Raw genomic sequence first — 115,496 nt, 5'->3', positions numbered from 1 at the left:
CTTTCGGCGGGCTAGGAGTAGGGAAGAGGCTTTAGGGGAATCGGAAATCGGAGGGCCCTCAGCCCCTTAGGGCTACTGATTTTCCAAGGCCTTTTAGACGGAGATGGGGATGGTAACCCCAGGACAGCAGGCTGGTCAGTGACCAGAGGGGAGGAGCGCAAGTTCTGGGTCAGTGGGGTGGTGCTTTTCAAGGAACAGGAGGTTAAAAAATAAGCCAGGGCGGTCAGGAAATCCAGGGAGCCACCAGGTGGGTGGAGTGGGGCAGGCTCCCAGCAGGAAAACAGGTCAGTTTGAAAAAGAATGTTGGCAGGGGTCAGGGGAAGAGCCAGCCCAGCCGCTCACGTGGCCGCTGCGGCTCCTCACTTCCTCGGAGACCAGAAAGCAGAGTTGCGCCGGGGTGGGTGCCCCCTGGCCCAAGCTTCGCCCACAACTCCACCCGGCCATCTCCGAAATACATTTCATGTCGTTGATATACATTGCATTCGAATTGTATTCAGTTAACATATGTTGTATATGGTTGGGTGTGAATCCAGTCCTAATGTTAGTAAGAACAACAAAACTGCTTCAAATATGTCAGTGTTGTATGTATGTTATCAGTCTCGGATCTGCAGTTTCAGCAAAAGCAGGAGCACGGAGTCACTGTTCGCAACTGACAAAACTGAAAAAGTCTAAAACAAAAAAAAATAAAAGGTTTTTGGGATAAGAAAGAATTGTGAACAAGAAAGGTTTAACACTTAATCCTTTAATCTAAAAATGTGTGATGGATTATTTAGATTATCAAGAGCTTGATTTCTAGCCTTTGGTCTGCCTCTTGGGCAAAAGTCTTTGTCTCTCTGGGCCTTGGTTTTCACAGTTTAAAAGGAAGTTTGAGCTCTGACTGGTGTGGCTCAGTCTCCCGAAAACCAAAAGGTCGAGGGTTGGATTCCCAGTCAGGGCCTGGGCTGGGTGGCAGCAGATCAGGTCCCCAACTGGGGATGTGGGAGACGCAACTAGTAGGCAACTAATCTGGTGTTTCCTTCTCCCTCCCTTCCCCTCCTTCTAAAAATAAGTGAAATCTTTTTAAAAATAAATAAGTAAGTAAAAGGAAGAATGAAATAGGAAGATCTCTAAAGTTCCTTCCAGCTCCAAAATTCTGAGTAGGCCCAGAAAGTCAAACCTGTTTGAATGTTTCGGCAATATTCTGTGTTGACAGATCACCACTCACCAGCAGTAGATACTACATTAGTTTAACACCCTAGGATATTGGTATGTTATGTAACAAGATTGGTGGCTACTGTTTCTGTTTAAATAAAAGATAATGTTTGCTAAAGAGGACAAGCCTGGCGCAGTGGTTGGGAGAGAGTCTGAGGACCCCTGCAGGCCTGCTGTGTGCTTGCAGGGCACCGGGAGAGGCTCTCTCTCAGAGCCAGTACAATAGAAACAGCCAGCCAGCCAGCCAACAAAAATTATCTAAGAAGCCCGATAATGTCCCTTCCCAGTCAAAATGTTGAGTCAAATCTCTTGAGTTGTTAAGTGGGATTAAAACAATCATCTCTTCCTCTCTGAAAGCAAACACCTCTAAGTGCCCCTCAGCACACATTTCTCAGGGCCTATAATGTGCAGAATGTCCTGCCTGTCTTGGAAGGTGGTGCACATTTTGAATAACCCACTGAGAGAAGAGAAGCTGAGGCCAACGGGTAGTTGTGAGAATAGGCAGATATTTATCCTATAAAGCAAAAAGAGATGGAAGGATGTTTACGAAAAAAACCAAACACCTGTTCAGATGTAGCCAAAGGGCTCTTGAAGCAAACAAACAAGCAAACAAAACCCTTGGCAGTAGAATTTTGAGAGGTTCCTGGCCTCGCAGACAGGTTGTCAGCCTGGCTTTCTTAGGGGCTCCGCCCCCTCGCCTCTTCTGGGTGAGGCCAGCCCCATCCCTTCCCCAAACCCTCCCTTCACGGCCGCCCCTTTCCAGCACCCTCTCTCCAGCGCACGTTCCCACTGTTCCTGCATCGACGAGCAAGGTCTCGTCTGCGTCCTCATCGTGTTCTACCTCTGACAGCATTCGGTGTGCTCACATCTTCCTTCCCTCACTGCCGCTCCAGGCCATCGGCAGCAGATCTACTTCAACATACATCTCTGCTCAGAACACGCCTGTCTCTGCGGCTACCACCCTGGGCGGAGGCACCAACATCTCTCGCCTAAAAGAAGCAACAGCTTCCGCACTGATCTCCCTGCTTCCCACCCACTGTCCACGCAGCAGCCAGATGGAACTTCTTCAAAACGACCCCCTGGCGGTGCCCCACGAGGCCCCACTGACTGGGCCTGCCCCGCTCTGGTCTTCCCCCGTCCCTCCTTTGTTCGCACAGTTCCAGTCAGGCTGGCTGCCTTTCTGTTCCTCCAACACACCAGGCCTTGCCCTGTTACAGTGCCTTTGCTGCCCCTGCCACCCGGGACACTTTGCCTCCAGAAGGCGGCCTCCCGCCACTTGGTTCTCAGGTCAAATGCCTCCTCCAGAGGGCGCTGCCTGAGACTGTCCAATCTCGCATGTGCCGGCCCTCCCCCCCTCCCCCCCCACCGCCCCGCCCCGCCCAAGGTACTCTCTGTCGTACCTCCTCCCGACTTATTTTCTTCATAACACACGTAGCTCTCTGAAATGACCTCGTTTGTTTGTTTGTTTTCGGTCCCACCCAGCTCTAAAGGGTAAACTCCATGAGAGCATCAGGGGCTTTGCCGTGCTCCCTGTTGCATCCCCAGGGCCAGGAACAGTGCCGGGCACTCAGCCAGTACGCGCTCGTCGAATAAATAACTGACCAAGTACAGGAATATGCCTGCCCTTGTTCCTGCTGTTCCTTTCACCCGGAGTGTTATCCTTTCCTTCCCCCATCTCCCCCCACCCCCACCTTCCCTCCCTCTCTGCCTTTTTTTCTCCTCGTTTCATCTCTAAGCCTTTGGCCTGCTGACTCAGTCCAAAGATCAGATCAAATGGGACTTCCTTTTTCCCAGGGAGGTTAGGGAAAATTCACTTCTCCCTTCTCAGTGCCCCCCATAGCATTGCATTCATAGCTTTGTTACATCACTCAACACCCCGCACTCCCCGTTGAGAGTGATCAGTTATCCTTCCTCTGCGCCAGTCCCTCCTGGGATGGAAACTTATCAGATCGTCTTTGTATTTTCAGCACCTGGCACATGGTAGGTGCTCCCTCAAGGTTTACAGCCGGGTTGAGTTGTAGGGATTTAAGCAGAAATGGATAGGGTCTAGCCTCAGGGTATACTGATCAAGCGATAGCAGCCTTACTTTGTAGTATGAGAACATTAAACCTAAAGCTTCAGGATACTCTCTAATAACAGGGGCAGCCTACACCTTAAAATCACAGCACAATGGAAACTTCCGGGAGGCTAAAGGCTACAGGCTCTCACACTACCACACCACCTGGGAAAACCTTCCCCTCTGGCCTGTGTGAGGGGGGAGTGGGGAGCAAAGCTGCTCCTGGGAGACCTCGCTGGGCCCCCTCCCAGGCCATTATGTCACAAAGGGGGGCCTGGGGCCACCTTCCTGAAGACAGATCACTGTAAGGTACTTTGTTTCTCGGGGGCAATAAATGCTTTCTCTGATCCTTGTCCAAGCCCCTCATTCTCAGCCATGACCGGGGCTGATTGTGCGCTTTTCAGACTGGACCTGGGCAAAGGTGGTACCTCAGCCCTCCTGAACACACCCTAGCAAAACAGCTACTCTCATTGCTGAGCACCTATTGTATACAGAGCAGCTTCTCTTCTGTTGAGTTCTATTTAATCCTCAAAGCAACCTGCAAGGTAGGTGTCCCCCCCCACCTTCTTTAAAGCAGCTTATCTTATGGAATTTGAACCCTGATCTTTCTGGCTTCAAAGCCCAGTCATGTTTTCTTCTACACCATCAAAGAGTAAAAATGCTTCTCTCCACTTCAAATATCCCAGTCTCTTCTACAAGGAAGCTCACTCCACCACCAAGCCACCCCACAAAGCCAAGCAAAAGGCCCAGAAAAATGAGCTGCAAGGACTTAGCACCCCTGTCTTAAAAACAACAATGAGAAATTTACGTGGTGCTTCCCATGTCCTAGGAGCTGGTCTTGACACTTCAGATGCAATGCTTAATCTAATTCAATCTTTGCAACAACCTTATGAGACGATACCTTAACCACAGTCCCAAACTCTGAAAAGCTCTGAAATCAAAAGTAAGCTTGATGGGGCCCATATGGAACAATAACGGGCAGTCATAGTCAATAATTAAAACCCATAGGTAAAAAGTATTTGACAGGATACTATTATGTTTCCTTCCTTTATTCTCACAAGCTACTAATATTATCCTCATTGGGTGTCTTTTCACTTCCAATCCGTCCCATGTGGACCGGTCTCAATATTTATCTAATCAATAGGTTATATCTCACAGTCAGTCACAATAACACTGAGAATGCCTCTCTTCCACCCAGCTTTTAACTTTCAACCAACTGATGTAATAAAACCGTAGAAGATTTTCCTGTACTCCACTTTCCAAAAACAAAGTTTGGCACAGCTCATTTAATGGTAAACTTAAACTAATATGAGGTCATGTGTAGGTTTTATTAATCCCATCTATACAGTCATATGTTTCTTGTAGAAATAGTAATGCTTGAAAGAGCTCATACTTCCTGGGGTTTCATGTAATATACAGTATGTGTACTAAAAGATTCTAGAATCTAAAACACCTGCCTCACCCAGGGTTTTAAATATGGCATTGAGGACTATATTATTATCCCTGCATTACAGACAAGTAAATGTAGACTCAGAGAAGTTGAGTCATTTTGCCAACATCACACAGCCGGTAACTAGTAGAGCTAGAATTAGAAATATGTCTGAAACTGTGAAAAGAAAATATTTGGAACACATATGACAGACTAAAGGCTAAATTTTCTAAAAGCAAAGGCTATGAAGTGACAATTCATTGTAGAAGAAATAGAAATAATTTGTAAAGACATGAAAAACATTTAACCATACTTATAACAAGGAAAAATGTAAATTCAAATTACAATGAAAGCCCTGGCTGGCGTAGCTCAGTGGATTGAGAATGGGCTGCGAACCAAAGTGTCGCAGGTTCGATTCCCAGTCAGGGTACATGCCTGGGTTGCAGGCCATGACCCCTAGCAACCTCACATTGATGTTTCTCTCTCTCTCTTTCTCCCTCCCTTCCCTCTCTAAGAATAAATAAAATATTTTTAAAAAATTACAATGAGATGCTACTTCAGTCTTAGACTGGCAAGTGGCAAAACACTCAACAAGACTGTGTTGGAGGAGATGTGGAGACACAGTCTCTCACAGGTCGTTCGTGGTGAGGTAAAACGGGACGATTTCTACGAAGGGAAGTCGGCAAACTCTCTCCAAATTGGAAATTAATATACTCAGAAATTTCACTTCTAGGAATTCATCCTTAAGAGGTACTCACATGAGCACAAAGATGGATATGAAAGGATATTTTAACATTGTTAGTATTAGCAAAAACTCTAACTCTTTGGGGAATATAAATTTGCCATTGATTAAAGCCCAGATATTTTACAACTCTCTAAAACTGGTAATAGAGGGTGATTTTTCCCCATTTAGTACAGAAGAACCTCAGAAATTATTATTTTTACAGTTTAGGACATCACCCAGTTTTGTATAAAAATTAGCAATTTTGTTTAATAATTTCTTTTTTTCCCACTGACTTTACAATTTTCAACTTTCATATTCTCTTTTGAGCCAACTCTGTCATCCTGGGGGTTTCTTCATTAGTAAGTTAAATGGAACTTTATTTTATTTTTAATCATTTTTTAAAGATTTTATTTATTTATTTATTTTTAGAGAAAGGGGAAAGGAGGGAGAGAGACAGGGAGAGAGACATCAGTGTGCGGTTGCCTCTTATGTGCCCCCTACTGGGGACCTGGCCTGCAACCCAGGCATGTGCCCTAACCGGGAATGAAACCGTCAACCCTTTGGTTCGCAGGCCAGCACTCAATCTACTGAGCCACACCAGCCAGGGCCTTTATTTTCAAACAGAACTTTAATATGTGTTTTCTATGCATTTATATTAGAGATATGCATAGGACTAGCTGAATAAATTGCAACGCCTCTGTGCAATGGAACACATGCAGTTATTAAAAAGAGGCAGGTCTATACATACATACATACATACATGCGCCGTGAGGGCAAAGATCTTTGTTTTGTTCTCTAACGAATCCAGCCCCTGGGCACAAAGTAGTTTTAGTTTGCCCCCAGATGTGATAACAAACAAAACTAACATATCTGTGGATCACACACAAAAAACATTTACTTTTCCCTCGTGGATACACAGGGCAACTACGGTGGCAGTGACCCAGGCTGGGGGTCACAGGGGGGCTTAGGCTGGCCTCTAGCTTCTTCTCATTTAGAGGCCACTGACTGATATACGAGAGGTGCTTGGGGACCTATAATGCCTCTGACAGCCTCTACCAGGCACGACACACTGTCACTTCTACCCCAGTCCACCTGTCAAAGAAAATGACATGGCCAAGCCCACAGTCAAGAGGGAAGAGCAGTATACTATACTTTTTCACTGAAAGAGCCTCCATTGTCACACGGCGGAGCGCAGGATGTGTGACCCCCAGTGAGGGTGGAGAACAGTGTGTCCGTCTGTCCCAGGGCTCAGTAAGAGTCTGTAGAGTGAAGGAATGAAGTGTAAATAAAGTCCCAGAATTAAGTGGGAGAAAACAAGTGTGGTGCAGACCATTATCCTTAGTGTGCCACCCCTTGTTTTTAAAAACATATGTATGTGTAGTTTATATACACATATGTTGAAATATGCCTCCACTATCTTGACGAGGTTGCACAAGCAGCTAGTAACTATGGTCGCTGCTGGAAAGAAGTGGGAGAGTGGGGGTTACAAACGGGAGGGAGCCTCACCCACTTGGTATCTCGAGTATGTATTACCTATTAAACATGAAATTAGGTTTTCCACAGAGGAAATAAAGGGAACCCCTCAACACTGTCAGACTGCGGAGTGCAAACCCTCAAACTCTGCAAAGGTAAATATCTTTGGGATGAGACTCGGATCAGAAAACTTCCTTCTGTTCTGCACTCAATGCACACGCTCTGCGCAGGGCAGGGAGCACCTCCATCATCTCCAGGTGCTGCGGGCTGACTCACGGCACAGCCGGTTTTTCCACGTGCTAGAGAGGAAGTTTTCCAACCTCGGAAGTCTGGCTTCCCAGGAACGGGAGGCCTGGGGTGAAGTCTGAAGGCAGGAGGGAGCCCAGTTCACCCTGGTCCCTCCCGTCAGGTTGGCTCTGCTTTGAGCTGTTTTGCTTCTGAGTTTAAATAAAACTGTTCTCCCAATAATAAAATTGGCTATGACTGGGGCTTCCCTCATCCTCTCTTTGTGGTTCCATATCAAGCAGTGTAGTCCTGAGGCACCCCTGAATTTCTAGATAAAGCTCCCCTCAGGCAGTAACGATACGGAGAATGAAAATGTGGTGGACAAGATCGAGAGAACATCTATCCAAAAGACTCACCAAGTCAGCCAATGGGTGGAGACTTAGGTCTGCCCATATCCCATTAGGGATTACGAAAGCATCAATTCTGAGCAAGAACTATTGTATATTGCTATTGTATCCAAAGCTGTCAAATATTCTAGTCTCTGAGTGAATGCATTGTGTTATATCTTATCTGAACAAAGCCTCATTCATAACATAATTCCCAGCAAAGAATGGGAATTCCACAGCGGGAGGGCTGTAGCCACACCTTACCCCCACTTCCTCTCAGCATGATGTGGCACCTTGCAGTTTACTGGCCCTGTTTAATGGACCTACTGATTGTACTGTCTACACAGATCATATATACTATATACAGCATTCAGTTTTCACCAAGTCAATCCTCATAAAATGGACAGAGGCTTAGCCAGATTCCTGCAAAGAAACCACAAATTAAAGATGATATTCACAGTTAAAGCACAAGAAAACGATGGGGTTGCCCTTTCTCTTACCTTGGATATCAGCGGTCCACCACGCGACTCAGCAGAAGCGGCGACCTGCTTGTCGGATCTGGCAAGAAGATGGTACCAAAAAAATTTCAAAATGACCCATGCCTGACTTGGAAAATGGGTTTACAAAATTTTTGACTGCTGGGAACACACCATCAGAAACATCTGGAGACCCCTGGTTTGAGGAAGTGATCCCTGGAAGCAAGAATTTGTCGAGGACTCCAACATGCTCCGGATGGGAGATGCCAGGGTCTGAGGTTTTTCATTCTGCGAAGCTGGCCGCGCCTGCAGAGAGGCCGGAGGAACCTCGTAACCTCAGCTTGATGAGACCATCTTTTAAGATTACCCAACCCATTTCTTAACCATATCCTGATTTTCAAGGATAAGTTATGATTCCAACGTGGCTTCCCGGATTGCTCCCTTTCTCACGGGCAGAGCCTGTGCCGTCGGTTGCACGATTCAGTGCTGGGCTCTGGTGAGCGCGGGTCCCTCCCCGAGACCACTCACCGCTGAGTGCGATGACACAATGGATTCCGGGGTTTCTCATGGCAGAGCCCAGACCCCAGAGGGCAGGGACCCTCCATTTCTCCAGGTGACCTCTCCATAGTGTCTCCTCCTGGTGCTGGGACCTCAATTCTTCCACCGAAGACCCTGAGAAGCAGTGTGCATGCACACCTGGGCCTTGTTTCTAAAACAAGGGAGTCTGTAGCTCTGGTTGTATTAATTCTGTAGTGCAGTTAATGTAAGTCTTGTTCAACAGCCATTTCTTCCATGGCCTCCGTTTTTGAAGTGATAACTCACTGACTTGGAAGGCGATTGTTGCTTTGGGCTGCCAGGCACCAAGGCTCAGGCTTGCCACAATGCCGCCTCAAACGGCGCCGATCCACTGACCTGCGGAGCCGGCACCGATCCGCTGACCTGCTCAGGGCAGCCTCTCCGCCCTGCTGGCCTGCGGTAACTGCCCGGCCGGCCTCTGCAGCATTCTCCTGCCACGACGGGACTGTTCCTTCTTGGAATAAACCTAAATAGATCCATTTTCTTCAGCCGAATGGCAATGCCATCAGCCGTCCTAGCAGCTTGGATGACCAGACTTTTATTTTAGCCTCACTGCCTGATGGCAATGTTCCAGCTCCAGCAATTTCCAGGAGGGAGGAGCAGCCCATGTAGAGAGGGTACCTTGGGCCCCCGGAACCGGGCTGACTTCAGATCAATTAGGACAGCTGTTCTCAGCCCTAGTTGCACAGGAGAATCATCTGGAGAGTTTTTTAAATAGCAATGCTTGCGCCCTGCTCCTAGCAATTGTGAGTTGATTGGTCTGGTGTAGAACCTGGGCGTGGAAGCCTTTGAAAGCTCCCCAGGTGATAAGTGCAGTGGGTGATGAAGACCACGGGCTTGGGATTTTATATCAAAAGAGAGGACTGGAGGCTGGCACAATTCTCTTCTAAGCCTTCTGGTCCGAAGCTCCCTTCAAGCATCTCCACACATTTTGCTGTTAGCTCACAGACAGACATATTTGCAAAAAGCTGCGAAAGAAAAAAATGTGTGAATGACACAATGCCACATTTCACAGGTTGCAAGACACTTTCTCATATATTCTCACATTTGACTCTTAAAATAACCGCGGGAGGTAAGCAGGGCAGGTATTATTATCCACCATCTTCGGGTAAGGAAGTTGATATCCTGAGCAGCCGACGACCCAGACTTCTGTTTTTTGTTCAGCAACTTTTGAAATTACATAACGCATGTTCTACAGCGACAGCGAATAACCTCAGCTGTCACACATAGGGAGGGAATGTTGCGCAGGACTGAAAGCAGATATTTTAAAATCAGAGGTAAAATTTTGAATTTTCAAGTTTTGCTGCTTATTATGTCCATTATCTTAGGTGCATATGTAATCTTGTTGAGACTCAATTTTCCTCACCTGCATATGGAACAAACTTACAGTGCCACCTGCACAGGGGTGTCGACCAGATGTAATGGTTGATACTCCCATTACATAACCATGCCACATTCACCTACTTGTTGGAGTGAGAAAATCTCAAAGAATTATTTATAGCTGGGCTCCTATATCCCCCCACGTTTAAGGTTTTCTTCAGCATCCGTCTTGGTCTTCTTTCTCTGACACTGCCGTGTAGAGCGAGGGGCTTGGCTGGTTTGCGCGGTCACATTTCTCGTGACAGTCACCCAAGATCTCATCTAGAGCAGAAATCAGAACCATAGCAAAGCCACCATCTAAAAATCTTCTTGTCTGTTTTACTGAGGCAGTGCTTGATCAGCTACTTTGGTTTTTTAAATATATTTGATTGAGTATGCTTTTACAGTTGTCCCATTGTTCTCCCTTTTATTCCCCTCCGCCCTGCACCTGCTCTCTTTCCAGCACCCCCCTCGCCCCCCGTCTAGTTCGTGTCCATGGGTCGTACATATACATTTTTGGCTTCTATATTTCCCATACTATTCTTAACCTCCCCCTGTCTATTTTGTACCTACCATCTATGCTACTTACTCCTTGTACCTTTCCCCCCATTCTCCCCCTCCCTCTCCCCCGCTGATAACCCTCCATGTGATCTCCACTTCTGTGTTGATCAGCTGTTTTGTAAAAAGTGAATAGACTTTAATTTTTTAGAGCAGTCTTGATTTACAGAAAACTTAAGCCAAGTACGCCTCTGCAGCTTCCCCTATTATTAAATGCATCTTACATTAATATGGTACATTAGTTATAATTAACAAGCCAATACCGATGCTTTATTAAGTGCATGGTTATTCAGCTTTCCTAGCTTCCACCTGACCTTTTCCTCTTCCAGAATCTCATCCCAGACGCCACCTTACATTTAGTCGTTGTGCCTCCAAGCACCTCTTGGCTGAGACAGTTTCTCAGACTTTATTTGTAATGACCTTGACAGTCCTGAGGCGTTCTGGTCCTGCATTTTAGGATGCCCCTCTGTAGCAAGTTGTCTGATGTTTTTCTCCTGTTCAGACTGGATGTATGTGGGTAGCAGAGGAGAATCACAGAGGTAAAGTGCCATTTTCATCACATTATATCAAGGGTACATACTATCTGTTAAATTTGTCAGTGATGACGTTGACCTGAATCACCTGGCTGAGGTCGTGTTCGTTTCTTCACCGTGGTTACTCCCTACTCCCCTCTCCATGCTGTATGTACTTTTAACCGGAAGTCACCATGGACAGCCCACACTGTGGGGACTTATGCCCCCCACCTTTAAGGTGGAACATCTAGATCATTTATTTAGAATGCTTCTGCACTGGAGATTGATCAAAGGCTTTTGTTGGTAAACCCTTTGCTGTCAATAGCCACCACGTCAAGACAATTAGCTTATTTGGTGATTTCCATAGCCCTGTACTAGTTTCCAGATTAGAACCATAATGGGGTCTAGGGAGACCTCTGGTGGTTAAATGGGGGCATAACCAGAGAGCTACACGTTCGCACCCTGTACCACTGACATTCCTTCAGTCCCGTGGTTCTCAACCAAGGATGACTTCGAGCCCGGGCCCCCCGAAATATTTGCCAGTATTTAGAGACATGTTTCATCCTCACACTTTCGGTTAAGCGACGCTACTGACGAATAATAAGAGGTCAGGGATGTTGTTAAACATCCTACCACGCACAGGACCCATGCAACAAAGAATTATCTGAACTGACACGCCAACGATGCTGAGGTCAGGAAGCCCTGAGCCACAGCTGTACACAGGTGAGCAAAGCTCACAGCCGTGCCCAAACGAATGATGTTACAATGGAGAGAGAGAGAGGAAAAAAACGTGTTTTGTGAAGAGAACGAGTTCTTCAGTAAAATGTGCAGCTCAGTGGTACTGATCAGAGCAGATTTAGAAGAAAGGGTGAAGTGACTTCTGGGAACGTGTGGTTTCTGCCTGGGCCGGGGTCGAGGACAGGAAGACGGCGGCGGGAGCTGGTGGTGTGGAGCGAACCGGAAGGTAGTGGTACACGGGGAGCTGTTCTGGGCAGAAGAGGTGCAAGCAGAAAAAGAAACTAAATCGGGGCCAGTGTTTTGAGGAGAGGATTATGTAATAAAATTATTTCAGGTACTTTTTTAAAACTAAGAACAATTTTAAGAAAAAAAAATTGCAGCCAGATCTATTATAACCACAACGCACGACCATTTCAACTGCATTCCTGTTTTTATGTTGCTGCAATCATATTCACATTCTGCTTTTTTCAATGAATGTTGTATCTGAAATGTTTTTATAGTTCTAGCATCTCCACTATCATTTTATTGTTCAATTTTTCATTATCTTATTTTTAAAAGATTTTTTAGAGAGGGAAAGGGAGGGAGAAAGAGAGGGAAACATCAATGTGTGGTTGCTTCTCACACACCCCTCACTGGGAACCCGGCGCACAACCCAGGCATGTGCCCTGACTGGGAATCGAACCGGCGACCTTTTGGTTCGCAAGCCAGCACTCAATCATTGAGCCACAGCAACCAGGGCTCATTATCTTTTTCAATGTCTATACTATGTCAGTATTTCATAATGTAGGTGAACCATACTATCGCCATTCTCCTATTGTTAGACAATTATACTGTTTCAGTATTTTCTTTCTCACATTTCAGTATAACTTTTTTCTTTAGTTACAGCATTTTCTTTGGATACCTTTCCAGGAGTCAGATTCTGGGGTCCAAGAGTATGAACAGTGTGTGACAACATAAGAGAGTGAATAGGAGCACAGAACTCGAGCTTAGACAACCTGGGTACGCAACTCAGACCTGCCCGTTGCTATCGATGGGCCTTGAGTGATTTGCTGAAGCTCCCTGATCCCCGGGGATTGTGGGAACGATGAACCGAGACTGTGTATGCCCAGTCCACCATACAGATCCTGGCAAACAGACAAATCACCATTGTCATCATTCTTGGTGGTCATTTTTTTTTTTCTAATTTTCCTTAAGGCTCTTGATACTTATTGTCATGTCGCCTTCCCAAAAGATTGTGCCAATTTACAATATCACAGGCAAAGCAAAAACTGGCCCACAGTTTGCATTTTTACTACAACCCACAACTTGATTCCAAATTTGCTCCATTATTAAGAATAAGTTTTTATTGGCTTATGTTGCTTTCATGGATGAATTATCTTCCTAAAAGTGTGTATCTGTAGGTAAAGAATATTTGAGATCACTTTAACCAGGAGAAAGAAGGGGGATGGGGAGGGACAGAAAAAGAGAACTTGGATTTTATCACTCCTCAGAGAAAAAGTTGCAGTGCGCAAAGAAATGAGCCTGACTTTCATGGCAATTATGCAGGGTCTCTGGCTGCATGATATGGGCCTTGGATTAGCCTGCTGGGGACCATGGCACTTGCAGCTATGGCAACCACATCCCTCCTTCTGGGAACACCTCCGCTTTGGCCCTGGTTGTCCCTCCTGCAGCCCGTGAGGCTTCCCTCCCAGCTGGGCACTTGCGGTCACACACAGACGGGTAATCCTTAAGCATGACTGAGCCCTTCAAGCAAGAAAGAATATCCTCAGGATCACCCTAGACTCTCCTGAGTGCTGTGTCTGGGGCTGTGTAGGCGATGACGTAAAGAATGTAAAATGCAAGAGTCGAATTGATCACTCCTGTCTTTGGTTTCATACAAGGAACAAAGGCTCCAACCTGAACTCAGTCTTTGTTGCCCTCTGCTCTTGGCTACATTTCAAGGATGGAGCAAGTCCCAGCTGCATGGAGAAACAGTATAAACTGGACACATGGAGTTCCTTTTTCTTTTTGTTTCTGTATATTTTTGTCCCTGAGATTATCAAATTTATATATACTATGTCTCCTCTTCTTTTTAAGTTCAGTTTTGTTGGGAACCACCCTGCCTGGTATCAGAAGCTGTAACCCCCACCAAGGCTAAGGCTGAGGGAATGACCTTGCACCATAAGCCAACAAAGAGACAAAAGCTTATCTCCCTGGCAGCAGCACCACTTCTGCTCCTTTTACTTCACCTTGCCTGGCCCCCAATGCTTGGTCAGTTAGCCAATAACGGGTAAGATTCCCCAAGGGGGGAACAATCTAAGACAGGCACGATCACATGTGATGACCCCAAGGAAGGATTTTGGGGGCTACAGCAAAAGGGGGTGATGGACCTTCGCCCCTCGGCTTTGACATAGCCTGAGTCCTCATTGTCTGGGAGAAAATCTCCTAATCTCTTGGCTGCCTTACTTCCCTTGCTCCACCTAAGCCTGAAACGATGACAGGGTGGTGCAGCTCTGTGCTGAAAAGGGCGGGTTCCCTGGGTGATCAGGCCTAAGAAAGAATATGTAAAATCCTATGAAACCTGCTTTGTTTAGAATGCTCTCAATTGAATGATAAGGGTCCAAAGAAGAAGTAAGTTTGTTCCTTAAAGTTTACAGCTCTTGACCCTGACTCAAAATAGGCCCTCAGACTTCCTTGTTACCTATTGTTCGATCCTTACTTCCTGGCAATGACTAATGAGCTTTACCTGAATTCTTATGCAAACAAACCCAATAAAAGCCTGCTCGGGTAGGAGAACAGGGCGCTCTCCCCTAGGGAGGGTGGCCGAGGCGTTCCCCACTAGAGAGAGTGGCCATTCCATCCCTATTTCCCCACAGGACCTGGTTGTCTCTGTGTATGTTTTTCTCGTGTTTCGACAAGCCATCTGCAGCGTTCAGAGGTCACTGCCGGTCAGTGGCTGTGACACAGTTTTTTTATCGAATGTGTTATACAACAGGTTTAGTCAAAAAGACCAGGGTCTAGGTCATCACCAGACTCCTCAGATTCTTCATTCTGTGCTTCTGAAGCCGGAACAGCTGATGGCCAGAGCTCACGCTGCCTGTCACCACCAGAACCAGTCAGGAGAGACAAGGACTGAGTCTTTATGGGCGCTTTATTCAGATGGCCGGCGACCAGAGGGGGCGGCGGGTTGGGTTCCCGGAAACCCGTCTTCGTGTCTCTTCTTTCTTTCTGATATTTCTAACGTCTATACTTTGCTATGATAATTACACAAAATTATAGTTATAGAAAAAAATCTAACCACTATTAGATTATTCAGAGAATTTATCACAAGCTTTTTTTCTATAAATGTGTAGTTTATGGTTGTTAAAATGAACTTTGAATCATATGGTATACGCAGTGTCATTTCCTGTCTTCTCTCACCATTGCGTTGTGAAACATTTATGCAGATTATCAAAAATGTGATTTTATTTGGCACCATCATATTCTGCCTTATAAATATATTCCACTCACCCTGACCGGCGTGGTTCCAGGGGTTGGGCATCATCCAGCAAACCAAAAGGTCGCCGGTTTGATTCCCGGTCAGAGTGAGTGCCTGGGTTGTGGGTTGGGGGCGTGTGAGAGCAACAAATTGCACATCAATGTTTGTCTCCCTCTCTTTCTCCCCCCTTCCCCTCTCTCTAAAAATAAATAAAATCTTTTTTAAAAAGTATTCCTAAGTATATGTCACTCACTAAGTCTACTATTATTATACATTCTGGTCACTTCTAAATTTTCATAATTATAAATAATTCAATGATCAGTATCCTTAAACATACATCTTTTCTCCTATCAGTTGCTCCCCGGGGGTGGTGTGCACGTCCCCCAGGGCTGCTGCAGCAAACTGCTGTAAACCAGGGCGGCTTGTCTCCCGGTTCTGGAGACAGAAGTTCGAAATCAAGGTGTCAGCAGGGCCACACTCCCTTTAAAACCTCGAAAGGAAAATCCTTCCTTGCCTCTTTTGTTTTATCTTCTCTCATGGGCTGGCAATCCTGGACATTCCTCAACTTGCAGATACACCCTCCAGTCTCCACCTCCATGGCCACACGGCCGTCTGCTCTCTGGGTATCTCTGTCTTCAGATGCTGTACTCCTCTCTTATAAGGCACTAACCATCTAGAATTAGTAACCCTCTTTATTCCAGTGTAACCCCATCTTAATTGTTAATACATCGGTAATGACCTGATTTCCAAATAAGGTTACGTTCTGAGGTAGGAAGGTCCGTAAGGCTGCACCGAGGAGGTAACACTCGGCACACGGTACCAGGTAAGCAAGGGAGCCCCAGGCAAAGAAAGGAGAGGGTGCACTCCACGGAGCAGGGACGAGTCAGGTGCCGGTCTGGGAAGCTGGGCATTTCTGTGCGAAGGGCTGAGGGAAGGCAAGTGGGAACTGCTGGGGAGGTGGTGAGCAGTGTTTTCTGCACACAGAACACTGCGTTTGTTTGCTGTGGCTGGAGTGTCAGGTGTTTGGAATGGGGATGGACTCTGGAAAGGTGGGTAGAGGTATAACATGCAAGGAGCTGGAACTTTACCATAAAAGTAATAGGGTCAGAAAAGGTTTTTAATCAGGAGGGTTTTTTTTCCTTTTATTGAATTTATTGGGGTGACACTGGTTAACAAAATTATACAGGTGTCAGGTGCCCGACCCCACAGCACATCACGTGTAGCCTGCACTGTGTGCTCACCAGCCCGAGGCAAGTCTCCGGCTGTCACCCTTCATTGCCCCATACCCTCCTCCACCTCTTCCCCCCAGCCCCCCGCTGTTGCCTGTGTTCATGAGTTCTTTCTTTTTCTTTTTCTTTGCTCTATCCCTCCACCCACCTGCAACAGCTGTCAGCCTGCTCTCTATCTATGGGTCTGTCTCTAATTTTATTTGTTCTTTTTTTTTTTTCATTAGATGCCACATAAGAATGAAATCATGAAGCAGGAGTTTTGATCAGCATTAGTTTTTGACAAAATACATTCTGGCACCAAGGATGGTGGGAACAGGGAGAAAGAAGGCTGGGAAGACAGGGGGAGGGGGTGACCTGTTGTGGGGGCACAGACTGCGGAGAGCATCGCATGCCACAGGGATGCGGGGCACAGGGAGCTAAGCCTGCCATTTGGGCCGTAACCTGCAGGCATTGGAGTGATGAGATCAAGTAAGTGACCAAGTGGTGAGATACTCTGGGACGCTGGGTTGCACAGATAATAGCTAGGCATTCAGGGGAGGGAGTTATCACCACGCAGGGAGATAACTTTTTTCTTAAAATCAGACCTAGGCAGGAATCCCAGCTTTTTCTCATCACCTGTGAACAAAGTTTGTAGCCTTTGAACCTCAATTTCCCGACTTCTAATAAAATAATGAGATCGACAGCCCTGGCTGGTGAGACTCAGTGGACTAAGCACTGGCCTGTGAACCAAAGGGTTGCTGGTTCAATTCCCAGTGAGGGCACATGCCTGGGTTTGCGGGCCAGGTCCCCAGTGGGGGATGCTCAAAAGGCAATCATACATTGATGTTTCTCTCCCTCTCTTTCTCCCCCCTTTCCCTCTCTAAAAATAAAATAAATAAAATCTTTTTTAAAAATGAGGCCAATAATACCTACCTAATAGCTGCAGTGAGGACTAAATGGGAAAAACCTATGAAATGCCAAATACATAGTAGGTGCTCAATAAGCATTGTTTTCAACCATGCTGGCTCCTACCTTGATGGATTCATAGTTGAGAAATTCGCATTTGTGCTGATCACTTTTTTCATGCTCAGCATTTCTCAAAATCCTCTACCCATTTCCTTTTCATGTCTATATTTTTTATCTTAAATTCTACCTTAAGACAAACTTTTTTGTTGTTGTAGATTCCTTATCCTTCCTCTTTGTTTTACCTTTCAAATCAAGAAGAACATTCTAGATCTGGAAAAACCAGCTCCTCCACCCTGTCCATTTCAGTGTATCACATTTCCTAACATTTGCTCCTTCCTGTCTGATTCCAGGGTCAAAGATCTGGATGACAGCACAAGCCTTCGGCTTAGGGAGATAATGGCTTATTCATGTTCCCCTTTGGGCTTCTGAGAAAACAAAGCCGAGCAACTCAAAAATCTTGGGAGAGCGAGAAATGTGAACTGATATCTCCTACTCTTCTGCCTCCTTTGGTGTGGGCCTGGAAGCCATCCAAATAATGTCTTGTCAATAAAATCTCAGTGCCTTCAACTCAACCCAAAGACTGATATTGTCCCCAGACCCATTTTGCAATCTGCAGTCAGGAAAAAAAAAAAAAAAACTGCCCTGGGAAACTTTGTCATGGTGATGATTATCAGGAGAGAGGAGTAGCTTGTGTTCTGGCCAAAAATGGACCTGTAAGTATATCCAGAGCGGAAGCTGCAATGCAGTAAACTCATTTATTTAACATATCTTTATTGAGATCCCCGTCCCAAACATTGTTGGAAGCACTGAGACACAGCGGCAAACAAAGTCCTTGCTCCCATGGAGCTTACAAACCCGGGCGAGAGAGACCAATAGTGAACAAGCAGAGGCATTAACATAGACACAGCAAGTCAGCTGGCAGTGTGTGCCGTGTATACAAATACAACAGAATGGGGGAGAGGTGATGAGAAGGAAGGAAGGGCTATTTTAGGTAAGTGTGTTTGTTGTGTTTTTTTCTTAATTATCAAGGTAATGCATACGTATGACAAATTACATAAAGTGTACAGCTAGGTGCACGTTGATGATTTTTATAGACACTCATGTAACCACAGCCCAGGACAAGAAATAGAACAGTTACAGTGCCCCAGAATGTCCTCTAGTGCCCGTGCTGGTCAGCGCTGTCCCAGAGCTGACAGCTGTGTATTCTGACTTCTGTCCCCACGGGTAAGTTTTACCGGCTCTGAAACTTCTAACAAATGAAACCCAAAGTATGTATTCATTTGTGTCTGGCTTCTTCCACTCAACATAGTGTCTGTGGGATGACCCCCACTGCTGCCTGTAAAGGCGGTTGTTCTCATGTTGACCCATCTCCCGCTGACAATATTTGGACCATTTCCAGTCTGGGGCTGTTACGAGCGAAGCAACTATGCTCTTGCCTTTGTCCAGGTGGAATTACTGGGCAATGGAACAGGTATAGGTGTACTTTTTAGTCATTAATGATGGACAGTGATGGGACCAACTTACACTCTTGCCAGCCAACTATCGAGAGTTCAAGTTCGCATTTCTGCCATTGCTTGTGCATCTGTCTTTTTCATTCGGTGTGTTTGTAACGTGACTTTCAAGCAGCGGCCTGAAGGAAGGACGCTCTGCGTGGGACACGCTGCCTCTGAGAGAGAAGTCCGGCGGCCTCGGGGCAGATGTGTGTGGCCTGAGGAGCAGAGAGGCCAGCGGGGCTGGAACTGGGGAACAGGCGGCGGGGGAAGAGACGTGGGGGCTGGGGCAAGGGACAAAGGGAGGCTCCGGAAGGCCTCGTATGCTGAGATAGAGAAGAAACTGTTGGAGGGTTTTGAGAGAGGACAGACACGATCTGACTTAGGTTTTTACCTGCATCCCTCTGGCTGCTCTGCCGAGGAAAGGCTGAGTGAAGCCGGGCAGCGGGGCGGCCGGGCGGGGGCGCTCTGCAGCAATCCAGGGGAGACGGGCTTGGGCTCCTGTCGGGTGGCAGCCTTGAAGAAGTAAGAAGGGGTCTGCTTCTGGATACACTTGAAAGAACCGCCTAACAGGGTTCTTTGACGGGACTGGGGTGTCAGAAAAAGATTATCGCGTGTGAGTCTAGGTTTTCAGGCTTGTGCAGAATGGAACTGAACCCAGTCTTCTGCACAAACTTTTTCGTGTAATTGATCACAGAGAGCGACCGCCCGGGCTTCAGTCCTTCAGCCCTCATTATGCTATCATCGAGTTCAGGAAATAGTCCATGCGACAGAACTTTGCTGGCACAGCCTCGGCCCTACCGATACCTGTAATCAAACGATCATCTCTCCTGGAGGGATTTCAGCCAGTTTATAATGATGACTGACAAGCATGCCTTTGTTTATAATCCCCTCCACGGGCTCTGAACCCTTGACAAATTCCACACCAGCCAGTTGCTGCACCTCAAAAACAAAGACGTTTAAAAGCAGAGAACGAAGAGGTGTGAGAGAGGCGAGGAAATGTCAGGAAAATGAAAACCTTCACCTAAACCCTACAAGAATCAGCACAAAGCTGTCTGCAATAAAGCGAACAGAGCTCTGGGTCTCACAAAAGTGCTCGGAAATGACCCCAACAGGAAACAGAAGTACTTTTCTTACTTCTATCTCTTGCTGCAAAGCAAACTTAAGGGAATTCATGGAATGAAATGATCCTGGTCAGTAAAAAGTTCCAGATTCATATCGAATGTGCACCCCACAGCTGCTCTGCTCTCTCAGAGCATTATCCACATGCGTGTGAGTCGGTTTTCCTCCACAACAACAACAAAATCCCGTGGAGTTCTGGGTCTTTGGCCTTGACAAGTGGGTGAGAAGAGCACACTGCAATCAGTGTCACCCTACTCTGAAAAAGTGGAATTAAAACACTTCCAAGTGACAGAAGAAGTGTGATTAACCATCAGCAAGCTTTGCTAGCAATGGCTTCTGGTGACAACTCACGGCCCGCGTGTTCGGGTGGCCGGTCAGCACCGAGGGTGGGACGCGAGGTTGCAGACAGGCTCCCCGTGCAGAGCGGACGGTTCCGTGAGGGTGAAGGCCCCCACTGCGGCCTCATCGCCAGGTCCGGGTTCATAGTCCCAGTTAGCAGAACTAACTGGTCCTTTACGTCGGGGACTGGCAAACCACGACTCATGGCCCACAAGCTAAGAATGGTTTATATATTTATAGATGGCTGGAAAAAAATCAAAAGAATATTTTGTGATATGTGAAAATTACATGAAGTGCAAACTTTGGCATCTATAAATAACACTTAACTGGAACACAGCCCACTCGCCTACTTAGATACCAGCCACGGCTGCTTTTGCATTGTAACAGCAGAGTTGGGAGCTGAATAGGGTTCCTCTCTCTCTTTTTTCCTTTTTTTTTTTTTTTTGTGCGTTGAGGAGTTGTGACAGACCCTGTAGCCTGCAAAGCCTAAAATATTTTCTATCTAGTCCTTTTCAGATAAAAGCTTGCCACTTCCCTGCTGGATATCACACTGATGGATAAAGGTAGAAATAACAGCTAAAGGAACTTATATTTCCAAGTACAATGGAGCGCACGTCCTGGAAATGGAAAAGCACAGACACAAACTGGCTGACGGTGCACGTGTAGAGCTTTCACCGGCAGCACTCGGCACTGCAGGCAGCAGAAAGGAGAAAGATCACTTTCCCAAGAACGGAAAGGGATACTAATCCGTTTAATCAGCGAGAATCAGATACGGTTCATGTTTTCTGCTCTTGGATTGGTCTTTTCCATGGGGAGTTAGTGAGAGAGAAAAGGTGCTCAGGGTCAGATGCTGCACAGCGGACTTAGCCCACACATAGCAGCGTTAAAACTCTCAGAAGGAATTTCCAGAACGGAGCCCTTGCCTGCCTTTCCCACTCCTCTGTCCTTAGAACCTCCACACGGTGAGCCCTCCAGTGTTTGTTGATTGAATACATGAGAATGAACTCTGTGCACACACTTACAGAGAAAGTCAGCTACTGTATCTCCTGTTTTCTTCAAGCTGTGGTGTTGAACATAATGAACCATTGTGAGCCTCTAACTGCCCTGGGGACGCTGCAGCAGTGACACTTGAGACCTCTGGTCAACCTCAGCACCTGAGCATTCCAGAGCTAGTGGCCCCAAGCCCCTCTCCGTGCTTACATCAAAGGGCAAATATGGCTACTATTTAGAGGAGGCTCCAAAGGAAGATTTACTCGGATTCCAGCTTATGGGGGTTAGTCGTCATCAGAAAGGCCTCGGCCCGTAGGAGCAGTCATGTTTACAACCTGGCTCAGATTCCTTATCTCCTCTTCCTGCAGACAAGGCTCTTTCCTCCTTGAAGTGTTTCTCAAAGACTGCTGATGATGTGGGAAGCAAATACCAGCCAGAGCAACAGAAAAACCAGATGTTCTTATTTACACAAGGAAACCATTTCATCTTCATTCACTAAATACCGAAAGAAGTTCATTGATCCCTTTGCTCTTCTTTTTAAAATTCTTTTATTTATTTTTAGAGAAAGGGGAAGGGAGGGAGAACGAGAGGAGAGAAATACTGATGTGTGAGGGAAACATGATTGGTTGCCTCTTGCACGCCCCGACCTGGGGACCTTGGCTGGCAATCCGGGCAGGGGTGTCCAACCCTGTGGCGTCTCTGGGCCACACTGGAAGAAGAAGAGCTGTCTTGGGCCACACATTAAATACACAAACACTAACAAAAACTGATGAGCAAAAAAAAAAGTTTTAAGTAAATTTACAATTTTGTGTTGGGCTGCATTCATAGACATCCTGGGCCACATGTGGCCCATGGGCCGCAGGTTGGACACCCCTGGATGTGACCTGACTGGCAGTCGAACTGGTGACCTTTCAGCTCACAGGCTGGCATTCAGTCCACTGAGCCACACCAGCCAGGGTGATCTTTTTGCTCCTTTTTTTCCCCAGCCTAATTGTAAACATTAGATTAACTAAATTATCTGAAACATTAAGCCTGAAGAATGAATGTTTTTGATGTCCACCCAAAAACAGATTCCATAAAACTCAATTTCTTTTTTTGTTCTTTTCAGCTTCACGATTTTTCTTTTCTTTTCTTTTCTTTTCTTTTTTTTTTGTAATCTTTTCAACTATAGGAAAAAGTTTATTTAGAAAGTCACAGAGGTAGAAGAAGTGAGCGGTAGAAAACATGGGCCCAGGAAACAAGTCACAGAAGCCAAGAAGGGCCCTCCTTGCTTGAAGAAAGAGAGGCGAAGGTAACAACAGGCCTGGGGGGAGCGAGGAGGAGAAGGAGAGGTGCACAGGTGTGCTCCTGGGAGGGAGGGGGAGTTGCCTCAACTTTAAGGATCTACCCAGTACCTTATGTGCATTTTGCCAGGCTGGGGGAAAAGGAAAGAGCAGAGGCGAACACGATGAGCTCCCCAGACTCCAGCAGCTCAGTGTAATAAAGCCATTTTTTGTCAGTGACGGCATCACCCCAAGGGAATGGGAACTTTCTGCACCTGCATTCCACATTGCAGACAAGAAGAAAATGTAAGGAATCTCTGCTCTCCGGGATAGTATTTACTTTTATGGCAACAACAAAAATTCCCACGAGAGCACTTTGCAGTTTTTAATGCTCTCATTTCAGATCTTTTAAAGATTGTTCCTTAAGTAGTTTCAAGAGATAAATAGCCAGAACTCTACCGGTTCTTCAAAATTTTAAGTACAAACGCACTACCAGCTGAGAATAAAAATTTCCCTTGGACTACCATAAAAAAGGAAGGAAATACAGAGAAATAAGTCAGATCTCCAGGTTCTCTCCAAGTTCAGGTACTAAATATTAATTATTGTATATAGCACGAGTTTGCCACAAGGAAACCTCAGTTTGGACACTCCGTGATTTGCTCGATCATAGGCCTTGGGCAGCTCTGGGAGCTCTCTGAGCCTCCGTCACGTCATGGCTACCTCATGAGGCTTCTGTAAGAATCATGGACAGTGAGATACATAAAAAGGCCTTTTAAATAATACTGCTCCACCAATTCCTTGAGAAGAGAGACTGCATCTTATTCCGTATTAGATCCCCAATATCTAGAACAATGTCTGGTACACAGAAGATATTTAATCACTTCATTTTGATTGAGGGAATGCTTTACCATATACCTATGTTGTCATATAGCAACTTTTACTATAATGTGTGGACTAATAAGAGGGTAGTAACTGAGTAGAAGACGCCAAGTTGGAAGGTGTCCTTGGGCCATTAAGCTCTTATTCTAGGTCCTTCTCTCTAACATAGGATGTTCCTGATGGCAGAGACCAACCGCGGGGCTTCACACACGTTAGACACTCCACAGCTGTGTAGTAAAGAAAACTGTGCATGCACATTAAGGAAAAAAGTCCCTCCAAGACTCATAACGTTGATGCCTTTTTATCTTGATGATAATTTTGCACTTTGAGTTTTCTCAGCAGTTTGCAATGAATCAGCCACACGGTGGCTTTCAGGCCTCCCGTGAAGAATGACGCACATTCGAGTGCCAGAGCTCAGAGATAATGAAACAGAGCCTCTCAGCAGGAGGATTCCCATGGGGATCAAAGGCACATTGGCATCCCATTAACTTAAGTTTCAGTTAATTAAACTAACCGGACTGTAAAATGGCAAAGATATCAGGCAATTAAAAGACCAAGAAGGGCCTGGCCTGGCCAAAGTTTCGGGTTCAGTCTCCAGTCAGGTCACATACAACAGGCAAGCAATGAACGCGTGAGTAAGTGGAACAGCAAGGAAACAGCGAACTGATGTCCTCTCTGGGACGTGGGTCTGGGTGAAAAACGCGAGATCCTTTTTTCACTCTACATGTATCTACCTATTTTTGGATTTTACTCTGTTTTTTTACTCTTTCCTTTTATTCTTTGGGATTTTTTGTTTGTTTGTTTCTCTTTTTTTATTCTTTTTCTGGATTATGTTTTTGGATTTTAAAAACACCTTCTCCCCTCTGATGCCGCCTGCAGGCCCGAGCCCAGGCGCTGAAACGGGTGCAGGGCGGAGCGAGCTCAGACACCAGAGGCCCCCTCGCTGCGGACGCGCAGTCTCTTTAGCGCCGGCCTCGGGGTAGGCCTGGCCCGGGTGCGACACCTGGCCTCTTGGATCAGGCTTTGCCTGTGGGTCGGAGAGGGACTCGGCCTAGGGAATTGCAGTTGCCAACCAAAGTGGGCGCCGTCCAAGAGCCGAAAGGGGCAGCTTTCGGCAGTTCTGAGGGCTCGGGTCACCGCGAGAGCCAAGAGCCGATGCCGCAGCCAGTGCCGTCTGGTCGGCTGCAGGACTGCTTCCGTTTGGGTCGGTTTAGAACAGATGATCGACAAGTACTGACATTTTAAAACTATTAAAACCTAAAATATTTTCGTTAACGCAAATTCTGTCTAAAGACAGGGGTCATATTTATCTTTAGTCAAGGCCTTACTAGGCCACCTAAATACTTTAAAAATAATTTTAAACAATACAGATAACATGAAATTTACCATCCTAACTTGTTAAAAGAAGATGTGGATGGCGTTCAAAAAAAGTGTCGGTTGGCCAATTTGGTACAGATAAGCTTTCACATTTTGTTTTCAGATAAGTAAGTTCTGCAGAAAGTACAGGCCCTCCCTTGTAGCCTCTGGGGATGAGGTGGTAGATGGAAAACCCTAATTATCCACCACCCAACATTTATCAAATTTATTTTGAACTTATTTTTTAAACCATATTTTATTTAATCCACCTTAACCATTTTTAAGTGCACAGTTCAGTGGCATTAAATATATTCACCCCGTGGCACATCCATTACTACGGTCCATTTCTGGAGCACTTTTCATCTTGCAGAACTAGAGCTCCACCCACTAAACACAATCTCCCCCCCCCGCCCCCCCCTGCCCAGGCCCTGGCAACCACCACTCTGCTTTTCCTCTCTGTGGACTTGAGTGCCCTAGGGACCTCACACAAGTGGACTCATACAGGTACCTTTGCAACTGGCTTCTTTCACTTAACATACTGTTCTTGAGGTTCATCCACGTTGTAGCATACTGCGGAATTTCTTTCCTTTTTAAGGCTGAATAATGCCGCATTGTACGTACACCACATTTTGCTTGTCCACTCATCTGTTGAGTCACGCTGGGTTGCTTCCAACCCATGACTATGGTGAATAATGCCATGAACACGAACGTACTGAAAAGGTCCCCACCTCCAATCCTTTTGTACTCAAGCCCAATTACTGGGTCGTATAGTGATACTGTTACTTTTTGGAGGAATCGCCCTACTCTTTTCTCTAGGTAGACATATCATTTTACATTCCCAGCAACAGTGCACAAGAGTTTTCCAGTCTCTCTACAACCTTGCCGATATTTGTAATTATCTGGATTTTTTCAAAGTAGCCCTTCTAATCATTGTAAGGTTGTACCAGTAGCTTTTTCAAAATAAGTTTTGGGGGAGAAGTTATTCCAAAAGCTAATCAATTTAGAAAAAGACAACTTATTTCCTGAGAAAAGTGTTGCCGTAGTTCTCAGCATTTCCCACCTGAACCATGAGGTCTTTTTCCACTAAGATGATATCAATTTTTCCAAGTTTTTGATAAGTTATATTTGGATGGCTGTTAGTGATTAATAGCAGTGGGCGTATACTGGTACATTTTGCAAAGCCACCCAAGCAGTTTCTTATTTTAGAACCACATGGCCTAAACGTGATGACTGAAGGCATACACTCGAGAAAGAAGGAAATGAATCAGCTGTGAAGGGGATGGGATTGGGAAAGAGCCTGGAGCGAGTTCTACCGTTTGAACTTTTACTGAAGTACGCAGATGGACAGCTGCATTGCTGGTGAGCTTTAGTGTCTGACTTCGAAGATCGCAGAGGCCCTGACTGGTGTGGCTCAGTTGGTGAAACATCATCCCACAAAGCGAAAGGTCGCTGGCCCGATTTTGGAGTCAGAGCACATGCCTGGGTTGCCGGTTCGGTCCCCACTGGGGTGTGTGCAAGAGGCAACCGATTGGTGTTAATGTCTCTCTCCCTCCCTCCCTTCCTTTCTCTCTAAAGATAAGTAGATAAAATCTTTTAAAAATATATTCCTAAAAAAAAAGGTCACAGAAGACAGAAAGGTAAAACTCTTGCAGTTTTTAAAACTCAAACCTCCTTTTTTCACAAAACGATGAAATGGTTATGATAAGCAAGTGAAGCCCTCTGTGTAACACCATAGCACAGTAGCAAGACCCCAGCATGGATGTCTATGAAATATTAATTTGTTAAATCAAAAGTCTTACTTGGAAGCAGGAAAACAACTGCCTGAGAGCTAATCTGGTTTCTGCTAACATACTCTTCCTATGATCACATTGAAGAAGTTCAGTGACAAAGGCTGTGGAGGAGGAACAAGCCTGTGGGCAGCAGTGTTGCGTGGTGAAAGCAGCTTTGAACTTGGGCTTGAAGAGCCAGGTGTGTAATCTGTGTGTCACTCAACCCGGCTGAGTGGCGTCAGCTTCCTCATCTGTAAATCAGAGACAATATCACTTATTCCACAAAACTATGGTAATAGTTTTGTTACACCTATCAGTTAATAGGTGTGATAATACCTGGTGTACAAAAGATATTAGATAAATGTTAACTTTATTCCCTTTCCCAAAGTAGAGCCCGAGTCGCCTAGTTATTTTGTGGAGCTTAGAGCTTGCGTACCTGGGTTCCAGAGAGTGTTTCTCACAGAGTGACTTGAGTCAGAATTTGTCACATTCCCTCCATTTCTTTCCCATCTCAGCGGCTGGCTCCATCGTCCAGCTATCCAGCTGGATAAGCCAAACCTACCAATCAGCCTAGAGCTTTCCCCCTTTCTTCACCCACCACGTCTATTGATTCTACCTCTGAAACAGATCCCAAATCCAGCCATGCTCTCCTTCTCTTCTCCCAGTGACCCGCCTCTGTCTCCATCCCGGCTCTCTCCAATCTATTTCCACTCAGCAGCAAGAATACTCTTTAGAAATACACAGTATCAGAAGTGCAGCATAGGGAGCACAGTCAATGATATTGTAATAACTGCAGTACCAGGTGGGTACACCTGAAACTAACTAGTGTTGAATGTAAACTGTAATTGAAAAGTTAAAAAAATGCACCACATCGCTCTTCGACTTAAAGCCCTTTAATGGCTCCTGTTTGCACTTGGAATAAAATGCAAATCCTGTACATTTCCATCGGGCCCTGCCTGGTCTGACGGGCTCTCTAGCCTTCCGTTGCACCTGCAGCTGACTTTGCTCTGAACACAGAACACTGTTCTCTCTGCCCTGTGGCAAGGCCCGGTGTGTCCTACTCCGCACTGCCTCCCTCCTCCCTCAGGTCTTATCTCACACTTCAGGCTCCAGGGAGACGTCCTCAGAGAGGCCTTCCCAGGCCACTGAATCTAAAGCTGCTCTCTGCCCACTGAACCTGCTGTCCCATCAGAATTAGCCATAAGTAAGCTATTTCCTTGTTGGTTGCCTGTCTTCTCCCCCAGGCAGGAGCTGTGTCTTGTTAATCCCTGTGTCCACAGCACCTTGCCCAGTGCCTGGCATGTGAGGCACTCAAATGTTTGTTGAATGAATAACTAAGTAAATTGATGATAAGAAAGGGGCGAAGGTTTGGAAATCTGCCTCTGGGCCAGCTCCCCAGGTCAGTCAGTCAGGGAAAAGCGGGAAACAGGCTCTCGCTCAGGTCAGCATCGCGAGTGCTGTTGAGTAAGAGGCCGTCTAGGCAGGTGCGAGGAAACCGCCCGGATGCTAAAATGCCCGAGGACCAGTCCTAGCAGAGCTCTTCCCACCTCCAGCCCAGAGCGGAGGAAAGCGGGGGCTGTTACTGGAAGCTGGAAGGAGAACGTCCTGGAGACGAGGCCACCTTGCAATGCACCTGCCCTTCAGTCAAGGGACTCAGTCGGCCCGCAGTGAGTGACCTTCACAGGAAAGCACTAGAGAGGACCCATCCCAGCCTCCTCTGCTGCCTCTCCGACCGCGTGCTCGGGGTCCCCACCGGCCGAACGGGAGGGACGGCGGGACTGGGCCCAGGGCTCTGGTGGCATTATACCCGAAAGGTTTTGTTAACAGCTGTCATTTCTCAGGGTTAGACTCACAAATGTTTACTATCACTTTCTGTTTTTATCTGAGATTTCTTAACTTCTCAAAAAAGCGGTGGCACGGTTTTGCATGTACCCCCACGGTCGAAGGTGTCGGTTACCGATGGGAACACGGGCCACCGACGGCACGACCGACACTGTCCCGGCCGAGTCAGAGAGCGGTGAGTGCACCTGACACGCGGGAACTTCCTCTTCTGTAGCTTTTATGTGGAAAAGTCCACTTGTCATAGGATCACATAACCGTCCCTTCCACCCGGTTTTTGGTGTTCCTCTTGGCAGTGAGTGGTGACGGGAAGACGAAGCAGAAAAACCAGAGTGGGTGGGAGGGTGAAGAAGACCCAGCCACACCCGTTCCGGCAGCTGACCTCGTCAAGTCCCTCACGTCAGCTTCATCTAAAAAATGGGAATGTGACATCGACTACTCTAGCGGGTTGTTGTAAGAAACACATGAGAATGTATGTAAAAGTGAGGAAAATCTGGATATTTGTATAAAGGGAACATGTTGCTGTTCAGCAATACCCAAACTTTCAAACTCACTGTTATGTGAAGCTTAATGTGAATTCAAACATAGCAAAGGGTTTTTTGTTGTTGTTGTTGTTCTCTAGCCACCCATGAGCTTGTCTGGTATCAGTTGTCCGTAAATCTCCAAGTAGGTATCCTAGGAAACTAGGGAACACGTGGGTTCTGACACCCCCCGGCCACACTAGACTTCTCTCCGAGCCCCTCCATGGTGAGCTGCTAGTGCTTCCTTCTCCGACTCTCTGATTCCCTCAGTTTACCCTGCCCGTTTCCAGCTCCCCACTTTGACCACCGTCCCCATGTGTGTGGACTGAATTGTGGCCCCCACCCCAATTCATGTGTTGAAGCCCTGACCCTCAGTATGGCTATATTTGGAGATGCAGTCTTCAAGGATGTACTTCGGGTTAAACGAGGTCATAAGGAAAGTGTCCCAATCTGACAGTGCCGATGTCCTTGTAGGGAGAGGAAGAGAAATCAGAGGCCTCTCTCTGCGGGCGCACACAGAGGAGAGGTCATGTGGGGATACAGCAAGAAGGTGCTGTCTCCAAGCCAACAACAGAGGTCTCTCCAGATACCGACGCTGGACCTTGATCTTGGACTTCCAGTCTCCATAACTGAGAAAATAAACTTCTGTCTTTTAAGCCACCCAGTCCGTGTATTTGGCTATGGCAGCCTGAGTGGACTAAGACACCTTAGCTCTTCTATCCTCTCTCAAGTGCAAAACATCCCAGTTTTGGGGACTCTGATTCTACCCTGGAGTATAAGAAAAAAGATGCTGCTTTGTCCTCTTAGCTCTCGATCACCTGCTAACTAGGTCAAAAGCCCTAAGGCGGGCAGGACTTGTTCTGTACAGTTCACTGGAGTGACCCAGGAACCTGGAATGGCAGGCATTCATGCATATTTCTTGAATAAACACAGCCCATTTGGTCTCGAAAGAGATCTTTTCTCACATGTCCTCTCCCTCCAATATCTACGGTCTCTCTCCACTGGCTCCCCACTTCATGCATTTATAAGCCTCCCCGTTCAGAACACAGCTCACTTGATATGGCCTTTTCAAATGCCCTGGTTCTCCAGTTCCTTTGAATGAATGGCTCCCTTTCACCAGACTCAGTTCGTACCATTCAGTGCTCTCCAGTCTTTGCAACCTGGTATTAGTTCCATCAGCTAGAGAGATAAGTGAACCTCAGTTGGGGCTTATTAATCTTTGGCCCTTGCATCTTTAACCTGTTGGTAACATTTATATCTTCCAGACTCACCACATCAGGATGATGACGGTGATTAGTTATCAACCAAGCCCTAAGTTATCCGATAGATACGAACACCTTACAACACCCAGCATCCACGCCCGTCTCAGGAATTCCTCCCCAACCACTAGGTAAGATAGGGTGAGAGTTTCACGGTTCTCATCAGGCAGGGTCTCCTGTCCCATTCCAGGAGGAAGTACATACAGAAGATAAACCATCCCTCCTCAGCAACCCCAAAAAAGGATTTTTGAGAACCATGTCTCAGGTGGAAGTTGAGGCAGGAGGTAAGAGTAGGAAACCCTGAAACAGCTGCTGCCACCCGTCAGCATCCTGATGTCTGAGAACTGCCTTGTGACGCCTGATAATAATTAGCACTGTGGTTTCCTCCCCAAGTGGGCAATCAAGGAGGATTGTGGGAAACTGCATGTGTAGAAGCTTAAGTAAAAATGCTATAAAGCCGGTAACCCTCCAAAAGAAGGGAGCCATTCCCTGGCCGGAGATGGCCTGCTCCCACTTCTTGGGAAGTGATCTTTCCTTAATAAATCTCCCACCTACTTTGCTTTACAATATCTGTGTGGTCAACCCAGTTCTTTGTTCGCAGCCACCAAGAGCCTGGACCCCGCCTCCATCTGCAACACGTACATCAGGTCTATCTTGTTTCCCATTGTACCTCCAGGTCTCCTAGGTGACTGGCCTGTAAGGGGTGCTCAGTGAATATGTACTGCACAAATTAATAATAATATTGAGTTCCTATTTCCTCAAGAGAGGGAACTGGCGATTGGAAGACAGGAGTGGCAAAGAGAAGTTTCACTGTATATCCGTTTGTACTCTGCAAGCCAATAAATGTATTACCTAGTCAAAAATAAATTACATTAAAATCGGGGGAGGGAGGAGGCAGTTACAATGTTTCAGGCTGGAGATGGTGGTGGCTTGTACTAGGATGGGGCAAGTAGGTTTGGAAAAAAGGACATGGATTCTGTATCTCGAATTTCATGATTGAGTGAGGGAGTGAGGTCTACATAAGAATGTTCATTACAGCATTATTTGTAATAATTAATAAGAAACAACTTAAATTAAAATTTTTTTAAATGATGGCACATCTACTTGATTAAATAGCATCCCATCTTTTGAAAAGAATTTATGACATGAGAAACTGTTCATGTTATACTCAATGGAAACAATTTAAAGTGTGCATACAGTATGATTATGACCATGTAAAAATACCCCAAACTATGCATTAAAAAAAAAAGTAGAGCAAAAAAAATTAACAAGTAAATGAGCTGTGGAATTTTAACTTTTTTAAAAGCTCAGGTCAGTCCCTGGGTCATATCCAGAGCAAAGCCATGATCCCTCTTTCCTCATTGGTTGTAAAGGAGAAACTATGGGCTCCTTTGCCAACTCCAGACTGTCAGTGAAAGGTTTTTCTCCTCAAGAAAGAAAGCAGAATTTGGAGAGAATCACTTGGACATCAAATAACCTGTAGAAGCTAGAAAAGTTTTTATTTTAAAATTATTTTGTAAAATCATTTACCTCTATTAGTGTACACAAATTAGAAAAACCTAAACAAATTTGAAAAAGTCACTCATATTCCATCATTACAATGAATACTTTGATAGCTATCGTCTCACTTTTAAAATGCATGTGTGTAAACATTTTTGTTTATGCAGGGTACAGTTTCGTGCCACAGTCTTTGCACTTAATATTTCATGTCGGTAGATAAAAAACAGTACTATCTTAATTACATCATTATGGGCCTGTCGTCATTTACGTAACCAGTTCTTCGATGCTGCGCGTTCAGGCTGACTCCGGCGTCTCACCCTGCGTACGCGTCTTCAGGCACTTGTCCCGCTGTTTTCCTAGGACAGTTTTCCCAGCACTGGAATGTCTCAGTTAAAATGTGTTCAGATTGACCCTCAGTGTTCTGCCAACTCACACTCCCACCAACAGTTCACGCGTGCCTGTTTCTCCGTGCCTCTCGACAATGCTTTCACGCGTGTCCATCTGAGTTGGAAACGGGCACCTCACTTAATGTTTTTTTTTTAGCATATAGGTCTTTGATTACTGGAGAGGGCAAACATTTTCTGTTGACTGTTTACATTTGTGGATTACTTGTCCATATCTTATGCTCCTCCCCAGCCGCTTACTGTTCTTGAAAAGTTTTTTTTTTAAAGATTTTATTTACTTATTTTTAGAAAGGGAAGGGAGGAAGAAAGAGAGAGAGAAACATCAGTGTGCCATTGCTGGGGGCCATCAGCATGTGCCCAGGGCATGTGCCCTGACTGGGAATCGAACCTGCAATGCTTTGGTTTGCAGCCCGAGCTCAATCCACTGAGCTACGCCAGTCAGGGTTGTTCTTGAAAAGTTTTGACCAGAAAGGACCATAAGCCTTTGAGGAACTGAATGAATGAAAAAGGCTTTAGAGTGAGTTAAGAAAGGAAGGGAGGGAAGAAGGAAAAGAGGAATCAAAGATTGTAAAAGCAAGAGTTCACATATCAAACAGAAAAACTAGAGCAGCTCTGGTCAGATTGGCGGTGGGTAACCTGCGCAGCCTGCTCCGAGCCTGACTGCCCCACTCACCCGGCAGAAGCTGTCTGTATACCCTGTCTTCTATCCTAGGGCTTCAGGAAACTACATTTAAAACTATTGTTACAAATGAGAACAATGCATTTGCAATTCTTTTTTTTAAAGATGTTATTTATTTATTTTTAGACAGAGAGGGAGAGAGAGAGGGAAAGAAACATCAGTATGTGGTTGTTTCTCACATGCCCCCCATCAGGGGCTTGGCCCAAAACCCAGGCATGTGCCCTGACTGGGGATTGAACTGGTGACCCTTTGGTTCCCAGGTCAGCGCTCAATCCACCGAGCCACACCAGCCAGGGTATTTGCATTCTTTCCATAAACAATACAATGAACTAAGTTATGCCTGTTTTGAGAGTTCCGTATTTTCTAAAGAAGATGAAGGCATAAATGCATGGGGAAGTATGTTATCATTCCATCTCACTATGGTATGAACTGTTATTCACCACATAGGCAACCCGCTCGTGTAGCAAGTAGGATCCCGCATAGAGACGGAACTAACATCGCCTCCAAAGGGCTGGCTTTGCAAATTCATCCCTACAAAACACACAAAACTCCTAAACCTATTCCTCTGCACTCACCCTTTCATCTAAGGGCTAATATGCCTACAGCACAGCCACTCAAATGCCTTTCTGTCATTTCAGAGAGCAGCGTATTCACCATTTTACCACCCACTGGTTCCCCTCTTCAAGTTCCACATTTTCTTGCAGCTTTGGAGCTGGCAGTGACTCTCACTTCTCCTTTAGGGTTCAGCTCGTCACCGACTCTTACTAACCCTTCTTCCCTTTCAGAGACATGGAGGGTGACGTTTCCGACTTACGCTGCCACTATCTTTATCTGGACCTTTGTTGCTTCATGCCTGGATTGCTGCAAGTCTCTCATCCTATAGAGTATTGCCACGTTAATTTTTATGCAATCTAATGTCAGCTGAATTTGTTTAGCCTTTTGGCCTGGTTTCTGTTGTATTCTCTAGTCTAGGTGTTTATCTTTACTTTAGATTACAGTGTGAGGAAGAAACTTTCCTCTGACCTCAAGGTTTGTTCTGCTGCTGTAATAATTGAATCTACATGAGACAAGAGAAAATAACTAAATGTAACACATACGTATGCGTGGGAACCCCACACCATGCTATTGCTTGCCATTAGCTCAAAATAATCTGCATACCACAGAGACACAAGAGTCAGGATACCCACATACAAGAGAGAGTCAGGGGAAGTTAAAATGAGGTACATATGACATTCTGAACTAAGGGTGAGGTAAGGCACCTTGGAGTGTCACTAATTACTGATGTTCAGTAATTAGTAGTTTACCTGCCATATAGGTAAGTCAGAAAAGGTTCTCTTTGACCCTGGCTGGTGTGGCTCAGTGGATTGGGCACTGGCCTACAGACCAAAAGGTTGCCAATTTGATTCCCAATCAGGGCACATGCCTGAGATGTGGGCCAGGTCCCCAGCTGCGGGTGTGCGAGAGGCAACTGATTAATGTTTCCCTCTCTTTTTTCCTCTTTCCCCCCCTCTCTCTAAATAAATAACATCTTTTTTTAAAAAAGGTCACCTTTGATAATCTCTTATTATGGGCAAAGCCCCTAATTCAGATTCTTCTATGGAGTTGTGGGGAGGGGGCAGAGGTTTCTCTTGGGCTCATAGGGTCTTGCTTGCCTTTTAAAATTTTCTTGTTTTTACTCGTTTCTTTAAATTGAATTTATTGTGGTAACATTGGTTAATAAAATTATATAGGTTTGGGGGGTACAATTCTGTAATATATCATCTGTATATTGTATTGTGTGTTCACCATGCTATTGCTTGCCGTTAGCTCAAAATAATCTGCATACCAGAGACACATCTTGGGGTGACTCATCCTCAACCCCTACAGTAGATGATCTAACTTTCCGAGTGTTAGTTTGTCAGTGCTGTATAAAAGAGGCAGAAAAGCTAAACATTACTAGTGGCTTTATGAATTTTCTTGGTATGCCCTAAGCATTCTTTTTTATTTAATTTTTAAATTTTTAAAAAATTACAGCCCACATTCAAAAATATTTGGCACTGGTTTGGGCGGTCTCTAACACTCGGTGTCTGACGGCGCAGTGGTCAGATAATCACACAGTTTCCACGGTGGACCCTGACACGCCCCGACCCCACCCCACCCCACCGCTCTCCGCATCCTGACCCCCTTCCCGACTCGGATCTGACCGCTTTCGTTCCCGTCTAGTTCGGTGCCTAGTGTCAGACCGCTATGTACATTTTCCTTTCGGTGCTGAAATGATGTTCTCGTATTATTGCCTAGGAGTTTGGGTTCTTGTTTTTAATGTCTCGAGTTTAGCCACCTACTTAAGACATAAGACTTCCAGTTCGGAACAAACTCTTCAACCTGCCACCCCCCCTCGATCGGCACTCTTATCCGCGGCTGATTCTCGCTTGACTATTTACTGTTTAACGTGCCTTTCCAGGGCCACCGTGTCGCACAACTCTGATGGTTTTCCGTATTCGAGCACACCAAGATTTATGCTTTATGTTCTCTTATCCCAGCTCTCTGCAGCCATTCTTTCTCTCCAGTTCTGGCTACCAGACACTCACCCCAAGTTCTAGAACCAGCCCTAGCTAGAGATTAGAGTTTTGATAGCTCTGGGCCTCAGTACCAACTTACCTCTGTAATTAGTCCAGTGGCATCACTCTGTTCTTCAGTTCTATTAAACGAGTTTCTTTCCAAGACCTGGGTCCTAGTTCTGGTTGGTACCTCGTGTCCTGTTTTGCCTTGGTGACATGCCTAGGACTCTGGTCCTACAGGGAAGCTCTTATTACTGCTTCATGTGAAAACCCCCTCATGCCAGTTGCTTACTGAAATGTCTGCCAACTGGTGTGCAATTGCCATATACTTGGGATACTACTGACATGCTGGCCTATACCTGTAGCTGGTTCTGGCAAATCTAGTGCCAGCCTCGTCTCAGCAGAAGGGTCTAATCACATCGTTTGACCACTTCTTCAGCGTTCCTGGCCACGTTGCCCACCATGCCTAGCAACAGCTGTCTCAAAATGAAAGGATTCTTAGCCTCCTTTAAAACATGATACCCCAATCAGAAAAGTATTCAGATGTTTTCTGATAATGAATATCCTCTCTTGTTATAGATACTATACTTTCATTAAGTAATTTAAAGTTGCCCTGGCTGGCATAGCTCAGTGGATTATGCGCGGGCTGTGAACCAAAGCATCGCAGGTTCAATTCCCAGTCAGGGCACATGCCTGGGTTGCAGGCCACGGTTCCCAGCAACCGCACATTGATGTTTCTCTCTCTCTCTCTCTTTCTCCCTCCCTTCCTTCTCTAAAAAATAAATAAAATAATAATAATAATAATTTAAAAAAAAGTAATTTAAAGTCAGTCACCTTGACTCTAAAATCATCAAACTTTTAAAATATGGCTTTCTAAACATCTTTACCATACTGTGTGCTTTATCTTCTACGGGTTGACTCAAAATATATGCTGGCCCTATAATATGAACTGCTCTGAATCACAACAAAGCACAACTTAATAAGAAGAAATAACAAAAAGAATTATATCAAATATGATCAAAATGATCATTAGCAACTATAACCGTAAATTATAAAAAAAGTGAAAATGACTGATTTAATAGATTACCTGCCCAAGCTATTTGTTCACGTGCCAAGAAGCAACTTCTTTGCCACAAAAGTGTTTCCAAATTCTCTTTAAGCTAGGGAGAAACCACAGGTGTATTCATTCATCAGTTTATCACCTCACCAAATTCTGCAAAAGAGAATCTACAAGGGATGTGTCAATTTACAATTGCAAACAACAATGAAGAACACTTACTTTGTTCTTGGAAAACTTTATTTCAGTTTAAACAAAAGAGCAAACATTACTGTGTCCTCAGGGATAAGCGAGAGTAAGATCATCCTTCACAGCAGTGAACCTGCGAACCCCAGACGAGAGGTGGATCCAGGTAAAAGACCCTAAATGGTCCAGAGCACGTTCACATCCCAAAGAGACCATGAGAGTCAGTGGAGAAGACCGGAAACAGATTTACATGAGGTCACATCAGAAAACCTGAGAAAGTGAGAGCTAATGCTTTGGGAAATTCCGTTTCCATGTTAATACTCAGAGGAATAAATTTTTAAAGATCAGAACAGGTAGTTTATACTGTAAGTGTTAAAAACAATGATATACACTTCCATCAGGTTCATATTATTAGGACTCAAGATATTATTTAAAATCTAGGTGTAGGCCCAAACACTCAGTCATTACCCAAAATGGAAAATTTACATTTCTTTACAGGAAACATAAAAATGTGACTATTTGGATCTTGTGTTAATTTACAATTGATAAGTCCAAATTTAATGTTTAAAAAAAAAACAAAAACAAACAAAAAACAAAACCACAGTTACACACCTGGAGAAGATTCTAAATAGAATGCCCATTAACAACAGCAACCCAGAAATCTAATCCAGTCCAAGGACTTTATTTGTGATCAAGTAATAAACTTTCGGCTCCCTCTGCGAGTCTGCTTTCCGTGGGCATTACAACCTGCCAGGGAACCACAGTGCGGATCTCCCAGCTCTCCTGCCACTGCACGTGCCCCGCTGACTAAGATGCACCGAGAAATAACATGACAGTTCAAAACAGCTGGAGCGGACTCCCATGGTTTTGTTTCACTAACTAGCTAACTTTATTCCAGTGAAATTATTAAATTATCCAAGAGTCTTTGATTTCAGAATTACTTATAATGATAAAATCAGATACAGAAATCTTGATCGATAATCCTCTACTTATATCTTACAATCAGTTATTTCTAAACAAACTATTTACAAATGCAAAATATGCAATATTATTTAAAATAAATACACAATATATTGTGTGTACATTCTCAGACAGGCTTAAAAATGAGGTAATAAAACTTAACTGATTAAACCTTTTACCATTCTGGAAATGGCTTAGGAAAATGATGGTGAAACATTTTTTCTTAGGTCTTTTCACGTTTTCTTTGAATGCTTCTGAGGACTTCCTTTTCTACGCTGAAAAGTCATGTAAAAAATTCTTAAGCTTTGTGGGATAGTCTGTCATCACCCCAGTTGCTCCCAAGTCAAAAGCCCTTTTGTATTCTTGTTCTTCATTTAATACCCAAATATACACCTGAAAATTAGAAGCATGAGAAGTATGAGAAGAAATGTTAAGATAGAAAGTTATTTTTATAATAACGTTTATCCACTACAACCTCAGCACACTTAAGAAACAATCTTTTAAACACGCAATTTCATGAAATCATCACTCTGAATGGGCCCTGCCCCGCCCTCTGCCTTCAGCTCCTCACTCTCACCTGCGCCTACGTGAATGGACTTGACTGAGGGGCCAGCGCTTTCCTGCTCGCGGTAAGGCAGAGCTTAAGGTCTCCCATATGTCAACCGGCAAAGCAGCGTCAGCAGAGTTGGGACCAAATTAAGTCAGTTAACAGTCCCTGTCCCTTTCACTTGTGTTAAACCGGTAAACTATGCTGTCACCAAGACGCATCATCCCAGAAATTTACCTGAATGCCGCGGGCAGTGAGGTGGTCAAACAAAGCCTTTCTCATTAGTAAACTAGAAAACAAAAGGAGAACAGATTTAGGTACTTCTTAGCCCTAGGAAGGACTAAAATTAGTCCTTAGTCCTAGTTTAGTCAATTTAGAGTTTTATAATTCCTAGTTGAACTGGATCCCAATGCTTCCGCAATATAAACAATGGCCTGGAATAACAGCCGATGCTGTGGATGCATTTATATTTAAATGCTGGATCTCTTTTCACTGCTGCTGGTTGCTTGCTGGTGAATAACCAGGACCTTCTTTCTGCTCCTTGTTGCCATTAGATCCTCAAGAGACCCATTCTTATGGAAGCAGCTCAATGCAGTCTGTGTTCCTAAATTTGCAAGTTAAAGTAAGATGGTAAACTTGGGTCAAGTTCTATAACATCACAGTTCATTTACAGAACGATTAGTCTTGTGTGAGCTTTCTTAGAAACCTAACGTCTATTAATTACACTATGCTATGTATAGCAAAAATGCATTTCTTTTTTAGCTCCAGATAACCAACTTAAAAGTGAACTTTTAGAATATAAATCTCTTGAGCAAGCTTGGGAACTAATTCTACTGAAAAGTTACATGTCTAATTTCTATTCTGTTTATGTTTATTAGAATGATTAAAGAACAGAAACTAAAAATCATGTGCATTTAATCATGTGAATTAAAAACATTTTTATAATAATGCTTGAAAACTAGAAATTAAATCAGGAACAAAACAAAAACAATTTAAGCCCTGTGGCACAGAGAAAAGATAAAATTAGTTTTTCATCTCTTTGAAAGAGGAGCTAAATTAAAATGGCTGTCACTAAAGACTATTATTTAAATATTCAAGGTTCCATTTTACAACAAAATATAGCAAAATAACTTTGTGCTCTTTACTTAAAAATAAACTCAACACGTCTTAGAAATTAAGGCATTTTCTTTTTCTTTTTTTTAAAGATTTTATTTACTTATTTTTAGAGAGGGAAGGGAGGGAGAAAGAGAGAGAGAGAGAGAAATATCAATGTGCGGTTGCTGGGGGCCATGACCTACGACCCAGGCATGTGCCCTGACTGGGAATCGAACCTGCAACACTTTGGTTCGCAGCCCGAGCTCAATCCACTGAGCTACTCCAGCCAGGAAGGCATTTTCTTTAAAGTAGATGCCCAGCCCTGGCTGGTGTGGCTCAGTGGGTATGAATCAACCGGTCACTGGTTTGATTCCCAGTCAGGGCACATGCCTGGGTTGCAGGCCAAAGTCCCCAGTATGGGGCATGTGAGAGGCAACCACACGCTGATGTTTCCCTCCCTTTCTTTCTCCTTCCATTCCCCTCTCTCTAAAAATAAGAAAGGAAAGAAAGGAAAGAAAGAAAGAAAGAAGAAAGAAAGAGAAAAAGAAAGAAAGAAAGGGAGGAGGAAGGAAAGGGAGGAGGAAGGAAAGGGAGGAGGAAGAAAGGAAGGAAGGAAGAAGAAAGAAAGGAAGAAAGAAAGAAAGAAAGAAAGAAAAGAAGAAGAAAGAAGAAAGAAAGAAAGAAAGAAAGAAAGAAAGAAAGAAGAGATAGAGGAGGAAAGAAAGAAAGAGAGAGAGGAGGAAAGAAAGAAAGGGAGGAGGAAGGAAGGGAGGAGGAAGGAAAGGGAGGAGGAAGGAAAGGGGGAAGGAAGGAAGGAAGGAAGGAAGGAAGGAAGGAAGGAAGGAAGGAAGGAAAGGAAAGGAAGGAAGGGAGGGAGGGAGGAAGGGAGGGAGAGAATAACCCTATAGGTAGGGCTTTCTTTCTGCTAAATCTTGGTACAGATTTTTCTGAGAAATGTGCCATTAGTCAATATACATTTTACATATACTGTATTACTATACATACTTCTTTTATTATTTTATGTTTTTGACCAGAGGCTAGAGGAAACAAATAAATAGAAGGGAAAGGTTGAACCATATCCCAGACCTGCCAATAACCAGGTAGATAACCCCAAGGAAATCATTTAACTTCGGGTGGGTTGGTGCTCAGCTTTCTCCTGAAGTTCAATGAGAGTATTCCCCCAGATTCCCTAGTAAGTAAGCTAGTTCTAAATGGCTCATACACATTCCTTTGTATAGTGGGTACTCAACACACTCTTATTACAAATTATATGTAGAAAGCTTGCACTAAATTTAAGCATAGGATTTAATAGATATAGCTAAAATGACGACTTGTTTGTATATCAGGAAACTTAAAATTCTTACATATCAGAAAGCCAGATGAGAAACTTCTGACTTCTGGACATCGTGTGTGGTTCTTTTAACCTGTAACATAAAATTTGAAACATAAATTAGAAATAGTGTGATAAAATAAAACAAGTTCAAAAAAATGCAAGTTAGCCTCGCACTTAGTACATACTCAAAAAAATATCTGTAGAAGGACAAACATAAATTAAAATAAGGCCCATTTGGGTTCTCTACTTCTACCGATTTCAGGCTTTTTGCCACTGCTATTCAAAGGTTAGAAAAACAGTCACCTTTCCAGAGACCCCGAGTGCCCAGGGCTCACGCCTCTTCTCTTTTTTGGGGTGAAGCCTCCTTCTCCTGCTCTGTCTGCTGTAATTTAGTACAACGTACAGCAGATTCACACACACAACCAAATGAGACCAAACCGCCCCCCAAGAGCGTGTTTTTTTTTTCTTTCCCTTTCAATATTTGAAGACGGAGGGCCTGTACTTTTTGACTGCTTCGCTACCGAGAGGGCACACGACTCTCAGAGCTGCCTGGGCTTCCTCTCCACTCTCCCTGGTGCCTTGAGCAGCACCTCCGCCTGTGCTGCTGCTGCTACCTCTGGGCCGTGCCCGGAGGGAATCTCCCAGGAGCCGCTCTGCTGTGAAGACTTCTCAGCTTCGAGATTTAACAGCGCACAGTGGTTCTCAGTCTCCCCAGGTCTTCGTTTCTGGTTCTCTTTCTAAAGCCATCTATCAATATACTCTTAGTATAATCCTGACTACCCACACTTAAATTCACTTTTTTCCTCACTCTGAATTCAGTTTTTATTAGAAGCTCCCTAAATAAAATCCTTTTTTCTCTAAGTCTAGCCAAGGTGGAAAGTCCTGGTTGCTATTTCAGGAACCTCAGGGATTTAGTATCTCAAATACTAATTACCTCGTTACACACAAATTATTATGTTGTCTTAGGAAGTACCCATTGTCTTCCATAAAACAAACAAACAAACCCCAAAACATTAAAACATACACACATAAAATTCTACCTGTGTCTTAATCTGTAATCACTTTTTAGAGACAAGATTAATTCTATGAAGTTTGTTCTTATATCTGTATTTCAATAATATGTGCTTCTGAAATGAATGCACAGAGGTAATCTAGAAAGCACAACAGTCCATTCCGGGCCAGAGGAGAGCTAAGTACTTTAGAAATAAATGGTTAGGAATCATTTTACTCTAGCAAAGGAAAATTATTTCTTTGTAAACAAGAAGTGATTTCTGTTGTTTTGTCTGAGAAATAGCTACAAAGACTGCTAGTAAATATAACTGGGAACCGATAAAAATGTTCATTACTAAGAAACTCAAACTGCCCTGGCTGGTGTGGCTCAGTGGATTAAGTGCCGGACTGCAAAGTAAAGGGTCACCAGTTCAATTCCCAGGCAGGGCACATGCGTGGGTTGCAGGCCAGGCCCCTGATGGGGGGCACATGAGAAGCAACCACACATTGATGTTTCTCTCCCTCTCTTTCTCCCTCCCTTCCCCTCTGTCTAAAAATAAATAAATAGAATCTTAAGAACAAAACAAAACAGAACAAAAAACCTCAAACTGGCCAGAAACATGGATGCTGAATACAAAGGTACTGACCAAACTGCTTTGCTTACCAGTATTTTCTAATGATTAACGACTAATATTTCAGCTTGATTTTTTCTAACGTTCTGTTTGGGGATGAAAACAGTTTTCATGCAGGTGAAATCACATTTAAGCAGTTTCCCCAGGAACTCTGAATTCCTTTGTCATGGCTTGGTGGTTATTATTACAAATTTATAGTTAGAAATAACATTCTGAGGGTGCAAGATCATGAGATAAAGCTATCTGTCTTTAAAAATAATGATAAAGATAATTTAATGAGGAAAAACTATCATTTATTGAGTGCTTATTATTTGCCAGGCAATGCTAAGTGTTTTACATTTTTTTCTTTGCAGTAAATTAGTGTGTGAAGAGCAAGGCTTCATACCCTGCCGAGAAGTTAGGCATACACGGAGGTATCTGAGATAAACTCATTCTATCCTTCTCCGTCTCTCCCATCTCCAGAGGGTTTTGGGGTTGCTGTGGTGGCAGTTGTTCTGCTTCCTAACGTATTCATACTAGTGGGGAATTAGAAGTTTAATGGAAGTTCAGCTTTGTATATTTGTCAATGAATCAGGAAGAAAGGAAGGTGGAGGGCAATTGTTATTGCATGTTAGAGTAAGAGAATTATTAAACTTCAACAATTAAGCTCAATTCTTTTTACCTAATTTTAAGAAAGTCATTGTTACATGAGATGGGTCCAGATTAAATACTTATAATCCTTTATTATCCGTTTTAGAGAATGTGTCTTAATTATGTCAAAAAACACTGTTGCCCTGGCCAAGTGGCTCAGTGGGCAGGAGCAGTGTCCCATACACCAGAAGGTTGCGGGTTCGATCCCCAGGAGGGGTGCCTATGGGAGGCGACAGATCAGTGTTTCTCTCTCACACTGATATTTCTATTTCCCTTTCTCTCTCTCTCTCTCAAATCAACAAAGAAATATCCTCAGGTGAGGATTTTTAAAACATAGTATTGTTAACATAGGTCAGTTAATCAAACATGGAAATAACTACAGCAATCTATCCTTTATCACTAATATTGATATTAAGGACCTTTGTCTTAGTCCTCCTGCAATCGACAAAAACAGGTAACCACTTACTTCAATATGATAGACGGCATTGGGATTTCAAAAAACTGCTCTCGAATGGGCACGAAGGGCAAGAGACCAGTGAAGAACAGGCCGAGAATGAGCAGAACACGCTGCAGGCTGAAGAGTATGGGAATGTCTGAATTCTAAAAGACACAGACAATATTATGTTACTTTATAATTGCTCGAATAAAGGGGATTATTTCACAACCTTCAAAATTTCCCAAGAGTGTATCTTGACATCTATTAAAAGTAGTCCCTGAATTATCAGTATCCAAACACACCACACTTAGAAATGGCTCACAGCCCTGGCTGGTGTAGCTCAGTGGATTGAGCGCGGGCTGCGAACTAAAGTGTCGCAGGTTTGATTCCCAGTCAGGGTACATGCCTGGGTTGCAGGCCATGACCCCCAGCAACCGCACATTGATATTTTTCTCTCTCTCTATCTCCCTCTCTAAAAATAAATAATTAAAAAAAAGAAAAGAAAAAGAAATGGCTCGCCTGTCACAAATGGGTTAGTGCCTGTCTTGGAGCCCTACAGTGTTAACTGATGATATTAAAGTTTCTGTATTCCCTGCTCTGTATTCTTATAGTCCCACTTCTGTCTGCTGGTAACAGTGCTTACCACCAGGGATTAAATCCACCAAATCTAATGGAACAAGACAAAGAAATGATGGTGTGAAACAGTAACCTTACTCCTGTTGAAAAATACATAACTCTATCTATATATAGAAATATATTAAATTGTTGCAAATACATCATCTTTCAACTACATTATAAATCAAATATAAATAGGATTCTGTAAACTAGTCCAAGAATTTAACCACCATTTTAGGCTTCTATTGGAAAAAGCATTTAAGATCCCCAAGCCCTCAGAACGCCAGCTTCCTGTAGGCATGAACCCTTTCCTTCTTACACATGCACACTCCATACCCCTTGAACAGCTCCCCAAACACCCATCTCCCTGGGTCCTCCTAGATTTGTCTCTAAAACAAATAAAAATTATGATAAATTTGAATTTTCTGTATAAAATATATTAAAAATCATACAAAAATTAATTTATTTTAAATATTAGCTCTAAATTACCCACGTCTTTATTGTTTTAAAAATAGAGTAAATAAGTTTGAGGATTTCTTTTCCCCCTATGTCTATATGCTGCTTTGTGTATCTTCAGCGTATTTATAGGCAGGTGTGCCAGCTGCGACACAATACACGAGTTTCTGATTTCTGCAGATTCATATCTTAAGAATAACAGGGCTTATGGGGAAAATGGGGTTGGGGGCTGGCCTTCTGAACGCATGCAACTTTGGAACCCGAGACCTAACAGCAGCAACGGGTACTTGCAAAGAGTCATGCCAGGCTGCCGGTGGGGGAGGGTGGAGAGGCTGCTGCACATAAACAAAGCTCACTTCCCTTGATGAGGGCCTCGACTGTACCTTTAGTGTAATGCTGCTGACCTTGGATCTATGTTTTTGCCTCGTTTGCTAGGAAGGAAGGTCTTCCAAAAAGTATTTGTCGTATTTCGGAATTGCTACTTCTGTCGTACTTCTTCTGCACTATCCCTTGTACTCCAGAAGAGTCCTTGAGCCTTAAGACTTTTTAACATTTTGAATTTCAAATTCTCTTAGTTGACTATATAGCTAAACTTGCTTATAGAGTCTTAGCATACCATTTCAACACATATCAAAACTAATTCTTGTAGATACAGTTTCTTCAATCAGAAGCTAAGTAGCGTTGGATGACCTTACTTCTTACACTACTTGATAATCATGATCCTGGCTTAATTTGATTGACACTATTTGGCTTAATTTGATTGATTTGAGGCAAAGAAAAGCTTGAGCTACAGCTGAAGGACTAAATACTTTTTCTTAATTAAAAATTACACACACACACATAAAAAATAAATAAAAAAAATAAGCCAAGCGGTGAAAGACAAATACCATAGGATCTCACCTTTAACAGGAACCTAAACAACAAAACATAGAAACAAGCAAAATATAGCCAAAGACACTGAAATAGAGAACAGGCTGACAGTGTTCAGAGGGGAGGGGGGAGGGAATTTCAGGGGAATTTCAGGGGAAAAGGGCAAGGGTTTACAGGGACAAGTATAAAGGACACATTAACAAAAACTAGGGGCGGATGGAAATGGGAGGAAGGTGGAGAGGGCTGGGTGGGTGGGCTGGGATGGGAGTAAAAGATAGAAAATTGTACTTGAGCAATAATTAAAATAAAATAAAATTTTAAAAACCTTTGTAAATAAAATAAAGTAAAATAAAATAAAATAAAAATTCCAATGAAAAAAAATTACACAAAAAAATTCGCCCTGGCTGGTATGGCTCAATGGATTGAGTGCCAGCCTGTGAACCAGAGGGTCACTGGTTCGATTCTCAGGGCACAGGCCTGGGTTGTGGGCTGGATTCCCAGTTGCCGGTATGTGAGGGGCAACCACACATTGATGTTTCTCTTCCTCTTTCTCCCTCCTTTCCTCTCTCTAAAAATAAGTAAATAAAATCTTTTTTTAAAAAGTACACCAAAAATTCAATTACCTTACAAATTGCCTTAACAGATAGGAATATTTTGTTTTAGAATGTACACGGCAAACTGTTGGTAAACAACTAATACCAGCACGTGGAAACAGTAATCCTGTAAGCCAGTCCAATTATACTGAACTTTAGCTGCAAGGTCCGTTTTCTCTATTAAATCGATTATCTATGAACCATTATCTCCATTAGCAAACTCTGGTTAGTTGCTTTCACCCAGTACCATTGGTTTTCATATCAAGGCTATGAAATAAGATAATTTTAAACAACTATTACTGTAATAACTTACCACTTATAGACATACAATAACAACAAAGGTCATTCTGTACCACCTTCTGAAGAATTACCTCTCTGTAGCACTTCTCTACAATCTCGTAACTGGCATTGCCCCACACTGTCAGGTGTTCTCGCCTGTACTGCTTCACCAGCTCGGAAACCTGCAAACGAAAATCCAGACTTTTATGCACATGACTACCTACAAATCCACTTACATTATTTCCTTTTTAAAAACTAGGTTATAACTATCTGCCAGTGAACAGCACACAATTTTGGAAGAAGCAATGTATAAAATCAGATTATTTTATAAAATGTAAGAAATTACTTACATTTAACCATCATATGATTTATCTAACAGAACACAACTACTCGGTAATTTGACACTTACTGACTACACACCAAACAAGTTAAACTAGAAGTTAATCACATAAACTCGGGCGCTGCTGGTTCTCGGGAGCTCACTTTTGCCCACGACCGAGACGCAACGACTCCGAGAACAGGCTTCCCTGCGGCACAGGGGTCTCTCCCACCGGGGCCCCTGAGCAGCACGGACCCCTGGGGCATCTGGGGCATCGCCCCATTTCCGTGAACACGATCGATCTAGGAGGTCACTTTATCAGTTTGTGGAATCGGAGGCAACACACCCAGAGGAGGCAGCGCCTGCAGTACCTTCTTAATCAGCACGTTGTTGTTGACTTTGATGTCGATGTTGATGGGAGTGTTGGGGAAGGCCTCGAAGACCTCCTTCAGTAGCGGGATGCGGTTGTCTTTTCCTTCACACTGGCATGCTGAGGAAACAAGGTTTTTAAATGTAGTTTTAAAAGATAACTTACTTTTTTGGATGATTACAAGAGATAAAGTAGTGGTCATAATAGGGCATTTATAAAATGATTAGAAGTATAAAAAAATCAGCTAAAATGCAATTTAGATATAACCACTGTGACCACTGGTGTACCGCTACCCTTTTTTTCCTGTGCATAATTTAATAGAATTATAGTATACCTACAGATTTTAACCTGACCTTTTACATGAGGAAAAAATAAATATTGCATGTTAATACACTGTATTTATAACTATGATTTTAAAGTTTTTCATTAAACTCTTTGAGGTAACTGTGGATTCACATGCAGTTGTAAGAGATAATACATAAAGCCCTGTGCACTCTTTACCCAGATTCCCTGATGGTAACCCTATAATAAAGTATCGTGACCATGATACCAACATTGATAGAATCCACCAATCTTATTCTATAACTATTATTTTAAAGGTTTTAAAAATATTCCATTGAGCCCTGGCTGGGTAGCTCAGTTGGTTAGAGCCTCATCCCCATACTCCAAGGTCATGGGTTTGACCTTCGGACAGGGCACGTACCAGAATCAACCAGTGAATACATAAATAGGTGGCACAAATCAATGTTTCTCTCTCTGTCCTTGTCTCTTCATTCCTTTTCTCTCTAAAATCAATTAAAATAAATAAATAAATAAATAAAACCCTCCATTGAGTAGCCATACATCAATTTAATTATTTTAGTTGAACCACTCCCATTAAAATGTATCAGTGTTTGCCACTCCAAAATATGCTGCTTTGGTATAAGGATTATTTCGAACTGAAGGCAATTGAGAAAAGCAGATACGTATAAAACAGGCTCTCTGCCCTCCCCTATTTGCCTTAAAACAAGACTTAAATTTGTACAAAAACCAATCACCAACAACCCTAGAGATGTATCAGCACCAGAGGACTCTGCCAAACAACCACTGACTAGTCTTTACCCTCCGCTGTTCTCCCCTGTAGTTACCTTCCCACAGCCTGCCCCCAGAAACTCAAAGTCTTTTTCCTTCATCTCGTCACTTATCTGAAAATTTACTGGGTTTTATTTTTTTTAAGATGCTATATAAACTCAGGTTGCAGCCATCTCTGAGTTTCTCCCATGAGATATACACAGTAATAAACTTCTGCTTGTTTTTCTCTTATTAATCTATCTTTTGTTAGACTCCCAGCTGAGAGTCTAGAAGGATAGAAAGAAAAATATTTTTTCCTTGTCTATACCCTACCAGTGGATACTGAGATTGTTTCCAAAGTTCTGCTCTGATATCATCACTGACTTTTTCAGAGATTGAGAATAATATGTTCAGCAAGAAAAAAACGTGCTAACTCAGTAATGTGTTGAAGAACTGTATCCGTGCAGCGCAACTCAAAGAAAACCGAGTCATGAAAAGATTAGAAGAGGATTTTTAAACACTTTTATACATTCTGAGGGTTATTTTCTTTATTCTCTCCCTAGTCCCCTTTTCCTCTAATTGTTTACATAATATACTATCCATACTAGGTAACTATTATAAAAATTTCCCCTTCCCTCTGAAACTGCAGTTCTACTAATCTGTGAATAACAGTGAAAGATCCTTTATTTCACCCTTATAGAAAAGCAAATCAAAGCAAAAGAGCATATCAAAAAGTAAATTAAATCTATGTCAGGACATTAATTATAATAAAGGCTTATATGAATAAGATAAAAAAAAGGAAAAATCTGTTATTATTTTGTCTGTTCTGTATCCTATTCCTATTGTCTTTTTCTTACTCCTTGCAAGTCAGATGGGGCTCTGGGTCATTCTGATGGGACTGTCAATCATTTGGCTCTGTATCCATGGCCACAGAGAGTACAACACCCTGTATGCATAACAGCACAGACACTAGGAGAGGACTCCTGAAATCCTCAGCTGGATGGATCATGTACTTTTGACGTTGTCGGAAGTCCCTCTTTACGTGGAGAAGGTGTGCCTAAAAACAAAGCTAACAAGTGAAAGCAGAACAAAAAAATGAAGACAGAGACCTATTACTGTTTGAGCAACTGGAATCACTCATGTCCGAGGGGATATAACCTCTAGACCTCTCAGTTATGAAAACCAATAAATTCTTTAAAATTTTTTCTTGAGCTATCTTGAAATGGATTTCTAGCACTTATAACTAAAGAGTTTAAACTGATCATAGACTACAAAATTAATTATGTTAATACATTGGGCTGTCAAAAACAGGACCATTCATCCTCAGAGGCAGGCACATGACCTAGGTCTGGCCAATCATAATAGCTAAGCTCTTTATCCGCAGTGAATATTTCAAGGTGGACACATGGCCCACACTGGGCCAACTGGTTTCTTTCTCTAGAACCTTCCCCTTGAAGCTCAGAGGGGAGATCTCCTTTTTCCCCTGGGGTCACAGTGCAGGCAGCATGTGAATTTACAGTTGTCAGTATCACATTCCCTGCCCCACGGGCAAAATCCATCTACAGCAGAAAAAGGTAAGACCCCAGAGAAGCAGAACCATGAAATGAAGCGAAAAGAGTCTTTTCGGTACCCCTGGATCCAATAACGTTTAATGTCAGAGCCACCATCATCCTAGATAGTTGATAATAAAATAAATCTTGTGTTTTTTCCCCTCAAGCTGGTATAAACTAGCTTCTGTTACTTATTACCTAAAAAGTCTGAACACGATGTTCTGGTTTTATACATTCAGTATGGCGGTCACTAGCTGCACAGGGTTATTTAAATTAAAATTAAATAGAATTAAAAATTCAGCTGCTCAGACGCACTGGCTACATTTCAAGTGCTCACTAGCCACCTGTGGCTCCTGGCTGTCGTGCTGGACAGTGCGGGAAAAAAAAATCGGTATCACTAAGGAAAATTCTCTTTAGACAGTGCTGTTCTAGTCAAAAATGATTTTGTTAGCTTGTTAAGTGTGGAAAAATTAATTCAGCAACCAAAAGAATTGCCATGGGCAATAGATATTCTCATGCAAGTAAGATATACGTAAGAATCAACCTAGAAAAAGGCCAAACAGACAAAAACTATGGAACAACAAAGTGACCCATTACACCAAAATGATATTGCATCAAATCGTGGGGGAAACAAGAAAATTAAAATGTGCTAAGAAAAAAAAGTGTGATAAAGTGAAGATAATTAAATTAGATGTCTCAGCCTGCAGAGAATGTTAAAAAAAAAAAAAAGGAACCGGAGAAAGAAGTTTGTCCCTAGTATTGTTCTGCGCAGAGGATAACCAGGTGGAAAATAAAAGGGAAAATAACAAACAAGAATGCTAGAAACTAATATCATACTGAAAGTCAAGTATAATTGAAAAACTTTTTAAACATTTAAAAAAAAAAGCATGCTGAGCAAGTATGTATGCCATAGGATGTGTTGAGTGAAGCAGCCTGCACAGCATGCTAGAAGTTTAACACTGGTCATTAGATTATCCAGAGTATTCTTTTCCATGAAAAAGGACTACTTTCAAGTAAGTAGAATAAATAATAAACTCTTTGGTTAACACATTTTTATGTTTTCTTTTTAACGTAACCTGCAGCACACGAAAGCACCTTTAAGAGAAAACACGATCCTTCTCCCGTAAAGACGTGAACCACAAAAAGGCTCGATGCGCGTGTTCCTCTGAGAGCTGGTAGTTTCTCTCTCACCAGTATTTAAAATAAGCAAGCGTTCTGAGCAGAGAAATGGGACAGAAAAAAACTGAACAGCTTTTTGCCTAATCTGAGTCAAGTTTATACAGTACTATGTATCAGTCTGTTTCAAATACTGCAAACTTCTTAAGTTAATGAGTTGAATGCAGTATGAACTAAATTATTTTTTACAGTTGTCTGAAACTTGAGAGGACATGGCATTGCTATGAATAAGGCATGTGAAGAGGCTCCGGGTGGAGAGGCAATAAGGTGTGGCTGAACACCGGCCTGGTAAGGAGGAGATCTAGGTTCAAGGCCATTTATCTCTGTCATTTACCAGCTGCACGACCTTACTTTACATCTTTAGGCCAGCATCCTTATCTGTAACAGGAAGAGACCGAATCAGATGGTCTCAAAGGTCTCTTCACATTCAAGAGTATTATGACTTTATGAGGGAGGTAGAAAAACCAGAAAACATTAAAACATTTTTTCTGAAAAGATCTTTTAATCTTTGTGGGGCTTTGCTCTACAAAGAGAAAAACAGAAAAACTTCTCTTATGCAATTTTCTTAACCTTCACAAGTCGACAATTGACACAAATATCAGAAAAGTTGGCGAGTGTAATACTATTAATTCCAAGAATGGAAACAGTGTTTCCTCGAACCAACACAGCTTCTTGATGCTTACTTGGAAGGCAGAAATCAATGAACATCAGATCTAAATATCACTTAGAGGTAGTGAATTTAAACAATTTTCTAATTTTTCTTTGCCTTTCTAAAACTTTCCAAGGAGAAATTTTACTGGCCAATTTTAAATCTAATTCACAGAGCAGTTACAGGTATTTTTGAAAATTAATATCAATAGATCCTTGACATTTAATTAAAGTTTTAACTATATGCGAGCCACACCATGGACCATGCCATGAAACATCTTATCACTTTACTAAGTTACTGCATTTGCATCATCAAAACAGGAGGCTGAACCGGGGCAGTGAGGGAGCCTGAGCCTGTTCAGTGGCCTGTATCTCCCCACAGTGCATCTTCCGCTCTAACGCACCCCGTTCTAATGTACCCGGAAAATGGGGGCCAAGGGACACGTTTCTTCATAAGACATTTTCCCTCAAAGGAAAGGAAACTGCTATGCTGGTGATTAAAATGTGAAGATGACTAGGAAATGGATGGTCTATTTCAGTGATAGAATTCTTTTTAAAATTTAAAATATGGAATACCTAAGTAACATAGACTCAAATGTGAGACTATCAGTAAGGACCTGAAAGGGGTCCCTTCAATTTCTTTTCATTTATTCATTTACTTAATTTATGATGACTGTACGTTACAGTAACATTCCAGAATCAGAAGCTTTAGAGGTACAAAGTATCCCTAATAATTTCTGGGATTCTTGTCATTAGTATTTAGGTTTAAATTAACTGTACATAAATTTAACAGAATGGACCAATTAAATCTCTGGACTTCACCATTTCGGGGTCAAGGTTTTTCAGGCCGGTAGGCCTGAGAGAAGAAGTTTGGAGGGCAGTACTTTTAGCTGGAACTCACTCTGTGAGAGAACTCACCTGTATATCTAATTCTCAGCATAAATGAATACAGTTTAATATAAATGTTTAAGTTGTAAATGGGAAATATTACCTCTTTGAAATGTGACATCCAGTTTGCCAAGGTAAGTTGGGAGTTCCTTTAAAAGATATAATTGAAAAAAGTTAGCTCTCAAAAAAGCAAAAGTATTTGAATGTCTTAAGAAATAAAGATTTGCTTCTTCAAAAAAACAAACACTACACATGTCTATATAGGGCACCCTTTAGCAGAACATTCCCAACAGTAAATTAATCATATAATTACTTAGTTTCACAGCCTACAAGAAATCTTCATTATTTAATATGGACCTTTTATCAAAATAAATATACAAAGATCTCAGTAGATAAATGTTAAAAATAGATAGTTCGAAGGAAAAAATTACTTAAGATCCTATAGAAGTATCTTTAAATGCATATAAATAAATGCTAACTAAAATTTAATCTAGTAAATTAGGAAATGTTTGGTGTAATTATAATGCCCAAATAATGGTAACAGTACAGTGAAATGAGAATTCTTCTAGTATCAGATTCTAGAACTCTTTTAAACACTTTTAAAAGCAAGCTGTCAATAGCAACTTTCAACATGTATTATTCTTAATCTTTTCAAGATAACATTCCTAATCTTTTACCCAACAATTTCTTTGCTGGGAGTTTATTTAGGGAAATAATTTTAAATATAGAGGTTATCTTTATATAAATATTTAATAAATATAAATATTTAATAAATATAAATATACGTGTTTGTAAATATATATTTATATATCTTAAAGTTATATAAGCATATAAGCACAGAGAAAATTTTATCTTTATGCATAAAGTTGTTCAGTGCAGTGTTAACTATAATGGTGAAGACTTAGAATTAATCCAAAAGTCCAACAACAGAGGAATGGTTAAAATAACTATATATTCACTCAATGGATTAACTGCAGTCATTTGAAATGTTTATGAAAAATAAACATGGAATCTGAAGAGCCTCAATACTGTACAATTCTAACTATGACATTCTGGAAAAGGCAAAACTACAGAGACAGTAAAAAGCTCAGTGGTTGTCAGGGATTGGGGGGTGCAGGAAGGTTAGGGCAATGACATTCTGTACGACACTACCGTTAAAGCCTATGAAACGTGTAACACCAACAGTGAAGCCTGATGTAAACTATGGACTTTGGGTGATGCTGATGTGTCAGCGTAGGTTCATCAGCTGTAACAAATGTACCAGTCTTGTGCAGGATGTTGATAGTGGGGGAGGAGGGAGGCTGTGCCTATGTCAGGTCAGAGGTTATGTGAGAATTCTCTGTACTTTCTTCCTCAATTTTGCTGTAAACCTATAACTACTGTAAAAACTCAAGTCTATTAAAAAGAAACAGCTGTATCATGCCAAAATGTTTAAAAATACTATATATATAATACACAGCAGGATGACAACTATATAAACATACAAGGTATACATACATGTTAACATAAGTTTTAAGTGGCAAACTTGAGCATATTTCCTTCTGTCTATCAGTATTTAGTATAATGAGCACATAAACCACTAAAATAAGATTGTTAGAGGGTTCTTGCCCATACTTTAAGACTTAAACCAGTTTACATATTTAATCTGAATCAAATAAATTAAAGAATACTTCAGGCAAGTTGAACTCTACTAGTTTTGCTAGACTTTGGTAATTTTAGGGCTTCGGTAATTTTGTTAAAACACATAAAATTAACCCTGGCTGGTGTGGCTCAGTGGATTGCCTACTGGCCTGCCAACCAAAGGTCGCTGGTTCAATTCCCAGTCAGGGCACATGCCTGGGTTGTGGGCCAGGTCCCCATTTGGGGGCGTGCGAGAAGCAAATGACTGATCCATGTATCTCTTGCACACTGATGTTTCTCTCCCTCTTTCTCCCTCCCTTCCCCTCTCTCTAAAAATAAATAATCTTTTTTTTAAAAAGAGAAGAAAATACTTATAAAACTAAGTTTCCACATATGTACATAGCGAATACATCTTCATTGAAACTCTGAATAGTTTCCTAAAATTTCCTTTGACATTCATTATTTAATCACTATCATTTAAAAAAATTATTTGTTGATGCACTCTCTGATACTGTTTTGAAAAATCTTACCGGCCCTCACCTCTACTAGATATTAGTGTATCGTGCGTTTCATACTTACACAGTACTTGAGATCGGAGATGTTTACATTGACCCCAGTTGACCTCTTCAGATTCTCATCGTGAGATACAACCACCTGCTCATCTTTTGTGATGTGGCAGTCCAGTTCCAGCATGTCAGTTCCAATTGTTACCGCACTGAAGAAATGCAAAGAATAATGACGTTCTTCAACATTGAAGTTACAGGTATCAGATGTAAAATTCAGAATTATAAATCAAACATCAAAAAATCCCATAATGCTAAAATTTCTAAATACTATCATCTATTATGATTTACTAATGAGAAAATATTTTAAGTGAACTTAGAATAAGGAATCAGCCCTGGCTGGTGTGGCTCAGTGGATTGAGTGCCGGCCTGTGAACCAAAGGGTTGCTGGTTCGATTCCCAGTTAGGGCACATGCCTGGGTTGTGGGCCAGGTCCCCAGTGCGGGGCACATCAGAGGCAACCACAGACTGATGTTTCACTCCCTCTCTTTTTCCCTTCCCCTCTCTCTAAAAAGAAATAAAATCTTTAAAAAAATGATAAGGAATCATGTGGCCTCCTTTCTATAACCAGCTACCCTATTTCTATTACCCATATAATGGAAAGAACACTGGATCAGGAGTTAAGAGATCTGGGAGTAGTTCCTGCTTTGCTACTAACTTGCTGTGTAACATTGGGCAAGTAAATGCCCAATGGCCTACATTTCTATTAAATGAAAGGAGTGAAAAACAAGAAAAGGATGCCAGCTTTTGCCACTTTAGTTCAGTAGAATATTAGGAATTCTAGCCCTTTCTGACACCTTTCTGTGCCACCATAATGGTGTGCATGAATGTCCTGACGGACGCTCTCAAGAGTACCAACAATGTCAAAAAGAGAGGCAAACGCCAGGTTCTTATCAGGCCGTGCACCAAAGTCATTGTCTGGTTTCTGTGATAATGAAGCATGGCTCCACTGGAGAATTTGAGAGTATTGACCACAGGGCTGGAAAAACTGTTGTGAACCATACAGGCAGATTGAACAAGTGTAGTGTAATCAGCCCCAGATCTGACGAGCAACTCCGGTATCTAGGAAAATGGCAGAACCACCTGCTTCTGTCCTGTCGGTTTGGCTCACTGTACTGACAACCTCAGCAGGCATCAAGAACCATGAAGAAGCAAGATGAAAACACACAGGAGGGAAAATCCTGGGATTCTTTTTCTAGAGATGTAATACATATGTGCAAATAAAATGCCTCAGAGGACAAAGAAAAAAAAGGGGAAAGAAAAGAAAAAAAAATTCTAGCCAGCTCTGGCTGGTGTGGCTCAGTGGACTGAGTGCCAGCCTGCAAACTGAAAGGTTGCTGGCTCGATTCCCAGTCAGGGCACAGGCCTGGGTTGTGGGCCAGGCCCCCAGTTGGGGGCATGCAAGAGGCATCAGATTGATGTTTCTCTCTTTCTCCGTCCCTTCCTGTCTCTCTAAAAATACATAAATAAAATAAAATAAAAAAGAAATTCTAGCCAGAGCAATTAAGCAAAGAGGGAAAAAAAGGGGAGAGTCCATATTAGAAAGGGTATCATAAGACGATTCCATTTATGATAGCATCGAAAGAATAAACAATCTTAGAAATTAACAAGGAGGTAAAAGACTTGTATGATGTAAACTATAAAACATTGCTGAAAGAAATTAAAAAGCAGATACATGATGGAACAACATCCCATGTTCATGAATTAGAGTACTTAACATTGTTACATGTAAATGTTACACCGATCTACAGATTCAGTGTAATTCCTCTCAAAATCCCAATGATGTTTTTGAAAAAAATAGAAAAATCCAACCTAAAATTTATATGGCAACTCAAGAAACCCCAGTCAAAACAATCTTGGAAAAAAAAAAAAGAACAAAGGTAGAAGACTCACACTTTGTGATTTCAAAACCTACTACAAAGCTACAGTGTAATGTAAGCCCTAACTTTTTTTTTTCTTGTAATGCAAGTAGCTGACTTAAGCTTTGATTGCCAAGGCATCCACTTCAAAAACGTGTGCGAAAGCATTATGTCTAAAAAACAATGTATTTGCCTTAATTAAAATTAAAAAATACTTTTTAAACTGCTAACCATCATCTGAACCTTCAGTGAATCACAATCTTTTTGGTGGTGGAGGGTCTTGCTTCAGTGTCAGTGGCTGCTGACCAACCAGGTGGTCGCTGCTGAGGGTCAGAGTGAATGCGGCCATTTCTTAAAATGAGACAAGAATGAAGTTTGCCACATTGGCTGACTCTTCCTTTCATGAATGATTTCTCTGTGGCATATGATGCTGTTTGATAGTGTTTGATCCACTGCAGAAAGTCGTTCAAAATTGGAATCAATCTTCTCAAACCCTGCTATTACTAAGTCTGTGTAATACTCTAAATTCTCTGCTGTCCTTTCAACCACCTCGACAGCATCTTCACCAGGAGTAGGCTCTGCCTACATTAGATTGTATGCATATCAGAGCACTCTTCTAAGGAATATTTGAAATATTTTCAGATGAAAATATTTAACCGTAATCCCACAATGACAACACTATTTTAATTATTTTCCATTTTTTTCACTTTAGAGTGAAAGAAATTTCTTTCTTTCTAATGGAAATTAGATTCCATCTAATAAACTCTAAAGAAACCACCTTCTCAAGAAACCACTTTCTTTGCTCAGCCATTAGAAGCAACTCGTCATACGTTAACGTTTTATCACGATTGCAGCAATTCAGTCACGTTTTCAGGTTCCACTTCCAATTCTAGTTCCTTTGCTGTTTCCTCCACATCCGCAGTTATTTCCCCCACTGACGTCTTGAACCCCCCCAAAGTCATCCACGATGAAATGAACCAACTCTTCCAAACCCTTTTTAATGTTGATATTTTGACCTTTTCCCATGTGTCTCAAATGTTTTTAACATCTAGAATAGTGCATCTTTTCTAGAAGGTTTTCAATTTACTTTGCCCAGGTACATCAGCGGAATCATTACCTACGGCAGCTATAACCTTACAAAATATTTGTTAAATAATAAGGCTTGATGGTTGAAATCACTCCTTAATCCTTGAGCTGCAGAATGGATGTCATGCTAGCAGGCATGAAAACATTCGTCTCATTGTACATCTCCATCAGAGCTCTTGGGTGACCAGGTACATTGTCTATGAGCAATAAATTTTGAAAGGAATCTTTCTTATTCTGAGCAGTAAGTCTCAACAGTGGATATAAAATATTCAGTAAACCATGCTGTAAGCAGATATACTGTCATCCTGGATTTATAGTTCCATTATTAGAGCATGAGCAGAGTCGATTTAGCATAATTCTTTAGGGCCCTAGGATTTTCAAAATGGTAAATGAGCATTGGCTTCTACTTAAAGTCACCAGCTGCATTAGCCCCTAAAAAGAGAGGCAGCCTGTCCTTTGATGCTTGGAAGCCAGGCATTGGCTTCTCCTGTCTATGAGAGTCCTAGGCAGCATCTTCTTCCAACATAGGGTTGTTTCATCTACACAGCTCATCTGCTTAGTGCAGCCACCGTCATTAATTATCTTACCTAGATCTTCTGGGTGACTTGCTGCAGCTTCCACATCAGCACCGCTGCGTCTCCTTGCACTTTTCTGCTATAGAGGCAGCTTATTTTCTCAAACCTCAGAAACCAACCTCTGCTAGCTTCAAACTTTTCTTCTGCTGCTTCCTCACTTCTCTCAGCCTTAAATGCAGAGTTGGGGCCTTGCTCTGGGTTAGGCTTTGGCTCAACTGAATGTTGTGGCTGGTTTGATCTTCTATCTAGACCACTAAAACTTGCTCCATATCACCAATCAGGTTGTTTTGCTTTCTTATCATTCATGTGTTCTTTGGAGTAGCACTTTTAATTTCCTTCAAGAATATTTCCTTTGCTTTTACAACTTGGCTAATTGTTGAGGGCAAGAGGACTAGCTTTCAGCCTGTCTCCACTTTCAACGTGCCCTCCTCACTAAGCTTAATTCTCCCAGCTTTTGATTTAAAGTGAGAAGCATGTACCTCTTCCCTTTACTTGAACACACAGAGGCTATTGTAAGGTTATCGATTGGCCCAATTTCAATATTGTTGTGTCTCTGGGAATAAAGAGGCCCGAAAAGGAAGCGAGATGGGGAATACCCGTGGAGTAGTCGGAACACACACAGCCTTTACTGATTAAGCGCACTGTCTCACATGGGTGTGGTTCACGGCACCCTAAAACAACTGCAATAGTTAAAACCAAAGATCACTGATCAGAGATCATCTTAAGAATTATAGCAGTAATAAAAAAGTTTGAAATAGTGCAAGAATTACAAAAATGTGATATAGAAACACAAAATGTTGGAAAAATGGAGCCAACTGGCTTGCTCAATGCAAGGTTGCCACAAAGCTTCAATTTGTGAAAACAAAACAAAACAAAACAAAATGCAGTATCTGTGAAGCACAAGAAAGTGAAACACAATGAGGTATGCCTGCCTGAGCTTTTTTTTTCAGGTTTTATTTATTTATTTTTAGAGAGGGAAGGGAGGAAGAAAGAGAGAGAGAGAGAGAGAGAGAGAGAGAGAAACATCAATGTGCGGTTGCTGGGGGCCATGGCGTACAACCCAGGCATGTGCCCTGACTGGGAATTGAACCTGCGATGCTATAGTTTGCAGCCCACGCTTAATCCACTGAGCTACGCCAGCCAGGGAACTTGCCTAAACTTTTATAATGGAAAAATAAGAACGCTTACATTATGAATACATTTTGTAAAAAAAAAAAAAAAAAGAATTATGGAATGAATTAAAGCAGGAATTTGACCTAAGAGAAACTTAACATTCTTTTAAAATGCATAAGCACTCATGATTCCTATTTGGACTGTGACTCTCCCAAATGGGGTGAATGTATCTTCTGGTATATAGTACTTAACCTAAAACACATAATATTGAAATATTATGTAACAATTAGAGAATCAAGTTTTAACTATTAAGTAAGTTTCTTCATGTTTCTCAAAAAAGTGGTAATTCACTGGTCAAAAAAGAAAGAACCAAATTGTCAGAAATGCAACCATCCAGTCATGAGCTGGATTAGATGACTTTGAAGATCCTTGGCCATCCCAGATCTAATGATTTTAAATATTCCCCATTTTTCTTACTTCACCTGCTTCTAATGATCCACCCCCAACAAGCATCTCATTTCAAAAGTCCCAATGGCTACTTGCGGGCCTTGTGCCACAGTCTCAAACCTGCTCCCTTGCTCCTCTTTAAGTGGCCCTCCCCATCCGTGCCCTGATCACCAGTTTTTAAAGGAAACAAGCCAATCAGCCTGGTTCCTTAATGTAATTCTTACTAAGATGTAAATAATTAAGTTGTTAGCTTTAAGTGACCTCTTCTAAAGGATATCCACCTTTAAAAGACAATGTTTGCCAATGTGCCTTTGTCAGGGCCAGACATGTGTAAAAATGAAATCAATGGAGGAATAAGCACACAAAAACAGTTTTTAGGTTGGAAAAATTCTTTTTTTCTGTATTTTTTAATTTCCTTAAATATTGTTGTTATACTGTTTATTTTTTTTAAAAAGGATAAAATCTGTAGAAACTGTAAGTAACATATGTAGCTAATGAACAGTTCTGAAATAAATTCTGTCCTTTGTAAAAGGTAAAAAATGATACTACTGATTTTTGGTCAAGAGCATGTCTTGCTTTCTTTTTCTTTTCTTTTCTTTCTTTCTTTTTTGTATGAGTGTGTGAAGACAGGGGAAGAGCAGGGGTTATCTGTATTTTCCTGTATTTAAAAAAAATTAGGTGGGGAGGTTAGGGGGTGCAGGGATTGAGCAAAAAAGAAAAAGGACTCACGGACATGAACAACAATGTGGTGGTTGCTGGGGGGAGGGGATATAAGGGGACTAAATGGTCATGGAAGGAAATATAATAAAGATTATATATTAAAAAAATAAAAATGGAAACTACATGAACAAATAATAAAAAAAGTATACTTACTTATTACCTAGGAAATTTTTCTAAGTATAAAGCTTGCCTTTAGCTGAAATGCTATTTATTTAAATGTTTGAGAGTTACATGCAAAACATTATTTATTGCATGCTTACCTCTTATGAACAAGCTAATAAATAAAAATTTAGAGCAACAGTAAGTGCATCTAGGACAATTTATAAATTATCCTAATAAAATTATCCCTAATTTAATATAAAAATAGCTAGAAAATAGCAAGAAAAGAATTTATCACTTTTGCCTCCAAATTTTTCCATAAATAACAATATGCACTACTTCAATTGAAACACCAGATATTTTGTAGCTACATTTCTGAGAAGCTGATGACAACCCCTGAAAAAAGTTAGGGAGCCAGGACTCAACATTTCCAGATAAAGAAATTAAACTCTAGCTTTAAAAGAAGATGTGAAATTACTTGAAACTCCACAGAATGCATACAATTTACAACGGGAAGTCACAGTAAGGAATTTATTTGAATTTCATTTCCTGCTCACAACATTGTGGTTGTATTATCATTCCCATTTCATTGATGTGACCATTACTATTATATTAATTAGATAGTCTAAAAAATTTATCATGAGATTCAGGTTGCTGATTAATTACTTTGACTGTCTGCCAACTTTTACTTCTAGCTACTGCTAATACAATTTGTTTTTTTCTCTTACCATTCAAGTTAATACCAAAGGGATCAAACTGTCCTATGGGTATTTACAAAGGCAGCCTGGTTTAATAACCTAGTTTTATTAGCTCTTAAGAACCAGATTTTACATACTCAAGGGCTTAGTGACTCTGTGTGTGGGTAGTATAATTCCTTAGATTTTGGCTCTGTTTATTATGGATGGGGTTCTATCTCCTTCATCTGTCTTCTGCTAATATTCTGCTTTGTTCTGAGTGCCCTATTCTGTGTATCTCATTAGCGAGCAACTGTTGGGAACTGCCCTGCCTGGTATCAGAAGCTGTAACCCCTGCCAAGGTTAAGGCTGAGGGAGTGACCTTGGACCATAAGCCAGCAAGGAGACAAAAGCTAATCTCCCTGGCAAAAGCACCTCTTCTGTTCCTTTTACTTCACCCTGCCTGGCCCCCAATGCTTGGTCAGTTAGCCAATGACGGGTAAGATTCCCTAAGGGGGGAGCAACCTAAGACAGGCAAAATCACATGGGAGGCCCCCCAAGGAAGGACTTTGGGGGCTACAGCAAAAGGGGGTGATGGACCCTCGCCCCTCAGCTTTGACAAAGCCTGAGTCCTCATTGTCTGTGAGAAAATCTCCTTATCTCTTGGTTGCCTTAGTTCCCTTGCTCCACCTAAGCCTGAAACAATGACAGAGGGTGGTGCAGTCCTGTGCTGGAAAGGGTGGGTTTCCCGGGTGAAGAAAGAATATTCTGAGAAAGAATATGTAAAATCCTATGAAACCTGCTTTGTTTAGAATGCTCTCAGTTGAATGATAAGGTTCCAAGGAAGGAGTAAGTTTGTTCCTCAAAGTTTTACAGCTCTTTGACCCTGATTCAAAAGAGGCCCTCAGACTTCCTTGTTGTTATCTATTGTTTGATTCTTACTTCCTAAAAACGAGTAATGAGCTTTACCTGAATTCTTATGCAAAAGAAACCAATAAAAAGCCTCGCTGGCGGGGGGTGGGGGGGGGTGGGGAACGGGGACGGGGTGCTTTCCCCACTAGAGAGAGTGGCCATTCCGTCCCTACTTCCCCACAGGACATGGCTGTCTCCGTGCGTGTTTTTCTCGTGTGTCGATGAGCCATCCACAGCATTCTGCTGTCACTGCTGGTCAGTGGCCACAACAAGCAACTAGCAGGAGCCTGTTAGCACCAGAGCTAGATGTTAGGGATTGAGAGATCAATAAGGAAAGACTCTTGTTTCCAAAAATTTACTGAAGAGCCATATACAGAATTTTCTATAAATTGTGATTCACAATTATTTCTTTGCCAGTCCTAGTTGTTTCTTTAGCTCCATTATAATATAATGAATTAATTTTCCATGCATTCTTAGAGTCCTTTCAATTTCCCAGACATACCTGGTCCTCTCAAACATTTCACACTTTTCCTCTTTACCACATCATAGCTCATCTAGTCCTGGTATCTTTTCAATTTTATGGTTACTCTTAACAGGGTTTCCCACACCAACTGTTAATACTCTCTCCTGCATCTTCTCGTCTTCCCGTCCATGTCATAATGCTTGTGCTGTGCCAACTGTGCATCTAAATGTGTGTGTGGAAGTCGTACATGTGAAATTATACACACATTCAGCTATAGCTAGCTAGCTAAATATAAAACCTCAGTAGAGAAAATAAAGTATTCTGTTTCACAGTCTGTGATTGGAGGAAAGAGACTGCATTTTAAAGCTGTAAGAGACTTTTGAGATGATAGTAAAAAGGCATCATATTATAGGAGAGGAAAAGCAAGCTATGACAAATCCAGGGGGACAGGACTTCGATGAAACTAAAATATGGAGAAGCAGTACTTTTCAACCTGGTAACAGGAAAAGACGTGTCTCTAAGGTGTCTCTGAATGACGAGGAGCAGAACAAAAACATAAGCCAAATTCTCCTGCTGCCCCAGCTGTCTTTATATACATAAAAATGCCTTAAGAATTATATAAGAAAATCAATATGGCTAGGTAACGTCTTTCATGGGGTTTAACTTTTCACATTCCCTGTTTTAGGCCAGATTAACAGGCTCAGGTCTGTACAAGAATTACTAAGTAGACACATAATCCTATTCATAAACAGCAGCTGGTATAACAGTTGTTTCATTTTCCCCCTTTCTCTTTCTCTCCAAGACTAATTAGCATTACACACAGTATGTTCCTTGTTACAAATGTCTTCTTTCGACTTCGGAACTATAGTATTTTTTTATTACAAACCTCTGGTTCAGTTTTTTCCCATTATGGAGAAACCAAATACTATTTGTAACACTTCAGACTAACTACATAAAAAAGTAACTTTCATGAAATAGAAACAACCATCACAGGTGGATGCTACATGTGTGCTAGCTTCACTCTGTGAGCCATCATCGCTTTAAAGATAAATGGTAAAAGAATAGTCTTATACACTTACTGCCGAAAGGCTGCCATTGTATTCTCCAAATTCTCCCCAGCACCTGTCAAAACATTAAATTTAAACTTCATTTATTTAGATGCTTTGAACATTTTATTTTTTCATAAATTCATTTTAAGAAGATATATCTTGTGAATCTTGATGTTTAGATATTATTTAGACGAGTGTTTTAAAGAGCATAGTGGTACCAGGAAGGATCAAAGATCAAAACACAGCCAAATCACAGGAGGGTTAGAAGAACCTAAACATAATTTTTGAACTATAATATCTGTTTGTCGTAGGAAGGACAGAAGAGGACTTGGTACCTCCTCAGACAGAGTTAAACAATCTCTCCTCTGTGTCCCCTTAGTCTCTTATGTACCTCTCTACTAAGGCATTTGTCATACTATAGCATAAATTATTTACTTCCTCTCTCCTTCGTTTGCCATGAATTACTTACAGTGTTTAAGAGGTTGTATTTATTTTAATTACCTTGGCTGAAGGCAGTATGGTACAGAGTTGAGAGTGGGACTCTGGAGTTAGGATCTCTGCTCGAAAATCTATTTGATTTTTTTTTGAAGGGCATAATCAAATATCATCAACTTACAATCTTTATTCTTAATTTTGTAATATGTTTATCCGAAAGTGCTTAGGCAAACTCTCATTTGACTATGAGAACTCATGCAAATTTACTACAGATACTATGGTGATAAAATTATATAACCAGTTGGGAAGAATACCCATGAGCTAACACAACTTCTCATGAAATTTTCCAGTTTTAATTCCTTCCAATCACCTAGAAGATTGGGGTAAAAGCCTGCTCATAATCATTATCATTCCAGAATCAGTCATTATTGTCAGGAACTACTACCATGGGGAGGGGAAAGGAATAAATAAAAGATAGTCTATGCTGATACACAGGCAAGTGTAATGATACACTGCTCTTCACACAGGTGGCCGCAGAGGCTTTAAACCATAACCCAGGGGTATACAACTGGGCAACACAGACCAGTCAGCCAGGCTTCTCATAGCCACCCTGTCAACATCACAGCTCTTCTTCCACCCAAACGACCCTAATCTCACATGAAAACAGTTAACGCAGGGGAATCGGAAACCTAGCTTTGTGGCCAAAAGTAAACCCAGAGGAAAAACAGCAATTCCGTGGTCAGCTGGTGAAAACAGGGAATCGTACTCTTCACTGTGCTGCTTTGCTCTTCTTGCTCCTGCTCTTTTTGTCCCTCCTCCTCAGCCCATCCATGTTAGCTCTCAACAGGTCTGAATAAGCCATCTGAAACTTACTCACTTCTTGGGAGCTCACCACTGTGCTGATCTTCTTTTTCCCATCAGTAGCTCTTAACAGACGCTTGTGTGAGGGCTCAAAGCCCTCCACAGAACCTTTCCTCGGAATGGGTTTAGTTCGGCCATCGTACTTCTTGAGGGTGATGAACACACTGCCCGACCATCGGCACTTCTGAGAGAGCCTGGTTAGCTCCGTCAGGAACCGCTCCCTCTCCAGCAGAACCATCCCGCTCCGCCGGCCCCACCCAGCAGCGCTATTCGATGTTTCTGTGTCGCCAGGGAAAGTCGCCTAATCTCTCCATGAGGCTGAGCCTCCTTATCTATATACAAGAACGAGCATAATGATGGCACCCATCTCCTTGGACTGCCGTAATTAAATGAATTAACATGTTAAGTGCCACGCCATCAATTCAGAAAGTAATAGCTTCTTACTTTTCAACATTTGTGAAGTTAGGCTGCATTTCACAATGGATGGTAACAGTTTAATCGGCAACTTTTAGCATTACATAAAAATTTGTGTATCTTATAGCTAATGGCATTAGATATCCAATTTAACAGTGAATATTCAGTAAAAGTAAAGAATTATTATTACTAATACCATTATTATAGTAATTGGTGTTTGGTGAATGTCTGTTGCTAAAGTCATGAATAACACTGCAATGACAAAAAGGACACAGATAAAAAGTAACTAATTAACATTATCTAGTATTATATACTAGGTAGAATCTATTTGCATAATATGCTGGCCATAAGTTTTAAAATATTTTTAAACCAAAAGACTTCAGTATTACTAAATAATTAATGAAAAGCACGGGGAAAATACTTTGGAAATATGTTTCCAAATACTTTGAAAAACAGCCACTTTCGTCTAAGCAAAAAGAGGCACTTCAAGTTTAGGGTGCTGTTTAAGTATTAGCATTAAAATGTTATGTACAATATCATCCGAACATAGTTACAAGAGTATTAAAATGTTCTTATTCTTTAGTATTATTACACTGTATTTTTATAGCCTAATTAATAATCAACAAACTCAAGGCATGAAGAAACAAATATATTAACCTAATATTCTAACATCGGTCTAGTGGGAAGGGATACACACCCTGTGAAAAAAGGCTGCTTTGATTTTTACATTACTTTAGTTAACATAGAGATGATGTGCAACAGAAAACAGGTAGGTAAATACGGATACTACAGGTGTTTTTCAAAAGTAAGTGCTGTTTTGAGGTTAAATGACTTTTAAAAATCTAGTTGGTGCCTATTTTAGTCAAAAACTATGGAAATATGTTATATTCAGGTAACCAGTATTTTAAGAACAAAGCACTCTAGAATGTCATCAAAAGAGGACTAAAATGGGTAACGAAAGGTTAAGTTAAACTGCGGACTGCTTATTGTGCCAAAAAACAAGGAAGTTAAAAGGACACGGCAGTCCATTTGAAGGAGCTGTCACCAGCCACCGCCAATGTTAGCATCCAGCTGATGACAGCAAGAGATTTTTAAACTGTTGAGTAAAAGGAAATTCCCAGTCCACTTTAATAAATGGAGAGTTCGATGAGGAATGCAGTTTCAACGTATCTCCCTACAAAAACACTTACTAAGTACAAAGAGTAAAGGAGTAACTTCACAATGGAAAAGTCTCTCGGAAAACACTTTAACCAAGTGACCAAAGCCAACCTCGCTGGAACCTGCAAGTTGGCTGCTGCGTCCTTCTCATTCCCTTGCTTTTTGGCACAAGAAGCAGTGAGCAGTTTAACTTAACAAATCAAATTAGTAACAGTTGTCTCCAGATGGTCAGAATACAGATGACTTCTTTTCTAGTATGCGTTCCTCTACACTGTGCAAACGCTCTACAGTGCACAGAAACTACTTTTAAACAGAGGGGAGACTCAGAGTCTTCAGCCCGTGCTCATGTGCCTGGGAGAGTCTCTTCCCCACTGCCCCCCAGTGTCTCTTAACATTAATTCCAGAATGCACTCCCTTCTCAAGTCCTCCGTGGAAGCACTTTTTTTTTAACCACCTCAGATTACAATGATTCTTACTACAGACAAGAATTAATTACACTGGCAGTTCCCAGCCACTTTGGTCTTGGGACTCTTTTACTGACCACCTCAGAGAGAAATTGACTTGTAAAGTGTTTTAAATCTATTTATGTGAAAATAGCATACCCATTTCACGTTAACGTACATCTTATGAAAAATAACTATCTTCCAGAAATTTAATGAGAACGGCACTGTTTACATTTCTGTAAATCTCTTTTAATGTCTGGTTTAATAGAAGGTAGCTAGATTCTCCTGTCTGCTTCATACATCTGTATCGACCTTGACCCGGATACGTCGTTAGAAAAGATTCTTCTCTGATACTGTGCCAAAAGTCAACAAGGGGTAGTTTTTATTAAGTTAGCTGTAGCGTGGAATCCGATCATGTCAGTGACCTTTTCATGCTCTATTACCTGAACACCCAGGTGAGCACTCCCTCGTGGGCACGCCCACACCATTCCCTTTCCCCTCCTTCGCCTTGGGCACGTCACCTGTCACCTTCGCCTCTGTCTCTCCTAAGCTTCCAGGGCCCTTCAGTTGCCTCTGTAACTCACTTCTTGAGCCCACGCAGCCCAGCTGGCTCACGTCTACTACGTCTGTAATTTTCTAAGTAAACTATCACCTATCGTTTGGGAAAAAAAAAAATCCACTGGTCCACTGTGAACTTTGAATGGATCTTTCACCCATGCATGATTTTGTAATATCATGCACTAGACTAGTCTTTTGGAAAATACTGACTCACTGAATTATGCTAATCGTTTAAATGCTGACACATTTCATTATACAATATTTTTTAAAAATTTCACTCATTAATATCTGATCTCATCAAGATAATATTTGAGAATTGGAAAGCTATCAAGCTCACAGTGGAAGGTACAAGTTTTCAAAACTCTAATTTTTGCTTAAAAGCTCAAATTTAATCATTGGCACTGCTTTCGCAGGAGGCAGCTAAGTTATTTTTCTTTGGAGAGATACACCTTATTAATTCTCTAGAACGTATCTACTGAATATTCAAGTATGAACAACCAGTTTGTCAGTTTTTTCAAAGTAAAAACGGTGCTCTGTGGGGGAAAGGTTAATCCAGCTCACAGCTCCAATGACTGCACAAGGGCCCTTCCTCGAGACCAGCAGCACCACACTTCGGCCAGCAGCAAGTCTTCTGTGTGTGCTGCCCACTATGTCACACCGAGTATTAGGAGTTGTGCCCTGGCCGGTGTGGCTCTGGGGGTCGGGCATCATCCCGCAAAGTGTAAGGTGGCCATTTTGATCCCCAGTCAGAGCACGTGCCTGGGCTGCGGGCTCATCTCAGGACAGGGCGTGTACAAGAGGCAAGTGATGGATGTTCTTTCCCTCTCTCTCTCCCTTCCTTCCCCTCTCTCTGAAAATAAATGAATAAAATCTTTTGTAAAAAAAGTTGTGGCTTCAAGTCAAGAGGGCAACATAGGCAGACATGGCTCGCCTCTTCACACAGCCACATCAAAATTACGGCTGAAGTATAGAACCACCATCATTCAGGAACCTCAGAAATCGAGTTGAATGGAAGTCTGACAACTATGGAATTGAAGAAACCACATGCATCCAGACTGTGGACGCAGAATGGGCTGGCCCCATACCCACATGGATGAAAAATCGGAAGGGAAACCTTGGGACCAAAGAGTCCCAGACCCACACCAGGCCCCCTAGCCCAGGATTCCAGTGCCAGGAAGATAAGTTCCCACTTCTGGCTGCGAAAACCAGCAGGGATTGAGTCAGTGGAGGCTGCTGGATTCCTAAGAAGTTCCTCTTGGGGAACCCACACACGGACTCGCCTACTCTTGACTCACTCCCTCTGAGCTCCAGCACAGGGTGGCAGCTTGAAGGGCACCAGTGGTTTACAGGGAGAGACTGAAGTGTCTGCATCGGGGCAAGCAGAGGCCATTGTCCCTTTGCTGAGCCCTCCCCCAAAAGAGCCGGTAGGCAGGTGCTATATCTGAGACTCCATCAACCTGGCTAACAGTGTGACCCACCTTGGAGATCCACAGAGGCTCTACCCCACCCAACTTACGGGCCCACCAAGGCTGCTTTTGCAGAAGAATGACTGGTCTTGACTCCTAAATCCTCTCAAACCAGCAACAGCTGGCCTCAGTGAGCTCCAGGCTGGCACTAGTGGCAGCCAGATTAGAGTCACAGCTTGGCTTCGCCTGGGAATCTCCAAGCCCAGCACAAGTAGCAGCCACCTCAGATTGCTTTACAGCTCAGGCAGGATACCTTGGGTGCAATGTGTTTCACCCAGGCAGAAGGGGCTGACCTTGGCCTGCACCACCCAGCAGCATACCCAGGGGACAGCTACAGACCATGACAGAGCACCACTGCACAGCCCATGAACACCTGATCCTCCGTGGAGGGCAGAGGTTGGTCACCAGTCATCACAGCCAGTCTTTGCAGCTAACTGGCCTGGATAAATCCCTCCCGTTGATCTGCCAACAGCAACCAAAGTTCAACCAAAAGAGAAGGGTGTACTCAGCCCAAACAGAGGGCACACCACGAGTGCCCAGCTTGGGTGACTGCGAAGGCTGTATCACTGGACCCCACAGGACACCAACTACATTAGGCCACACTACCAAGACACAGAGTCATAGCAGTTCTACCTAATACATAGAAACAAACACAGGGAGGCTGCCAAAATGAGGAGACAAAGAAACATGGCCCAAATGAAAGAACAGATCAAAACTTCAGAAAAAGAGGTAAACGAAATGGAGATAAGCAATCTATCAGATGCAGAGTTCAAAACACTGTTCATAAGGATGTTCAAGGAACTTAGTGAAGACCTCAGCAGCATGAAAAAGACAGTCAGACATGAAGGATATACTAAGTGAAACAAAGGGCAATTTACATGAAACAACAGTAGAATGGATGAAGCCAAGAATCAAATCAATGATTTGGAACATAAGGAAGCAAATAACAACCATACAGAACAAGAAGGAAGCCCTGGCTGGCATAGCTCAGTAGATTGAGCATGGATTTCAATCCAAAGGGTTGCTGGTTCAATCCCCAATCAGGGCACATGCCTGGGTTGTAGGCCAACTCCCCAGGAGGGGATGTGTAAGAGGCAACCACGTATTTATATTTTTCTCCCTCTCTTTCTCCTTCCCTTCCCTTCTCTCTAAAAATAAATTTTAAAAATCTTAAAAAAGAACAAGAAGAAAAAAGAATCCAAAAAAATAAGGATAGTGTAAATAACCTGTGGGACAACTTTAAGAGGTCCAACATTCACCTCATAGGGATGCTAGAAGGAGAAGAGAAAGAGCAAGAAATTGGAATCTGAAAAACTAGTGAAAAGAAAACTTCCCTAATTTGGTGAAGGAAACAGACATGCAAATCCAGGAAGTGCAGAGTCTCCCAATTATGACAGATACAAAATGGCCCACTCCAAGTCACATCATTATTAAAAGGCCAAAGGTTAAAGATAAAGAGAAACTTTAAAAGCTAGAGAAACAAAGTTAGTTACAGGAAAGATGTCAGATGGGGGGGAGGGGTGAAGAGGTGAGGGGATTAATAAGTATAAATAGGTAGTTACAGAATAGCCATGGGGATGTAAAGTACAGTATAGGAAATGGAGTAGCCAAAGAACTTATACGCATGACCAATGGTGGGCCAATTGGTGGAGGGAGTAGGGGTGCTGGGTGGAGGGAGGCAAAGTGGGAAAAATCAGGACAACTGTAATAGCATAGTCAATAAAATATAGTTAAAAATTTAAAAAGTTGTGCCCTGGCTGGCGTAGCTCAGTGGATTGAGCTCAGGCTGCAAACCAAGGCATTGCAGGTTCGATTCCCAGTCAGGGCACGTGCCTGGGTTGCAGGCCATGGGCCCCAGCAACCACATATTGATGTTTCTCTCTCTCTCTCTTTCTCCCTCCCTTCCCTCTCTAAAAATAAATAAATAAAATCTTTAAAAAAAAATTTTAAAAGTTGTGTGTACTCAATGGTTGAAATTTAACAAAATTTATGATTTTTACTAACACATCGAATATACTCTTAAGTGAAACTGCCTGTTTTTAAACTGGGAGTGAGTGGTGATGAAGACTACAATGGCTACTAAAGTATATTATTACTTAGCACCACTGTTTTCATTCTCAGTAAAGAGACGGCAATTTTACCCACTACTGCTTTTGCAACATTGGTACCAATGTCAACAAAGTGAAAAAGGTAAATAATATCTTATGAGAATAGTTTAACCTTGATGAACCATGAAAGGGTCTTGGGGACTCCCAGGAGTCCATAGACCAAACTTTGAAAACCACTGTCTTAAATAATCGATGACAAAAGTCAGAGGAGTGGTTATTTCTGGGGATGGAGGAGTGAATCGAAGGAATCTTATATTATTCTAGAAATGTTCTATGTCTTGATCCAAGTGGTGGCTACTTGGATGTATGTGTATACACACACACATTTTTTTTTTTAATTAAGCTGTACCACTTACGATTAGTTCTACTAACTACATGTATGCTATACCTAATTTTTAAAATGTTTTTAAAAAATGTTCCAAGTTTTATGATTTTTGTATTCACGTATATTCAACTAAACCCTAAGAAAGATTTTTTTTTTGGAGAGAGGGGAAGGGAGGGAGAAGAGCATCAATCATTTATTGATCCATCCGCTGCCTCTCACAGGCAGACCCCCAGCTGGGGGCCTGGCCTGGCCTGCAACCCAGGCATGCACCCTGACTGGAATTGAACCAGTGACCTTTTGGTTCACAAGCTGGTGCTCAGTCCACTGAACCACACCAGCAAGGGCCTAAGAATGCTTTTTGAAGGCAAGAACTGAGGGGGAACATCTGACCCTTATGACCTGTTTCTACCTAATGAAGGAAAATTCCACTCCAGTCCCCAAGAAGGGAAAAGAACGGAGGGAACACTTCTAACTCTTCTTTACTCCCACTCCCACTTCTCCCCTCGGGAGCAGAAGTGACTTAGGGGACAGTGCAGTCTGTCCACCTGTGACCCAATCCTTCACAGTCCTCTCAATCTGCAGTGGCCCAGCCTTAGAAGGAACAAATTTCTGCTCACCTACACAGAAAGTTTGCCAAGGCAGGTGCTACCCATGTGAGAAAAAGGCCTCCAGTTTTAGTATTAAGTTCAGTTTAGAGAGAGGATTATAGAGTCCAACATCAGCTCTATTAGTACTCTCACGTCCATCTTTCTGATGATGGTATTTTATTTTTTAATTGGTTCCAAACTTGCCAAGGGAAAGTAAGCAATATCTTTTATTAGCCTCCTCGAATTCCAATAGCAAGGGCTTTGTAATATACATCTTTTTTCTCTGATTTTTTTAAATGATTTTATTTATTTGCTTTTAGAGACAGGGGAAGGCAGTGAAAAAGAGGGAAAGAAACGTGAGAGATACATCAATTAGTTGCCTCTGACACACCCACAACTGGGGACCTGGCCTGCAACCCAGGGATGTGTCCTGACTGGGAATTGAACCAGTAATCTTTCGATTTGCAGGTCAGCACTCAAACCACTGAGGCACACCAGCCAGGGCTGTGACCTTTTAATCTGGGGGGAAAGAGTTAAGAAAAATATAGGATAGAGACTTGGTACCCTGAAATAAATTTTCCCACAGTTAATAAATAAATATTTCTACTAATATTTAAATTCAAAGTCTGCCTGTTTTCCATATTAATTTTAACTGTAATTCATTTAAACCTAAGAAGTCAAGCATGCAAACACTACTACTTACCATCTTTTATCTATTATAAGTTTATATTTTACAGCCAATACTAAATACAATGTTGAAAAGGTGGTCAAGGTATTGATAATTAACAGAAGCTAAAACCTGTGCAGAGAACTTTATATCTCATTTAAAACCCCACAACCATGGTAAGTATTACCATCTCAAGAAAAAAAAAAAAAAAAAAAAAAGGTCAGGTTGCCTGGCCGAGAAGCAGGACGGGGACTCACACACAAGCAGCGCGATCTCAGACCCCACTCTCTTCCCGGCTGACTGCAGCAGCTGCGGTGCTGCCGCCGGTCTGGCCACACCGCTTCAGTGCTTGGCATTCCAGGTGAGTGATTCCTCTCGGTCCTTCTTCCCACACTCTTCTGTTTGTCTGTACAGCTTGAAGATAAGCTTCACAATGACAGTGCCCACAAATTACTTGTTAGATGCATACGGTGAAAGCCCGGTGAGCAACTAAGGGATTAATTAAGAGTATGCTACTCCTCTCCAAGGAATTATTTGGTGTTAGTGCCTCTCTGGTGAAATGGTTTAAATTCCTTTCCTTTTCAATTATGATCACGTCATTCCTAGAAGCATGCTGGCCATTAATGTCTCTTCTTCCAATAAGCAGCTTAAACAATGCCTGGCTTTACAAATAACCAACTCTACATATAAACAACAGTTTAGTTATGAAGTTGATTATTAAATGTGGAAGGGAATGAGTATCATCATACATTTTGCATGCTGCCCTAATGCAATCTGTTTGTAATTCCTCAGCTGTCTCCTCCTGCCTCCCTCCTCACCAGTTCACATTTTCCCCCTTTGAGAAAACCTTCTCTGAAAATTCCCGACTCACTTTACTTACAGCTTCACTATTTACTTCCTAAGCTTTCATTGTATATTAACTTTTCCTGCCTTATACAGTGCTTCATAATTATTCTGTGATTGGTTAATTTCTTATAGGATAGGAAAAATAAAGGGAATGTTCTCTTTTGCAGCTTTAATTAGATTAAAAGGCAGGAAACATCTGTTCAGTTTCCTTTTGAACTCCCAAATGTTTTATATACCAATACACATTCAGTAAACATTGCAGACTTGTTTTAGTTAAGCTCCAAGCACCACTATCATTTATATCTTTGTGTACATTATACATGCATGTATATGTGTGTGTGATGTTTATAAACCAATGACAAATATAAGTGTGCATTAGCCACAAAAGAACAACCTTCAAAATTAAATAATTTCTGATATTGGCAAAGACAGCTTAGTGCAAATAACACATATCTTAATGTTTAAATAGCCCTGGCTGGTGTGGCTCAGTGGACTGAGCGTGGGTCTGCAAACCAAAGGGTCACCGCTTCCATTCCCACTCAGGGCACATGCCTGGGTTGCAGGCCAGGTTCTCCAGTGTGGAGTGCGCAAGAGGCAACCACATATGGGTATTTCTCTCCCTCTCTTTCTCCCTCCCTTCCCCTCTGTCTAAAAATAAATAAATAAAATCTTTTAAAATTTTATTTATTTATTTATTTTTAGAGAGGAAAAGGGAGGGAGGAAGAGAGGAAGAGAAACATCTCACAAACCCCCTACTGGGGACCTGGCCTGCAACCCAGGCATGTGCCCTGACAGGGAATCAAACCAGCAACCTTCTGCTTTGCAGTCCAGCGCGCAGTCCACTGAGCCACACCAGCCAGGGCTAAATAAAATATTTTTTAAAAATGTTTGAATATATGATCCTATCTCAACTCAAAATGGAGTTATTTAGTAAATCACACAACAAAGTAGGTCCCTTCTTCATTTCTAAATTCATTTGTTCACTCAACATTTACAGCGCACCTTGGTAACAGTGCATATAATTTATGTAAGGGCATAAAGAGTTTGTAAGGACTAGAGTTCGTATATACAAAAGAACATTTCTTAATATGGGTCCCATCTTTCAAGGGGAAAAGAACTTGCAAAATTTATATTTGCATATATAAGAAAAAGATTATGTCAATAGCATAGAAGCACAAGATGATATTCGAACTGTATACTGATACACAAGCAGCATTTACCAACCAGCCACCACATGCATGCTCTCTTCACTGATAAATGATTTTTGATAGTATCCTGTCATGATTTCAATAATTTTTCTATAGTGATATATTTATTTTTTTCTAAATTTGTGTACAGTTTAAAAGCCATATGGGTATGTGTATACACATACACACATCTCTATTGCTGAAAATAAGTACATTTGAGTTTGTTTTATTAAATAGGAAAGTACTATTAAATGTGATAAATGACTACATTGCTAAGTTATCAGTAGGAATGAGTGAGCCAGCTGGCCAAATTTTCAGTGACGAGCAAGGAAGAGTTCCCTGAAAGAAGGAATGAGGGAACAAAAGCAGAAGAGAAAGAATCGATATCCTGAGGCGGAACAAGTTTCGGGTTGCAACTGCAGAATGCTATTTTCAGTGGCACTTTGAGACTCAAATTGATGCATTAATTTTCTCCTTGAACAACCAAGTAAAGTTTAGGACCCAAGAGAGCCAGTATCCAAGCGTAATCTTTACCCTCAAACTCATCACCTGCTGCCCTGGCTGGTGTGGCTTACACTGGTTGGAGCATCGTCCCACACACCAAAAAGTTGTGGGTTTGATTCCCAGTCGGGGCACATACCTAGGCTGCGGATTCTATCCCTAGTCAGGCATATACAGAAGGCAGCCTATCCATGTTTCTCTCTCTCTCCCTTCCTCTCTCTCTAAAATCAATAAATATATCTTAGGGGTTAGGATTAAAAAAAAAACAACAACACTTATTACCTGCCAAATCAATCTGTGGCAGAAGGCCCAGACTGTGACAGGACTCTGACAGGGTTCCAAGGGTGAAAGGAAAGATCAGGAAAGAAGGTTAAGATTTGGTCAGTTGGTGATTTTTTTCAGTTCTTTGACCACTAAACCCTAAAAAATAGACCTCTTTTTAAAAAGCCTGTTGCTCAGCCCTGACCGGTGTGTCTCACTTGCTCGGGGGTCATCTGGCGAAGCAAAGGGTCACCAGCTTGACTCCCAGTGAGGGCATGGGCCTGGGTTTCCGGTTTGGTCCCGAGGCTGTGGCAAGTTCAAGAGGCAACTGAGTTCAAGAGGCAGCTGAGTTCAAGAGGCAACTGATCGATGCTTCTCTCCTTGGCTCTCTCCCTCCCCTCCTCTCTCTCTAAAAACAAATAAATAAAATCTTTTAAAAATATAAAAATGAATAGCCTTTTGCTTAATTCGATTGGCCCACAGACACAGGTTAGGGAGTATTAAGCTAAGTTATTTCTTTGCTATCCTATGTCCACCTGAAATAAATGTATATACAGTATAATTCCAAATGCAAGACAGTAAGTATTTAAAGGACAGGCTTCAAATTGTTAACAGAGATTATGCCCAGTAAAGTTTAGGAACTATTTTTTATGTTTTCCAGATTTTCTACAATGAACAAGAGTTACTTATGCAATTAGGGAAAATATTAATAAAATTCATAATTTCATAGAAAAATTAAGAAAATGGCCTTTGAGAGTGTTGCTTGCTCCCCATTTAATCCAAAGGGTATATCCTTGGTCCTATTGGTGTTTCATCAATATATGGAAGTTATAAAATGTGTTCTTGGTCAAATAAATTTAAGAAACCCATGGAAAACATCTAGCATCTAGTAGATAACTAGCAGATAATAAGCTATTATTTTAATTATATGTTAGTATCTGAACTAGAAGCTAGAGACAAAAGAATTAATAAAATCTAAAACCTGGCCTTGAGGAATTCACAGTCTAGTAATGGAAGCAGATGTATTAATATATCCTAATGCAATATAAGTATTTTCTACTTTCAAGGACAATCCATGTTTAAAAAGGCAAAAGAGTTCACTAAAACTTTGAAAACATAAGTATAGGGTGATCTCAAGCTTCTCAACCAACTCAAAGCTCTAATGCAAAATGCAAATATGGATGCCCTATATCCATGCTTATATTTTCAATTTTACAATTTTCAAAGTGCTTTCTACACCCAATCCTCCCAACAACCCAAAGAGAAGCAAGGCAAATGCTCTCCATTTACAGATAAGGAAAACTCAGGCTGATTCCCAAGGCTAGCTAGTGGTTAGGTCCAGTATCGGACAGACATAATGGAGAACGGTACACGTTCATAGTTTCAAGTTGTAGCAATTCAGGTGTACATACTTTAAGCACATATAGCTATCAATGCTTCAACCTCAAAATAGTCATACATCTGATTCATGAGAAATATCCGTTATTTGTAGTTAGGGACATTAGAGTATTAGCCCAAATGTTAGTAAAACGCACAGACTAGTGATTGCTGTTATCAGTGTCCAGGGAAAAAAATAAAAAGCAAGCAAGGAGGTAACTCCTTCCTAGTCTATTATTTTCCAGAAACTTAGTATCTTGAGCTACAAAATGTTTTTTTAAAATAAATATCTCCTCTATTACTCTGGACTCAACTGTATTGGTGGATGTACATGCTCCACAAAAACGTATTAAGCATTAACACACTGAAACTTACTACAGGGCTTTAGCCCATCATGCAAGTAAAGTAAAACAGATTTTGAGTCTGAATATATTTAACAAGGTTATTTCTTCAAAATAAAGTGTGGATCGTCCATAATGACAGGTTAGATGGCTTTTTAGAGGATCTAGTTTTGTTTTGGTTTGGGCTTTTAGTAAGCACTTTGCTTTTTCAAAGTCGGCAAACACAACTGCAGTGTGTACTGCCCGTCTCCAGACCAGGACTATCGCCATTGAAACTTGCTTCTGCAGCCACAACTTCACCACTGAAAGTTGGTTTTGGGCTTTCATGGTTGAAGGCACACTAGCAGTCCTATGTTTATCTTAGAGTTTAACGGTATCTATTAAAATACAGATAAACCGAATGAGAAATAACATGGCATTTAGCAGGTGACCCCTTAAAACCTTTGATGCTTTTCATGAGTGGGAGACAAGGAGAACCACTGAAGTCACTTTTTAGTACTATGTGTAACTGATAAAATTATACAGAAGAACGCTAATATAGTTCTATAACATTTAAAAAGCAGTTACGGTACTAAATCAAGTTTTAGACTGTAAATTTAGAAATTTACCATTTCAAGTACAATAGGAGGCTGCAAACTCCAAGCAATTTTAACCCTGTTTAACGTTCACCTCTAAAGAAAAGTTAACACTGATTGAAATAACCCATGAAATTTTCACATTTTATGTATGTACATCGTGCCTGGAATGAAACAGACACTTAATAATGAAGAGGCCAAGATTTGGCCTGCTATCTGGGCAATCAGAGGGTGCACTATCTAGCCTCCTTTCGGCAAGACAGCTCTCCCAAAGAAACTTCTTTGTTTCCTTCACACAATACTGTCCTGTCACAAACTCAATCCTCTTCTTGTCTTTTGGGAATCCACGCGTCATTGCTAGGGTGCACGGTGGGGCTTTAAAAAAACCAAACAAACAGGTACAATGTTTGCAGACTTGGGAACCTGGACGTTCCAGTTTCCGTGCCATCCAGGCCAAGCTCTAATTGTAACCTTGGAAAGTGTGCCCATCTCAGAGACTCGGTTTTCCTCTCTTATTAATTATCTTGTTCCGAGTATGGCGTGGGGGGTGGGACTGGCCACCAGGGACTGCAGACACCTGGGCTGCAGCGCGCTCCAGGTTCACGCAGTTCCTCGGTCCTGAATCACTGTGGCCCAGGATCTTCCCCCCCAGGCTCAATCACTGGCTCACTGGGCGCAGTCCGTTCCCGTTTCCCCGGCCGGATGTGCGCCCCCCACCCCACGGCTCCCTCGGCGTTCCCCACCTTGTGCCTCGCTGCGCGATCATTCTTTCGCCGCCGAGAAACTGTCCATCTACCCTTCATTCTCACCTGGTCCTTCCTCCTCCTGAGAATCCCTGACACCGCTGCACTCAAGAGATCCTCACCTTGGCTTTGTCTCAGGACCCCTTTCCTCCCCGCAGGAGACCTCCCCTTCGCATCGCCTTCACCTCCGGAGGAGCCCCCTATTCACACATGCCCATTCTTCCTCAAATCCTCACGTTATTTCCGCCCGCCAGCCTTTTGCGGAGCTCCAAAGGTGGGGGGGAATGCCTCCCGCATCTCCGCCATCGGGTTTTGAGGACCCCCTCTCACCTCCGCGGTGAGAGATGTGTTTACTGAGGAATCGCTGCTTCTTTCTCTGGTGTAGCAAGGTCGGGTATTTAAGCAACAAGAATGAGGTCACCAAGTACCCTCCCAGGGTGGAGAGAAGGTAAAAAGCCGCAGTGGACGACATCTCAGTCACGGTGTGGGAAGTCTCCCCGCTCTGGGGCCTCCGAACTCCGCTGCTGTGGTCGCAACGACGCCGCCGGCTGCTCCAAGTCAGCTCGCCCCCAGCCGGTGCCGGCGGCGCGGCGCACTTGTCGGCGCCGGCCCACCGCGCAGGCGCAGCTAGACTCCAGCGGCGGAGCAACAAAGGGGCTCCCGCACGCAGGCGCGCTGCGGCGCCTGGGTAGGAGCCTGAAGAGGACCCGTCATGAACCTTTGTCACCTAGCTTTGTGGTCAGATCTGTGGCTCTTCGAAGAAGCCCCAACTAGAGGCGAAGTTTGAACACCTGCCAGTGCCTTTCACTCGGGCAGAAAAGACCGTTCAAGGACCGCCTTCAGGAAGGTCTGGCATAATTAGAAAATCCACATCAAAAATGAAAGATGCCAGAGTGCGTCTTAGCCCTTGTTCTGGGAAATGCAAAGAACTGTTACTGATGGAGGAGTTAAAACTTGCTAAAACAATAAACCCATCCATCTGTCTAGCCAAGAGAGAACTTTCCCTATTGTAACACATAGCCATAAGGGGTACCAATTTATCAGTCAAATATTTGAGGGACAGGCTCCTCTCTCATTTCATTGTGAAAATGCAATCCCCATGATACACGATAGGCAGTCAAGAAATATTTGTTGACTTACAAGTCTATTTAAAATAAGGGGATGTTGAAAAGGCTGTAGGTTATCACTTAAAAGTCTTAGGAAGACCAGAAGCTGAATTCCAGAAGGCCCAGTTTGTTCCCCTTTCATCCCACACATTCCAAACTACTCCAAGAGTCATAGTTTAAATGCAAAAGAATTAACCCCAAGCCCAGGGAGAATATTTGGCAAGAGTAAGTCTCCCACAGAAGTAAAATGAAGAATGATTATTTAAAATATTGTGGTTCTTGTCTCTGACCTGAAGCACATTACTCTCTTCTGTTTCTTTATCTGTAAAATGAGGGATTTTTTAACTAAATAAAAACCTCCAACTCTTACATTCTATTAATGATCTTGGTTCCCCCAAAATTCTTGCTTTAAGACGAGTAAATAAAAAAAGATTCTTGAAAACAGGGGCATTCGTAAGATTTTCTTTTTTAATAGCTGAAAAAGATCCTGGCATCAATTTATCATCAGTAGTCTACTTCTTGATCTAACACCAAAATACCCAAATAAATGGTAAAGCCTTTGTAGAAGAAAAAATAAGTATAACAAATTGTAAATACAATTGTAGGGGTTCAGAACAAGTCATCCCAAAATGTGCTACTCTGGCATGCAGATTGTTTGGATATGAAAACAATTAAGAACCTACAGAGGATCTGTAGGGAGATATCATTTTAGATTACTATAGGTTAATCCACACTATCTAGCACATTCACACTATCTAGATGTGCTAGATATAGAGTGTTAAAACCATAGGCCCGCCCTGACCTATGTGGTGCAGTGGATGGAGCATTGATCTGGGGACCAAAAGGTTGCTGGTTCCATTGCCCATCAGGGCAAATGCCTGGGTTGCAGTCAGGTCCCCAGTTGGGGGCGTGTGGGAGGCGGTTCGTCAATGTTACTCTCCCTCTCTTTATCCCTCCTTTCCCCTCTCTCTAAAAATAAATAAGTAAAATCTTTTTAAAAACAACAACGGAAAAACAACACAGGCCCCAAATGGCATCATTCGTGCTAAAAGCCCATGACAACAAACCTAGATTTAGTGCCTCATCAAACTGCAGTTTCACCCTCTACCAAAAACATAATCTTAATCATCTAGTATGTAATTTTCTGGTCAAGCCCCAGTAAAGTATCTGTTACATGGGCCCCCACTGAAAGACGTGGTGATCTGTATAATGAAAACCTTTCCCTTTTCCTCCCCTAAAGAAAGGGTGGCCCAGCCCCCCTCCATGATACCCTTCGTTTCCTTCAGCATCAGTTCCCCCAAGAAGGCTGGACCGGGAATAAGAGACCCGGGAAGGAAGCCCCGCTCCCCCTAGCGGCCGCCAGAGGCCTTGCTCCATCCCTGGCACGTGGGCGGTGTGACTCTCGTGGCCACGTTGGAGGAGCAGCTGTCAGTATCCCCAGTCGCCAAGGGAGAGGAAAAAAACCGAGATGGTGACTGAAGGCGATCGGGAGTGGGGCCCCAGCAATGCGGATGGACCTTCTCCCTCCGCCTGCTTCTACCAGCAGGGCCCCCGGTCCCCCCCCACCCAATCGGCCCCCCCGCGCCCACCACCAACCTCACCTCCCGCTCCCCAGAAGGGGCAGGTGCCTAGCAGCCCTGGGTTCTCCCTACCCCGGCCCTGCCGCCACCGCCGACGACCGGACCCACCGAGGGGGCCTGTGCTCTGGCGCCCGGGCAGCAGCTGGGCAGGTGGGCCGCTGCCCAGGCTGAGGGAATACCCAAGACACCGCTGAGCTCGTGTAGGGACGGCAGCAGTAGCTGCTGCCGCTTCTAGCACCAGCGCCCCTTAAAAAGGAATTAAGGATTTAGACAGGTTGTGGCTAGGAAACATTCAAAACCTGTAGAGAATTTTTGTGAGTTTATTTAAGCCAAACTGACAATGCCAGGAAGCAAAACCTCAATGAATTGAGAAAATGCTCTGAACAATGGCAGTTTTACATCTTATTTTATATATCACAACCAAAAGAGGAGGTGTAACTGGGCTACCTGAAACCCATTGGTGATAGATCGTGGAGGAGGTAGGAAGCAAAGCTAGGAAACCCCGGGGGATTGCAAAAAGCAAAAGATAGCCACCTTTTACAGAGGTAGATACAGGATTGTGAACAGTATTAACAGGATAACAATAACAATGAGGGGATCTGTGGTCTCCCCTGGGGTGGTGCCTGTGCTTTGAGGGCTCTGGAAAAGGAAACTCGACATTCCAAAGGTATGTCATCATGGATGCAAAAAGACAACAGACAGGCTCAGTTAAGGTGAAGATTGACCTTTGTTAGGGAAAAATACCAGCTTAGGACAGGACTACCCACCATTAAACTGTTTTTGTTAGAAAGTTTTAATTTCCGACCACCCTCTGTGGTTACTTTAGGTCCCTGAATTCGAGAGGCTGCCATGAAGGCCTCCCCTGAGCATGTCAGGTTCCGCGCGTGGCCTCTTCTCTTCCACGTGGCACACAGGTGCCTACACACCAGGCTTCTCTTGGCACTCTGAGCCCTGTGGTTTCAGAGTTGTGTTGAGGAAACGGATCAGTTTGGGTTCGTGGGGGAGCCTTGTCTGGTCCTGTGTTTGTTCTTCTTCTTGAGTGTTTATGGGCTGCTGCCACAGTTGCTGGTGAATGGCTGATTAAAAAGCAAAGCAGAAAACCAAAGCAAATGTGGTCATCCATCCCATTTGAAGTCATTTTGGTAAAATCTGAACCAAAAGCCATCCTGGCCAGGTGGCTCAGCTGGTTGGAGCATCCTCCCATACACCAAAAGGTTGCAGGTTCAATCCCCTGTCAGGGCAAATAACCTAGGTTTGGGCTCTGTCCCCAGTTGGGGTGGAGGCAACCAGTTAATGTTTCTCCTTTCATTGCTCTCTCTCTAAAATCAATAAAAACATATCTTCGGGTGAGGAGTTTTTTTTTTTTAATATTTTATTTATTTATTTTTAGGGAGGGAAGAGGGGGAGAGAGAGAGAGAGAGAGAAGAGAAACATCAATGTGCGGTTGCTGGGGGTTATGGCCTGCAACCCAGGAATGTACCCTAGCTGGGAATCGAACCTGGGACACTTTGGTTCCCAGCCCGTGCTCAATCCACTGAGCTACGCCAGCCAGGGCTAGGAGTTTTTTTTAAAATACCTTTCTTTAAATAAATAAAAGTAACAAATCATAGAAACATGTGTTTTCCTCATTTAATCCCTTTGCTTTGCCTGAGAAGCACAGTTGCCTGTCTCCTGCTGCAGGAGACGTGCAGTAGCTCATGCGGTTGTAACTGCTGGAGATGAACTTTTGGAACAGCTTCTGAGTCACACAGCAGACGAATAGGAGGGTTCATTAGAAAATGACTTGTTCTTTTTAGCTCATTTCCTAAGAGTCCTTTCTGGATCTGTAATGAATTTCTCCATAGTGACTGCTCTCCAATTTCCTCACAGCACGTTTCCCCAGTCTGGGGCTGAGACGCATTTTTTTTTTTTTTAACCACACAACTTGCTGCTTTGTATTAAATACATAGTTGCATCTTACCAACCTGTGAAAAGAGCATAAATTGTAGCAACAACCTACAAGATTTCTTTATATGTTTGTTAATCAGGATTAACTAAATTAGACTCTAGTGTTAAGAGCATTTACAAAGTAAAGTTTATGAGGAAATAGGATCTTAACAAAGTAAGGTGTGTCACTTTTTTAAGAGACTAGGGGAGTAGAAGTGGTTAAATTCCAATGCCTCTGTTTTTTAAAATAAATGCTTAAATACATATTGGAGGAGTATGAGTATCAAACCAGGAATAACCGCATTTAGGTTGTCCTAACAGCAAATGAAAAAGGTAACTTATTTTGCCTGGCAGCTGGACCATGGGCCCGTGCTGGAGGAGTTGGGGGAGCCGGATGGAGAAGGAAGGGGAATGGACTGTGTCAAGTATTTGTGTCTTGTGTGACCATGAGGGGACCATGCCACTTTTCATTTCTTGCCAACTTGATTTTAGTACATCTTTTATAGTTATAGTTTTTACTTTAAGAAGTCACATGTGGCCCTGACTGGTGTGGCTCAGTTAGCTGGGCATCATCCTGTAAAGTGGAAGGTCACCGGTTTGATTCCCAGTCAGGGCACATGCCTGGGTTGCAGGCCCAGCCTGTGTTTGGGGCACGTGTGAGAGGCAACTGATCAATTTCTCTCTCCCATTGATGTTTCTCTCACCCTTTCTCCCTCTCTTCTCCTCTCTTTAAAAATAAATAAATAAAATCTAAAGAAAAGAAAGGAAGGAATGAATCACACGCGGCCCCAGCCAGTGTGGCTCAGTTGGTTGGAGCGTCATCCCACACACTGAAAGGTTGAGGGTTTGATTCCCAGTCAGGGCATATATCTAGGTTGCCGATTCAATGCCCAGTCATGGAGCATATGGAAGGCAACCAATCAATGTTTCTCTCTCACATTGATGTTTCTGTCTCTCTCCTTTTTTTCTGTCTCAAATCAACATTAAAAGGAAAAAAAATCACATGTGGCCCTCCCTACCAAAAGCCCAGAATTGAAAGACCTATGGAGACTGAATTAATTACACTATCCCAGGGCATTTTGGGAGGGCAGTTTAGCTAACATTAACTTCTCTTTGATGGTGTAACAAAAATATTTAGGATAATAGTTGTGTATGTGCTGAGTTAAATCATAATTTATGGTTAGGTTTCCTTTAAAACAAAACCAAAAATGTGTGCCCTGGCTGGTGTGGCTCAATGGATTGAGTGCCAGCCTGTGCACCAAGTGGGTTGCTGGTTCAATTCCCACTCAGGGAGCATGCCTGGTTGGGCTGCAGGCCAGGTCCCCGGTAGGGGGCACATGAGAGGCAACCACACATTGATGTTTCTCTCTCTCTCTTCTCCTAAATTGAAACAAAATCTTTTTAAAAATACTTGTATATTGATGTCCTTATATGACATTTTGTTTTTCTTAATGACCCTTAGTCTACTTTGTGTATACTTGCCTTGCTACTTGTTCGTGCTCATCGAAGACTGGTTGGGCAAATGATCGTCAGCAGGGGAGAACTTGTAACAGATGAAGTTCTGATAGTTCTTCAGTGGGCGCGGTAACTCCCAACTATTTTGGATTTGGGACTCTAAAAATTGGTCTGATTTGACAGGCAGTTTGGACAGTGAATGTGTTTAGCAGCAGAGACAGTTGTTTGGAGCAGTTAATATTTCATATTGTTATTGCCAGGCATTTTCTTTACTGAATGTGGTTTTAACTTGTTGGATATTTTCCTTTTGAAACACATTTCTTCTCAAGGTGATGGTAAAAGGGATGATAAACTTTTAGAATATGTCTACTTGCCTAGAATGATTAATAGTGCATGACAGTGAGTTGTTTAGGCTAAACACTAGCTTCGTTCTAATTTTTTTCTGCACTTCTAGACAGTAAAGGCTGGGAAGAAGGCTGTCAGGAAGTATGTGTGTGTGTGTGCTTTGGAAGTTAAAACATTCCAGGGCTGGTTTAAAATATTCCAAAAGCATATAAAAGAAATGATCAGTTGATTTGAATCCTGCTGTACTGTGAAGGCTAAAGGAGGAATTTACTTTGTTGGTAATGTACTTTTTTTATAGACTAGAATGTTAGCTTAAGCGCTAACATATTCAATTCCTGGTATAAGAAATAACTCATTCCTATACTCATCTATTGAGTGCTCTGTAGGTAATATAGCTGTTGATGGTACAGACACTGGTTGATGTCACTAGCTTGATTTTCTACAGTTATAGACTTAAAAAAGCTTATTCACTAGAGATTAAGTATCTTCCTTTTAAGGAGAAAAAATGTAAATGGCTATGTAAGGTTCTCCATGACATGTTACTGTAGGGCTGGCTGACAATGTGTTAATACAAAATCAAAATCAACTAGTTTTGCTTAAGCTAGAGGTATTTGGCTGCATAAGGCTTTTATTTATTTTTATCGTTAAAATTAAAAGTTATTTCAGCCTATGGGTTGTATGACATATGTCGGCATAAGAAATGTCCAGACCTGTAGGGAATTTTTGTGAGTTTATTTGAGCCAAATTGGTGACAGTTGCCAGGAAGCAAAACCTCCACAGCTTGAGAAAATGCTGTGGAAAACGTCATTTTTGCACCTTGTTTTATACATCACAATCAAAAGAGGAGGCAGAAAGGGGGCACGTGAAATCCACTGGTGATAAATATGGGAGGCCCCTAGGATAAACAAACAGTAAAATGATAGACACACTTTTACACAAGTGGGTACAGGACAGTTAACAGTGAACAATTAACTCAATAATTAACGGTGAGGGGAGCCCTGACCGGTGTGGCTCAGATGGCTGGACGTCTTCCCGCAAAGTGAAAGGAAAGGTCCCCAGTTTGATTCCCGGTCAGAGCACATGCCTGGGTGGCGGGCTCAGGCCTATGGGTTCAGTGTACAAGGGGCAGCCGATTGGTTTCTCTCTCACATCAATGTTTCTCTCCCTTTCTCTCTCCCTCTTCCCCTCTCTGTAAAAAAAAAAAAAAAAAAAAAAAAAAAAATTAAAAGGGATTTAGTATTGATGCTAAAGATTCCAGAAACCTGAGTATAACAAAGAGAGACATCCCCTATGTGAGGCCAATCCTGGAATCAGTCCCATTTAAAAACACCTGTTATGTGCTCGACACTGGGAATAAGATGCAGCCCCTTCTCTCTTGGAGTTCACACGCTAGAGGTTGTGCTGTGCCGACAGTAAACAAGGAGTAAAATAAGAGAATCCAAAAAGGGCTGTAAGGGAAGCAAATTGGGCGCCAGCTGCGGTGTCTGAAGAAAATGATTCAACACGCCGTCTTTAACACCCGGAGTGTCTTCTCCCTCTGTGCACACAGGGTGGGGCCTCTGCAAAGGGCCATCGTCACTTTTCTAGATTAACGGCTGCGTTGAGCCAGGAGGGAGGGGGACGCTTTCTTTCCCAACTGCCGTAGAGGGTTGTTCACCTGGTGTCAGACCCTCTTTCCCAGACTGAATCGCTCACCCTCCCGAACCCCACCCACAGAAATGTTGGAGTCCTCACAGACTCGGTAGCCCCCGTCTAGCTGAGAGGTGAGCGAAGGATCAGACATGGACGCTGAGGATTTGAGGAAATGGCGACATTTTAGACTGTAAAGTGTGTCCCCCCTCCTGTCGCCCACTGGTGTCCATTCTGTAGGTCAGCTCAGCTACTTTTCTTGGAAGCAGTATGGCCAAGGGGACAAAGAATGTTGCTCAGATTTCAGCTCTGAAGAGTCCAGATAGCAGGAGCTGGGCCAGCACTTCTGAACTTCCTGGGATTCCAGGTGCTGTGGCTTCCCTGGGAAGCTCTGCACCACCCCTCGGACCCCCTCCTTTAACAGCCCCCTAGCCCACCACCCCTGGGCTGCTGGAGTCCGGGCCCCCAAGGTGTGCAGCCCAACCCTGATGCACTTTGAGCAGGGAGGGGGGCCCAGCGGGAGGCAGCTGTCTTCTCTCTAGGGTGAAAAAGAACGTCTTGGTCTCTAGAGATTCTGGGGAAAGGGCTCACTCTCCTGCAGTCCCTCTCAAGACTAATAAAGTTTACATAACTAAAGGTTGGGACCTGAGGCATGGGGAGAGGGGCTGCTTGGTGGCTAAGGGGTGCACTCATGACACAGCTGCCAGTTGTGACACAGCTGTCGATTGTTCGGCTCCGGCTCAGCACGTGGTGCCGGCACCCCACTTGCCTGGGTCTCTCGCTGTGCCCCAGGCCTCTGCTTGTCACCTGGCAGGCTCCTCTTCACCTGGCAGATGTGGGGGCTGCTGGTCCCAGCTGCTCAGCCTGAGTTGGCCCTGGGCCCTGTCCTGCTGACCTCTGTCCTCCCGGGGTGACCGAGCCTTGGCCTTCGGATCAGCAAACCCCCGAAGCTGAGCCTTCAAATGCCTGTGAAAAGGCTGACCTCCCTCACTCCAACGGGAAGCCTCAGCTCAGTCTCCAGAGCCCCTTAACGAGGCAGGATCTTCTTGAACCCAGCAGGTCACCCCAGCTCCACATGCACAACCACCTGGAGGTTAAATAAACCTTCCACAGCCCAGCGGGAGGCTGCAGCGAAGCAATCAGACACCCCTGAGGAGGCTTCAGGTCAGACTCCTGAAAAATGTGTATCTTCTCCATCCCAACAAGAGGTCTCAGCTCAGCGTGCAGTGTCTCCTGGGCCGCTGAAACCTCTGTCGGTCCACCAAAGGGTTCCAGATCAGCATCCACCCAAGCACCTCCCGAAACTGTTGATTCTTCTTCAATCCAGCAGGAGAGCTCAGCTCAGCTTTAAGTGCCTCTTCCTGGTGTAGAGCCTTCTCCAGCTGAGCAGAAGGGTCCAGCTCAGCCTCCGAAGCTCCCTACGGGTGTTGCAGCACAATCTTCAGTACATCGCGAGGCCACAGTCTCACCTCTAGGCTCCAGTGGAGCTCAGCATTCACTAATACCCATGTTAAAGCTGTGGCTCTGGGGGGTTTTGATACCTTCAGATCCTTCCAAGGAGACTGAACCATCTGAAGCCGAACAAGAGATCTCAGCCAATCCTCCAAGTACACGGAAGGGGTCAAACCTAAACCCAGTGGGAGGTCCTCCGCAGCCCTCTGAAAAGATAGAATTGTCTCCATCCCAGCAGGAAACCCCAGCTCGGCCTCCACAGCCACCCAGAAGGTAGTAGTACATCCTAAGAAGGTACAACATCCAGTCCATAATGATGTGACAGTTTTAGCTCCAGAACAAAATCAACCTTTGGACCGGGGGCCCACCAGAACCCCAGAACCTGCCCTGAAGGAGGAACCTCCTGCAGCAGGCTGCAGCTAACCCAAAGCCCCAAGTGACACTCCCACATCCGGACCGTGTTCAGGCTCAGCAGCCAACTTCGGCTGAAATGACAGTTCAATCTTTGGACCTGGAGCTCGCCATGACTACCTGACGCCTTGCCCTCGTCCCTGCACAAGCCCGGGGTGCAGAGTATGCTGAAAAGTGCCGGGAGGTGCGTGGGGCCAGAGGGTGGGCCCCGCCCAAACTGTCTTGGGTGAAAGGATGTGGAGCCCACTGGCTGGGCTGAAAAGGAACCACCAACTTCCCCTCTGCACAGCCCACCCTTCTGTCTCTGAGTCACAGCCCCCTGGGGATTCAGCTCCATCTCAGGCTTCTATGGCCTCTGAGCAGCAATCATTTCTTGTGCTGGTGTGGGGAAGCTGCAAGCCAAGTGGCAGTGGCTGTCGGCCCTCCCAGCAGCTCTCCTTCCTCGTCTTTGTCAGTTAAAGGCGGTTTGGAGCTATTAACTCCCATGCTGCCTCCCTCCCCTGGGCCTCTCCAGTTCCTCCTCCCCTTCAGCCACCCTGACCACCTTGTTCTCCCCCAGAGTCTCTCCTAGTTAATGCCCCCACTGACACAGCCTCTCTCAACTCTTGTCCCTCAGCCTTGGAGATTGTTCTTTTGTCCTCTGGTTACTCCATGTGAACAGTTCTTGTCACGCCCTGGCCAGTGGGGCTCAGTTGGCTGGGCATCATACTACAAAGCAGGTTGCTGATTTAATTCCCAGTCATGGCACATGCCCTGCATGCAGGGGTATGGTCCCTGGCAGGGGCATGAACGAGAGGCAACCCATCTCTCACATCGATGTTTCTCTCCTTCTCTTTCTCCCTCCCTTCCCCTCTCTCTAAAAATAAGTAAAATATTTTATTTAAAAAAAGAGTTCTTGCCTTTCCAGTTAAAACCGGAATAACCCACCACACCTGGAGGTACTTAGGGCAGTGGTTCTCAGCCTTGACAACACATGAGAATCTCTTGGAAAGTTAAAGTTTTTTTCCCCTGAAACCTAGGTCATACTCCAGATCAAGTAGCTCAAAACCTCTGGGGACAAGCCCCAGAATGGGGACTGATTCCACTCTTCAGGTGGTTGCACTTCAGACAAAGCTGGGACTCCTTGCTGCAGACCTCTAGACTCTGCCACAAATGCCGCCTTTTGGGGCCCCTGCCCATCCTGGGAGGGGATGCAGGACACGTATCACCCTATTCTAAGAGGAGAAAGATGAGGCTCAGAGGGTGCCTGCTGTGTGGCGGTCACCAGCAGGGCTGGCTGGGACTGGAAGCCAACTGTCTGCATTCTGGATCCAGAGCCTTCACTGCTGCCTCTTTAATTACTGCCAGGTGCAGGGGGCAGAGGCTGCATCCAGCCCCTCTATCTGCCCTGAAATGACCAATGTGATGCTGGGCATATGCCAGGACTCTGGCAGTTGGGTACTGAAGGCCTGAGGAGGTGGGAGGGCTTCCCTGCTGGGCCCTGTGCAGAACCAACGCTGAGAACCTGTGCTAGAGGGGCCTGCTCAGAGGCCCTACGACAAGGGATGTACCAACTGCACTTGGAGGGACCAAGGACCTGCTAGACTCCCCCACCCCACTTCCCTCTTGTCTTACGTGACACATAAAATGAAAGGGCACAAAAAGGGGAGAAGGAATGAACACACTTCTCAACATTAAGAAATGTTTCCCATGCTTGTCTGCAACATGCTCATCTGTGCCTGTGCTGTGGGGACTGAAAGGGGAGTTCTAGAAGTTAGAATGTAATCTGAGAGGTCTTTTGGCCATACCCTGACTACTCCAAGAACAGCTCAGAGCTGCTACTGAGCCTGCGACTTTGGATCTAAAAAGGACCAAACAAATCTGCACTTGTCTCCTCCTCTTTCAACAGCAGGCCTAAGACACTTGTCTGGGCAGACCAGCCAGATTAGGGTTATGTTGCCCTCTGGTGGCCAGGTCTGAGTACAGCTCCCACTCTCCACTTGCAGAGGCTCCCAGCCAAATCACCTCTCCCCTTTCAATTTAGGAAAATAGTCCTGGATGGTGTAGCTCAGCAAATTGCCTGCCAGCCTGCGAACTAAAGGGTTGCTGGTTTGATTCCCACTCAGGGCACATGCCTGGGTTGCAAGCCATGTCCCCTGAGTGGGGCACACAAGAGGCACCCAAACACTGATGATTCTTTTTCCTTCATTCTCCTCTCTAAAAATAAAAATCTTCATCTTGGGAAAGTTTTATTTTCAGACAGAGAACCTCCTATGTAAGGTGCAACAAATGCCTTTTGGCCTTAGACCCAATCCGGGCAGGGTGCCTTGGTCTCCTCAATCTCATACCAAGCACAGGGGCCAGGTCAGTCCAGGATGAGCTTAGGCTATGAAATCATACAGAAGAAAGGCTAGCTCCTCCAGGACTCCTCATGAGGCCTTGGGAAAGTCACTAGAAGCACAGCCTCCTCAGATGCACAATAGGGATAGTACAGCACCAAACTCAGAGGGTCTGTGCCACTTACAGGGGATACCCAGGACAATAACCATGCCTGGCTTCCAGTAAGGACCCCAGGCAAGGTAGCGGTATTAATGGTCTAAGTTTTCCCTTGAGTAAATATGGCATTACCCCCACCCCGTCCCCTTTAAGTCATGCTTCTCTCTTTGCTTTGGCTGCTGGGGCCTGAAGCCAAATTAGGCATTCCCCAGAGCACCTCAGAAGGTTTCATGACATATTTGAGTTGGTATTGACATTCTCCTCTGATTTGTTCTTGGTCTTCACTTCTTTGTATTTTGCTGTTTTAGTTATTTCCTATAAGTCTCCTCACATCTTTTCTAGAATAAGATAGGATATAAACAAATAAGACTTTACTGGGGACTTTTTAAGTTTTGTTCACACATATCGAAGGCCTGTCCGTATAAAGCCCAGCCATTGTTAATATGACAAGAACAGTTTGCAGGACATAGATGTAACCTGGCAGCCAAGGAGAGTGGACTGGAATGCACATGTGTGAACAGTGATAACTGCACTAGTCAGTTGGGATTGTAGACACCATTGAGTGAGCATTTGTACTGTGTGGCTGTCGCATTCAAAATGACTGAGCGAGCAATGAATCTGCATCAGATTTTACATTAGGCTTGACCATTCTTCCACAGAAACTACTTGGATGATTCAGAAGGCCACAGCTAAGGGCAACTGGTGACTGGCAGCTTCATCGCGACAACACATCTGCTTATGCATTGCCTCGTGCAGAGTTTTTCTGGCGAAACACCAAATCACTTAGGTGACTCAGCCCCCCTACAGCTCAGATTTGGTGCTTTGTGACTTCTGGCCTTTCCTAAAACTAAACTCACCCTGGAAAGGGGAGATTTCAGACCATTGATGAGATTCAGGAAAATGCGACAGGGCAGCTAATGGTGACTGGGAGAACTGTGTGAGGTCTCAATGTACCTATTTTAAAGGGGACCGAGGTGACATTGTCCTATGTACAATTTTTTTCTTGTATCTTCTTCAATGCACACGGATGGATACTTTCTGGACAGACCTCATATGCTACGCTAGTTCAGCATACATTTTCAAATGCTATCGCCTTTGATTGAGACAAATATTCTGATTCAGAAAGTTTGAAGTAGGCCCCAAGAATCTATAATGACAAGTTTCCCAGCGGCTTGTGAGGCAGCCAGACAAGCCCCTAGCCACGGAACAGCACTGAAGAATGTCTGGCCTGGACACATGAAAAAGGGGGTTGTTAGTTTTAACAATGAATATCAAATTTCTTTCCAAAACATAATATGCTAAATAAAATAAATCTCAACTTTATTCAACTGCTGTGTTTCCGAAACAATGGGTTCAAGTCCAAATTTGCAGACCAAACCCATTTAAGTCATCAGGGCAAAGGACTTAGGGCAAAACCCAGCAATGAAGCCTATGCAAATCAAGCCTATGCACTCTCCTACTTACTTGGCCTTTGAATTTGGTGTTTCTTAAGGTGGTCACACAAATACATTCCACAGAAAGAAGATATTCCCAAGTTCCTTGACAACCCACCCATCTCAAACCTCAAAAGGTAAACTTGTACCAACAGCCTGCACAAGGTCACAGAGGCTGCCAACTGGAGATCCTTGTACCAGCTCAATGTGATAATTCACCTCGGATCCACTAGGAGGCGCTCCTCCCCTGGCCCAGGACTGTTCCCTACACTCAGGGGACTGTGGAGAGCGAGCACTCAGGCCAAAGTGGGTTTCTCACAGACACACTGTGGCTGCTGTTTCCTAGCCCAGGATGGTAAAGAGCTAGAAAATGCCTCCACAATTTTTATTACAAAGGAGGGAGTGGCTCTGAAGGAGGGGGAAGGCCTTACTCCTCGTTCATCAAAGCCAACAATCACCATAAAACGTGGAAATGCAGTGGTGTGACCACAAATGGATGGATGTCACATCAGACAATGGAAGGGGGGGGGCAGTGTTGGTTTCCCAGAGTTTAAGTCCAACTGGCTTAGCTGCTCCTTGTACACCCTCCTCCAAAGTACATAGTCTGGCAAGATCTTCAAGGAGATAGGACAGCCAGGTCTGTGCAGTTCAAAACCCCGTTGTATGGACTGCTGCGAGCCCTGTGCCAGGTCCCCAGGATGGCAGGGGTGGCGGGTGGAGGGAAGTTTCTAACTGTACCTCCCTAAAATCAGATCTAGGTCTGACAATGCCCCAACCCCTCTCTCCACCCTCCAGGCCACCACTGTCATTCTGTCAGGTCCTCAGTCCTTTTAGGAAGGGGTCACAGATTCCCCTCTCCTTGGAAACCCAGGGCCCAGAGCAACAGAGATTCCACCAAAAGCGTGAAATCAGTACCCAGGAAATCCAGGACTAGTAAGAAACATTTACCAAAAGGGGATCTGTGTCACAGATGTGGCTGGAGACCAGCACAGCACAGAAGCAGGTGGCAGGGCAGTGAGGGAGGTGGGATGGAGTACACAGGAAAGGGAAGGGCAACGGAAGACAGTCCAAGTGACAAGAAATAAAGACAGCTGGTGGAGCAAGACAAAGGTGGAGTAATACTGACCAGGTTTCCAGTTTTTCTGGAACATTCTGAGTGCTAGTTCATGTCTTGCCATAAGGCTATTGCCATAGAGCTAGAAAGGCCTGTGACTGATAAAAAAAATATGCTAACCAGGTCTTTCTGATACTTTCAGCAATCAATCCAAATAGAGACTAGCTTCACAATGAATTCCACGATACACCAGGTAATGTACAGTCTCAATCCAGGGTTGGTTGGAGAAGGAAGAAAGTCCTGGGCCCTGGAAAGACAGTCTCACAAGGACACCGGAGACGGTTTTAGCGTGGCATCTGCCCACACTGGCTGGGAGCAATCGGGGCTTGGCTGGCAGCTGTTAATGTATTTCAAGGGAAGGGAAGAAAGCCAAAGAATCAGAGATGCTAAAATTGGAAATGAGACTAAACTGACAGATCACTTCCCTTTGCTCACAGTACTTTCTATGGGGCAAACGCCCCACAAAGCCTGGGCATGGGCACCAGGCTACAGTCTTGGAACCTTAAAAGCCAACCATTCTATTAACTACCAAAAAACCAAAAAATTGGTAACTAAGGTCTTTACTCTCAAGACTGAATGTGCCCAGAAAATAATGGTGGCCTCACTTTGGAAAGAAGGAACACCCAACAGCGGTAACGTGGAAACTCTTGCTCATCCGCAGCCGCAGCAATGCCTGTTTCCTCTAGGTAGCTGCTTCCGGGGAAGGGCAACACGGGTGGGCACTCAGTCATCTGCTTGTCATTTGAAGGGGTGGGGCGGTGGCTAGTAGCAAGAGCATGTGAGTCCATTTACTATAATGGATGCAGGAAAAGACTTCTTTCCCCTTCTTCTTTTTGCTTCTGCTCCAGGCTCACCATTAGGAGCCAGAGGGCTGGATAATGACACAGTGTGGACAGTCCTGTCCATAAGGGTCACCGTTAAAGCCTTCCTGGGGCACGCATCCGCCATGTGGACAAAACCACCAAAATCGTTCTTTTCACTTCCTGCTTCATCCCGTACCCTTCCATCACTTCCTCCCCCAGAGACACTGAGAGTGAGAGAGAACACACGAGCTTGGCAGCACTAGCTTCCCCTCCAGGATGCCTCGGAAAACAGAGCAGGCTTGAAAGTCTCCCTAGGTTACAGTTCACAATGACTTCGGAGTGGTTTTCACAGTTACGATGAACACATATGGCGAAATGTGGCCTCTGGTCCTCCCAGTCTCCCTCACGTACTCTCTCTCTCTCTGTTTCTCTCTCTCTCTCACACACACACACACACACACACACTCACGCAGTGGGAATGCTGGGCAGCTGCCGGGCTTAGCTGACTCATGTCAAGTACTGCACCACGAGGAACATGACCACACAGGTGAGCAGCATCCCACCGATCATTAAGTACTTGTCCTGGAAAGCCCGCTTCTCGATGAGTCGCATCACTGTGTTGGACAAGCCCAGCATGTTGGCGATGTCAAGGATCCTCTTCTGAGTCCCCTGGGGCAGACAAGGAGAGAAAGAAACAGAGATCAACGCGCGGCAGGTGGATGTCATTATGAGACGGGGCTTGACCAACAACGGTCTCCTGGCCATGCCTGCAGCAGCCACAGCACAGTATCCACCAGAAACGGGCCACCTGAGAGTGGCCCGAATGACTTTTCATCAAGATACCAGAGCAATACAATGGGGAAGTAAAAGTCTTTTCCACAAATGTACTAGAACAACTGGTTATATACTATGTACCACATATATGTATCACACACTCACATATTTCTTGTATAAGTCATATACATATTTAGTGTGTAAAAACTGATCCTTGATTCATATATACAAAAATTAATTTGGATTATAGAATTAAACGTGAAGGCTAAAACTATAATAGGCCTTCTAGAAGAAAACAGAGACTATCTTAAAAGTGGAAAGAGTGTGGGGGTGCATCAGCAGAGGACGGACGGACGGACGGACAGTCATGACGGATCTGACAATGGGATCTAACTGCTCGGCAACGAGGAGGACCTCACTGCCAACATGTCACAGTGTGAGTGAGGAAAACACTCCTGAGAGGAAGAAGTCACACACAGAACAGTAATGTGAACACATTATATGAAGTCCAGTAACAGGCACAATTAATTCATGGTGAAATAAACCAGGATAGTGGCTGCCGGGGGAAGGGCAGCCTGCCTTGGAAAGGGCACCAGGGGACTTTGAAGGGTGATAGAAAGGCCATGTCTTGATAGTGGTGTGAGTTACAAAGGTGCATGATTTGTCACAATTCAATGACCTGTACAAATAAGGTCTGTATACTTCCCTATACATGGATAATACATGCAATATATAAATTCTTAGAGCATTTTACATGAAGACTTAGTCTCTGCTCCCTAGCTCCAAAATCCCTGCTGCTATCAGACTTCCACTCTTGTCGAGCAGAAATCACAGGGACTCTGCTGAGCACAGCACTCGGTCAGTGCCCAGGTTTACGAGAAGGCTTGAAGTGGGCAAGATGGATAGACAGAAACACAACAGACAGACACCAACACAGTGACCAAAACCCTGTATATAAATGCCACCACCCACCACTGAAAACAAAAGGGTGTTTTATTCCTAAACCAACAGCCCAAACCACCCAGCCTGATCTTCCTCTCCACTTTCTCTTTCATTTTTAAGCACATTCCAATTTTTATGAAGTCCCAAACACAAACGAATGCTGGGCAGACCCCAAGCTGCTTCTCCACACGTCACCAACTGCTTCTGTGTGGATGGCATCTAACCTGCCGCCCCATGTCCTTGTTCAAACCAACCACACATTAACGAGCAGCTGAGAGAAGAGGCCAGAGGAGCAGGAATTTCACGGGGCACCATGGACGGGGACTCAAACCTACGTTCTGCCCAGAAAATGACTCAAAAGCCTCGCAGAAGAGACATCTCACAAGTCAAACTTGATCACTGCCAGGGAACAGACATGGTTTTGCCACAACAGTGATGGTAAATATTAGACTCTCCCTAAAGATTCCGCTCAGCTCTGAAAGCACAGGTTATTTCCTCATCATTTGAAGTTCAAGAATCAAGCTTTTAAAATCACCTAAAGATTACCACAGACTTTAAAAAAATACATATGTTTCCAACCTCCCCAAACTCCCCATGGGCACGCCACTCACAAATCTCCCCAAACCATGGCCCAGCTCCTGCGTGTTCTCCCCCACAAGAACTTCAAATGGCTGAAGCAGAAGTTCTCTGGTGGGGGGCGGGGGGAGGCAGGCAGAGGGAGTTGAGCAGCAGAAGACAGGCATGGTGGGCACGCAGAGGACACAGGACTGGGAAGCTCACGTCCCAGCCTCCGACAGCCAGCCACTGAGGCTCCCTGACACTTCACTTCTGGTGACCGCGAAGGGTGGGAGCTGCTCACACTCCTCAGTGATTCCAGACGGCAGGAGGAAGCCAGCGTTTGCTTTCACAATGAGCTCTAACCCCTAGGGGTCCATGTTAGGGTGACCTGCTGAGTCCCGTCCTAAGAGGGTTTTACTGTTTTTCTGAGATACGGGAACAGGGCCAGTTGTCTTCTACACAGAGGGCGGATTAACCAACACGTATCAGTTCAGATTATTGCAGGTGGCTGTTCTGACAGGGGCACCCGGGAGGCTGCCGGAGACCACGCTTGAGACCATCTAGAGCACCGCAGCTGTCGGCAGGGGGTTAAGTGTCACTCGTGGCTCGCCTGACCTTCTCCCTGGCGAAGGTGGCAGAAATGTCCCAAAGTCTCTCGGAGCTGACTGGCTTAACACGATCCAACAAAAACTAAGATAAAGCTCACGCTTCCGAGTGACTGTTTCTCACAGCTCAGTGGCTGGCAGCGCTTCGTTCACAGGGAACCACACCCTGATAAAAGGCACAGTCCACACCCCATTGTCCATCAGGGCTGATACAGGAAAAGGGCTGAGGCTGAAACATCACGGCTGACATCAGAGTCTGTGTAATGTTTCTGTAAACTACTCCCGCAGGGTCAGTGTCTCGGCCAATGGGTAGGGTTTCTAGCAACACCTGGGACTGAAGAGAGAGGGAGGAGCTGCTGGGGATCACCTGCACGTGCTCCAGAAGCTAGCCGCCGCTGAACACGCTGAACATGCAGGGCAGCCCCGAGACCCCGCCCCTGGGGGCCCGCAGTTGCAAGGCGGTCCACAGTGGAGGCCCTACCAGAAATCCCCTGAGAGTGAGGTGCTGAGTACAGCCACACCTTCCTTCCCAGAAGAGTGGGTTCTAGAATAGAATTCCTTAGTCTACTGGTTCCTCACAGCAGTGGTCACTTTCCTAGTAAGTTCAGTAAACTGGAAAAGACCTGGACACCAAAGGATGCCACATTATGATTGGTTGCAAGCAACAGAAATACGTAATGGCAAAGGGAATTTGGTTGCTTTTGGACTCACAATAATTCAACGCCAACAGGAAGGATCCCAAACGAAAGGGCTCTGACTCATCATCACAGCATCGCAATTTGGGGACATGTGATCAAAATGTAAATGCAGGCACCAAACTGTTGGATGAGGCCAAAACAAGAGGCCTTCTCCTTGTCCCCCATAATGGCCCCCACCTTCAAGGTCATTCTCTGGGCCCTCAGTCCCTCCAGAATACTGTGCCCGCCTCCAATGAGGTCATCCATGCCGTGGTGAATTTTCTGGAGGGAGGAGTTAAACTGCAGTGATTCGTCCATTGGTATGGCAGTGTCAGAGTCCTGTGAAAGAAATGCAGGCACTTGATTAACTTTGTTTGCTGATCGGCTCCTACAGTCCCACTGCGCCTGACTCTGCTCTGCCTTTTGGCCAAGGCCAAGCCAGAGGGACAGCCAGAGGGAGCAGTGCAAGAATCAGAGGACCCTAACAGAGAAGAAAAAGCAAACCAAGATCTAGGGTGGCCTCCATCCACTTTCCTCAGACTTCCACTACGCAAGTCTTGTTAGCGCCTGCCCCGTATCAGTACCCCTAGTTAGGAAAAACTCTATTCCTTCAAGACCTCCACGGGCTTCTCTCAAAGGCTCTCTCTGACTATTCACTGACCTAGCTTGTTCCAAATGTTTCTTGACTTGGCTTCCCTTTAATACAGCATTAAATGTTTGCTTTTATTCTTTAGCTATTTTATCTATAGCTTATCCCTCCAATTAGACTGAGACTGACAAAGGACAGAAGAGACTGTGCTTTCTACTGATGGCCAAATGGTGTTCAGATGGGACTATTCTCTTGAGCAGGCAAGAAAGACCTGCACGAAAAGGAAGGGACACAAAAACTATTGACCGAGTACTTTCCACTTCACATTCTCATTACCCTAAGCTCACTTAATCCTCATCTAACCTCCTGAGGTAGTGAATGCATTATCCCCATGTTAGAGAGGAGGAAAGTGCAGCCCAGACAGGTGGAATAACTTGTCCGAGGTCTCACAGAGCCGGGAAGGAGTCCAGCAGGGCACGAATCCCAGCACTGAGTGTGGAGGCTGCTCTGCATCATCTGCAGGGAGGAACGTCAAGACCGACCCTAAGCTCCCACTGTGCACTAAAAGTGAACTGTACCCAGAAGCCAGTCCCAACCGGTCGTGATTCTGTTCTCTTCCCTGCCTGATGGTAATCATATACTGTTCTGCCAACCGAGGCTGTTCTCACTCCTTTTAATCATCATAAAGAGGTTAAACCACCTTTTTTTAATGCTTAAGTTAAAAATCATCTTTCATGCACACATTTTCAATCCCTCTTGCTAACACAGGAGTTTCTCACACACTTTGTTCTCAGCACCTTAAATGGTATTCTACATACAGCTAATGCTCAGTGGGTCAAAAGACTGCAGTTTATGTGAATTAGTTAGAGACTTCTCTTCATTTGTTAGGCAAGCATTTATTGAATGCCTTTCACATACAAATCTTCCTTCCTCTCCCACTTGAAAGGGTGCAGCTGATGAGCCACTGTGTCTCAGAAAAGTGTTTGATAATGCACATGATAGAATAACCAGGAAGAAGTTCAGTCAGCAAGTGGGTTTTTATTAAGGGCCCACTGTATGCACACCACCACGCCAGGCTGGTAAGACACAAAATAATTCTGAGCTGTCATCTCCAGCCCCTAAAACACCTGACTGACAATCAGAAGCCCACACATCATCTTTCAGAGTGTTGTACAGTTCATTACACTTTTGAAAGTTGGCTACGTGTGCCACTATACCACCAACACATCTTCGTCACACTTTTGAGTTGTTCATCGTTACCTGACTGCTTACTCTAGAGAAACTGACACTACAGAGGCACGTTCTGAAACACTTGGGGAAATTTACTGCAAGTATGGACACAGCAACGAGAGTTAAACATCTGCAAGGTGGGAACTGATTTGAATTCTGATGGAAAGCTAGGAAAGCCAAGACTTCTTTAGAAAATAAACTCCATTAAAAAAAAAAACAACCCACCCCAAACCCACCTCATTGGGTAGACTATGTTATGCAGAGCATGAAAAAGGCCAGTATGCTCTACAGCCACGTGCAGGAAAGATCCTACTGAGACTGAAGGGCAGGGCCAACGGTGCTCTACAAAATCAAACATGTAAAGCAAAACAGGCCACTTTCAAACAGGCCCAGGTCCAGCAGTCCATTTAAAACAAAGCACCTGTTAACAAATTCCTCCCAGATTGCTGCCCAGACTAGGGACAAAAACATTTTAAAACACTGGAACCACACACACACAGCACAATGGCAACTGCCTGAAGGCAGCTTTGAAATGCCGCCGCACTGAAAACGGTCTAAGTCCTAATCATCTGTCTCCATCTGGTCAGAAAAACGCTTCCACCATGTCAACCACAACCTCTCTGCATCAGACCAGTCAAACTAGGTAATTTTCACCTCTGTCCAGTCCCTCACGTTAACTGCTTCCTCTTCAGGTTTCTGTGTTAGAAAAAGAGATTCCCTGTCTAGGTATGGTCTGTGGCAATGCACAAAGTCCACCATCATTTCCAGTTGGTCTCCTCATCAGTCTGCTTCAGACACCACCTAAAAGGACGAAGCCCAGAGACCTGAGTTGCAGCTGCAACACGCTGTCCAGTACCTGCACACCCCCACCCCGGCGCCTGGCTTACGTTGGTGGTGAAGGTGCGAGACAGAAGTTCCTCCCGCTGCCTCTCCTGCTGCTCCCTTGCGTATCGCCGATGCTGGAAGTTTCTGAGAGCTGTCTGCAGATGCTGGACATCATATTTTAACTGGTCAACACGACTAGAATTGATAGAGAAATCATATTCCAGAAACTCAGGGTGGCACAATTTGAGATCACCAGGCTTTGCAGTGAGGAGGGAAGACATTTCCTTACTTCTTCCTATACCTTTCCATGCTATCCCACCACCCCGATGATCTGATTTTGATCAATGATGTTGAAAATAAAGAAGTAGCTTGTGGTCAAAGTAGGGTTGCAGCACACAAGATTCCAGCAGCTTTACTTAAATACCTGCTGGTCTCTGATTCTGGATGCATGACAGGGAACAGGTGACAGGAAACAGGCTCGATGACCTCGTCCTGACCCTCTATGGATTATATCACTCTCCTAGAAGAAGCCCAAGGGCATTTTTGGAGTAAAGCATCAACATCGTTTCATGAAACTTTTGGGAGCAGAGGCTAGGGTGAAGGTGGTGAGAGCGGTTTCATTTTAACTTCACAGGGGACTATCAAACATTAGATCAGTATTTCATTATAATTAGACTGACTGAAGTGATTAAGAGCAAGATTCATTTCAACCCAAGAATGCAGTGGGAGCCAAAGGGTAGAAGAGTAAACTCCCTGGCAGAGTTAGGATTTAAGCGGCCGTGGGTTTGGACAGAAAAACAGTACTGGAGGTAAAATTTCAAAATGACACCAATGAGGTAAGGAGACACAAAGCTTCTGAGCCACTGACGTCACAACGTCACAGAATTTTTATTTTGACAGAGTATCACACACAGAGAATTGTGCCCTTTACGGGGACTTTATCTTTGCACAGTCACCATTTTTCAATGTGCACGTGATTTTCAGACTATTGCACAGCCTCTCCGGGGAGAAAGGCCCATCTTGCGGGCCTGGGGTGTCGGAGCACTCACAGTTTGGCGTTTGGTCTCTTGTTGGGGGGCTCCTTGCTCGACAGGATTTCCAGGCGTTCGAGATGGCTGAATATCTGGTCTATGCTTGCTTGGATTTCATTTTCTACTACTGCACAAAAGAGAAAAAAAAATAATTGCTGGAAAAGAGACAGTGAACTTAAATTAGAATGGTAAATCAAACATATCTTTTTTCCATATCCAATAGACTCAAAAATATGTACTTCAAAAGGAGAAAAATGCGTACACTATTGAATAATGGAAAAAGTTTAAGTTATACTGAGTCTGTAAATGTTTCAAATATGTATAAATAGCTGTTAGTGCCATAACAATGCCAATTTTTTTAAAAGCTGAGGGTAAATCTGTAGAAATAAATTTCCTGCCTTTATAAAATGAACATTTAAAGGGTGTCCAAATAAAATTTTAGGCAAAAAGCAGTATTTTCTGATACAGAATGAGGTCTCTTTTCCTTTGAGACTATTCTCAGATACAGATTATGAGTATCTAGTAAAAAGACAGCTAACTGAATTCCCTACAGTAATGAGGTTAACAAAAAGTGCGTGGGGGAAGATTAGTAATTGAAACTAGAGAAGAGTTCCCTTAAGGCTTTCCATCAGAATGGGAGGGCTGATGCCGGAGTCCCCAAAATAGACCAAATATCAGTAGGAAAGGCCCAGGAAAGAATCCACAGAGGTAAAGATACGATAAACATAGTCATCTTCCTTATCCCTTTGTGATAAGCCGTCTGAATGACCTCTTTTCCATTTCTAATCATGTAACAATGAGACTGTTGGGAAGGCAAACAAAGTCGATGGACAGAAACCAAACTGTGCACAAAGGCATCCAGACTGCTTCTTGCCCCCTGAAGACATGTCAGTAATGTCATCTTTGTAGGTGAGCTGACAAATCCAGATGAGAACAGAGCAGGGCACAGGACCAAGAGAAGAGATGTTTTCTGAGGCTGCGGAAAGGAGGAGAAATGGGCACGGTGACAGCCAAGCGGCGAGGTGAGAAGATGAACTTCTGCAACATGTGGGTAACCAGCAGTGTCTGCATGACCAACTCAGAAAAAGGACCTTTTCTTATGATAGAAAAAAAACTAAGAAACACAAAGCGGCCCTCTTCTAGAAAGAAAACAGGGTGTGGGAACTAAACTAATTAATATTGCTATTCATTTCTAACTAATCCTCCTAAAAAGCCGCAGTACTCAGCTCAGAAGAAACGACCAATTCCAGTTAAACATGTCTGACTTTTTATGGAGCACATTCCTCTAAGGACTAGGTAATTAGATTAAGACAGATGGAGGAAAGAACTTCCACTCCCACAGGGCCATGTCAGGTTGAGTGGAGGGGTAATGGAGGATGAGACTCACGGATTCCAAAGGGCACAATCAGGGAAATCAGTGAGTGTGCCACAGGGTTTTCTGCGCCCGAACAACAGAACTCATTCCTCGCTGAATCATTAAGCCCCTGAGGCAGAAATGTACTCAGGAAACCCAGCCCATTAGCACCGTGTCATCAGAGAAAGGACTCTGGTCTCCATAGTTAATTACTCACAGTGCACAGACTGCTTGTCTGCCGACTCCAGGCGTCCCATGTGAGACTGGATCTGGTGGACCTGCCTATCAAAGGAAGGGGAGGAAATGGGTGAGACAGGAGCAATCAACAGTGTTTCAGTCGGGAAAGACAATTTTTCTGATGCCAGCATGTAACAGATTCAAACCGACAGCACCACTGGGCTGTAAAAGTTGTATGTGGCATTTTATGCCAAATGTTTTGGCATGGTTTATAGTATTTTAACAACAACAACAACAACAACAACAATAATACTGATAGGCAGCATTTACTGAGTGGTTACCCCATCCGAGACATTCTGCAAAGTCAATAACCCTATGAGTGAAGTATTATCATTCTCATTTTATAAATAAGACAACTGAAGTCCAGAAAGGTTATGTAACTTTTCCAAGGTCACATAGCAAGTGATAAACCTCAGTGTGGACCCAACCAATCCCGCTCTCTGCTGTTTGACCCAATGTGCTGAGCACTGGTCTGTACTAGGGAGAGTCAAAGGGCGAGAGATGGAATCCTTGTCCTTGAGAAACAATGTAATTAGGGACGACAGGCCAAACGGACAAGAAAAGTCCCAAGAAGATTTAAGAGAAAACTAACATGTGTATATGCAAACAAATAAGGAGCCGAGGAGCTAAGCACAGCAGTGCCAAGCAAAGAGAAGTGAACAAAAGGGCTGGGCTCAGAAAGAGTTAAGTTGGAGAGGTTTTGCAGGTGAAGGGAGTTCTGAACATCATTTTGAAGGGAGGTATGATTTGGTGAAGGAAGATGTGAAGAAAATGATATGCAGAGAGGCAGGCAAGGCAAGACATGTGGAGGCTGTCTTGCCTGCCTGGGAGAGTCGAGGTCAGAGGGGAGAGGGGGATGAGGTGATTAGTGGACCATCAGAAGAAGGCCCTCAAAGAAAGGGATCTTTTCTTTGGTGTTTCCCTCCCAATATGAGGCAACCGCCATCTCATTTGGAAAGGCAACACTGTACCTTGGGTACCTGGCGTGGTCCCAGACATCAGGCTCCAGAGCACTCTCTGGGGGCTCCCCAAGGCTTGGCCAAGGTCACCCTCAGAACCCTTCCCAGTGTCCTGGGGATCAGTCCTTGGAATTGCTTATGCTACCCCCAACAACTGTCTCCTGGTGCTTATAGTCTCTTGAAGGTACCTGTTGAGCTCTTGTATCATCCCCAGATCTTGAGGGAAAGGTCAGCAACCATCTTTCACCATAAGTACCACAAACTGTGACCCCAAATGCGCCAACACAAGCCAGGAGCCCAAATCTGGTTTCTCCAGTCTTTTCCAGGGCTTCCCTGTGGCCGGCCTCTAAACATGACCCATGGCACTAGAAGGAAGGCCAGCCTTCTAATGACTCCCAGAGTACTTTTGGGCAAGACCCATGTGCCCTGGGAATCACTACTAGAAGCAACTAGAAACCTACTACAAGAGTCTGAGCAACCAGACTGATACTTCAGGAAAGTAAGCCTGGACATTTTTTTTAAAAGATTTTATTTATATTTTCAGAGATAGGGGAAAGGAGGGAGAAAGACAGGGAGAGAAACATCAATGTGTGGTTGCCTCTCACATAGCCCCTACTGGGGACCTGGCCTACAACCCAGGCACGTGCCCTAACTGGGAACCGAACCGGTGACTCCCTGGTTTGCAGCCCACGCTCAATCCACTGAACCACCCCAGCCAGGGAAGCCTGGATATTTTTGAATGGGGCACATGGAGACATGGAGGCAGATGCAGGAATTCAGCTTGAGGTAATGAACAGCTGGATCAGGGTAACAGTGGAAACAGCTACAGGGGACTGGATGGTCACACTGACTGAAGGGAGAACCAGGGCTTTACTGAAGGCCTGGATGTAGGCAGTGAGCGGAATTTTCAAGGGTAGCCTAATACAGCAAATCTGAAAACTGGTGGCATTACTGACAGGAACAGGAACAATGCGATACCACATGTCACCCATTAGATTGGCAAATATTTTGAAGTCTGAACACTGCTGATAAGGATGTGGGGAAACTAGAACTCTCATACATGGCTGGTAGGATTATAAACTGGTAGAAACACTTTTAACAGCCTTTTGACAACACCTGAAAGAGTCAAATATGTGTGTATCCTCTGGCCCAGCATTCTACTTCTAGGAATGTGGCCTTGAAAGGGGAGAGGACCGGTTCTTTTGTCTTTAAATCTATGACCTGAAGCACATGTATGAAATGAGTCCTAACATATGTTATATTAGTCTCTATTTTTATGTTTGAAATATTTCGGAGATAAAATAACTATAATAGCTTTTTCCCAGATGTTAAGAGTAAATGGTTTAACAAGGATCATTTATTTACTCACTCAGCCATTCATTCATTCACTCATTCAACAAGTGGGATATACAATCATGAGGGTCCACGGGCAAGTGGGGAATAAAACCACAGGTGTGCCTATAGCAGGAAAGGAGCAATACACTGAGGATACCACAGTAAGGTTATGTTGATTTCAAGAGGCATTTGATAATTTCTCGTGATATCTTATGGTGAACATGGTTTGGTGACATTACAGATTGAGGGACTGATTTCCAGTGTTCCACCATGGCACTGCCTTTGGTTTCGTTTCATTCAACATTGGAAAGGAATCAACTTATGTTTATGGAATTTGCACATGACTTTGTGCCAGGGTAAGGGGTTAGGATACTGTACAATAAAACTAACACTAACGTTTTCCATTTAGACTAAAATAGGGATTAAAAAGTATTCTGACTTAAAAAAATTTTTTTAAGTCAAATGGACACTATAGAATGACATTCAATTCCAGGAGCCATCTGATAAAGACATACTATCAATTAAAGGTTTTCCCCAATGGCAGCTGAAAAGGATGAGTGGGGAAGCCTTTAGAAGTCAAGTCATGAAGAGAAATGGTCATGATAGCTGGTGACAATAACCTTCTTGGAAAAAAAGGGAAGGGAGGAAGGGAGGAAGGGAGGAAGGGAGGAAGGGGGGAAGGGGGGAAGGGAAGGGAAGGGAAGGGAAGGGAAGGGAAGGGAAGGGAAGGGAAGGGAAGGGAAGGGAAGGGAAAACAAAAAGAAAAACAAAAAGAAAAGACAAAAGATGGAGCAGCTGCACTCTTCAGATCATCTAGAGCTGACCTGCAGGAAGATGCTTGTTCTCTGTGGCTGCGCGGTAAAGGAGAACCAAGACTAAAGGTGCAAATTTCAAGTTGACAGATTTCAGGGTAACACAAGAAAAAAAAACAAGCAAAAAGAGTTATGAACTATCTCGTGGAGAAAAGGAAAGAAAGAGCCCTGCAGGTTTAAACACAAAGGGTGACCAGAGTGAGGTGGAATGAGAGATCTTGCCAGTCCCTTTCATTCCTGAATTCTATAGGACAGGGGGAGAGATGAGGTCCACACCCACAAAACCCTGTAACACTCTTCAGCTGACTTTTACCATTTCCTAAGCTAAAAAGGATAACCTTTAAGAGGCTGCAGGGAGCCCTGACTGGTGTGGCTGCATGGATTGAGTGCCAGCCTGTGAACCACAAGGTTGCCAGTTTGGTTCCCAGTCAGGGCACATGCCTAGGTTGCAGGCCAGGTCCCCAGTTGGGGGCATGTGAGAGGCAATTACACATTGATGTTCCTCTCCCTCTCTCTAAAAGTAAATAAAAAAAAGTTTTTAAGTAGTGGGGAAACACAACTGATTTTTTCTCATCCAGTCTTTTTGCTTCGAACGAACTAGAAAAAAAACAGCCAATAAAATGATTCCAATCTCTACATTTCATGCCTGAGAGGAAATATATGCAAAACAACAAAGCAAGTATGCATGGCGTGGTGGGAACTACTATGTGCCAAGTGGAAAATCTGTTTTACAAATTTGGAGGACACATGGACAAAAACTAGGGGTGGGGGGTAATGGGGGGAAGGGGGGAGGGTTGGGTGGGTCGGGCTGGAATGGGAGTGGGGGGAGAAAAATGTACTTGAACAATGATTAAAATAAAAAAAAATCAATAAAAAAAAAAGAAAATCTGTTTTAAACTGAACTGGGGGTTCAGACAACACACTCAAAGCCAGCGAGGAACAGATGCTACACTAATGAGACGCAGGACCGTGGACGCTAGCAATCAGAAGTCCTCGCCCTGTCTAGCATGGGGTCTGTGGTGGGCTTGGGTGATGACATAACTAAGCAGAGACACAGGAGCAAGTAAGCAAGGGTCACTATTGCTGATTTTTAAAAAAGGGTCAGTAAAAAATCTGGGAAGCATTTTAAACAGAATTTCTTTTTAAAAGTCTATCCATTCTGTCTCTGACTACCATAAGAAGGAAACAAGGTTTTAGAGTTAAAAGATCTGGTTGAAGTTCTAGTTCCACTACGTACTAACTGAAGGACACTGAACAAGTCATGTAACTCTTTTATGCCTCAGTTTCCTCAACTGTAAAATAGGGATACTAATAATCAGTTACTTTTAGGGTGATAGATCCAAATGCAACATGAAAATGCTATGTAACCTATGCAGCACATTAAGAGTTTGTTATTTTAACTTTACTTAAAAGTTGTAAAATCATCTGGTCATTTTTACCTCATCCACTTTGCCTCTACTATACAGTATTTAGCCTCTCATCAGAAGGCAAAATAAAAAAGAAAAAAAGAAAAAACTGGTCTTGACATACGGTAAAGTTCTTAAACCCAGCTGTTCATCCAAATCGCCGAAAGAGCTTCTTTAAAAAAACAGAGCTTTTTAAACTCTCTCTCTCTCTCTCTCTCTCACACACACACACACACACACTCCAATTTAAAAATGGGCAAAGGCCCTGAGTAGACACTTCTCCAAAGAGGACATTTGGATGGCCAATAAACATACGAAAAGATGCTCAATGTACTAATCATGAGAGAAATGCAGACTAAAACCACAGTGAGATATCACTTCATACCTGTCAGAATGGCTATCACCAATAAATCAACAAACAATAAGTGTTGGCTGAGGATGTAGAGAAAGGGAACCCTCATGCACTGTTGGTGGGAATGCAGAGTGGTGTAACCACTGTGGAGAGCAGTATGGAGTTATCTCAAAAAATTAAAAATGGAACCGCCTTATGACCCAGTGATTCTACTTCTAGGAATATATCCAAAGACACCTGAAACACTAATTTGAAAGAATACGTGCACCCCAGTGTTCACTGCAGTGTTATTTACAATCACCAAGATATGAAAGCAGCCCAACTGCCCATCAAAAGATGAGTCGGTAAAAAACCCCAAAAACCTGTGGTATATGTATACAGTGCAATACTACTTGGCTGTAAAAAAGGGAAATCTCAGCCTTTACAACAGCACGGACCTGGAAAGCAGTTATGCTAAGTGAGACAAGCCAGTCAGAGAAAAACACGTACCATATGATTTCACCCATATGTGGAATATAATGAACAAAATAAGCCAACAAACGAAATAGAAACAGACTCATAGACAGAGAAAAAATTAGAGCTTCTTGAACTCCATACCTGTCATACAAGAACACTTCTGAATCAGAATTTCTAGGACTACAGGGGGACAAACGGGGCACCTTTCCAACGCTGGGATCTCAAACACAGAAGCCTGGCTATTGGCTCCCCTTTAAAGTTCATCCTAACATATTAAGTATAAAATGTTTATTCTGCTTTTCATTTTCTTTTCCATTCATTGTTTAGGCAGTTCAGTTTTTAAGACACATAACTTTCAAATGTTTATCTAATTCCAGTGTACTTTCAGGGACATGGCAAGAGGTAACCACAATTTGGGTTCAAAGTTCCAGTACAATTAATATGTTCAGTTACTGTCATGTCAATTCAGCTACAATCATTAATTTCTGCAACTGCAGAAGCTAATTTCTGATGCTCGCAGGACTCTGTGTGTTTCCTTTTAAAGACACTCAATCACCAGTATTATGGAGCTGAAAGGAGTCTTACAGTTTAATCAGCCCCAAACTTATTTTATAGATGAGGGAAAACAAGGCAGACACCTAGAGCCGGAACCCCCACTGGTGTAGCACTTGAGGAGAAAAGCAGATTAGAATATACTGCAGCATGAAAAACGGGAAACTCCTTGAGGCAGGGCTGCACTGCCAGAACTGGGAATGGTGCTGAACACACAGTAGTACTGGATGAATGAGTGACTGCATTGTAGAGGACTCAACAGTGATATGCCAAGTCTGGCCCACTGCCTGTTTTTGTAAATAAAATTTTATTGGAATACAACCACATCTCTTTGTTTATATACTGTTTATGTCTGCTTTCATGCTCTACCAGCAGGGCTGAGTAGCTGCCTCAGAGACTGGATGGCCTGCAAAGTGTGAAATATCTACTATCTGGCCATTGACAGAGAAAGTTGGTGAGCCCTGTTACCGAGTCCCATGGTAGGTTGCTGGAGGCCTGCAGAGGTTCGTACTCCCTCTGCACTCCACAATCTTGTCTGAGACACCACTTAGTGTTTCTCCTCTCCCTGAGTTTGCACAAACTTGAACAACTTAGATTTCTCAGTGGTTGACTACCTGCTACCCAGATAACAAGTACAGTCTGAGACTCTAAATAAAATTCTTGAGAATAAACTGGTCAGTCTCCTTAGCAACATCCTTTAACCACATCAACTACCTGGATGAGATTGTATAGATTAACTACAAGGCACACTTAGCCCACTGAGCCTTACTGTTGTAAAAGATCTACCTTTCCTAGTAACATGAGCATAATTTTTTGTTCCCTTCCTTTTCCAGTTGACTCATGGGTCTAATTGTTTAAATCCCTCCTTATATTTTTTAATATAAAATAGGGCTCTCCAGTATAAGAGTAAATTCTATCATTTTAATACCATTACAAAGTAGGTTAAATATTTTTACCCACCTGAACCAAACACTTAATCACCAAAGTAAGAAGAAACCAAAACACTTAGAAAATGAAAGAGTAAGAGGATCACCATCCTTATTCCTAATGCTCCAAAGCATTTCTTTTGTTGTGAATTCATTAAGGGGGCAAGCCCCTATTTTATTTCATTTCCAGGCCCAAGGAGTGTGGTTTTATTTTCATCCTAACAACACTACAACATAAATATTAAAGTTGTTAAGATAGGATTGCTATAGATATACACTCCAAAAAAATGAAAACAGGGACTCAAACAGGTTTACACCAATGTTCACATTAGCATTATTCATAATAGCTAAGAGGAAGAAACAACCCAAGCATCCATTGGCAGATGAATGGATAACAAAGTGTGGGTTGTGTACACACACAGGAATATTATTCAACCATAAAAAGGGGTGATATTATGATATAGGCTACAACATAGATGAACTCTGAAAGCATGTTAAGTGAGCCTTGTCTGGTGTGACTCACTCGGTTGGAGCATTATCCCTTAACCCAAGGGTTGCGGGTTCAATTTCTGGTCAAGGCACATGCCTAAGATGTGGGTCTGATCCCTAGTCCAGGTACACATGATCCCTAGTCCTAGCACATACAGGAGGCAACTGGTCAATGTTTCTCTCTCTCCCTTCCTCTCTTTCTAAAAGCAATGGGGAAAAAAAAAGTCCTCAGATGAGGAAGAAGGACAGACACAAAGAAAACATGTTAAGTGAAATAAGCCAAACACAAAGGGACATATACTGTATGATTCCACCTGTATGAGATAACTAGAACAGGTAAATTCAGAGACAGAAATTAGAACAGAGGTAACCAGGAGCCTGGGGAGGGAGGAATGGGAGAATGCTGCCTAATGGGTACACCGAGTTTCTGTTTGGGCTGATGAAAAAGTTCTGGAAATGAACAGCTGGTTCCACAACATTATGAATGTACTTCATGTCACTGATTCGTACACTTAGAAATGATCAATGTGGTTTTATGTTATGTATATTTTACCACAATAAAAATGAAATAAATCACAGAAGTTCTTTCCAAAATATCAAGATAGGTATGGTCCCTATTACCATAATCAACTACGTATCTCAGCAAATTCCAAAAATACAGGACAATATTAATAAAGGATACTACCAAGAAATTTAAATAGGTATTCCAAATCGAAATTTGATTTTAATGGTAATCTGTAACTAGACAGGAATAACAAGTAGTGCTATTATACAGCAATTTCTTTGTACCATAAAAATACGGTCTTTAGTATAAACTAAATCAGAATAAAGGAAAAAATTACAATGTAGCATCAAGATTAGTGTTAATCAAGAGTGGAGACGGACATCGTTCAGGAACTGCGAGCTATAATGAAACTTGTTCTGACATTAGCCCAGTGATGGATCCTTCTAAATTACTTAAGCTGATCCTGTTTGTACTGCTCATTTTACCCTCGATGCTATCCTGCTACACGTTAGCTCTTTCTCGTACACTGCCTGACTCTCCAACTAAACTGCAAACTCCTCTATACAGGGCCCAGTGTCTCTCCAAGATCTCTACCAACCCCGAGGACTGAGTTGGCAGGTGCGAGACAAAGTATTATAACCTGTAGGTGCGACTTCACCTAGTCTACCCAGCAGGTAATCACGGCCTCGGAGATCTCAGGTCCCAGGTCAGACTTTGCGTTCGCCATTGAGCTGGACATCCCCCCCTACAACAGAGAACTTCCGAGCTGCCCTCAGGAGAGCTACGGCGGAAGAAGTCGGGCTCCACCAAGGCGGAAGCCCCAGGCCCCATCCTGGGAAGCTGGCCTCACTCAGCCTAGCTTCGTCCCACCCGTGCCCCGACGCGGCCCTCACTTGTGAGTTTGCTGGTACAGCTGTTCCATGACGCGGCCCCTGCAGGGTCCGGCTCCTACTTCCTCCGAACACGTCCTCACAGCGCTCCTTCCGGCTTTCGGCTTCCGGTTTCAGGACCCTCTCAACCCTACCGGCCAGGGCTGTCCTCCGCACGCCTTACTGGTGGTGGCGGTTACGAGAAAAGAAAGGGGAACGAGAAAAGAGTCCAGGAGAAAAAGGTTAAATGTAGTCAGCGGTTCGGTCTTAGATGGGGGACCAGGAGGTATAGGATTTCGCGGGAGACTGTGTTCAACACTGAGTCAGGCACTGACAAGGGCAGTCTCAGAGTACTGGCGCGAGGTCCTTAGAGCTAGGTTGGAACCGAATGGGGAGACTCTTCTCTTAGGGAAGAGGTACCCCTGAAGGGTAGGGAGAGTGGCTGCTAGGCTTCGCTTTAAACTTTTAATTGTGGATCCGGAGAGTTAGCTCTTCACCGGAGTCTCTGGCACAAGCTTCTGCTATCTCAGATTTGTCTGCTCATTTGACCGCCCATTTACCCCACCTCCACACTATTTATCCATCCAGTAAACCCATATTGAATGAGTGGTTACTGTGTTAAGTACGCTGTGGGGGAAATCAGGTTCTTCCTGCCTTCAAAGAGGTCGAAGTCTAGGAAAGGAGATAAATTATGCACACAAATAAACGTCTACAAGGTGGAAAGTCCAAATATATTGAACCGAGCTGGGATCGGCTCTGGTAGTAGATGGAAGGAAGAGTTAATGTAAGAGGTGGCATTGGAATTAGGACTTGAAGGGTTTGGACACTTTGGCCTCGCCACATAGGCCTAACCCATTTCCATCCCACTAGGCTTATCTGTGGTTCCTCCCAAGGGAGGAGACGTTCCTCTTCCTTTGACAAGTTGGTGCTTCTATTTTCCTGTATCCTGGATCCCACCCACTTTTGTGTCTTGAGAGAATGTCTATCCATGTACATTTTTTTCTGTAACATTTTTCCATTTATTCTAATATTTATTTATTAATGAGCACATACTATTACAAGGCATGGATATTAGGTGTAGGAATACTATACTAGTAAGACACAGCCCTCAAATCTCTCATCTTTCATTTTCTGTTGGGAGGGCTAGTCATGCCCTTGAGCTGTATTATTAGGTACAATAAGTGCTACAATTGATATAAAGAACCATTTCCCTATAGAAGAGCAAGTGTTCAGGGACTTGTAAGTAACATGAATAGGGCCTTCAAAGATCAATAGAATTTTAATAGTGTCTTGCACACACTACTACTCAGTAAATGTTTATTGTATTGGCTTGGTGGAGATGAAGGGGAGGCATTTGAAGCTGAGAAAATAACTTGAACAAAAGCAAATGGGGAAAAGAACATGAATCTGCTGTGGCTGTGTTTTGGGTGCTTGGGGCAGTAATAGAATTAGAAGGAAATCTGGAGCCAGATCATGGGAGATTGTAATGTTATGCTTGGATTTTTATTTATAGATTTTTTTATTCTATAGGCAGTTGGAAGCTATCAGAGGCTGGATAGAAATTTTAAATATCCTCCAAGAATGTTTATGCCTGTATCTTGTTCTTCTTTGGACCTCACAACATCCCTGTGACGTGGGTAAGGCAGATGAAGAACTCGAAGTCTAGGGGACCTCCCCTCTGCCACTCCGTCTGTTAGGACTTTGTATATGTTTAGTCCTTCCTCTAAAGAGAAGAGAACCCCATCCCTCCATCTTGCTGCGCTTTTAACTTCTATCCCAATTCTTCTTCTTTTAAGGCTACAGCACTTGATCAACCAATTGATTTACATTGCTGACATTTTCTATGACTGACTTGCCCTCCAGCCTCTCCTTTGTTCTGCTAGAACTGTTCTCTAGGCTCATCAGTGGTCTCTTTTCATGAATCACCTGACATATACTCACTGAGCTCATCCAATACAATGCAAGGGTTGTGTCACAAAGATGAGTAAGACACCTGCTTGCCATAGAAGTTTTTTAATACACTGGGAGGGAAACATCTGCACAGATCATTAGAATATTATGTGATAAGTGTGGGATAGAGGTAATGGCAGGTTTTGCCTAGGGTATGCAGTGAAATATGAATAATAACTCACTGTTGAGAATTTTGTAGTACAGGCCCTGGCTGGGTAGCTCATTTGGTTAGAGCATCATCCTGATACACCAAGGTTGTGGGTTTGATCCCTGGTCAGGGTACATATAACAACCAATAGATGCATAAGTGACTAGAACAACACATTTATATTTCTCTCGCTCTAAAATAAATCAATACATAAAAATAAAATTAAAAACATTTTGTAGTGCAAATGTACAGTAATATATCTTCCAACCACATCTTCTCTTGGATTCTGAGGTGTTAATCACTACACTCCTAGAACATGATCTCCTTCTGTGTTGACTCCGCCCTTGCCTTCCATGCACTGAAACCAGCTAGCAGAGGGGAAGGAGTGGATAGGCTAGGGTCCAATGGGTGGAGCAAGATAGTGCATGCAAGAAATACCTGGCCCTCACCTGAACCAGCTTAAGACTGACCTGGTGGCTCCTCGGGTCACTACATTGATCAAAAGGAAGAAAGGACATTGACTGTAAAAGCAAGCTGGCACTGCAGAGCAATGGCCTCGAGTGGAGATTAGATAGGCACCTCTGGAGAACTGCCTGGCATGTGGCACAAAGCCTGTGGAGGGGGTGGACTAACCACCCTGACCAGGTAGTAATGGGGACCTCCACACAGGGCAAAGGGTGCTGCCACCCCACTATTCTGGGACACCGTAGCCTGGAGGCAGCCATGTGGTCAGACACAGGCTGGCAAGAGCCATGGCTTAGACCCACACAGGTGGCTCAACCTCAAAGGTCACTAGTGGATTGTCAGTAGCCCAGAATTCTGAACTCGTCCTGTATCCAATGTGAATGGGAATCACCTCCAGGTCAGCAAGTAGGTGCTGTTCCGGTGGCCTGGTCGTGTGCTGTACCAAAAAGAAATACTATGCTGGCCAATAGAAGCAACTTGCTTGCCAGCTTGTCCTAGACAACGCTTAGGCATGAGCCCTGCAAGCTTTTCAGAGCACCTGGTCAACCCATGCATGAGTTGCAGGGTTGGAGAGTATCCTGAAGAGAAGAAAGAGATGGGGACAATCCCAACCACTGAAAGGGAACTTAGAAAAATTCAAAAGTAACATTTCACAGTGTGGGGCCCCCCTGAGGCCCAGGCCCAGGGCCAGGGACTCTGCTTGCCTAGGTCTCAGGACAGTATTGGTTGGTAGAATAAAGATGGCCTCATATTCTTTGCTACTGCTCCTGTTAAGAGGTAATCTAATTCCATTCCCTTTGAATCTGAGCTAGTCTTAGTGACTTGCCTGACCAGTAGAATGTGGCAAAAGTGAAATTTTGGGATTTCCAAGGTCATAGGAAGCTTTGCAGCTTCCTTCCCAGCCTCTTGCAGTACTTCTGGTAGCCCTGAGTCATCTTGGAAGAAGTGTGACTACTCTGAGGCCCTCATGCCAGATGGGCCATGTCTGCAGGTGCTTTAGTCAGTGTGCTCAGCCGAGAGCCCAGTCTTCCAGCCAAGGCTCCAGAAATGCAAGTGAAGACACCTCATACCCTCTGTACTAGTCTATCCACCTGTTAAATCCCACCAGGTGACCTCTGCAGACTCTATATGAAACATAAGAATGGCTCAGCTAAACTTCTGCCTCAATTACTATCCCACAAAACCAAGAGATATAGTAAAGTGCATGATATTTTAAGCCACTGAATTTCAAGGTGGTTTGTTATGCAGCAATAGATTCCCAACCTCAAAATGTTTATCATCTAATCGGGGAGACGGGGTTCAGGGCTCATAAAGGGGTAACAACGCAAGAGAAGGTGAGAATGTGTAATGAGTATTAAAGACGATTAAATTCTGTTAGAATGCAGAAAAGGAAGAGATCCCTTTGAATTTGGATGAGAAGGGAAGACTTTCCAGAAGAGATGGGATTTTGGCTGGACCTTAAAATACAAGAAGGGTTAAGACATACGGAGGGAGAGGCAGGCACAGGGCATTCCTGGCAAGCAGAGAGGTTAAGTTGGGAAGGTGTAGGTAGTCCCAAGAGGCAGTCTGTGTGGTTCTTCTTGGCTAGAGCAGAGGGGTTCTGCTGTACAGAAAGGTGAAGCTGGAATGGTGAAGCAAAGTCATACTGCAGACAGGAAAAATACTTTGTCTCCATCTTGTGGCGCTGGGGACTGTCTGGAGGGTTTTGAGCCTCTAATAATGGAATCA

General features: G+C 43.5%; 3 protein-coding genes and 1 pseudogene across 4 annotated transcripts; 1 reads left to right on the top strand and 3 right to left on the bottom strand.

Annotated features, from left to right (window-relative positions):
- Positions 1–36,555: 36,555 nt before the first annotated feature.
- GDPD1 (glycerophosphodiester phosphodiesterase domain containing 1) lies at positions 36,556–78,610 on the bottom strand. Its single transcript, XM_028521576.2, has 10 exons — positions 78,324–78,610; positions 63,171–63,213; positions 54,160–54,295; positions 52,064–52,109; positions 46,650–46,768; positions 46,052–46,141; positions 43,177–43,310; positions 40,490–40,549; positions 38,268–38,319; positions 36,556–37,876 (listed from the first exon to the last, which is right to left on the bottom strand). Exons 1-10 carry the CDS (start codon positions 78,463–78,465, stop codon positions 37,754–37,756), a joined length of 945 nt encoding a protein of 314 aa, XP_028377377.1. The 5' UTR covers positions 78,466–78,610; the 3' UTR covers positions 36,556–37,753.
- LOC114503977 lies at positions 54,687–55,395 on the top strand (annotated as a pseudogene).
- LOC118502182 (signal recognition particle 14 kDa protein-like) lies at positions 63,753–64,697 on the bottom strand. Its single transcript, XM_036033578.1, has one exon. It carries the CDS (start codon positions 64,672–64,674, stop codon positions 64,345–64,347), a length of 330 nt encoding a protein of 109 aa, XP_035889471.1. The 5' UTR covers positions 64,675–64,697; the 3' UTR covers positions 63,753–64,344.
- Positions 78,611–91,666: 13,056 nt separating the features above from the next.
- Positions 91,667–111,350, bottom strand: GOSR2 (golgi SNAP receptor complex member 2). 2 transcript variants are annotated; one of them, XM_028521776.2, is made up of 6 exons: positions 111,230–111,349; positions 102,525–102,589; positions 100,972–101,080; positions 99,985–100,117; positions 97,477–97,617; positions 91,667–94,391 (listed from the first exon to the last, which is right to left on the bottom strand). In XM_028521776.2, the coding sequence occupies exons 1-6, from the start codon at positions 111,256–111,258 to the stop codon at positions 94,230–94,232; spliced, it is 639 nt and encodes a 212-aa protein (XP_028377577.1). In that variant the 5' UTR covers positions 111,259–111,349; the 3' UTR covers positions 91,667–94,229. The 2 variants fall into 2 exon arrangements, with proteins under 2 accessions (XP_028377577.1, XP_028377579.1); XM_028521778.2 differs by lacking the exon at positions 97,477–97,617 and having other exon boundaries at positions 111,230–111,350.
- Positions 111,351–115,496: the final 4,146 nt, after the last annotated feature.

The sequence above is a fragment of the Phyllostomus discolor genome, chromosome 8 (genome assembly GCF_004126475.2).
Source record: "Phyllostomus discolor isolate MPI-MPIP mPhyDis1 chromosome 8, mPhyDis1.pri.v3, whole genome shotgun sequence".
Lineage (NCBI taxonomy): Eukaryota > Metazoa > Chordata > Mammalia > Chiroptera > Phyllostomidae > Phyllostomus > Phyllostomus discolor.
The sequence above is the reverse complement of the archived record's forward strand: the minus strand, read 5'-3'. Positions and strand labels throughout refer to the sequence as shown.

Coding starts and splice junctions, on each gene's coding strand:
- LOC118502182 (XM_036033578.1), bottom strand. CDS start 64,674: ATGGTTCTGCTGGAGAGGGAGCGGTTCCTGACGGAGCTAACCAGGCTC.
- GDPD1 (XM_028521576.2), bottom strand. CDS start 78,465: ATGTCGTCCACTGCGGCTTTTTACCTTCTCTCCACCCTGGGAGGGTAC. Junction 46,769..52,063: donor GGATGTCACATTTCAAAGAG/GTAATATTTCCC, acceptor TTGTTTCCTCAG/CATGCCAGTGTGAAGGAAAA. Junction 40,550..43,176: donor ATGCCGTCTATCATATTGAA/GTAAGTGGTTAC, acceptor TTTATGTTACAG/GTTAAAAGAACCACACACGA.
- GOSR2 (XM_028521776.2), bottom strand. CDS start 111,258: ATGGAACAGCTGTACCAGCAAACTCACAA. Junction 100,118..100,971: donor AAGAGACCAAACGCCAAACT/GTGAGTGCTCCG, acceptor TATCAATTCTAG/TCGTGTTGACCAGTTAAAAT. Junction 97,618..99,984: donor CTCGCACCTTCACCACCAAC/GTAAGCCAGGCG, acceptor TTTCTTTCACAG/GACTCTGACACTGCCATACC.